The following is a 125,739-nucleotide window of genomic DNA, read 5'->3' as shown; positions in this document are numbered from 1 at the left end:
TCCTGCAGGAGGAGGGGATGAGCGATATCTATTGGGTAACTCGTATCTGTATCTACTTGCTTTCATAGCTTAGCTTCCAGAAAGCAGTTGTCAAATAACTTCTCACAAGCTCATGATCATAGCAATTTTTAAAAACTCATTTGTAGGTGTGGCTGACTGGCTGCATTTATTGACCTTCCATAGTTGCTGTCTTGAACCACTTCATTCCATCTGTGGTTTGACCCAGTATGCCATTAGGGAGGGAATTCCAGGATTTCCAGTGACATGGAAGAAACCGATATATTTCCACATTAGGATGTTGAGTGGCTTGGAAAAGAACTTGTGTGCGGCACAGTGGTTAGCACTGCTGCCTCGCAGCGCCAGAGACCCGGGTTCAATTCCCGCCTCAGGCGACTGTGTGGCGTTTGCATATTCTCCCTGTGTCTGTGTGGGTTTCCTCTGGGTGCTCCGGTTTCCTCCCACAGTCCAAAAATGTGCAGGTTAGGGGAATTGGCCGTGCTAAATTGCCTGTAGTGTTAAGTGTAGGGCAGTGGGTCTGGGTGGCTTGCACTTCGGTGGGTCGGCCTGTTTCCACACTAAGTAATCTAAATCTAAAAAAAAGTGGTGTTCCCACTTTTACCCTTGTCCTTCTGAATGAATGTGGTCATGGGTTTGGAAGGTGCTCTTTGAGGATCTTTGAATTTCTGTAGTGCATCTTATAAGTAATACACATTTCTGCTACTGAGCATCAGAGGAGGGTGTGGATGTGGTGCTAGTCAAGTGGACTCTTTTGTTCTGGATGGTGTCAGGCTTGTGAGTGTTGTTTGGACTGCACTCATTCCAGGCAAGTGCGGAATGTTCCATCACATTCCCGACTTGTACCTTGGAAATGGTGAACAGGCTTTGGGGAGTTAAGTGTGTAACTCGCTGCAGCATTTCTCGCCTCTGACCTGCTCTTGTAGCAACTGTGTGATGGTTCCAGTTGAGTTTCTGCTCTGTGATAACCCCTGGGATGTTGACAATGGAGGATCCAGTGAATGTCAGGGAACAGTGGTTAGATTGTCTCTTATTGGTCATAATCTGGCATTGTTTTTGTGTGGCATGATTGTTACTTGCTGTTTGTCAGCCCAAACTTGGATTTTATCCGGATCTTGTTGCGTTTGAGCAAGGACTGCTTCAGTATCTGAGTCGTCTCAAATGGTGCTGAACATTGTGCAATTGTTAGTGAACATCCCTACTTCTGATTTTATGATGGAGGGAAGCTCATTGAAGCAGCTGAAGATGATTAAGCCTACCACACCATCCCTGCAGAGATATCTGGAGCTGAGATGACTGACTGACTGACTGACAGCTACAACCATCTTGCTATGCGCCAGGTATGAGTATAACCACTGGAGTGTTTGCGCCTGGATTCCCATTGATTCCAATTTTGTAAGGGCCCCTTGCTGCCACACTTGGATGAGTGCAACCTTGATGTTAAGGTCAGTCACTCTCACCTCATCACTGGAATTCAGCTCTTTTGTCAATATTTGAAGCAAAGCTGTAATGAGGTCAGGAGCTGAGTGTCACTGAGCAGGTTATTGCTGATCAGGTGTTGCTTGATGGCACTGTTTATGACATCTTCCATTATTTTACTGATTGAGAATAGTCTGATGGGGTGATAATTAGTTTTATCCTACTTTTTATGTATAGGACATTTGGGCAATTTTCCATATTGTTAGGTAGATGCTAGTGCTGTAACTACTGGAATGCCTTTGCTAACGCCACACCAAGTTCTGAAGCATGACTCTTCAGTACTACTACTGGAATATTATCTGGGCCCGTAGCCATTGCAGCATCCAGAATCTCCAACCGTTTCTTGATCTCACGTGGAGTGAATTGACTTGGCTGAATACTAGTATCTAATGCTGAGGACCACAGGAAGAGGCCGAGATGGATTTGGCTTATTTGTTTATCCATGCAGCAGAAATTCAGCAGCACCCTGTTTATATTCATTGTTTTAAGTACATCCAAAATGTTTCAGCTCCACTGAGTCTATTCCAAACATAGATTCAGCCTGTGTGTGGAAGAACTTGCAGCTGTTTGACAGAACTATCTTTTACTCCGATGACCATGTTACTTTGTCTTCCAGTAATTAATTTAAACCATCTAGGTACACCTTTGCCATATTGTTTTGCTGTTTTGTATTATTCTAATAACAAGTTTACTTGTTTCTAAGCTGAAATATAGGAATCTCTTGCTCTTTATATCTTCATACCCTTGCTATCCAGGATCAACCTTTTGATTGTCTGGAGCCAGTGACAATTGGCTGTTTTGAACATGTTACTGCAAAGCTTGACCATGGCTTTCTCTCAAATAATATTGAACTGATTTAACCAAGTAGTTTGCCATCCATTTTGGTTTAAAATAGAACAAAACACTAAAGATCTAAATCAAATACAGAAATTGATGAAGAAACGCGGCAGTTCTGACTGTATCTGTGGAGAGAAAACAGTTTAATGTTTTGAGTCCAGTAACCCTTCGTGAGTTTGTGTTAAGCAATTTCGGTTTTGGTTCTTAGTATTGTTTTGTATTGTTTCGGACATAGTTGACAGAGATTCCTGGTGTCTGTCCACTTCATCCATTGCTCTCCTTAAGCTATGAAAGCACATGCTGTGTGGGTGGGTCACACAGCAACATTTTGAGCATTGAGTGGTAAAGTGGTCATAGAGTCAGAGAGTTTGGAAATAAATGTCCTCTGGTTTTGGACGTCCCTAACCTAGGTGAAAGACCTTATCTATGCTGCTCATAATTTTATAATTTCCATAAGGTTACACCTCAGCCTCCTACACTCCATGGGAAAAAAACTCCCAGCCTATCCAGCATCTCCTTACAACTCAAACCTTTCAGTCTCTGTAACATCGATGAAGTGGAACCAGATCAACATAAATTAATTTGACAGGATGTAATGGAGACCTATGGTCTATTTCAGTTATAAAAATTAAAACAAAGGCTAGTGCTCTTGATGACAAAAATGCATTAAATTAATGAACTTGAACTTGAATCTTATAAAATAGTTAACTTTAACGCCAGAGGCTTCATCAGCTCATTTATTAGTAAGTTCTGTAGTGAGCATTGATAGAGCCATTAGAGATATGACAAAGTTAACACTGAAATTCCTGTTTGAATGTCATCTATCAATGCAGCAAATTGTTGCCATTAAAATAGGAAATGTCTGCATGATTGTTTTTACTGGATTACAGACATTTTATCATGGTTAGATCTAAACAAGCTGAGTTTTTTTACTACTTGGAAATTCTATCTTTGAATCCCTTAGGACTTGAGAAATAATGCGAATGAAACATTGTTTTCAAACTGAGATTTTATTTTGTCGTATAAGATCGTCTTATTTTAGAATTTGTGGGTCAAACTTGAAGTAGAGGCATAGACAGATTTTGCATCTTAACCATGAGTAAATCTTTGCAATAAATTTCTCTCACCTGTCAGCTACAATGTGAAATGACTTTGAATAGAAAGCCTAAGAGTTGCAGAGAAGTCAGAAAAGAGCTCAGTAGTTATGTAAGCTAATTTGCATAGCCCCACAACCAATTACCACCTGATGAAGAAGCAGTGCTTCAAAAGCTAGTGCCTCCAAATTAACCTGTTGGACAATAACCTGGTGGTGGGAGGTTTTTAACTTGTCCACCCCAGTCCAACACTGGCAACTCTAAACCATGAGCATGTTTAAGACACAGACAGACAGACAGATCAAGGGTTACAGGGAAGAAGCAACAGAAGGGTTTGAGAATCTTATCAGCCATGACTGAATGGTGGAGCAGACTCGGTGGGCTGATTTGCCTAATTTCTGCACCTACGGCTTTTGGTCTTACCCAAAGTATGATGTGTCTAATGAGGAATCTGTCTTAGAGCATACAGGATTCCTGTCACTCAAAAATGATATTTGCGTAACAGCGTGTATATTTTGCAAAGTGTATTTTTTTTATGTGGAGGTGTCGTCAGGATCCTGCCCCACGAGCAACCTATGAAAGGCCAGTACCTCAAAAACTAGTATTTCCAAATAAACGTGTAGAACTACAACCTAGTGTTGTGTGATTTTTAAACTGTATTTTAAGATGACAATATACTGTGTATTGTACTAGATTAATTACTTACAGTGTGGAAACAGGGCCCTTCGGCCCAACAAGTCCACACCGACCCTCCAAAGAGCAACCCACCCAGACCCTTTCCCTTACATTTACCCCTTCACTTAACACTACGGGCAATTTAGCATGGCCAATTCACCTAACTTTTGGACTGTGGGAGGAACCCCACACAGACACAGGGAGAATGCAAACTCCACGCAGACCGTTGCCTGAGGTGGGAATTGAACCTGGGTCTCTGGTGCTGTGAGGCAGCAGTGCTAACCACACTGCCACCATGCCTCCCATGCTATTATGGAAGATCAGGTTCAAAAAAATAAACCAGTGGCTTGCCCAACACTGCCATCCCAACCACAAACATCACACCCGCAGCACTGATGCTATTGGCCTCTGGTTGCTGATGTAGGCTATTCATGACATTCGTGTTCTGTTGGATCCAGAACTGAGGTTTCAATCACCACTACCAAGAACCCTGACACTTGTTTGCCTACACTGGCTCCAATCCTCTTGTTCAAATTCCTTATCCTGTCACCTCTTCCTATCTCTAACTTCAGGTCTTTGTGCACTTCCAACATGAGTCTCTTTGGTCCCCATTTTTAATTATTCCACCGTAGGTTGCTTTGACTTGAATGGCTAAACAAAATTCTAAACTCTGGAATTTCTTTCGTAAACCTCTTTGCCACTGTACCTGCTTCCTTCTTTAAGATGCCTTTTAAGACCTATTGTTTTAATGAAGTTTGATCATCTGCCCTTAATTTCTTGTATGACTTGATGTTAAATGTCATTCTGGTCATCTGGGTGTTTTACTGTGCTAAAAGGTCTTGCAAAATGCAAGTTGTGAACATCCACTACACACTTTGATCTAGCATTAGCAGCTATGCTTTCTTAACTCAAATCCTTTCTTAATCCTTTTGCCTTCTCCCTTGCATCTTTCTTTAGATCCTCCACTTTGATCTTTCTAATATTTCCTTTGACTTGTCTTTTTTCTGTGATTTCACTTATCTGTAATGCCTTGGATATTGACCTATCTTCAAGATGTTATATAAATACAAGATCATATGATGCTGAACAGAAGTGGACTTTGGTTTCCACTCGTGGGAGAGTCTGGCACAAAAAGGCATATGCTCAATTAAGTGCTGCTCATTTAAGACAGGGTGAGGAAAAATTTCTTCTGAGGTTAGTGAATCTGCAGAATTCTTTATCACAAAGGCCAGGTCATGAAGTATATTGGAGGCTGAGAGATTTTTAATCATTATTGAAATTGATAAGTTATGGCAAAAAGGCAGCAAAGTGGCATTTAGGATTATCAGATCAGCTGTGATCTCATTGAATGGCAGAGAGACCTGATGAAGGACTTATGCCTGAAACGTTGAATCTCCTGTTCCTTGGATGCTGCCTGACCTGCTGCACTTTAACCAGCAACACATTTTCAGAGAGACTTGATGGGCTGATTGCCCTACTGGCATCTATGTTCCTCTCCTTGGTAGAACTTTCAGTCTACAGTGCTGTTTTACTCCATGCGTCTATATTTAACTTCAATAATTTATTCTGTTCCCTTTTGAAAAATGTTATTCTATCTCTTCCTGTCATTCATATGGACAATGCATTCCTGATCTTCATGTGTTTGCATGCCATCTCAAGGCTGCAAAAAATGTAATTGTATGATATTCCTTTACTACTACTGCTATGTCGGCATCTTAAATTCTCTTAATTTTATGAAGCATAAGTGCTTACAGTCCTTTCCTGACACGTCTCGGAAAGGTTATTTAAAAAGCTGACCACTTAGTATCGACTATAATAAACGTGCTTTAAAAGCAGAATTATATTTGCAACCTGAAATAGAAATATCTATAGCGAGAAAATAGAAATAACAAAAGTTTTAGTTCTGAAGAAATCCTAATTGACATGAAACGTTAACTATTGTTTCTCTCATCGTATATGGTGCTATCAATCAACCCCACCACCCTGTGGCCCAGCATTTCAACTCCCCCTCCCACATGCAGGTCCTGGGCATCCTCCACTGCCGCTCCCTCACCACCCAATGCCTGGAGGAAAAACACTTCATCTTCTGCCTCAGAACACTTCAACCCCAGACCCTCAATGTGGATTCCACCAGTTTCCTCATTTCCCCTTCTCTCACCCCAGCTCCAGCCTTCCAGCTCAACACTGTCCCCATGACCTGTCCTACCTGTCTATCTACTTTTCCACCTATCCACTCCACCCTCCTCTCTGACCTATCACCTTCATCCCCACCCCCACTCACCTATTGTACTCTATGCTATTTGCTCCCCCTCCCCACCCCATCTCATTTATCTCTCCACTTTGCTTGCAGGCATCCTGCCTCTATTCCTGATGAAGGGCTTTTGCCGAGTTCACGCGCCGAGATATTGAACAATTCTTCCGCCACCTTCGCCTCCGTGCCTACTTTCACAACCAAGACCTCGACCTCTTTATAGCCAACTGCCGCCGTGACATTAACCGACTCAACCTGTCCACCCCTCTCACCCACTCCAACCTCTCACCCTCAGAACGTGCAGCCCTCCACTCCCTCCGCTCCAATCCCAACCTCACCATCAAACCCGCAGACAAGGGAGGCGCGGTGGTAGTTTGGCGCACTGACCTTTATACGGCTGAAGCCAAACGCCAGCTCGCGGACGCCTCCTCTTATCGCCCCCTTGACCACGACCCCACCTCCCACCACCAAACCATCATCTCCCAGACCATCCATGACCTCATCACCTCAGGGGATCTCCCATCCACCGCCTCCAACCTCATAGTCCCACAACCCCGCACCGCCCGTTTCTACCCAAAATCCACAAACCTGCCTGCCCCGGCCGACCCATTGTCTCAGCCTGCTCCTGCCCCACCGAACTCATCTCCCAATACCTCGACACGGTCCTGTCCCCTTTAGTCCAAGAACTCCCCACCTACGTTCGGGACACCACCCACGCCCTCCACCTCCTCCAGGATTTTCGCTTCCCCGGTCCCCAACGCCTTATTTTCACTATGGACATCCAGTCCCTGTACACCTCCATCCCCCATCACGAAGGACTCAAAGCCCTCCGCTTCTTCCTTTCCCGCCGCACCAACCAGTACCCTTCCACTGACACCCTCCTTCGACTGACTGAACTGGTCCTCACCCTGAATAACTTCTCTTTTCAATCCTCCCACTTCCTCCAAACTAAAGGAGTTGCCATGGGCACCCGCATGGGCCCCAGCTATGCCTGCCTCTTCGTAGGATATGTGGAACAGTCCATCTTCCGCAACTACACTGGCACCACCCCCCACCTTTTCCTCCGCTACATCGATGACTGTATCGGCGCTGCCTCGTGCTCCCGCGAGGAGGTTGAACAGTTCATCAACTTTACTAACACCTTCCATCCCGACCTGAAATTCACCTGGACTGTCTCAGACTCCTCCCTCCCCTTCCTAGACCTTTCCATCTCTATCTCGGGCGACCGACTCAACACAGACATCTACTATAAACCGACTGACTCCCACAGCTACCTGGACTACACCTCCTCCCACCCTGCCCCCTGCAAAAACGCCATCCCATATTCCCAATTCCTTCGTCTCCGCCGCATCTGCTCCCTGGAGGACCAGTTCCAACACCGCACAGCCCAGATGGCCTCCTTCTTCAAGGACCGCAGATTTCCCCCAGACGTGATCGACGATGCCCTCCACCGCATCTCCTCCACTTCCCGCTCCTCCGCCCTAGAGCCCCGCTCCTCCAACCGCCACCAAGACAGAACCCCACTGGTTCTCACCTACCACCCCACCAACCTCCGCATACAACGTATCATCCGCCGTCATTTCCGCCACCTCCAAACGGACCCCACCACCAAGGATATATTTCCCTCCCCTCCCCTATCAGCGTTCCGCAAGGACCACTCCCTTCGTGACTCCCTCGTCAGATCCACACCCCCCACCAACCCAACCTCCACCCCGGCACCTTCCCCTGCAACCGCAGGAAATGTAAAACTTGCGCCCACACCTCCACACTCACTTCCCTCCAAGGCCCCAAGGGATCCTTCCATATCCGCCACAAGTTCACCTGTACCTCCACACACATCATCTATTGCATCCGCTGCACCCGATGTGGCCTCCTCTATATTGGTGAGACAGGCCGCTTACTTGCGGAACGCTTCAGAGAACACCTCAGGGACGCCCGGACCAACCAACCCAACCACCCCGTGGCTCAACACTTTAACTCTCCCTCCCACTCCACCGAGGACATGCAGGTCCTTGGACTCCTCCACCGGCAGAACATAACAACAAGACGGCTGGAGGAGGAGCGCCTCATCTTCCGCCTGGGAACCCTCCAACCACAAGGTATGAATTCAGATTTCTCATTTCCCCTCCCCCCACCTTGTCTCAGTCGGTTCCCTCAACTCAGCACCACCCTCCTAACCTGCAATCTTCTTCCTCACCTCTCCGCCCCCACCCCACTCCGGCCTATCACCCTCACCTTGACCTCCTTCCACCTATCCCACCTCCATCGCCCCTCCCCCTAGTCCCTCCTCCCTACCTTTTATCTTAGCCTGCTTGGCTACTCTCTCTCATTCCTGATGAAGGGCTTATGCTCGAAACGTCGAATTCTCTATTCCTGAGATGCTGCCTGGCCTGCTGTGCTTTGACCAGCAACACATTTTCAGCTGTGATCTCCAGCATCTGCAGACCTCATTTTTTACTCTTACTTTTGCCGAAACGTCGATTTTCCGACTCCTCGGACGTTGCCTGACTTGCTGTGCTTTTCCAGCACTACACTAATCTATACATGGTGCTAGACCTAATGAGTTTCTTCAGCCCTTTTTTGTTTTTGATTCAGTTAGCTTTGTTGTCAATTGGCAGCAGTGTTTTACCGTTGTTTGACGATGCTTTGCCGTCAGAATCCTTTGCAAACTCGTTGGTAATTAAACAATTCTTAAAATCCAAACCTATTGTCGCAAAATATCTTGCCGGGTGTACAGTGGGAATACAGTATTCACGATAATAGGTTGGGACAGAATATTCTGACCTCTTGGTCGATTTCCAAAACTTTGCACGCGACTAGTTACAAATACAGCGCACTGAATGGACGTGAGTGCAATTGCAATTCTCGTACTGCTGCTGGGGTGACGCAGAAAAGATCGCCTTCTCATCATCGCTAAATACAAATCTCGATAGCGACAAGTCGCTGCTGATTTACAAACAATGAGAAAATGCTCCAGTCAATGGGGAGAGCAAAGTGTTGCCTTGATCAAAGATGTCGTTCCGATTTGGCACGCATGCCGAATGCGCAGGCGTGGGGCTGGGGCTGCCGCCCAATGGGTTTGGAGGGGTTGACGTCACGTCCCCGTGCCGGGGAAGGGTGGGGGTGGGGTTAGCGGAGGTGAGGGGCAGGGCCGAGTGCGCCTGCGTGGGCGCTGCGCGGTAAGATGGCGGCGGTTGGTGATGGAGCGGGGTCGGCCGGGTCGGCGCTGCAGGGGTTAATCCGGCAGTTCACAGCCATTACAGGTAAACAGGCGAGAGGGAGGGGGAGAGACTGGGGGGGACTGGAGACCACCACCGCCCTCAGGACTCCGTCTGACTTCATTGTGTCCACCCCTCACCGCCAACCATCATCCCCGAGGACTGGGAGTCCTGGGCCACTCAGCAGGCCAGGGAGGCAGGCAGGCCCAGGGCACTGCCCCATCACACCAGCCCCAGCCCCACCCCCACACCACACCACACCCATATGTGGGAAGGGTATGGGAGCGTTCCTGACTGCCCCCCTGAAGGGAGGGGGCTCTTAAATCCCTTGCTAGTCCCCGATTTCTGTGTTAATGCTCCTGCCGGTTCTTGAAGGTGGTATTTCCCCTGAGGGGTATTATACCCCTGCCAGTATCTTGAGGGGTGTTAATGCCCCTTCAGTCCCCTGAAGATGTGTTCATGTCACTACCAGTACCTTGAGGGATTGTTAATGCTTCTGCTAGTCCCTTGAGGTGTTAATGCACCTTCTAGTCCCCTGGGGGAGGGGGGGGGGGGGTAATGCCTCCTGTAGTTCCCTGTGGTTGCTGTTGCCCCTGAGGTGGATTAATTCCTCTACAGGTCCCCTGAGGGGAATTCCAAAACCCTGCCAGTCTTCTGAGGGCATAATGTGATGAGCTGAAAATGTGTTGCTGGAAAAGCGCAGCAGGTCAGGCAGCATCCAAGGAACAGGAGATTCAACGTTTTGTGTATAAGCCCTTCTTCATATGCCCGAAACGTCGAATCTTCTGTTCCTTGGATGCTGCCTGACCTGCTGCGCTTTTCCAGCAACACATTTTCAGCTCTGATCTCCAGCATCTGCAGACCTCGCTTTCTCCTCGGCATAATGTGATGATCCTATGAGACTGCTGAGAGGTATCGATGCCTCTGCCTGAGGGGGATTTAATGCCCCTTTACCCTGTGATACCTGCCCTGTCCATTTACCTGGCTCCTCAACACCATTCCTGATGACTGATGTATGCCCGAAATATCAACTCTCCTGCTTCTCAGATGCTGCCTGACCTGGTGTGCTTTTCCAACGCCACACATTTCAACCATACAGAGAGTCAATGCATACTGCACCAGCTGGTGTCCATTCCAAAAGTTTAGTACTTTTTAGAGGAAAAAACATTGGCTAATGTCAGGTCTATTTAGAAATTACAGGTTGTTTAAACCTTATTTCCCCTGATTCTCTAAATGAATGCAATCAAGAAGGACAATATTTAACCCTTCTGATATTTTCTTTCACTATGTCAGGCCTCCTGTAAATTTGTGTTGTGGCAAAATATATAAACCCAACTTTGTGCTTGCCTGAGTAACTTTGAATCTTAAGTTAGTAATAATTTGCAGTGCACTCTTCTAATTTGTCTTCCAAGGCAACTATGTTATTTACCAAAATGGGGCACAGTCGTCTGTTTGTGGTCTGACCATTCAATTATTTCCTTATAGTTTTGTACTGAATAATTCTGTTAATAAAACTCAATACCCTGCTTGCTGTGGGTCAAGCTGTTCAGCATTGATTTTGAATCTTTTGTTATGTGTACAATGATGCTTCAATCCTTTTAATTAAATCACTTGCAGTTCCCTGTAAATGATGTGCACTGTGTTGGTTCTTCTGATATGTAATATGCACTTTTAAAACAGGTTAAATGCTGTTTGCTATTGCTTCATTCATTTTCCAACTAGATCCATGTCTTCTGTAGAAAATTGCCCTCTTTTACAGTCTTTACCCTTATATCTTTACCCTTTGCGTGGGTTTCCTCCGGGTGCTCCGGTTTCCTTCCACAGTCACAAAGATGTGCGGGTCAGGTGAATTGGCCAAGCTAAATTGCCCATAGTGTTAGGTAAGGGGTAAATGTAGGGGTATGGGTGGGTTGCGCTTCGGCGGGTCGGTGTGGACTTGTTGGGCCGAAGGGCCTGTTTCCACGCTGTAAGTCTAATCTAATCTAATCTGCCAAACTATTGAGCATTCTCTCAACATCAATAACTGGTTAATATTTGCAGCGAATAATCATACAGTTAGCACTGACCCCAGGGTAATACTACTGGTAACCTGCCTCAAGTCTGATCTTCAGCCATTGTCTGGAGTTCAGTTCCTGATCAAGCAAATCAAATTCCCCTTTATAGAAAGAAAGACTTGAATCTGTTTAGCATTTTTCTTGATCACCAGATGAATCAAAGTGTTGTGAGTCAGTGAACTTGCTTTTGAAGTGTTATTATGTGATAGGTAACTTATAGCACAATCCCACAAACAATTATGTGGTCGCAATCAGATCTGATTTTGTGATGTTGATTGAGGGCCTCGTTCTGGTATTAGGGGTAAGTTGCCTGCCATTCTTCAAAATAGTACCATGGGACTTCTTTAACATTCACACAAGCAGGCAAATGGGGCTCGGTTTTATGTCTCATCTGAAAGTTGGTACCACTGACAGTATATTACTCTGTGCTGTTGCAGATCACCCGCCAAGACAGGTTCACTTAAGCCCAGGAGTGAGATTTTAACTCAGACTTGTGACTAAGAGCTGAGAGTCATATCAACTGAGCCATTGTTGATGTGGAAGAATGTTGTAGTCTGGGTTTGTCTTGTAAACTAATCTGGCATAAATCATACTTTTCTTAAACACCATGTAGACAATAACCCTGAGATTACCCTGATCTCTTAACCTCGTAACTTTTCTTTCACAAAAACTCAAAATCAAATTTCAAAGGCAACTTATATCGACAGTATGGGTAAGAGTGTGGTGCTGGAAAAGCACAGCAGGTCAGGCAGCATCCATGGAGCAGGATAATCGATGTTTCAGGAAAAGCCCTTCATCAGAAATGATGCAGGGAGGTTAGGGGGTGGAGAGATAAATGGGAGCGGGTGGGGCTGGGGGGGGTGTGGGAGTGCAAGAGGTGGATGTAGGTGGGGGTAAAGGTGATCAGTCAGAGGGGAGGGTGGTGCCGATAAGTGGGAAGGAAGATGGACAGATAGGACAGGTCATGAGGACAGAACTGAGCTGGAAGGTTGGAACTGAGGCAAGGTGGGAGGAGGAGAAATGGGAAAACTGGTGAAATCCACATTGATACCATGGGATTGGAGGGTCCTGAATCAGAAGATGAGGCGTTCTTCTTGGTTGATGCTCCAGAGATGGTCTCTGAAGCCTACTAGTAGAGCATCAACCATCCTCACCGCCTCGTGACCGAACACTTCAACACCCCCTTCCACTCTGCCGAGGACATGCAGGTCCTGGGTCTCCTCCATCGCCACTCCCTTAGCACCCAACGCTAGGAGGAAGGATGCCTCATTTTCCACCTCGGACCCTCCACCCCATGGCATCAATGTGGATTTCACCAGTTCCATCATTTCCCACCCTCCCACCTTACCCCAGTTCCAACCTTCCAGCTCAGCACCATCCTCATGTGCATCTTCCTTCCACAAATTTGCACCACCCTCCCCTCTGACCTATCACCTTTATCCCCACCTGCATCCACCTATGGCACACTCTACTTCCACCCCCCTGCCCCAAGCCCCAACCTCCTCTCATTTATCTCTCCACCCCCTAGACTCCCAGCCCCCTTCCTGATGAAGGGCTTTTGCCCGAAACGTCGATGTTCCTGCTTCTCGGATGCTGCCTGACCTGCTGTGCTTTTCCAGCACCACACTCTTGACTCTAATCTCCAGCATCTGCAGTACTGATTTCACTTATATCGACACTATGTTGATCTTTTCTTGATATGTCCTGTCAGAAATTAGGGTGGACCGTGAAGTCCATCAAACTTGTTCCATTGTTCAATATTATCTCAGCAATGCGTCTTTAGCATTTCTATATTTCCAACCTATCTCCGTATACCTTATTTCCTTTGTAAATACTTCATGTACTTTGATATAGTAACTTTAATTTTAACTGTTTAATATTTTTCCCCTGATGTGGTTTTAATTGGTAATATCTTATTAAAATGCTCTCTCTTGTGTGATCTTACCTAATCAACTATTCTGTACTGATACATTTATGTAAATATCTGAATCCTGTCTTGAACTTAGCACCCAATCCAATATTCTGGTTAAATTGTTTGCCTGGATGTGGGCTACCAGCTGGTATATGTGAAGCCCTTTCCAATGGAAAAGTTGCTGCTTTTCAGGTACTGGTGCCAGTTCCCCTGAATTGAAGTACTCATCTTCTACAGCACTGTTTTAGCAACTCATTTAAACCTCAAATCTACTTCTAGCAATTCACTCTGTTGAAGGTCTGCTTTTTAATTTTATAATAGCTCCTCAAATATCTTCAAAATCTCATTCCTCCTTCTCCCTATATCATTAGATCAAGTAGCCCCATATGTGAGCTACTAACTCCTCCTCCAGTTTTCTAGTTCAGGGCATATCTGAACATGAGCCTAAGGCAGCTTCACAGCGTTTCACTTTATTAACAATGCTCTTTCACAGGGGCGTCTCTTACAATCCAATGATGAATGTCAAGCAGATGGACCTTTGGCTTACTAACTCTGACATAATTACCTAGTCCACATTGAAAGGTGGGTGGTAGATGGATACAAAATAGGTCTGTATTCACTATCTTCCTTGCTCCCAGTATCAAAGGTCCTTTCCGATAGGTGACCTCCTGCTTCCCAGTAGAGATACTTGTGATTTTTGCACAAACTACTTTGAAAGTAACACATTTGGTTGAATAAAAGCCAGTTTATCATTGATATCTGCTCTGGGAGGGACATATGATGTCGAAAAGTCTTCTCCTTGATTCTTGGAATGATACAAAATGCACTCTCTGACATTGCAGTTCAGGTTAAAAACTGCAGTTGGTTTAATTCATATGCTCAGTGAAACGAAAAAATTAGGTTTGCCTGAATTAGAACACTTGTACAATGGCACTGTACCTGCAATTTATAGCAGCTCTCAGTTGTCCACTGTGAAAGGTTTCATGTCAAACTGAACCCTTCAGAATCCTCAATAGGTACAAACCAAGATCATAAAGGTCCACAATTAGTCAGAACTGTCGATACAAGAATTCAAAGCTACCACATTTTTCCCCATTAATCTTTTGTAGACCAAAGTGACCTTGCTGTGATACATGAGATCTCTCCACTCTGGGTAAAACATCCAGTATAGATGATGCTTCTCATCTAGATTGGTTGGTTACTAACCAACTCATGTACAGAAGTCAGTATATGAAGTGGTAACCACCTACTAGCTAGAGAAGTATATTCACTTTGTGTGATTCCCCGCCCCACAACACCTCACATAAGTGACTGTTTCAGAGACTCATTAGACAAACATTTTTAATCATTATGATATATACTACATTTAAATTGTTATTCTATCTGTTGTATTGTACTATGTACCTCAGAGAGCTCAACTTGTATTTGTCTATCTTCTGATTGTTAAACATGCCAACTAGATCTTGTATTTATCTAGAACAACATTCACATACAGTAGAATTGTATGTTTGGGTGTGCATCTTTGACTTGTATATTTGTACAGTACATGAATATAGCTACCATGCACTAAGATATACAGAATTCTGTACAGTATTTGTGCTAGCTATATGAAGTGCAACATAATATGTACTGTTCAGCTATATTGCAGGTACATAGCCTATCTTGAATACCATGTGCCATATCTGTGCTGCATGTGATTTGGTGCACAGAGATTAGGTTTAAGATCATTTCTTTGGGTGTGGTATATGTTGAAGGTGCCAAGTGCTTCCTTACAGTGCAGGGCAAATGGGTGGCTGAATCAACATGAATCAATATTATTCATGGCAGATGTGACAGGAGTGGATCAGTTTGCTTACTCAAAAAGTGAATTCTGCTAGAATTCAAGGGTTTGGGGTGTTAGAGAGGTTTGAAGTAAGGACTTAGTTTGTAGGTATAAAATGCAACCTCTATCAAGTCACCCCTCATCCTTCGCCGTTCCGAGAAAAGGCCGAGAACTCTCAACCTATCCTCATACGACCTATTCTCCATTCCAGGCAACATCCTGGTAAATCTTCTCTGCACCCTCTCCAAAGCTTCCACATCTTTCCTAAAGTGAGGCGACCAGAACTGCACACAGTACTCCAAATGTGGCCTAACCAAAGTCCTGTACAGCTGCAACATCACTTCACGACTCTTGAATTCAATCCCTCTGCTAATGAACGCTAATACACCATAGGCCTTCTTACAAGCTCTATCCACCTGAGTGGCAACTTTCAAAGATCTATGTACATAGACCCCAAGATCCTTCTGTTCCTCCACCTGACTAAGAACCCTACCGTTAACCCTGTATTCCGCATTCTTATTTGTTCTTCCAAAATGGACAACCTCATACTTGGCCGGGTTGAACTCCATCTGCCACTCCTCAGCCCAGCTCTGCATCATATCTAAGTCCCTTTGCAGCCGACAACAGCCCTCCTCACTGTCCACAACTCCACCAATCTTCGTATCATCTGCAAATTTACTGACCCACCCTTCGACTCCCTCATCCAAGTCATTAATAAAAATTACAAACAGCAGAGGACCCAGAACTGATTCCTGCGGAACTCCACTTGTAACTGGGCTCCAGGCTGAATATTTACCGTCTACCACCACTCTCTGACTTCGACCAGTTAGCCAGTTTTCTATCCAATTGTCCAAATTTCCCTCTATCCCATGCCTCCTGACTTTCCGCATAAGCCTACCATGGGGAACCTTATCAAATGCCTTACTAAAATCCATGTACACTACATTCACTGCTCTACCCTCATCCACATGCTTGGTCACCTCCTCAAAGAATTCAATAAGACTTGTAAGGCAAGACCTACCCTTCACAAATCCGTGCTGGCTGTCCCTAATCAAGCTGTGTCTTTCCAGATACTCATAAATCCTATCCCTCAATACCCTTTCCATTAATTTGCCTACCACAGAAGTAAGACTAACTGGCCTGTAATTCCCGGGGTTATCCCTATTCCCTTTTTTGAACAGGGGCACAACATTCGCTACTCTCCAGTCCCCTGATACCACCCCCGTTGACAGTGAAGACGAAAAGATCATTGCCAACGGTACTGCAATTTCCTCTCTTGCTTCCCACATAATCCTAGGATATATCCCGTCAGGCCCGGGGGACTTGTCTATCCTCAAGTTGTTCAAAGTGTCCAACACATCTTCCTTCCTAACAAGTATCTCTTCTAGCTTACCAGTCCGTTTCACACTCACACACTGTCGTTAGTAAAATCTTTTTAAAATAAAGTTTTAATAAATCAATACATTAGCACAACAATTTAAGTAATTTCTTCTGTGTGAAGAAGCACCATACCTTATTCAGGTTAGTTATATTGCCACAGTTAGAATATCATCCCTGTATTGCTAAATATGGCATCCATAATGTGGTGGTTTCCTGCTAGTCAAATAACTCCAGTGTTGGTCTGTTGTCTTTTGATTTCCAGTGACTGAGTGGAAACAATTGCTTTTTCAGTGCTGCTGGATTAATTTATCTGAATTTGGCACTCCTAGCTCTATAGGAAGTGCTGTTCACAATTCTACTGCTCTGTTGAAAGATTTAACATGTTGAGCTAATTTAAACAACTTAACAAATTCAAACTGTTAAACAGATCATCAGAAAGATGCTGACAGATCAAAATCCTACTTTTGTATCATGGTAGTTAGAGAAGAGCTAGCTGCTGGCATGAAGTTCACACCATAAGTGATTAAACTAATGTTGAATCAGATTTTTGAATATGGATAATTATTCTCCACCTGTGGCAAAATTAGGCAGCCCAGGAGTAGGTTTCAAATAAGTAGTTATAGAATCCTAGTGATTCCATCAAGCATACTGGAATTCAAATGTTACAAATTAATGTGTACTGCAAACTACAGGAAGGATAGGTTTACCTTTTAATATCAAAATTAAACATCATGTAATAAAGCATATTCCTGCACTACAGGGATAAAATAATATTAGTATACTGCTGAAAAAAGATTATGTCAAAGCTTTTCATCTTGCACCAATTAGGACAACTTGCAAGAATACCAATTAAGGAGATTACCATCATTTATACTGTATGAGAGATGGGTGGTGATTACTTGGAAAGTGGATTCTGGTAGAGGTGTTGGAAAATGCAGCAATTAATAATTATTGACAGATAATTGCAAGAGTAAAATTTTGAACAATGCAGGTTGACTGTAATTGGTCAGGGTATTGAAATAAAAAGATTAATGAATGGCTGTTGTTGGTTTAGTTGAATTGAAACAGATGCACTGTGCACACGTTTCTTCTGTCTGGAAAGAACAGTGTTCTATGTGTTAATATATGTGGCTTACAGTACATGCAAGTGTGCCACACTGAGCCCAACTAATTGTCCTAAATTACTGGCACTATAATTCTCTGCATACTCAGGATTATCCAGCAAAATACAAATGAACTGTGGATGCTGTAAATTAGAAGCAAATACAGAAAGTCTGGCAACATCTGTTGGAAGAAATCAAAGTTTCAGGTCGAGTGACCTTTCTGCAAAATAGTTCTGATTTCTGATTAACTCTGACTTCTCTCCATAGATGCTGTCAGACCTGAGCTTTTCCATCAATTTCAGTTTTTGTTATTATACGGCAAATGTTGACAAACTGCAGAATCACATCTGATGTTAGCACTGTCTTGTGAGTTTTGAAAGCATGGGCTAGTTGGGTGCTGTCAGTACCTTCCTTGTTGCGAGCATCCAAAAGGATAAACTGATATGTTCTGCCAGTCTACATAGCTGTATCAAACTGGTAATGGGCAGATTGGCATCTTGGCTTGACAGCTGTATCTTGTTAATGGTGAACACCACTCATATTGCTACTGCATAGGGCACCAGGGTAATCAGAGGTTGACTGGGCACTTTTCAAAACTAAGAATGACTGCCTTATGGCCTTTCCATGACTTTGCAAGATGTACAGTAAGAAGGTATCTGATTAGCGTAGCCATTATCTGCAGAATGAATCATAGAATCTCAACAGTGTCGGCCCATTGAGTCTGTACCAACCTTCAGAAGACCGTCATATTTTAATCCCACATTTACAATGGCTAATCCATCTAAACTGCACATCTTGGATTTGTGTGAAGAAACCGAAGCATCCATTGGAAATGCACATTGTCACAAGGAGAACATGCACACTGGTTGCTGACAGTCATCCAAGGCTGGAATCAAACCTGGGTCCCTGGCACTGTGAGGTAACAGTGCTAAGCACTGAGCCGCCTGACTTTGTGCCCTCTTCCAGCATCAGGGTTTGACGATAAACATGTGGCCCAGGTCCTTTTTACATGATTGTCAATAAAGTCAATTTTAATGTGTGTAACTGTAGAAATCCCAACATATACATTGACTAAAGAAGATTGGTTTGTCTCAGAGAATATTGAAGAACCTTGGGAGATTTATCATCTTCCTAATTGTGTAGATCCTAGCTTTCAATGTACACGTTAAGTCTCCTACAATTCCATGTGCTAGAAGGTTAGTGGCTACCAAGCCATACGTCTACTGTTGATGCTGAATAAGGTATGCCAAAGTCTTCCTGCAGGATAATGACAAACCTAGTCTAATTGTTTGTCGCTCTTGCTCTAGAAAAGTGCCCAGTCTACCTCATCAACTTGTGCTGAGCAAAAGTTTCAGCAAAAGATTAAGCATTAACAATGCAGTAATCATACAAATGAATACAGATTTCAGTGCGAATGTGATGTTGAGTATGTACGCTATATGTTCCAACTCTGGTGGATCATGTGAAACAGCATATCCCTTTGGCTGTTGGGACCAAGCAAAGTACTGACCATATCCAGCTAGCGCATGCTTACAAAATTTGCATCACTGTCAATGTTAGGCAATTAGACAACACTTGCTGGATAATTTCGTATGTGCAAATAGTTATATTGACGACCAATTTAGGATTGTCAATCAAGCTTGCAGTATGGTGTACTTGCGTGTACTGGAAGCTATGTATATTTTCACAGGATCCTGTTCTTTCCATTGACAAAGAACATGTACATACCCTGCACCTGTTTCAATTCAGCAAAATACGTGACAGCCATTTGCTGGTTAATTTTTCAGGTGTCTTACCAATCAGTCAACCTTTCTTGTTTAAACCTGAGCAAATCTGGGCAGTTAACTGTCAGCCATCATTAACTGTGTATTCTCCATGGAAACAGCTCAATCAGAGTTCACCTGATAATCAATAAGCACTCTTTTCAAACAGTAGAAATTATTGTTTTCCCTTTGTTGGTATTTCTGCAAACTATCTTGATGAGTGCAAGGTGGAAATCTTGGACAAAATGTATTTTATTAGCAGTATTTAAGTTTTGCACTGCCTAGCACCCCCCTACCCCGCAAACATCCTGCTGAGCAATTAAAAGCTACCACCACTGGACACCCCACCCCAACAACTCTTGCTTCTCCCACATTTTCATCTTGTGTTGCATAATGTCTGGGACATTAAAATGGGGTTATACAAAGGAAAACTGCTTTGGAAAACATATCAAGTCCTTGGAGCCAATGCATAAGAGAATTATTGGAATAGTATGGATGACTGTGGGGGACATGGTGTCAGGACTAATTGGAAAGGTGTATGATGATTTAAGGACAGCATCCTTGCCAAAATGATGACAAAATTGGTAGGATGCTTGTTGCTATACTTGATCTGGAGTCTGGATAGTTGGGTGACTAATAACCTTTGACAAGAAAACATGTGGTGATGCATTTATTTTTAATCCGTATGTTCAGATGTGTTGTGACACATATCCAGGACAGGTGGGACTTGAACCCAGGACTTGTTACTCAGAGGTAGGGACAAGAGGTACAAGTGATGCACTTTGAGAGGAAACATCACTTGCACCTGAAAAGTGAGCCAAAGTAAAACAAAAAGTACAAGAGCAAAGGATATTGGTGAATACATCATCAAAAGCAGCATTGCAGGTCTGCAAAGCAATTAAAATGTTAACAAAGTAGCATAGAGTTCAAAAGTCATGCAGTTATATTAAACTTGTCTTGGAGCCTACTTGGCTGCATTTAGAGCACAGCTGTGCTCTAGCTTTCGTGCTATAGAAAATAAAATGACAATATGGGAGAAAGTGCACATCAAATTCAGTGGGCAAGTAACAGAACTGAGGCACAATTATTGGGCAAAATTAATTGTGATTCTGTTAAGTAAATGAGAAAACAGCCAGGTAATTGCTTAGAGAATTTTAATTTTAATGTAATGAATGGATTAGACAGAACAGATGTGGAGCCACAGAGGTCTACAACACATTGAGTCTGCATTGGTCAAAAAAAAAGTACCTATCCATTCTAGCTCTTCATCCATAGCCTTGAATGCATTGGAATCATAAATGCACATTGAAATATTTCTTAAATGTTATGAGGGTTTCTGCCTCTGTCATCCTTACAGATAGGGAATATGAGATTCTTACCAGCCACTGAGTGGAAAAAGAAGTTGTTCACATCTCCTCTAAATCTCCTGTCCCTTTAATCATTCCCCCCATCATTGATCCCTCCACCAAGGAGAAAAGGCCTTTTCTGTCCATCCTTTCTGTGCCCCTTGTAATTTTATATATTTCAATCATGTCCCACCTCAGTGTCCTCTGTCCCAAGAAAAATAACCTCTATCCATCCATCTTTCTTCATAACTGGAACTTTCCAACCCTGCTAACGTCCTGATAAATCTCCTGTGCACCCCCTCCAACATAATCAAATATCTCCTATTTTTTCTACTTGCGAGAGAATCAAAAGTTAGTAAATAAAAATGCAAGATAATTAATAAATCCAGCAGGGAATTGAGGAGTAATTTCTTCACCTAGTGGTGAGAATGTGAACTTGTTATCTCAGGAAGAGTTTGAGATAAATCGCTTAGACACTTTCAAAAGGAAACTGACAGGAGAGAAAGATATAGGATACTGAAAAGCTGCATGTAATGGACAGAGTTGCAAAATTGTGCAAAGTATAAATGCCAGTGCAGACTAGTTGGGTTGAATGGCATGTTTCTGTGGTGTATATTCTATGTACATGTATGTAATGCTGAGGTGCGTACTGGTACTCACAGATGTCCTACTAGCAATTTGAGATGAGACATGTCAGTTCATTAAGATTTTCATTGGTTTGTTTTTTTTTTAACCGTAGCATACTGGTATTAATGACACTATTTTAATAGTTGCAACACTAAAATGAAGTGGCTTACATTTATATAGGGTAATAGACTATCTGTATACCTATAAGCAGTTTAAACAACACATGCCATTAACGTTAGGTATGATGGTGGATACCTTGAGCTCTCTAATAAGTTTTTATGTGATTTAGGTGCCAGTGAAAGTGTTGGGAAGCACATATTAGAAGCATGCGGCAACAATCTGGAGATGGCTGTCACAATGTACTTGGATGGTGGTGGAATAGCAGAAGAGCCCAGTACCAGTACAGCAGGGACATCAAGTAGACCGCCTCCACAGTATGTTCTGGTTTATTTAATATGGTATTTCTGTTTAGCTGAATTATCTTGATTTTTGGGCTTGGCTTATGTGCTACTTGAAATTTTGTACACGGCACCTCCAAACCTGCACATCCATCTCTGAGGCTGTCTGGAAAAGGGAACTTATGATTATGTGATGCTTTGTTACATTATTGAAACATCCCAAAATGCTTTGAATGCAATGAAGCTTTGCATTTTGTAGTGTAGGTACTGCAATGCAGGCAAATGTAGCAGCCATCTTATATATGATAGAAGACAACTGCTGGTTTAGCTGTTTATAGTAGCATTGGATAAGAAAAGGATTAGCCACTGGTGAGGAAGTCCAGAAGGCTGGAGGGTGACGGATGTGGTGCCATTATTTAAGAAAGGTGATAAGGAAAAGCCAGGGAACTTTAGACCTGTGAGCTTGACGTCAATGCTGGGTAAGTTGTTGGAGGGGATTCTGAGACTGAGTTTTTTGAAGAAGTGAAGTAGAAGATTGATGAAGGCAGAGTGGTGCACATTATCCATATGGACTTTAGCAAAGCATTCATCAAGGTTCTGCATAGTAGACTGGATATAGAGGCATAGATATGTACAGCACCAAAACAGACTCTTCAGTGCAACTTGTCCATGCCAACTCGATAGCCTAAATTAATCTAGTCCCACTTGCCAGCATTTGGCCATTTTACCTCTAAACCTTTCCTATTAAACCATCCAGGTGCCTTTTAAATGTTGTAATTGTACCAGGCCCCACCACTTCCTCGGGTAGTTCATCCCATGCATGCACACCCTCTGCTGAAAATGTTATCCCTTGGGTCCCTTTTAAATCTTTCCATTCTCACCTTAAATCTATGCCCTCCTGTTTTGGGCTTCCCTACCCTGGGGAAAAGACTTTGACTATTTGCCCTAAACATACCCTTTATGATTTTATTAACCTCTATAAGGTCACCCCTAAGCCTCCGATGCTCCAGGCAAAATAGCACCAGCCTAATCAGCTTCTCCACATCGCTCAAACCCCCCAACTTCCTTGTAATTCTTTTCTGAGCCCTTTCATGTTTAGTGGCATCTTTCCTACAGTAGGAAGATCCAAATTGAATTTAGTATTCCAAAAGTGGCCTCACCAATGATCTCACAAAACATGACCTCCCAACTCGTATAAACATTGCACTGACCAATAAAGGCAAGCATACCAAATGCCACCTTCACTGCCCCATCCACCTGTAGCTCCACTTTCAAGGAACTATGAATCTGCACTCCAAGGTCTCTTTGTTTGCCAACACTACCGTGCCATTAAGTGTATAAGTCTTGCCCTGATTTGCCCTACCAAAATGTAACATCTCACATTTACCTAGATTAAGCCTCACCTTCTACTTGGTCCATTGGTTCATTTGTTCAAGGTCCCATTGTACTCTGAGGTAATCTCCTTCGCTGTCCAGTACCCCACCAATTTTGGTATCTTCTGCAAATTTGCTAACCATACCTCCTATATTCACACCCAAATCATTTATATGAATGATGGAAAGCAGTGGACCCAGCACCAATCTTTGCAGCACACAGCTGGTTGGCAAGATCACATCACATGGAATCCAGGGAGAGCTAGCCAATTGGATACAAAGCTGGCTTGAATGTAGGAGATGGAGGGTAGTGTTAGAGAGTTGACTTTCGAACTGGAAGCCTGTGACCAGTGGTGTGCCGCAAAGATTGATGCTGGGTCCACTGCTTTTTATCATTTATATAAATGTTCAAGGTTTGTGCGAAGATTTGTAGCTCGGGTGCTCGTTGTTGTGGTTCTGTTCGTCGAGCTGGAAGTTTTTGGATGTGAATATAAATAATTTGGATATAAATGATTTGGATGTGAATATAGGAGGTATGGTTGCTAAGTTTGCAGATGATACCAAAATTGGTCGTGTAGTGGATAGTGAAGAATGTTAACTCAGTGTACAATGAGACCATGATCAGATGGGCTGATGGATTGAGGCTTAGCATATGGAGTTAATTTAAATAAATGTGAGTGTTGCATTTAGCAAGGCAAATCAGGACAAGAGTTTTACACTTAATGGTACAGTCTTGGAGAGTGTGGCTGAACAAAAACCTTGAGGTGCTGGTTCATAATTCCTTGAAGGTGGAATCACAGATAGACAGACAGGGTAGTGAAGAAGACATTTGGTATGTTTGCCTTTATTGATCAGTGCACTGAGTACAGGAATTGGGATGTTGTATTGCGTTTGTACAGAGCATTGGTTAGGCTGCTTTTGGAATATTGCATGCAATTCTTTCTCCTCTCCCTGCTATAGGAAAGATTTTGTGAAACTTGAATGGGGTTCAGAAAGGATTTACAAGAATGTTGCTGGGACTGGAGGATTTAAGCTATAGGACGAGGCTGAATAGGCTGGGACTGTTTTGTCTAGAGCGTTAGAGGCTGAGGGGTGACCTTGTAGGGGTTTATAAAATCATGAGGGGCATGGATAGGATGAAGAGCCAAAGTATTTTTCCCATGGCAGGGAAGTCCAGAGTTATAGGCCAGAGGTTTAAGGTGAAAGGGAAAAAATTCAAAAAGGACCTAGGGGCAACATTTTCATGCAGAGGGTGATGTTTGTATGGAATGAACTGCCATAGGTAGTCGTAAAGGCTACATTTAAAAGGCACCTGGATGTGTACAGGAAAAGGAAAGCTTTGGAGGGATATGAACCAGATGCTGGCACATGGGGCTAGCTTAATTTCAGATATCTGGTTGGTATGGACAGGTTGGACCAATGAGTCTGTTTCCATGTTGTACAACTGTATGACTCTATTATCGCATGGGCTATTAATGCAGTAGTATAGGACTCTGTGTTGTCATTAGAAGTTATGTCCACTTGAACAGGCAGACGATGGCCTCAGGTTCAGGATTCACATGAAAGATAACTTCCAATAATGGATTGCATCACTTGGTCCAGCAGGGTGAAGATCGGCAGAAAGCTTTTTAAATAATCACTCATTCATTTTTTTTGTAAATATATTTATTAGCAAATTTTTTTTAACTTTACAAACATATAAAATTATTGAAAAATACAATCAATAACTATTATCAGTATAATAAAAAGAAAAAAAAACACAAATTACAATACTACTGTATCCTGACTATTAACCTACCCTCTCATATAAAACAAACCCTAATACTGTGCAAAGCAACACCAAACAAAAACAAAAAAAACCCACAAAATACAGAGCAGCTATGCCTGGCGCAAAACTCCCAAACAAAGGAACGGGAGCATTGTATGTATACCCTTATTAACTCAGGAGACCTCCTCCGGGGCCGAGGGCTTGATAAATCTAACCATCCTGGTTAAACAAACACCCTAGTTAAGACAACTGACAAATCTATTTCCAAATAACTCAAGTAGGGCTGCCATGTCTTATAAAAATGGTCTGTTGTGCAGTGCACCATGTTTGTAAAAAAGTCCAAGGGAATGTGCTCCATAATTAATTTCTGCCATCCTAGCAAGCCCGGTGGGTTCTCAGACACCCAGTTCATCAGAATATTCTTCCGTGCACAGTATGCAAGAATATTAAATAGTTTCTTCTCATGCCCGTCTAAAGATGGTAAATTTGGTAGACCTAAGAGGAGAGATATCGGGTCCATTTTGACTTCAGTCCTCAATACCCTCCCTATCTCTCCTGCTACAGCGCTCCAATAAACACGGAGCCAGTGGCATGTCCAGAAGCAATGGGTAAGAGTACCTCCACTTAGTTTACATTTGGGCACACTGAAGATGCCCCTTTTTTAAACTTTGCCAGACGGTCTGCTGCCAGATGAGCCCTGTGCAGAACTTTTCACTGCATAGTGCATGTCCTATTTCAGAGTATTCTCCCATGTTTCAGAAGAGATCTCCACTCCTAGCTCTTACTCCCAGACCTCTCATAACCGGTTAATATCCTGCCAGGCCCTGCCACCCAGCAAGCGATAGAGGGCACTAACCAAAAGGATGCTTGTGGAGCGGAGCAACAACCTCTGTATCAGGCTTATAGGGCTTGGTGAGAAGCATAGTCGTCTTCTGGATGAAATCCCTAACCTGAAAAAAAGGAAAAGATCTCTGCTGGGTAACCTGTATTTGCAGCTCAGTTGCTCAAAAGACATCATAACCTCCTCCTCAAACAGGTTTCCCAAACAGGAAACTCCTCTTGTTGCCCATAGTTTGAACCCTGAGTCCATCATCCCTGGTCGGAACCCGGGCATGCCAACTAGATGTAAGTGGTGAAGTCTTGGATAAACAACCCTCACTCTGATGCATCACCCTCCATGCCTTGACTGTACTAATGACAATGGGGTTCCGGTCCATAACTGTCCTCATCTTATCCATGAACAATAGGTTAATAAGAGGGCACTTTGCTTGGGAGGCCTCAATATCCAGCAATATTGAGTTTGAATCGTTACCTACCCAATCGCAGACAAAGGACAGCAGGGAACTCAATTGATACCTCCTGATGTCTGGGAAATCAACTCCTCCCCCTCCTTGAGGCAACTGCAATTTAATAAGTTTGATGAGGGGCCACCCACGATGCCAGACAAAGGAACCAAATTACCCCATAAGCTTCCACAGCGTTGACCTGGGAAACATTATAGGGAGCATACGCATGGTATAAAGCAAACGAGGAAGAACATTCATCTTAATGAGAGATATTCAGTCCAGCCATGAAATTGGAAGAGCCTCCCATCTCTGGAGATCTCGTCAATATTGTTGAGCAAGTGAGCAAAGTTAGTCCAAAATAACAGATCAAACTTGGGGGCAATAAAAATGCCTAGGTATTGGAACCCTGCCCATGACCACTTAAAAGGGAACTTAGGGCCACCTTCAACTTCTGGCACATCCTTAAGGTTCCCCAAAGGCATAGCCTCCGATTTTGCAAAGTTAATCTTATATCCTGAAATAGCCCCAAATCAATTGATACATTGTATCAAATGAGGTACAGAGGTCATCGGGTTCAATTAAAAACAGGAGAACATCATCCGCATAGTGTAGTCTTGTGTGTCATTGATCCCACATCTGGAGCGGTTATGTGGATGTTCTGACGGATGGCCTCTGCCAGCGGTTCTATCACCAATGTAAACAACAACGGTGAGAGGGGCAGCCTTGCCGACTACCCCGACCAATCCTAAAATTTACACGCTTCACCCAGTTGGTGATGACCGTGGCCTGAGGGTGGGGATATAAAACCTCCACACACCTAACAAAGACTCCACCCAACCCAAACTGTTCAAAGACACAAAAAAAAAGATACGGCCATTCCACCCGGTCAAATGCTTTCTCTGCATCTAAGGAATCATTGCTGACAAACTTGGACCACATTCAGCAACTTTCTAATATTATTAGAGGACCTACGGCCCCTTATAAAGCCTATCTGGTCCTCTTTAACAATTTGGGGCAAGACCCTTTCCAATCTCAGCACCAGGATCTTGGATAGCATCTTGAAATCTGAATTTAATAGAGATGGGCCTATATGAGGCACAATCCTCAGGAACATTCCCTTTCTTAAGAATTAAGGAAATATTAGCTTTTCTCAAAGATGGTGGTAGGCATTCATGCATGTAGGAGTGATTGTACATCTCCAACATTGCCCTTGACAGAATCTCTATAACCCCTTATCAAACTCACCCAGAAGACCATCAGGGCCAGGCGCTTTCCCACTCTGAAGTTGCCTAGCTGCCTCCTGTATTTCCTGAACTGTCAAGGGGGCATTAAGGAGAGAGGCCTGTTCTGAGGTTACTGCTGGGAGGTCCAGGTTCTTGAAAAAGGTCTCCATTTTTGCCCTCCTGTCTTTGCAACCTTCAGACCGATAAAATTCAGAGTAAAAGCTCTGAAAAGCCTTACTAATCCTTTTAGCATTGTATGTAAGGACTCCAGCGCTGTCTCTGGTTACAGTAATGGATTGGGGAGCATGCTTTTTCCTAGTCAGATACTCTAAATACTTCCCTGGCCTATCCCCATATTCGAACAGCCTTTGTCGTGCAAAAACAAGTTTGTTCTTTGCGGTTTGTGTCAGTATTGAATTCAAGGCAGTCCGAAGGGCCGTGATCTGCTGTAGCTTAGTCACCAAGCATCACACAAAATGTGCTGCCTCCACAGCTTTCAACTGCGTCTCAAGTAGACGCTGCTGTTCCTCCTTCTGTCGTTTCCGGCAAGCCGAATAGGAAATAACTAAACCCCTAGCAAAGGTCTTAGCAGTCTCCCATAGCATAGACAGACTACTAACCATGCCTGAGTTGATAGTCAAGAATTCCTGAAACTCCTTCAAAAAGTATTCCATAAATTTGGAATCCTTAAGGAGAAAAGGGTCCAAGTGCCAGTGCCGCAAACCTAGCCGCTGCCGAGTGATCAGAGATAGCTATATTCCCAATTTTACATAATCGAATCCAGAAGAGCTGAGGGAGCCAGAAAGAGCTGAAAATGTGTTGCTGGAAAAGCGCAGCAGGTCAGGCAGCATCCAAGGAGCAGGAGAATTGACGTTTCGGGCATGAGCCCTTCTTCAGGAATCCTGAAGCAGAGCTCATGCCCGAAACGTCGATCCTCCTGCTCCTTGGATGCTGCCTGACCTGCTGCGCTTTTCCAGCAACACATTTTCAGCTCTGATCTCCAGCATCTACAGTCCTCACTTTCTCCTAGGAGCCAGAAGAGGTCAATCCTCGTGTGACATTTATGTGGGTTTGAAAAAAAGGTGAAGTCCCTGCGGTAGAGTGAAGACATCTCCAAATATCCATCAGCCCCAATTCCTTGCATAAGTCAACCACCTGCTTGGCCTGCGAAGAAATAGTTGGGGGCCCACAAGACATCCTGTCCACTGTCGGATCCAAAAGACAATTAAAATCCCACCCCCGCCCCCCCATAATAATGTGCCATGTTCCGAAAGCACTAATCAAAACTTTGAGGGGATGCGCCGGAGGACTGTAGACATTTAAAATGCCATATTCCTCCACACATATCAGGGCTTTAAGTATCACAAACCGTCCTTGCTCATCTTTCACCTGTTCTAATAATGTGAATGGAAGATTTTTCTGGTTAAGTACCGCCACTCCCCTACTTTTAGTAGTAAAGGATGAGAAGAATATCCTGTCATAACCCCCCTGTTGTAATTTCAGGTGTTCCCCATTATCAAGATGGGTTTCTTGCAACAAAACGATATCGACCGTTTCCCTCTTAAAGCTAGAAAGCACTTTTTCCTTTTTAACAGGCAAATGACTTCCCTTAATGTTCCAGGTGCACCATTTAATAAGACGCTTAGCTACAAAACCCTTTCAGACACCCTTGAATCCCTCGGTGGGAGAGCCCCGCTTACAAAGCGCCGCGCATAAGTTAATAAAGACTCATAGAATCAAAAAACTATATGTACAAAAACTTCTCTGTCATAACTAGAAACAACTATTACTACCAAAAAACTACAAAGAAAACCAACTATAAAACCTTGAATGGAAGACTATTCCCTCTGCCCATAGGGGGCACTCACTCTACTCATCCCCCCTTCACAGCTCCTTCAAACCCGGACAATATGCCAGCCTTAGCAAACAAGGAGATGATCCTTAAATCAACAGAAAAAAAGACAAAGTCAGGATGAGCACTCCACCCATCCCTGGTTTCATGTCTTCCTACTTGTGACTAAAAGAGGAGCAGAACAAATAAAAAAAGGGTGAGAAACAACAAACAACATCCACAAAATTTCCCATCAGAAAGTTCAGTTATTAAAAAAATAGGAACAACTTATTCCAAAGTCTTTTCCCTCCTTTCCAAAAAGGAAATTATTAGGGAGAAAGAAAGGAATAAAAAAAGGAAGGGAAAACATGGAGAAAGATAGAAAAGAGAACAAACGTTAACCGTATTCTTCAGGCCAGTCCGTGTATTTTAAAGTGTCCAGAAAGTTCTTAGCTTTATCCACTGAGTCAAATGCATAAACTGAGTCCGCGTGGCTGAAATGTAGCCCTGCGGGGTATGTCATGGAGTACTGGATGCCCAGGTTCCTCAGCCTCTCTTTAACTTCATCGAAGGACTTCTTCTTTCGAATTACAGCTGCAGAGAAATCCTGGAAAAACATTATTTTTGACCCGTCATAAAGCGATGCCTGCGGATCTTTTCCCAGGGATCTGGAGGTTTCTATGACTTTTTGCTTGTCCTTATATGAATGGAAGTGCACTAGGACTGAGCGGGGGTGCTGCATCGGCCCTGACCTGTGCACTGTAACCCGATAAGCCCTTTCAATCTGAAGCCTGCTGGACTCGATGTGAAGGCCCAAAAGCTTCGGCAGCCAGCTTTCAAAGAAGCTGACTGGCTGCTCACCTTCAGGGAGCCCGACAATTCGGAGATTTATCCTCCAACCTCTATTTTCGAGGTCATCAATAGGTATCGCATGGCCTGCACCTCTCGCTCCAGCACCTGGGTCCGACTGGATGAAGTCTCCATCACAGCTTCTGAGCCCTTAGTTCGACCCTCTACCTCCTCCAGTCTCTCCCCAAGGCCCTGGATCTCCTGCTCATGCTTCTGCAGCATGGATGCGATAGGTTGGACCTGGGCACGAATCTCCCCATGGATCTCCTGAATTGCAGCCCCAATTTTCAAGGTAAGTCTCTCCATGGCCGCAGCCCCATCCTGTGAGTTTGTCAGGTCCCCGGGGGGGGGTCAGGAGAGGCTGCTGCTGTTGCTGCTGTCTCTAGTGTGGTAGGTGCTGCAGGGGAGTATCCTCTCTGCTGCTGTTTGCTCGCTCCTTTTCCCTTCGGCATCCTTCCCACTCCCAAATATTAACAAATATGTGTTCTGTAAAGTTTTAAACTAATAATTCCACCACGTAAGTTGGCCAGGGATGACACAAAACCCCAGTATGCCTTGGCTGTTAGGCAGAGCTGTCCACAGCAGTTCTACAGAATCGACACTATCTTGCCAAGTCCACTTATTCATTTTAGTGTGCTATTAAATGGATTTTAATTTATTTAATATTAGTTGCCCAATACTTGAGCTATATGGGGCACTTGCTGTTTATTGATCGATTGAGAAAGAGGTTTCATGCACTGTCATCTGGCATCTTTGTTTGTATGCCTGCCTGCAGTATATGAACTGACCTGATAAAGACCAAAAAAGCATGGTGGTCAGCCACTGAGTGTTTGCACATGAGATGCTGTTGGACAGGATGTTTCAGCCACCCAACATCAGCATCTGAGTTGGATTGTAGTAGTAGTTCAGGCAACTGCTGTTGTTATTTCTTTAAGAAAGTCATGACAGTGCTGTGAACCCATGTGATGTTAACCATCTCAGATCCTCCATGTACTGAATGCATTTTACTTGCAGAAAAGTGGAGCAATGCTTCTGTATGCTTGAGGAATGGATTGGAAGAGGTTGGTTCTGCAGAGTCCAGGCATATACTTTTCTATCCATTTTATTTCAACTTACAGATCACAAAACCCTACCTTCTTCCTCAAAGGTACATCCAGTTCTTAGCCAATTATCCCTTAATTAACACATAATCATCACTCGTTTCCCAGTTCCATTTGATCAAAAGCGGAAATGATTAGCAAACCATTAAGCTAGAAAATCAAGAAAAAGGGTCCCATTCAACTGTCCAAGAAATTGCAATTTCATGAGATTGATGTCAATGCACAAAATATGTAAAACACAATTGGAAAGTCAGATTAATGACTGTAGAGCTTATGATATAAAAAAATGGATATTATTGCTTAGACTGGGAAAGTTTGAAGTAATTTAACTTGGATTCAAACTGGTCCTCTTTTTAATATTTTTGGTTGCCAGTATTGAAGATTTGGACTGGTGATCGGGAATGCAATCTCAAAATCTGCTGATGACGGCAAAGGAGGGAATTTGGCTGACATTGAGGTAGACTATAAAAGACCACTGAAAAGTAAATTTTATGGAAATATAAAATGGATAACTGTTCTACGTTAATGTGGAAATGGGAAGTCAGTACATTTTGGAATAAAAAGGCAAAGAATAGGAAGGGAAAGAATCCACTTAGTTCCTGGAATCTGTTTTGCCATTCGGTGGCTGATTAGTGACCTGACAGCATATGGCCCACCTTTGCTATTGTCTAATACCTTTGGGTAACCTAATCTGTCAGTCTCTAGTTTTAAACCAGCAGATCATTTACTATTTGCTAGAGTTCCACACTTTGTAAACGCACTTCCTAGTTTCAATCCTGAAAGGTATCGCCCAAATGTTTGTCTGTGACCCACAGTTTCTCCAGCTATGTTATCAGTTACCCACAGTTAAAGGGTGATCTGATTAAAGGTTTCAATCTAAATTTTGAGGAATACAGTCCTGGTTTATGTTGAGCAGTGTCTGTGGAGAAAGAAATATCTGACCCTTTTGTCAGAATTGGATAACAGGCTGTGACAAGTTTTAAGCACGTGCAGGGACAAGGGAAGAGAAATAAGAAAATCTCTGTGACGGCCTGAAAGACAATACGAATGCAATGCACAGAAACATTAACAGGGAACCTGATGATCAGAATGATCAGAGGTTGTGATCTGAAAATGGTGAACTTGATATTGAAGTCAAAGGCTGTAAAATCTTGGAAAGATAATTGTTCTTTCAGCTTCTGATGAGCTTCAGTACAGGAGACCAGGAAATGAGGTATCAAGAGTGTGGTGCAGAATTAAAATAACAGACTACTGAAAGTGTAGAATACCTCTGTAGACTGAGCTAACTTGTTCAGCAAAGTGCTCCTCCCATCTAAGGGAGGCAATATCATGAAGAAAATAAATATTTTAAATTGAAATAAGAACAAGTAAATCATTGTTTCATTTGGAAAGTATATTTGGCTGTAGATTGTGGAATTGCACCAGAAAGCTCTGGCTTTGGAATGTGCTAGAGGACTGGAATAAGGTGATGGGAAGACTTAACTTGGGTGTCAAAGGGAATGGTTTTTAGAATTCTGAAAATGGAAGGAAAGGTGTGCTTGGTTGGGACAGCACACTTGATGAAAGTGATGGTGGATGACTATCAACTGTGCAGGCTGTTGGGAAGAAGGGTTAGAACAAGAACAACTTTATCATATCTTTCTCAGGGAAGATAAATTGAGAATGAAGATTTGGAAATTGGGGTGGCCAGAGGTGAGGTTTCTGTCAACCAGGTTAAAGTGGGGTTCTTTGTTGAAGAGAACTGTTCACGTGTGTTGGTTTAATCATGGCCTGGTAGAACTAAAGCGTAACTTCTAGCCCCTTGTAGTCCAGTCCTTTAGATATAACAAGCAGCATTTCATAACTTGTAACCGATTGAAGGAGGAAGCCAGAAGTCAATCTTTTCTTAGATTGAGTTTTATTGATAAAATTAGACATTGCAAAAAAGTGAAGAGAGAGCTCAGTTGAATATATACATTTTCCATGCCATGTTAATTTGCCATTCTACAACTATGTGGCACAGTCTTAAACCAGAAGTCAATTTACCTTATCTCCCAATATCAATATATCCTTCTAAAAAAAGCTGAATCTGCTTTTTTTGCAAAAAATTTATTTTTTTGCATGGACCATACTGTATCGATGCACCAAGTTTCAGTAAAGTCCAGGCACTGGTTTTGAAACTAACTGTTTACAAACAGCAGTATTGCTGCAAACAGCTCTGCCTACCTTTTTGTAGTTGGGGTAACTTGTATTGTTCTTACCTCTTCATGCCAGCACCAGTATCAATAAGTGTTTCTCTTCTTTGATTAAGCAGTTAACCAATGGAAGTGTCTTTTTGTACATGTTTTTAACACACTGCTTTTGAAATAATTTAAAATAAAAACTAATTCCTAAACTATTCTTTAACTAAGCGCTGTAACAAATGACAAAACATGGAAAGAAATTTATCAAGTTAAATTAAAATATTATTTTGGACGTAGTTAATGCACTCCAGCTTGCAGGGTGAACACAGGTTGTTGTAGATTTCACACGTACGTATGGACATTGCTTGCTTTCTCTCCAAACACACTCAGGTACAGACTTAAGCTCTGAAGAGGGCAGGCACTGAGGAAAAATGATCCCCCTCGATTGCCTGTTTCCTGGACCTGTTTAGAGCCACTTTGGCCAGAACCTGGACCAGCCTGGCAACCAGACCCTTCGATTAGCCTCTTTCCCCCCTCTTTACCAGGTGGCCAAAGAAAGCAGCCTCAAAATGTATGAAATGTTTCATTTTAAACAATTGTTTTTAAAAAAGATGTGCACAATTAATTATTCAATGAGTGCCCTGCACCATATATACTTAAACTCCATTGGCTTCCAGCACTACAGATACCAGTGTTCACTCAATGAGATACCAAGAAATGGTTGGAGATGCTGGATACTGCAAAGACAGTGGGCCCTGACAACATTCTGGCAATAGACTAAAGACTTGTACCCCAGAATTTGCCATTTTCCTGGCCACGCTCTTCCAACGCTGTTACAATATTGGCATCTACATGACAACATGGAAAATTGCCCTGGCATGTCCTGTAGTACATAAATTCATAAGATATAGGAGCAGAATTAGGCCATTTGGCCCATTGAGTCTGCTTTGCCATTCAATCATGGCTGAAGTGTTTTCACCCCCATTTTCCTACCTTCTCCCCATAACCCTTCAACTTAATGCCAATTAAAAATCTGTCTAACACCTCCTTAAATATACTCACTGTTCCAACATCCACCGTACTTTGGGGTAGGGAATTGCACAGATTCACAATCCTGTGAGAGTAATAGTTTCTCCTCAACTCTTTTAAATTTGCTACCCTTTATCCTAAAGCAATGACCTCTCGTACTAGAATGCCCCACAAGAGGAAGGATCCACTCCACATCTATTTTATCCACACCCTTTATCATCTTGAATACCTTATTTGATTCTCCCCCAATCTTTTAAATTCCAGAAAGTATAGTTCTAAACTGTTTAGTCACTCTTCATACGACAAATACCTTGTCTCTAGGATCAATCTCCTCTACTATTCCTGTATCCAAGTTATTAGTGTAGCTTATGAATAGCTGGGTCGCAAAGACTGAACCCTGTGCCACCCCAGTAGTTACTTTTTGCTATCCAGACAAAATAAATTATCCTGACAGTATCTTATGTTCATCAGCCAATCACCTATCCAAGCTAATAAATTGCCCCTAATCCCACATGATCTAACCTTGTGAATTAACCTTTTGTGTGGCACCTTTAGGGCAGCACGGTGACTCAATGGTTAGTACTGCTGCCTCACAGCACCAGGTCCCAGGCTTGATTCCAACCTCGGGTGACTGTCTGTGTGGAGTTTGCACATTCTCCGTGTGGCTGCGTGGGTTTCCTCCCACAGTCCAAAGATGTGCGGGTCAAGTGAATTGGCCATGCTAAATTGCTTATTGTGTTAGCTGTATTAGTTGGAGGGGGGGTGAATTACTCTTTGGAGGGTTGGTGTGCACTGGTTGGGCCGAAGGGCCTGTCTCCACACTGTAGGGAATCTAATCTAATCTAATTTTATCAAACTTCTTCCGGAAATTCAGATATAATGCATTTACAGGATACCATTTTCCACTTTGCTTGTTACATCTTCAAAGAACTCTAGCAAATTAGTCAAGCATGATTTGCCCTTCCATCTTTTTGAATAAGGACGTTATATTAGCATTTTTCCAATCCATTGGAACATTCCTAGGAATCTTGGAATAGTGTAACCAGTGGATCTGTTATGTCCATTGGTACTTCCTTTAATGCCCTAGGATATAGGCCATCAAGCCCGGGGGACTTGTCTGCCCTTAATTCTAATATTTTACTGCGAGCAATCAACATCAATAGGGGCAATATACTAAGTTCTACCCTTTCTATTTCCTCTGACTTGCCAGTTCCAATAGGAATGATACTATTGTCCTCCACCATGAAAACTGAGACAAATATTGATTGAACATCTCTGCCATTTCAGTGTTCCGGTTTTATCTTCCAAGGGGCCAACATTCACCTCAGTGACTCTCTCTTCCTTTTTATACCTATAGAAGCTTTTGCTATCCTTTTTGATATTTTGTGCTAGTTTTCTTTCTTAATTTACCAGTGCTCTTTTTATTACTTTTTTAGTATCCCTTTGTTTATGTTTGCAAATGTTCCAATCTTCCAACCTGCTACTGGCATTAGCAAAATGATAAACCTTCGTTTTTGATTTTATATTGTCCTTGACCTTCTTTCTTCCTCAGTGGGATATATTTTAATTGTGTGGAATTGAGTAACTCCTTAAGCAACTGTCGCTGCTCATCCACTGTCTTGCCTTTTAGCCTTTCTGCCCAATCTACTTGGGTCAAATCTGTTCTCATGTCTTTGTCATTTCTTCTGTTTAAATCCAGAACACAAGTGTGGAACTCCACTTTCTCACTCCCAAACTAAATTTTGAGTTCTATTGTACTATGGTCACTACTCCCTGGAGGATCCTTAACTATTATGTCATCAATTAAGCTCTCCTCATGACACAACACCAAATCCAGAGTAGCCTACTCTCTGGTTGGTTCCACAACACACTGCTCCAAAATACAATCTCTAATACATTCAATGAACTCTGCCTGCAGGCTACCCTTGCCAATTTGTTCCTTCTGATCTATGTGTATGTTAGATTAGATTAGACTTACAGTGTGGAAACAGGCCCTTCGGCCCAACAAGTCCACACCGACCCGCCGAAGCGCAACCCACCCATACCCCTACATTTACCCCTTACCTAACACTACGGGCAATTTAGCTTGGCCAATTCACCTGACCCGCACATCTTTGGACTGTGGGAGGAAACCGGAGCACCCGGAGGAAACCCACGCAGACACGGGGAGAATGTGCAAACTCCACACAGTCAGTCGCCTGAGTCGGGAATTGAACCCGGGTCTACAGGCGCTGTGAGGCAGCAGTGCTAACCACTGTGCCACCGTGCCGCCCGTGGCAAGTTAAAATCACCTAAAATTATTACCATACTTTCCTCGCAAGCCTCTTAATATTTCCTGGTTTATACTCACTCACAGTAACATCCTCCTGTCCCTGAACACAGGCCAAATTCCAGTTAGTTAGCCTGACTGTCTCCTGAAACTCAGCATCCAGGTGACTCTCCCTCTCCCTAATGTGTTGAATGTCCGAAGCTAAGAATTCAGCTCATCAGCTCTGTACCTGAAAAACAGGACAAATCCAACTGAGCCAATTACCGCACACTCAATCTAATCTCATTGGTAAAGTGTTGGAAGGTGTCATCAACTGCGCTATTAAGCAGCACCTGCTCAGTGACGGGTTTGGGTTCTGCCAGGACCACGCAGCTCCTGACTTCACTACAGCCCTGGTTCAAACAGGAAAAAGTGTGGAATTCAAGAAGTGAGACGAGATTGACAGCCTTTGATAACAAGACCGAATTTTGCCGAGTGTGGTATCGAGGAGCCCTAATAAAGCTGGAATTGATGGGTATCGGAGGGCAAACTCTCTGCTGGGTGCAGCCACACCTGGCACATTAGATGGTCGTGGCTGTTGGAGGTCAGTCATGTCAGCTCCAGGACACACTGCAGAGGTTTCTCAGGGTCGTCTCCTAGACCTAACCATTTTCATCTGCTTCATCAGTGATCAGAAGTGTGGATGTTCACTGATGATTGCGCAATGTTCAGCACCAGTCATGACTCCTCAGGTACTGAAGGAGTCCATCCCTGTCGTAGGAAGGATATTATTAAATTGGAGAGGGTTCAGAAAAAATAAATTACCAGGATGTTGATAAGACTGGAGGATTTGAGTTATATGGATAGGCTGCGACTTTCACTAGCGCGCAGATGATTTAGAGTTGATCATCCAGAGGTTTATAAAATCATGAGGGGCACAAATAAGGTGAAAAGCAAAGGTCTTTACCCTAAATGGGTGAGTTCAAAACTAGGGGATGAATTTTTAAGGTGAGAGGCGAAAGATTTAAAGGCACCTGAGGGCAACGTTTTCACACTGAGGGTGGTTCGTATTTCAAGTGAACTGCCAGAGAAAGTGGTAGATGCAAGTACAGTTACAGCATCTAAAAGACATTTGGACAGGTACATGAATAGGATATGTTTAGAGGGTTATGGGTCAAGCGCAGGCAAGTGGATCTAATTCAGTTTGGGAAAACTTGGTCAGCGTGGATGAATTGCACTGAAGGGCTTGTATGATTCTACAACAAGATTTGGAGGATATCCAGGCTTGGCCTGATGAAGGGCTTATGCCCAAAACGTCAACTCTCTCGCTCCTCGGAAGCTGCCTGACCTGCTGTGCTTTTCCAGCACTGCACGTTTTGACTCTGACTCTCCAGCATCAGCAGTTCTCGACTTCTCCTTGGGCTGAAAGTGGCAAGTAACATTCATGCCACACAAATATCAGGCTGTGACCATGATCAATAAGGGACACTCTGACTATTATCTATAAGGGACAGTCTAACCATTGCCCCTTGACATTCAATGGTGTTTCCATCACTGAATCCCTCACTATAACATCCTAAGGATGACTGGAAACTCAACGGGACTCAACACAGCGGCCATAAGAGTCGGTCAGAGGCTCTGACTCCTCAAAGCCTGTCTACCATCTACAAGGCATAAGTCAGAAGTGTGATGGAATACTCCTCACTTGCCTGGATGGGTGCTTGTCCAACAATACTCAAGAGGCTTGACACCATCCAGGACAATGCAGCCCGCTTGATTGGCACCACATCCACAAGCATCCACTTCCTGCTCCACTGACACTCAGTGGCAGCAGTATGTACTATTTACAAACTGCATTGCAAAAATTCACCAAGGATCCTCAGACAGCACCTTCCAAACCACAACCACTTCCATCTAGAAGGAAAAGGGTAGAAGATTTGTAGGAATACCACCACTTGCAATTCCCCTGCAAGCCACATACCATCCTCTCTTGGAAATATATCGCATTCCTGCATTGTTGCTGGGCCAAAATCCTGAAATTCCCTCCCTTATGGCATGTGGGTCAACCCAGAGCAGATAGAACTGCGATTCAGGAAGACAGCTAACCAAAACTTCACAAGGGCAATAAATGCTGGTTCAGCCAGTGATTTCCACATCCCGCAAATGGATAAAAAAAATACATTTACTGTTCCATTAGCCTTCGATTAATTTCAGCACTTGTTTGGGAAATACAGAAGATCTATGTACATGGATCACTCAGTCTCTTTAAACCATGCCTGTTTCCAGCATTTTCCCACTAAAAGTTGGATCTAAGTATTTTTAGGTCTAAAGTATCCAGACTGGAATCTGTTTTTAGGCCTTGTATTTTCATCCTGGCAACTCACCCAGCCTTGCTCCCACTTTCAATTTTGCATCCTCTACCACCATTGATCTCCCTCAGCCTACCAAGTACCTAGGAGACATTTAGCTTACTAGACATGTTGATAAGTGGATGAGGAAAAAAATCACATGAACTTTCTTTAAATGTGCTCAACATTGAGAAAGGCAGAGCACCTGTACTTGTGCTGAATCTCATTTTGTTTTGTGGTGTAACGCTTAGCTTACCCTTTTTCCTGAGCCAGTACAAGCCAGCTAAGGTGATCCAACACAGTCACAGACTAGAGCTCGAATAGGCATTTATCTGTGTTTAGAAATTTTAAGCATTGTGCCATTAAATGTTGGAAAAAAGGTAGAAAACTTACTGACAGCATGTGAGGAAACATGTCTTTGGAGCTTTGAGTATAACTGTTTTGCATAAACAGCAAATTTATTCGGCTCAAAGTTGTTAGATCATTTTAACAAGGTAACCTGAGTTTATATGCATTGTTGCCCATTGATGCCATTTGATGTTTGGTGTCCTCTCTTCAGAATTACAGTAGTTTCTCCGCCACACTAACCCCCCCCCCACCAAAAAAAGGTGAAACTTTCCAAGACCTAATGTGGAAGCTTGAAGCTGTGGACAGGAGCAAACCCATTCATTTAAACAGGGCATTTACCCCCCGGAAACCCCCAGTCCCTGGATCTGGAATGCGCCCTGTAATATGGTCAAGCCCTCGTAAACCGTGGGTAACTGAGACCTCCGTAACAGGACCCATGGATGCAGGGGTCACCCTGTACACAAATTACATGTAGAAAATGACCTTTTAGCCCAACAAATCCGTGTCATTATTTAATCTGTATACAAGCTATAGTCCTAATTCATGTGTCTTTCCTACTCACTTGTGCTTTTCTTGTCAATTCTGTTGGTCACCTGTAGCTGTGTTTAAAATGCAACATGATCTAAACTTGACTCACTAATTTCATTTCATAACTTAGTACCCATTTTAAAAAAGAAATATTTTGCTTTGGGTCGTAAAGCTTTTGTATTTAATTCTGTATAGTTACATGTACCATCTATGAGAGAGAGAGAGAGAGAGAGAGAGATAAACCTTGGACTTGAGTATAGGGGTTACAATTTCAAGTTGTACCCAAAACGCAGGAATAGAAGTAGATCATTCTGCCATTTGATGAGATCATGGCTTATCTCAACTCAACTTTATGGTAATCATTTAGTAAACCTTCTCTAAATTGTGTCCAACATATCCTTCTGTAAGTATGCTGACCATTACTATGTACAAAATAATGCAGATGTAGTCTCACCAATCAATGCCCTTTATAAGTGAAGGATAACTGCAATACTGTTGCATTCAGTTTCCCTTGCAATAAAACATAACATGGTCTTAAAGAATAAAAGCTGCAGATGCTGAAGATCTGAAACAAAATCAAATTAAACTACTGAAGAAACTCAGCAGGTCTGTCAGCATCTGTGAAGAGAAAGTAGAGTTATCATTTCAATTGATAGTAGCTAGAGCGGTATTTGTGCTGATGACATAGGGTTGGAGTAAGCAGATTGGTGGAGATGTCCAAAGAGAAAGAATGCTATGCAAACAAAGGATGGTAGTGAGCCAGGGAAGATGATTCACCCCCACCTTGCTGCAGTTAGATTAAAGCCCTCTCTGTGGCCCAAATGATTTAATTGTCCAGGGCACTAGTCATGGCATGACTCAGGTAATGCCTGTCTATTTCACTGGGACAGCTTCCTTCTACCTCAGTGCTCGTGTCATTGCCCTATCGCAGCTTAAACCCATTCCGCCCACATCAATCTTTGCGCTGTGCCTTTAACTTTTTGGCTTTACTTACCCTATGCAAGTTTGCTTATAACTTGAATAGTAATCTAGATATTATTGCCTTGGAGGTTCTGCCTTGTAGTTTAGCTCCTAACCTTTCAAATTTTTTCGACTGTACCTCCTTTCCCATCCTATCAATGTTGTTAATACCAATGTGGCTACAATAGTTGGATTCCTGTCATCCCACTCCAAATTCCTCTCCAGCTCTGAAGCAATGTTCTTGACCCTGGCACACAAAACAACCTTTGGGACTTGTGCTCACAGCTGCAGAGAATAGTCTGTCCCCCCTAGTGACTGTTCCCACCAGGACAACATTCCTATTTTCTCCCTCCACTTGAATGGCTCCTTGAATCATGTTACCGTAGTCAGTTTGCTCATCCTTCTTGCAATCCCCACTCTTGTCCTGACTGCAAGGATCATGTCGGGTTATTTTTGACTCCTTTAAAAACAAGACTACAATGAGAAATGTTTTTTCGAAACACTGATTTACCATGATAGCTGCATAAATTACAGCAAGGAATTTGATACCTGTTGTGAATTTTGTGACTGTTGGTTCCTGCATGGTTCTGATGATCAGGAACTGAGAAGTTGTTTACAAGTGAAACTGATAGCTTTTCTAATAACAGACTCAGAAATGTAGTGAATTGTTTTCCCCGGTTGAATTGCCTTTTCTCTGCAAAACAAAACCCAGTTTGTACTTCAAGAAAACCTGTTACCTTTCCTGCAGCAGCTGCTGTGAGCTGTGACTTTTGAGTTAATAAATCAGGGACATTTTTCAAGTGAATCAGTCACTCTGTAGTTTTTACAAGTCAATGGTTGCTTTCAGGGAAAGGCACCTTAATGTCAAGGTGAAGAAGGATCATCTCTGCATCAGATTTGGAAGCAAAGACTACTGAACTGACTTTCCAGTCAGTGTTATTCCACCTCTGCCAATAATCTCCTTTCCCAATTCGCATGTGTATTTGTGTAAGGGGAGTTTATACAGAGATTAGGCTTTTTGTTAATAGCATTATCTGCCAATGGTTTATACTGTGGAAGCCTCTTCGAGAGCTTGAGTGGCTCAGGGAGGACCCCCTGCTGGAGTCTACTCAACCTTTCCCCTACATCGTTCAATTGCCTGGAATAAAATTCTTAGAAGCAGTCCATTAAAGGTTTAGCACATTTATTTAAACATTTACTACAATATCCCAGTTAGAGTAACAAGACACCAAGGCCAAGTCTAAGTAGTGGTTTTAAAACCTCAGCAGAGTAGCGGTATCAGCACTTACCAACCTCGAGCTCTCTCAGAGTACTCCAAAAATGGCACTCACAATCTTGAGTATTTATACAATTTTTGCCCACTAAGCATGTCAATCAAATACCTGCTGATGAACACGATGTCCTCACCGCATTCCTGCTGTGCTTGTGATGAACTTGTTAGTCTTTTGTTGACCGATCACATTCCTAGAATAGCGATAACGAAACTGCCCTTGTACTGACTCGGTGATAACATTAAGTGTTAACATCTTCAAAAGTTTGGTCACATACTCATTCACCTCATGTCCTTGTTTAAGCCTGATTACTTACTGTCTTTTATGTCTTAAACTCATTCTTCATTGTTTTCCACCTCACATGCTTGGTCAGTAGACTCTTTATTCATACCCATATTGTCTTTCTTTGTAAGTACTTTAAGTTTGAAGTCATCTGTCAAAGGCTTCTGTTCCTGCTTAATGACTAATCTTTAAGTTTCGTAGCTGCCTAAACTTGTTCTTGTCAGAGCTAGACTTCCTGCTTTTCCCAGCAAAGCTTGAAACCTTTATTTAAACTGTTGCTTGATACTTTTTCCTTCTGCTTTATTTCTAACATTCTTTGGTTTATTTAATTGCATGCTTTCCCATCGTGACCTTTCTCTATAACTGTAGCTATAGTCTTGTGCTCATAATAAATAATTCTGGTTCAGTATAGAAACCTGGTCTGTGTTTTCAATCAACCTTGGTCTGAAAGTCTGGTAAATTGGGGTAATGTGCGTACTTTAGAGGAAAAAAATCATGTGGTACAATTCCAGGAAGAGCAGTGCTCAGTTTATGGTGTGCTACTCCAGTGGGTCACAACAACACAGGTTGCAACAACTTCATAACTGTTGAACCATTGCAAGGGTACTCAAAAGTACCTCCCTGGTGGGGCCTCCTACCTGCCTCACCTGCAGTTGTACCTTCCTGATCCTGACCATAATCACAGACCACATTTGAGTTGCTCAGTCTGAAAGATGAATGCCTCCTCGAGTAAACGATCAGATAATTTTCCTTTCCCTGATGGAGTGCACTGTCAACAGTCTGGACTCATCAACTTGGATCTGAAATTTCTTGAGTTGCAAACAATTAATACAAGTGGTTTCACTCTGTACCACCTTAGTGTCCAGCAGCTCCGACATGCTAAAATAGCAACACATCACACATCCTGCCATCACTATCGCATCTGATTTAATTTCCTTCAATTAATTACTTCAGATTCCTTCATTGTACGCATTATCATAGTTCTTAAGATGAAATACATCATTATCAAACTTATACTTGATGAGCTTTTTTTAATTAAAATGATAGGAAGTACAAAGTACAGGTTCAGGTTGTAACTCTGCTATGGACCTCACTGCAGGTATGCCTTCCTTTTTGCATCTTTTCAGCATTCCTGCTCACCTCTTGCTCTGGAGAGTTCATATTTTGTTGTAAACCTTAGTTGTAGCACCTCTGCCCTGAATTCCCACTTTCACCCAGCTACACTTACCCAGCCTTTGTCTCACTCAAAGACAAACTCATTCTCATTGATTCTGCTGTTACTGCCAGTTGGTGCAGAAATCCCTTTCTTATATGGGTCTTTCAGAGATACTTCTTAGCTACAGTAATCAGTTGTGTCTGAGTGGAGGATTCTGTGCCTTTTAAAATCATTAACTTATGTGAGGACTGTGGGAATAGTGGGGCTTGGTTTCCAGCATGTTACCCCAGTGAAATGTTAGTGTTTAGGGGCTTGTCTGGGATTATTTTGAAACAGAAGTATGAGAGTTTATCTATGATATTAGGAAATACATGCATGTGAAGGAGAACACTGGGGTTCTGAGCTGCATTTAAGTCATGGTACTGGAAGCAGCAAAAGATTTCCTGCAGGTGGCAGAGTTTTCCTTGGCAGTCTGGCATCATAGAGTTTTTATAGCATGGGAAGAGACCTTTCAGCCCATTGCATCTTGACCAGTCATCAAACTTCTATCTATTCTAATCCCATTTTGTAGTACTTGGCCTGTAGCCTTGTGTGCTATGACGTTCCAAGTACTTATCTAAATAGTTCTTAAACGTCTTGAAGATTTCTGCCCTTTGGGCAGCAGGTTAATGATACCCACAACTCTCTGGGTGAAAGCATTTTCCTTAACCCTCCTTACTGTACAACTGTGCCCCCTGCTTATTGACTCCTCCACAAAAGGGAAAAGGTACTCCCCTCTATCCTTTCTAAACCCCTCAGAACTTCGCGCATCTCATACAGATCACCTCTCACCTCTCTCTGCTGTAAGGAAAACAGTTTCAGCTTATCTAATCTCTCTCCATAGTTGAATCACTATAGCCCAAACAATTTCCGATGAATCTCTTCTGGAACATGACTACTGCATTTGCATCCTTCCTATAGCGTGATAATCAGAACTGTCCGAGCACTCCCTCTGTGGCTTAACTGATGTTATCAGTGCCTTGACTAATAAAAACAACTATCTCGTATGCTTTCTTAACCACCTTCTATATCAATCCTGCTGTCTTCAAGGATCAGTGGGCATGTACCCCAAAGTCCCCCTGATTGTCTAATTACTGGGGTCCTACCATTCAAAGTGTGCATTGCTTGTCCTCCAAAATGTCACCTCTTACTTTGCAGGGTTAAAGTCCACTGTTCAGCCTATCTTACCAGACTGTCCATTGTGGTCCAGAGGTCTAAGGCTTTCACTATATACTACACCAATTGATGTGTCATCTTCAAATTTACTGATATCCCCTACATTAATGATATAAACATGAATATACACAACAAGTAGCAAAGGATCCAGCTGCTTGCTGTATGAAACTGGATTTAGCTTCCAATTGCAAAAATGCCATTCTACCATCACACTTGCTTCCTGCCACTAAGCCAAATTGCTAATTGTCCTAGATCCAAAGGGCTCTTACTTACTTGACCAGACTCCATGTGATAACCTGTCAAAAATCTTGCTGAAGTCTATGTAGCCTACCTCAACTGCATTACCTTCATCCACACACCTAACCATCACCTCAAAAATTTCAATCAACTTTATTTGAAATGGTTTTCCTGCAATCAAGTCATGCTGATTAATTTTTGTCTCTCCAAATGGAGATAAATTCTATCCCTTAGAATTTTTTCCAAAACTTTCTTTACCAATGCTGAGACACTGATTGGTCTATAGTTCCTACCACCAAATTGAAAAATAATGCCACATCAGCTGTCTTCCAATCCTCTAGCACCTCTCCTGTGTTTCAGAAGATTTGAAAATTAATGTCTGAGCCACTGCAATCTCCTTGCTTACCTCCCACAGGCCTTGGATATCCTTCATCTGATCCTAGGTGTTTATCTACTTACAAGTCTACTGAAACCACCAATACCTTTTCTGTTTCAATGCTGGTTTTTTTTCAGGTTTATCACTCTCCCTGATTTCCAGGCCTACATCATTCTTCTCTGTGAGTATAGATACAAGGTACTCATTTAAAACTTCAGATATGTCTTCCACCTCCACACAGATTGCCACTATGATCTCTAAAGGCCCCTGCTCCTTTCCTCATTATTCTTTTGCCTGTAATTTACTTGCAAAACATCTTTGGATTTTCTTCAATGTTAATAGACAGTTTTTTCACATCATCTCTTCAGTCTCTTAATTTCTTTTCAAGTTGCGTTTGTACTTTCCTATTCTGCTCTCGGGCATTTGTTGTTTTGAGCTTTGGTATCTGCCATAAACTTCCTTTCTTTTTCTCTATCCCATTTTGTACATTCTTTTACATCCAGGATTCTCTGCTCATGTTGGTCCTGCCCTTCGATTTTATGGAAATGTGTTGGCTCTCACTCTCTCACCTTTGTCTTTTTGAATGCTTCCCCACTGCTCTGGTGTGCATTTTCTGCACATAGCTGCTCTTATCTTATTAAATTCAGCTTTCCCCCAATTCAGAACTTTATTTGCAGTCCATCTTTGTCATTATCCATAATTATCTTAAATCTTCCTGAATTATGGTCACTATCACTGAATGTAAGCCCGCCACGGGTATGACTTGCCCATTTTATTCCCTAAAATTAATTTTAATGCCACCCTTCTCTTATAAGATTACTGATATGCTGGCTTAAAATGCTCTCCTGGATACATTTTAAGAACTATGTCCACTCTAAGCCTTTCACACTGTCTGTCCCAGTTAACCTGGGAAAGTTGAAATTTCCTGCTCTCATTATCCTGTTAATTTACACTTCTTTGAGATTTGCCTACATATTTGGCTAACTGTCTCTCATGACTGTTTGGGGCTCTGTAGTACACCCTCAGCAAAACCCTTTTCATTTTTAAGTTCTATTGATATGTCCTCATTTGAGAAATCTTCTAAGCTATTATCCTTTCTTACTATTTTGAGATAATTGATTATTTGATCAATTTTGCGACACCACCACCTCTTTAGCCCAGAATATTTGAGCTGCCATTCCTGTCCCTTCCTCAGCCATGCCTTTGATAGCAATGTCATGACATCCCGGTGCATTAATCAAGGTCATCAATTCATCTGCCTTACTTGCATGTTTCTTTACATTGAAATAAATGCCATCTAGCCTTGCAATGCTCCCTTTTGTCTTTCTTAACTATATTTGTACTGACCTCTCAAGGCCCTCCATAGTTCTTCTGTACTTGTCTGTGCATCATGTCCTACTGTACCTCTACTCCGCATCGCATACCCCTGCCAAATTCCCACCATTTACACTAGCAAATCTCTCCACAAGGATGTTGGTCTCATTCTGGTTCAGGTGTAACCTTTCAGACTTGTATAGGTCCCACCTTCCCCAGAAAAAAAACTAATTCCATCTCTTCTACTCCAAGAGTCTGACCACTCATTCATCTGTTCCATCCACCTTTTCCTGTACTCACCCACACTTGACAGAGATTGCGACCTTTAAGATCCTGCTTTTTAATCTGCTACCTGAATTCTTAGTTCTTCATCCCTCTTTCTACTTATGTTGTTGTTGAGAATGAGAGCTGCAATGGCTGACTCTTTGTCCTCCATCTCTGAAATGCCCTGGAGCTGTTCAATGATATCCTTGACCCTGGCCCTAAGGAGGCAACGTGCCATCCTAGAGTCACTCCTGTGCCTTCAGCTGATGCTTAAGCTTCGAAACCTGGTGTTCAAGCTGATCAAACCGGTATCATTTCCTGCAGGTGTGGTCATTTAGACTGCCAAGAGGGTCTAAAATTTTCCACAAACTGCTGACCACGCAACGTACAGGTCTGAATTCTCACCTTACCTTAAACTTCCCTTGTGTTATTTGTACTCTCTTTACCTTGCCTTAATTATGTTACTTCATTATATTGGTCCTGACTTTCAGTTATTTCTGGTGCTTTATAATACATTTTTTTCTAATAGCCCCTAGCAGTAGTTTCTTACCATACAATAAACTTATAGATTTTCTATGACGGCCCTTTGCATTTTTAACAAGAGCTGCATCACTGTGATGCTGACTGCAGGGCATTCTTCCCAAACTGCTTTATGATGAGTCTTACAGGAACTTGCAAGACCGAAGTTAATTAAACTGGTGGGTAAACTGATGAGCATTGCTTGACAGAGCTGAAAGGGCAGATGTATTTATGGTAATAGCAAAGCACTTGGGTTTAGATGAAATTCAAGGGAGCGCTCAAGTACTCAGGGTAGTGAAAGATTAGATCTTGTGATATTTGGTTATGGCAAAAGCAGCTTGAGCATGAGAAAATAACAATTTGGAGATGAAATTCCATAGGGAAGAAAAAGACAAATAAAAAGTAGAGAAAGACAAGGATAGGAAAAGAAAATTGAAAACAATGGGAATGAGAAAACTAGAATTGGAATTGTGAGTGAGGAACCGAGACAACATAAATAACAGCTAAAAAGATACATAACAAAGAGGACATAGCAGTGTGCATGCTGTGGAGAATCTGACCCACCCAACATTTGGGGAAAAGGACGTTGAAGGATTGTTCTTGTCATTTGCAAAAAAAATGGCTAGGCAAGTTAAGAGCGCAAAAGCAGACTGTACACAGAGAAGGTTGACAGGTAAACCACAGGTAATTTATACTGGACTGTCAAAAGAGGACTGGGATTATGATGCTATAATAAAAATTGTACTGGCTGCTTGAGTTAGTGTTTGAGGTATAAAGGCACAGATTCTGGAAGTTAAGAAAACAGCCCAGGCAAAACTAAGTTGAATTCAGAAAGGATCAGCAAAGTAATTTTGACATGTGGACACAAGCATTAGAATCTGAAATCACATATGAATTAAAAAGTTCAATAGCTCTGTAATTAAAAACCTTTCTTGATGACCAAAGGGTTACAGACGACCATAATGGCTGACAGTTGATCCACATAATGAAACCTTTTATCTGATGCAATTAAATTCAAAAGATTAAGAACATGGGAAAATGAGAAGAAAGTGCATAGCCATGGTAAAGAATGGATAACTGGGAATGCTTAAAGGTCTCCTCCTCAGATGAAAATTGAAAGTAATGCAAGTGGAGCTAAAAATCAGAGGCCTTGGTATTTCCATTGTGACAATGTGAAACACATTCACTCAGAAAGATGGAATTTGTGAGGGGAGCCCATGAAGCTTATTAAAATTGATCTGAAAAGGAAACTCAAAAGATAAATGCCATAAGTCAGATTGTCACATTAACCTTAACCAAAAGACTGTAAGTAGATGCTGCTGTGAGTGCTAAAGCATGCAGAGTAGCTGAGAATTAAGGAACGGTTTTTATCTAAAGGGAAGATGATCTCTTTTACTTCAAAGGAAGTATCCAAGATCATAGCTGTATTAAGAGATATAGGGCCTACTCAACACTTGCTGGAGAAGGATTCCGTATTCACTCCAGAGAATTCAGCAAAAGCCAAAGTGTTGGACAATGGGATGATTGGAGAGTATTTCCCAGCTCAGTGTGGCTTGTTATCTGCACTCATGGAAGTCAGGGTAGTTAGGAAATTATCTGTGGATGGTGTTAATTTACTTCTGGGGGATGATTAGGCAGAATTAAAAGTTACAGCTTTGTACATAATCATGAAAAGTCCAGTTGAGTCTAAAAAGATGGAACAAGAATAGGTTTGGGGTATTTTTCCATTGTGATCAAAGTAATAACTAAACAAAGTCCATTAGCAGGGGCCAGAGTGAAATCACAATCAGATATTCTGCTAGCTGAAACTATTTAAGAATGAGGATAACTTAGAAGAGGTGTTTAGAATGTCCTCAGTTGAGGCTGAAGAAGCAGGTCTAGAGTAAATTATCTTAGATAACTCAGTCTGAAGCTGAAGGAGTTACAGAGTGTTATTCAGCTATAAACTGATGAGGAAGTAAAGATATCCTCTCAGATCTGTGGATGCAAAGTGGACAGTTGTTTGACAAACAGTGGTACATCCCAGATAGCGTAAGGAAATATTGTGAGAAGCATATGAAATTCCTATGTTAGGACATAAAGAAAAATAGAAAACGCAAGCATCAATAAACAATTACATGTTTAAGACATCATAAAGACCTAGTGCAGTCCTGTAAAACAAATCCTACTTGTCAGCTGGTATGAAACCCTCTAACATGTAATCAAACCAGCATCCTTGATACCCATACCAGCTTTTGATGCACCATTCAGTCAAATGTTAGTACAGCAAACTTTGTTTTAACCAGAACTCAAGATAAACAGGCAAAAATTATATACCTGAAATACTGGAAGTTTTATTATTCTGATCTTGACGATGTCCAAATAATCAGTTAAGGGTGAGTGAGAGGGTTCTCTGCCAGTAAGTTTTATTTAAGACAAAGTTGTATTATTACTTAAGTGATGTATGCTGTAAATAAAGTATAACAGTGATGCGTATACTCCCTGCATTACATTTCTATTACTTAGTGTCTGTTTTTGCATTGATTATGTGGACCTCTTGATCAACCAGAACATTTAATCTACCAACATACTTCTGTTCCCCTGAGTGCTGGTGTGATGATGCTGTGGCTTTAAGAGGTTATTTTGTCTCTCTTTTTAAAAGAGAGATTGCTCTGTAAGAGAGTAAACAGCCTGTGAGGCCGTGGGGTTTTTCTTATAAACTGGAATAATAGAAACAGGCTGAATAAGTATGGCCGAACTCCCACAGAACCTGGATCTTTAGTTTAGCTTTCAGCAGTTGCTATTAGGGTCTACTCACTCCCTTGATTACAGCCAAAAGCTGGAAGTTCTTCGTCTGCTAACGAGTTTCTGGAAGACCATTTGTTTTCTGAATTTGCTTTTTGCCAAGGGTGTGTCTGTGGGATGTTACTACATTGGAATAGTTTAATTAGTAAAGGTGGCACAGTGGTTAGCACTGCTGCCTCACAGCGCCTGAGACTCTGGTTCAATTCCCGACTCAGGCGACTGTCTGTGTGGAGTTTGCACGTTCTCCCCGTGTCTGCGTGGGTTTCCTCCGGGTGCTCCGGTTTCCTCCCACAGTCCAAAGATGTGCGGGTCAGGTGAATTGGCCATGCTAAATTGCCCGTAGTATTAGATAAGGGGTAAATGTAGGGGTATGGGTGGGTTCCGCTTCGGCGGGTCGGTGTGAACTTGTTGGGCAGAAGGGCCTGTTTCCACACTGTAAGTAATCTAATCTAATCTAATCTAATCTAATCTAAAGGTTACTGTATTATTCCAAGTAGTTTGTTATGAAATGTGGGTGTAGCTTACCTTTAAGAGAGTTAAAAGCTAGCAGAATGACCTGACAACACCAAGTGTTCTGAATAAGGTAACAATATAACTCTCTGTTGAAAGTTAGATTAGCTGGGTTGCCCGGAAATAACAAAACAGATTTGAATTAGGCAAATCAGTTTAAGTTGTACCCTGAAAAATACCAAGCTCCAATTGAGTTTGAAGTTAGTATATTGACTATCTTAAAAACCAATTACACAATCCGATGTTTTGGGGGTACAAGACTTGGGGAAATTGAACAGTTAGGAGGAGAACTGCCAAGTCAACAATATCTGCAGACTGCCTAGAGAATCGTTTTCTTAAAGTTACCTTTATCGATCAGTAACCTGTAAAGCAGAAATCCCTGAGAATTAGATTAGATTAGACTTACAGTGTGGAAACAGGCCCTTCGGCCCAACAAGTCCACACCGACCCGCCGAAGCGAAACCCACCCATACCCCTACATTACCCCTTACCTAACACTACGGGCAATTTAGCATGGCCAATTCACCTGACCCGCACATCTTTGGACTGTGGGAGGAAACCGGAGCACCCGGAGGAAACCCACGCAGACACGGGGAGAACGTGCAAACTCCACACAGTCAGTCGCCTGAGTCGGGAATTGAACCCGGGTCTTCAGGCGCTGTGAGGCAGCAGTGCTAACCACTGTGCCACCGTGCCGCCCACGAAGAAGAAGAAAAGAAGATTCCACATATGGCTGATTTTTTGAAAAGTTGAATTTTGGTTAATCTTAATTGGGGATTTTATCAGATTAGTATTGTAGAAAGGGAAGTAAATGGTAGGTGAGGGGAAGGAGTTGTAAATAGTTGTTAGTTAATTATTCTGTTATACTTTAAGAAATAAAGTTATTACTCCTTGGCCTCTTGAATCTTTACAGATTACTGCACGGGATAAATCTTTTCTGTGTTGCTGGTTTAAATTAAGCCCATGTTGTAACAGTTTGGAGCTCATCATCAGCATTTGAAATGGTTTAGACAGATTTGAATAGATTTGGGCTTACGAAAAATCCCAGCAGATTTAAACACTTACAGGTTAGTGTCCTCGATCTTTAAATAAAATGTAGGTGAGGCAATTTGTTTACTTTCAGTGATTTGTGGTTGATTAAATTAAAAGTGAGCGAAATAGCTCTTAAAACTGCTAAAGAGGTTCTGGGATTTGAAGATGATTCTCAAATTTGTCAAGAAAGTTTAGAAGGAAAGAAAAAGGCCAAACATTTAACATTAGCAAAGAAAGTAGATTTGAGTTTAAACAAGAACAGAAGTAAAGCTCAAATTGTAACGGAGTTACTTAAACATTTAGGTGTCTCAGAGAAATAGACAAGGGCAGGAGAGGTAGAAAAGCTTAAATTACAATTGAGGAAAATGGAGTTAGAAGATAAACAAAGGGAGAAAGAAAGGGGAAGAGAGAGAGTGGAAAAAGAGAGAGAGAGAAAACGAAGGCTCCTAGCTGCGCAAAAAGAGAGATAATTTGAACTTGAGAAGTTGCAACTTAGCAAAGTCAAGTTAACAGGATGGAAATTAAAAGAGAAGATAGTAATACATACAAAAATGTCAAAATTCTGCCACTTTTTGATTAGAAAAGTGTTGAAGTCGTCTTTATTTCATTTGAAATATTGGCTTGGCAGATGGAGTGGTCTGCGGATTTATAGGTAATGCCAATTCACACTAAACTGGTAGACAGAGCTAGTGAGGTGCTTGCCGCACTCAGATGAGGTGTCAAGAGATTATGAAGAGGTTATGCAGGCTATTTTAAGTGCTTATGAATTGATGCCGGAAGTATATTGACAGCCGTTCAGAAACACAAAGGAGGAACCAGATCAGACTTGTGTTGAGTTCAAAAGAATTAAACATTGTCCTTTTGATCGATGGGTGCATGTTTTGAAAATAGACAGAACATTTGAGGCTCTAAAAGAGATTATTCTGCTGGAGGAGTTTAAAAACACACTTCCAGAGGTGGTAAATATTTACTTGGAGGAATAAAAGTTCAGGAAGTGAGAAGGGCAGCAGAATTAGCAGATGAGTACAGTGGTGTATAAGACAAGCTTCCGGCCAGAATTTTGTCCTGTGAGGGATAGAAGTTGGGAGAAGGGGTGATCTTACATTACGAAACCAAGAGTAGAGAGCACTGGTAAGAATTTACCACAGGATAAAATAAGCCCAAGAGTGCGGAAATGAGGTGAAAGGCCTCTGGTGAAGTGGGACATGTAAAGTCACAGTGCTGGTCATTAAAGAAAGGTGCTGTAGGACAAGATGAGTTGAAAGAAGCTAAGCCAGTGGCATTAGTGAAGGTAGTAAAGGAGATCCTAAGAAGAGCCGAGGAGTTGCAGGAGAGTGCACAGCCTAGGCAGGGGCAGGGTATGGAGTTAGTACCTGATCTCTACAAAGAATTCGCCGCTGTGGGTAAAGTTTACTCAGAAAGAACAGGGGAGAAGGACCAAGAAGTTGTAATTTTGAGATACACAGAATCGAACCAGTCGCTGATAGTAATGGACGGGCGAGTATGCACTCGTTCTGATATGTTACCCAAGAGTGTGGTAATTTGTGGGATAGATGAACAGAAATGTAGCGTTCCCCTATGGAAGATCAGGTTGGAGTGCCAACTCAAGACTGGCAAAGTTACAGTGGAAGTGATTGATGAGTATCAGTTCCAGGAATTCAGTTTGTTCTTGGGAATGATTTGGCAGGATCCAAGGTGGGAGTGACACCCCATGTTGTGGAGAAGCCCAAGGAAAACCAAGAAATTGAGGAGTTAAAACAGAAATATCCTGGTAATTTTCCCAGACTCTATGGTAGCCAGATCCCACTATCATTAGGCACAGCACAAAGTGAAAAATAAAGAGAAAGATGAAGGAGGAGAGGTTCAGTTAGCAGACACCATGTTTGATGTTATGGTGCAGGAAAAAACCTGAACAGGCAGAGAGTTGGACAGAAGTATTTAGTCCTGAAAGGCTCAGAGACTTGCAACAGCAAGACAAGATGATAAAGATATATATATGTGGATGTGTACTCTGAAAAGAAGGTAAAGAATATTCCAGAGGGTTATTATCTGAAAGATAGAATGCTAAGGTGGAAATGGAGACCACGACAGGTCAGTGCAGAGGAGAAATGGGCCGAAGTGCACCAGATAGTGTTGCCGGTAGCTTACAGACAGGAAGTGTTATGGGTAGCACATGAACTATCTGTAGGAGGTCACCTAGAGATACAAAAGGCTCAAGCTAAGGTACAAAAGCATTTTTATTGGCCTGGAATGCACAAGGATATAATTAACTTTTGCCATACGTGTCATACATGCCAAATGGTGGGTAAGCCACAGAAGGTAATAAAACCAGCATCTTTGTTGCCAATTTCCGCATTTGAGGAACCTTTCACACAGATTATAATTGATTGATTGTGTAGGTCCCCTCCTGAGAACCAGAAGTGGGAACTAATACTTGTTAATCATAATGGATGTCAAGATTAGAGTGGTGCTGGAAAAACATCAGGATTCCTGATGAAGGACACCTGCTTGAAACGTCGATTTTCCTGCTCCTCGGATGCTGCTTGACCTGTGTTTTTCCAGCACCACTCTAATATTAACTCTGATCTCCAGCATCTGTAGTCTGCACTTTCACCTAACCATAATGGATGTGTCTTACCAGATTTTCGGAGGCAGGTCCATTACGGAGTATCAAGGCAAAAAGATTAGTAGAGCAGTTAGTAGCTTTCTTCATATGGTATGCTACCCAGAGAGTTTCAATTGGGTCAAATTTTACTGCTAGGCTGTTTAAGGAGGTTTTGGACAACTTAGGTATACAGCACTTTAAATTCAGTGTGTATCATCCTGAAGTCAGCGGGGCTTTGGAAAGGTGGCATCAGACCTTGAAGATCATGTTGAGAGCATTCTGTCAGGATTACCTGAATGATTGGGGTAAAAGTATCCCATTCGTATTGTTTGCCATTAGAGATGCCCCAAACAAATCTACTCAGTTTATTCCCTTCGAGTTAATATTCAGTCATGAAGTGAGAGGTCCTTTGAAATTAATTAAAGAAAAATTGACAGGACCAAAGTCGGAGATCTCACAATTAGATTATGTATCGGAGGTGAGGGAGAGACTAAATCGAGTATGTGGGTTAGCTAAACAGTTATTTCAATTCCTTGTTTCCTTCTGTTGTATTTTAACTGCAGTGAATGAATAAAGTGCTTTGATTTAAATCTGGTAGCTTGATTAATCGAATTGCATCAGGAACGCAACTCCTTACATTTACGTTTAAAATAAGTAAAAGTTAGTCTAGACTGACTACTGAATATTTGAGGGGGTTTGGACTGGTCTTTACACTAGTTAATAATAAGTTTGCTGTAGGTTGCATAGGATCATTAATGAAAACAAAAGCAGAATATCAGTATAGCTGGAGTAATAGTGGAAAAAGGTACTCAGTTTTTCACTTTATTATGGACTTCCAATTGAGGCACTGTGTAATCAGGGTTCAAATTTTCTATCAAAAGTTTTCCAGGAGTTAGCAGGATGGGTGTAAAATAAAATTAGGATATATAGCAGAGAGTCCCCAAATGCATTAACTGATTTAATCCATTTGAATTGAGTTATGATCATAAGATTAAGAGGTCCATTAAATTGAGTGGGGAGAAGTTCTCAAACCAAAAAGACAAATCTTCAGTATTGGATTACATCTCCATCTTTCCAGTAAGAGTTACAAGATTACATAGGGTAGCACAAGAGCTTTTAAATGTTTCAAAATAATGGATGAACAGTCAGGTGAACATTCAGCAACCAGAACATGTTAAGCAGGAGATGAAGTATTGGTAATGGTGACTTTACAAGCTGTGTTAGATGGTGAGAGTTGTGGAAGATGACAAATTAAGAATGAAGTGGAAGGAAAGGTAGGCATTTTCAAAGCGAACCTCCTACAATTCAACTAAATTACAGAAATCTTGAGGCAGTCAGATTCTCTGTTATTATATTTAGAGAAAGGATAATAGGATCTTGTAACGCGCCTTGAAGTGTAGAATAGTAATTTTATAGTCACATGTATTTTTACAAAATAAAAGTATAGTGAAAAGTGCTTAAGTTGCCATGCTCCACCATTTTAATGACAAAACGAAAAAATTAAGGCAAAGTCCATCTTAGTTCAATTCACGGCACCAGGGTTCCTGAGACTGAGGAAATCTGATATCGAATCTACCGCAAGAATTGTCAGACCACAACATTGAAGAGGCGCTGCAAAGATTCCCAGGCTGCCACCGCCACAGCTACCACAAGGAATCCAGGCCAGACACACAATACCGCAGAAGACATTGCAGATGCTGCCGTAAGGAATCGTGGACCATGGGGACCCAGACCTGGACCCACCTTTTCGCCACCACATGATAGGACCCACAAAGACGTAGCCACAATGGCAATGAGGAAGCACCTTCCTCCAGTGAAGCTACCAAAAGAAGGTAAGATGAATTCTGATGTTTAAAAAAATAATAAAGAAGAATACAGCAAGCCTACTGATCAGAAGCAGATGGGCCAGGAGCCTGAAAAGTTCTTACCCTGCTATCAATATCTTGGAGATGTAAGGTAGTCTGTAGAGATACACCTGGATGTGTACTACATTAGCTAGGAATGATTCGGACATTGTGTCAGGACCAATAAATCTGCATCCTTATCAGTTGAGCCCACAAAATCAATTGCAGGTGGAAAAAGTGATTCAATTTCTGTTGGAAAGCCACTTTTTTGATCCAAGCTAGAGCAATTGGAGTTAACCAGTAATATTGTTTCCCAAGACACATGGATGAACTGAACTATGTATAGGTTATAGGAAAGCGAATGAGGTCAAAGCAACTGATTTGTAGCCAATTCTATGATTAGACAACAGCATTAATAAGGTTGGCCTTGCCTCATTCCTTTCCAAGTTTGATGTAATAAATGGTACAGGCAAATGTCATTAACGTCAAGAGCTGAAGATTATGTGAGCCAAGTAATAGACCTGTTTAAACAATTGCAATTGGCTGGCTTAGTAATTTGGAAGAACAAGAGTGACTTACCTCGAACCGATTGATGGTCAAAGACAAGTGTTGCCAAGGATAGCACACTGAAGACTGTAGTAGAATTTCCTATGGAGAAATCATGAGGTTTTTAGGAATCTGGGTTGTGTAGGAAACTTGTGTGTAATTCATCATACTAGCTGTATCTTGAACACGTTTTAAAATAAAGTGGCATTGCCAGCAGAATGCCAAGCAGTTTTTGAAAAGCTGAAGGCTATCTTAATAAATGAACCTGCTTAGTTCATTTTTCTGAGATTCTTACACACTTGATGTAAATGCACCACACCAACAACTTTGAACAAGCCAAATTTATTAAGCACAGTACAATACAAGCTTTGGAGAAACACTGAACACTCCTTGCCATGGTTGTGAAGCGTGTCCAGGAAAACTTTCTGAACAAACGCAACGGTCCCTCCTTTATACAAAATCTTTACATCACAGTCAGTAATGCCCACAAGACAGCCCCTCACAGTCACATGCCACTCAAGATAGAATGCAGTGACCACGTCATCTCCAGAAACAGTGTAATTTAAACCATCCCTTCATGTGTTTTCTTGTAACTATAGGGTGCAGCCAGAATTTTAATTGCAATGTTCCAACTGACTTCTGAATTGGTGATGATGCTGCAGATGGCTCTGAATGGCAAGGGATGACAATGTAAATTCTCTTACATTCTACCTGTAAAGCAGAAATATCCCACACTGCCCCCAGGAAACCCAATTTCCTGCAGGTCAGCAGAGTAAGATAATTCTTTAATATTACATTCCCTCCTTTTATCATTCCATGATAACCACCTAGATGGCACTACCACCTTCTTCATAAGAATCATATTGCTGTACATAAGCAAGTTATTGACACACACATGAAATGATTATAACAACAAAAATTACTAGTCCATGCAGTAGATAGAATTCCCAGGATCTTCCCACGTGGGAAAAAAGTTCACCAGTAAAGTTCTTAAATCCACAACGACCACCTCACCCCTCAAGTTGAGTGGAAGCGAGCCAGTTATCAAAAATCTCCTTCATTAAAGTCCAACCTGAAAACAAACTCTAGTCTGTCCTTGTGCACCACTCCATGAAGAAAGCTGAATTATTGGATAAGGGCAGTTAAATACTTAACAAAACTGACAAGACTTCCATCCTTGCAGAGATGCCTCAGATGGAGGATACCCGCACATCTGAGTGTGAAGTGTGGCGGCAGCAGCAGTGTAGGAGAACGCAGCATTCTTTGCTGCTTCTGCTCTCGCTCTGCTGTCAAATGTAACAAAGCTGTTGTGATGTTAGCTTGATCGGGAACTTCCATATTCCTTAAATCTTTGAAAGAGTAGTTAAAGCTCACATGCTTTAATATCCATAGGAAGGCCACTGACAAAAAGCATACAGACCTCCTCATCACTGTTGTTAGCTTTTTCACTTTTCTTGCTCATGACTGAGGAACTGATTGATTCTGTTTGATTAAATTGTGGAGGAGTGATCGGTGGTCCATAGGTGTGCTTTACCTGTGAATGGAGAACTCTAGGAATGATGTTAGCTGCCGAAACTTTCTTTGCATTTCCCCCCTCATTCCTTCCTTGCCAAGGTGGGTATCCGTATGAAGACAGTCACACATTTAACTACACTAAATTGTGTCTGCCTTTTCAACATTCTCAGTCATCTTGAAGTCTGGTACTCTTTTCACTATTTATGACATTATCAAGTTATATACAATCCATAAGCTTCTAAATGGTACTGCCTAAACAATTCAGTCATTTATAAACAACAATCAGTGGTCCTAAAATCAAACCATCAGGTACCCCATTCAGTTATTCAAAAATTATTTTCATTTCACAAACTAATATTTAGCTAATGTGAAAGCTGTCAGGAAAAGTATTTTAAAAATCTGGAACAACAAGAAAACAACAAAATGTTTTAGCCATTGGAGACGAAGTTTCTGTTCAGATTTAAATCTCAAATATTTGTGGGAAATAAATGCAGAATTTATGCAAAATATGTTCTCCAAATGAAAACACTCTAATTTCTTTGTTAAAGCGAATAATAACCCACTGCCACATAGATACATATTACTTCAGATATAGTTCAAAGGCTTGACATTAATGACAAAATTTAATATTTTTAATTAGAATGTGTGGTTGCTGACAAACTGACATTTTAAGTTTAACTTTCCAAATAAAACAGTCAGATTTACAGTGGTTACAGACCAGTAACTACAGTTTTGGTAGAAGTCATCATTCTTTGAATTTGTAGTATGAATGGGGTCCAATGAAGTCTTTACAATAATTGACAGAACTTAAACAATTCCGCGTCAAGTTCTAATGTTTTCTAAAATCTTAACAAAACATCAAAGTTAAAATGCACTCTTCTTTTTTGTGAACACTCTGTATTAAAAAAAACAGCAAGGAAATTTTAATGCAATACTTCCATTTGGCTAAAGCATGACCACTGACACAATTGTTTTTGTAACAGGCGTTGTAGAATTTTAAACAAATCAGAGGCTGAAGGCCCTCTATCAGTTTGTTTTAAGGTTACATTGTTGATAATTTTAAAAAGGGCCTAGTGTTGTATAATATTAATGTAAAAACAAAATTTGCCTTATTATATAGCCCACAAAACATCATTGAATTGAGATCCTAATTCAAATAAGGCAAAATAGTTACTTTGATATTTTCTGAGCCAGTATTTTAACAAACCAAAATATTTAAATATCAAACACTTTCAGTATGGCATAATTTATATTGAAACTTCCTTTTTTTGTCTCAAGTATTAGTACAATATTAATTTCAGCATTTTTCTTCGCATCCTCTCGATGAAATTACATTTGTAAAAAGAGAAAACCCCAGCAGTGGACCTCACAGCGCCGGAGCCACCCATTCCCCCAGAAGAAAGACTCACCCAGTCGAGTCCACAGCCCAGAGACTAAGACTCCAACAACAAAACCCCAGACAAAGCTTCCCTGGCAGTCAATGTACTTCACTGTTGGGATCCCAGCAGACTGGGATCCACTTTCTTCCCCCTTTTTATCAGTGATGCCATGTCGTCCCAAAAGTGTTTCTCAGGGGAGGTGTGGGGGATAATTCTTGAATATCACAAATCGGTGTTGGCTACCCCTTTTTCTCCAGACCTTTCAAAATGGCAGGTTGGTATTTGTGACTAGGGGTAAATGCAGTCTTGTTGCAGGATAAGGAGTCCAGGATAGAGAAGCCAGTGGGATATTTCTCCAAGAAAGTAAACCAGTAACAGAAGAAATACTCTACCAATTTAATGGTTTTATAAAGAAAATCCCTCCCTAATGGTATTGTGGGTGGACCTACACCAATTGGATCACAGCAGTCCAACAGGTTGCTCACCACAACCTTCTCAACAGCAACTAGCAAAGGCAATAAACGCTGGCCCAGCCAGTGATGCCCATGTCCCATGAGTGAATTCAAGACTTATGCAAATTTCCCCAATTTACCTGTAGACCCAGGTTGAGAAAACACACCTACAGGGAAAGAAAAATATTTGACCTATGACATAACTCGGAGGGTTGGTGTGACTTGTTAGGCTAAAGGGCCTGTTTTCACACTAGGGAATCTAATCTAAACTAAAATAAACTCTATCTGTTAAGTCTCCCTAAGCACACATACAGACACAAGAAAAAAACATGGGAAGGCAATTCAGTGGTCCCTGGCCACAGGGTTTGCTAAGATGATCCTTCTGGCTTGTCAGGTGCTCATCAATCTTTTTTCTCCAGGGACTTTGGAGTACAGGTTCATAGTTCTTTGAAAGTGGAGTCGCAGGTGGATAGGATAGTGAAGAAGGTGTTTGGTATGCTTTCCTTTATTGGTCAGAGTATTGAGTACAGGAGTTGGGAGATCATGTTGAGGTTGTACAGGCCATTGGTTAGGTCACTGGTGGAATTTTGCATCCAATTCTGGTCTCCTTATTGGAAAGATGTTGTGAAATTTGAAAGGGTTCAGAAAAGATTTACAAGGATGTTGCCAGGGTTGGAGGATTTGAGCTATAGGGAGAGGCTGAACAGACTAGGGCTGTTTTCCCTTGAGCGTCGGAGGCTGAGGTTTACAAAATTATGAGGGGCATGGATAGGGTAAATAGACAAAGTCTTTTCCCTGGGGTGGGGGAGTCCAGAACTATAGAGGGCATGGGTTGAAGGTGAGAGGAGAAAGATATAAAAGAGACCTAAGGGGCAACTTTTTCACAGAGTGGTACGTGTATGGAATGAACTGCCAGAAGAACTGGTGGAGGCTGGTACAATTGCAACATTTAAGAGGCATTTGGATGGATATATGAATAGGAAGGGTTTGAAGGGATATGAACCAGGTGCTGGCAGGTGGGGCTAGATTGGGTTGGGATATCTGATCGACATGGACAGGTTGGACCGAAGGATCTGTTTCCATGCTGTACATCTCTGACTCTATGGCTTGATTTCCAGTGCATTAACCCAGTGAGAAGGGGTTCGGTTGAGAAGTTGAGTGTGTTACCTCTGTGTGGCAGGTTGGGAAGTAACCTCACAGAGGTATCTAAAATTTTGAAAGGGATTAGCTAGGGAAGTTTTTTCTCATGGAGGTGAAAACAGAGTCCACATGCATAATATCGCCAGTAAATACATTGGGGATATGGGAGAAATGTTTATACTTAGAGACGGCGACGATGTGGAACTTAGAACCGCAGAGTGGTTACAATACAAAAGATTATGTCTGTGCTAGTTTTCTCCAAGACTAATTGGCGTGTTTAAAGTGAAGAACTTGGATAAATCTCAGGACAACTTAGGTAATTAGATGAGAGAGAGAAAAGAATAGAAAGATCTCTTGTGGAGTAAAGTGCCAAGAGGTTTAGGTGTATATTATAAATATCAAAAAATGGTTTTTGGGCTGTATGACATATTTCAGAGCCAAAGTTCCTCCATACAAATGCAGTTTTATTCCAGTCAGATACTCATTGGAGGCACACATGCTTTATAGAATCTCATTATATTTTGGATTTTGGACAGTTATTATTCTTCCCTCTTTCTCTCCCCCCCCCCCCCAAAAATCTATTTCTGTTTTTAAATAAAACAAAGAACTGAAGATGCTGGAGATCTGAAGCTAGAGGTTGTTGGTGAAACTCAGCAGGTCTGATTAGTGGAGTCTGATGAAGAGTTATGGGACTCAACATTAAATCTTCTTTCTCTTGTTTGGAAGTTGAAGGCTGTTCTGAACTGAGAGCTGTCAAACACCTGTCATATGACAGACTAGCAGTATCAGAGTGTACTGGAAAATTGAAAATATGTAATCTTTGCTGTTTTTGACAACAATTCAAATTTAACCAATCAGTTTAAATTATGTCCCAGGATACTAAAACTCAATCAAGTTTGAATTTATTGTTTTTTCCAACATTGAACCAACAAAACAATCTGATGTTGGGGATATAGAAAACAGGCATTTTGAAAGTCAGACAGAGCGACTGCCATTGAGAGAGGAACTGTCATTCAAAAACAATCTCTATCAAAGGTACTTTTTTCGTGTCAAACACCTTCGTGATTAAAGAATGAAGGAAACCCAGGGAGATCTTCAGCCAAAAGAAGATAGACACTGGAGATGACAGCTGCTGTACGGTTTTGAAATTAAGTTGATCTAATTTTCTTAAATGTTTTTCTTATTGGAATGGTGTATTGTTATAGAGTTGGAGGCAGATAATAAGTAGTTAAGAGAAAGGGGGCTTAGAGTTGTGAATAGTTGTTTAATGTTCACTTTGAGTTAAGGAATAAATTGATATCACTTTCTTTAAATAGTGGAATTTGGGAGTTCTCTGTCACTCATATTTTAAGATATTACAAGGCGAGATGAGCTTTTCTGGATGTTTGGTTTAATTAATAGAAGGGTTCACTGCCGTGTCAAAACAGTTTGGGGACTCTGGTCTGTGATTTGGACAGATTTGAATAGATTTGGAGTGCAAAAGATCCCAGCAGATTTAATCACTTGCTAATTAGTGTTCTAAATCTTTAAATAAAACATAGGTGAGACAATTTGTTTAATTCTGGTTACTTGTGGTTGCTTAAATTACAAGTGAGAGAAATGGCTCTTAAAATTGCTGAAGAGGTTCTGGAGTTTAAAGATGATTCCCAAATTTGCCAAGAAAGTTTAGAAAGATCATCATACTTTTAGAATTAGCGATGAGGTTAGAATTGGGTCTAACCAGGGGCAAAAAGTAAATTGTAAAGGAGTTAGCCAAGCATTTAGGTGTGTCAGAGAAACAGACAAATGCAGTAGAGTTAGAAAAATGTAAGTTACAATTGAGGAAAATGGTGTTAGAATATAAAGAAATGGAAAGAAGCGCCATGAGAGGAGACAGAGAAGAAAAGAAGAGAAGGTTCTTAGGTGAGCAAAGAGAGAGAAAAGAAAAGGAAAGAGAGAAAAAAGAGAGAGAAGGTGCTTAGCTGAGCAAAGAGAGAGAGAGAAGAAGGAAAAGGAGAGAAAATTTGAACTTCAAATGTTGCGAATTAGTCAGGAAAGTCAATTTATTAAGATGGGATTAAAAGAGAAGGTAGTGACGTATACAAATATGTTAACATGTTACTACATTTTGATGAGAAAGATGTCGAAGCCTTCTTTATTAAATTTGAAAAATTGACGAAGCACATGGAGTGGTGAGAGAACTTTTGCGTAATGCTAGTTCAGACTAAGCTGGTAGGCAGAGCTTGAGGTATTTGCAGCACTGTTGGATGAGGGGTTAAGAGATTATGCACATGTCAAACAGGCTATTTTAAGTGCATATGAACTGGTACCAGAAGCATATAGACAGTGATTCAGAAACAAAGAAGGAACCAGGTCAGACTTACGTTGAGTTCGAAAGAATTAAACATAGTAATTTTGATAGGTTCGGGCCTTAAAAGTGGATAAGAACTATGAAGCTCTAAGAGACATTATTCTGCTGATGGAGTTTAAACACTCACTCCAGAGATGACAAGAATTCATGTGGATGAGCAGAAAGTTCAAGAAGTGAGAAGAGCAGCAGAGATGGCAGATACGTTGGTTCATACAGCAAAATTTAGCTTCCGGGAGGAATTTCATCCTGTGAGAGATAAAAATTGGTAGAAGGGTAGACCCTACGTTACAAAACAAATAGTCAAGCATACTGGTAATAGTTTACCATAGATGGAGAAAGAAGCCCAAAAGGATGGAAAGGAGGCAAAAGGCCTCGGGTTTTCACTGTAATGGAGTGGGACATGTATTAGTATTGTTACCACCGGTAGGAGACCCTTTCAAAGCAAGGTTTACTGGTCTCTATCAAATTGAGAAAAAATTAAGTTAAGTAAACAATCTGGTAAAGATGCCAGATAAGAAAAAACTGTATCAAGTATGTCATTTGAATATGTTGAAACCTTATTATAATAGAGAGCGGGAACTGGAGAAACAGCTGTTAGTTACTGCACCGCAGAGTGAGGAATCAAATCCAAATGCTGTGGAGTTTGATGTCCCTCAAAATACGTTAAACAATGAGAAAGTCCTTGAGGAGTAGGATAGGTTAGTAAACTACCTGTCTCAGGAGCAAAGAACCCAGTTAAAAGGTTTGTTGTTGCAGTATGAGGACATATGCAGGAATAAGATGAGGGGGGCGTGTACTACTGTGCATGAGGTGGAAGTAGGGAATGCTGTTCCGATAGAACAACACCCCTACAGACGTAATCCATTTAATGACACACAGATCCAGAAAGAAACGGATACGATTCTTAATGAATATATTGTTGAACCAAGTCAGAGTGAATGGAGTTCACTGATTGTGTTAGTTCCCAAACCTGACGGGACTCAACGATTTTGTGTGGACTATCGGCTGGTCAATGCCATAACAAAATCGTACTCATACCCAATACCAAGATTGGATGACAGTATATCGAAAGTTGGACAAGCCAGTTGCATCACAAAGTTGGACTTACTGCGTGGTTATTGGCAGGTACATTTATCAGAGAAAGTGATAGAAGTTTCTGCGTTTGTAACCCCAAATCAATTCAAAGTGATGCCTTTTGAAATGAAGAATGTACCAGCCACATTCCAAAGACTCATGAACAGAGATGTGGCTGGGTTAACAAACTGGCAGTTTATCTGGATGATATAGTGATCTTTAGCGAATTATGGAAAGATCACATGGTACAATTGGCAGAGCTATTTGAACGATTAAGAGAAGCAAAATTGGTAATAAACTGAAAAAAAAACAGAACTCTTGAAGGCAGAGGTGACAGTCTTGGGACACAACATCAGTCATGCAAAGTTGACCCCAAAGAATGTAAAGATGAAGGCTATCAAGGAATTTCCACGACCAACCTCAAAGAATGAGATGCTTCAAGTTTTGGGACTAAGTGGATTCTACCGGAAATTTGGTCCAAACTTTCAGCAGCATAGTGACACTGCTAACAGATTTACTGAAGAAGAACACACAATTTCGCTGGATAGAACAATGCGAGGAGGCATTTGACAATTTAAAAGCAGCATTAACCACCGCACCAGTTTTAGCTACACAAAACTTTTTGAAACCCTTCAAAGTTGTAATTGATGCTAGTAATGTAGGTATTGGAACTGTACTGCTACAGGAAGGTGACGATGGAATTGAACAACCAATTGACTACTTGTCAAAGAAACCCATCACCAACCAGAGAAAAATACATTACCATCGGAAAGGAATTATTGAGTTTGATACTGGCCTTACAACATTTTAATCTTTGTTACAAACAATGTGTCTGAGACAGTTGTGCACATGGACCAGAATCCTCATACATTCTTGGAACGACCTAAAGACAAGAATATGAGACTGCTTCATTGGAGTCTTATGTTAGCGACTTTTAGTTTACAAATTTTACATGCTGCGAGTCGTAAAAATGTGATAGATATGTTATTGTCAATTTAACGGATAAAATATCGATAAGACTGAACAGATACTAATATGTGTGTGTGCAGAAATTAATATGAACTTCGATTAATGTCCTATGTGTTTTATTGTAACCAGATTAAGAATGAGAAAAATGAAGCCACCCTTTTCAATATGATGGTTCATGTTTTGCTTAAAGGAGAGGTGTTACGAAGGTGAAGGCGTATGCTGAGAGTCCTGTTCTGAACTGAGAGCTGACAAGCACCTGTCATATCACGAACTAGCAGTCTCAGAGTATACTGGAAAATTGAAAATATGTAACCTTTGGCTGTGATATAGATACCCGAGTTGTTTGCTGTTTTGACAATAATTCCATTTAACTAATCAGTTTAAATTATGCCTCAGGATACTAAAACCCAATTCAGTTTGAATTTATTGTTTTTGCCAACATCGGCCCTGTGAGACGATCTGATGTTAGGATATTTTTTATAAAAACAGGCATTTTGAAAGTTTACTCAGAGCAATTGCCACTGAGAGAGTAACTGCCATGGAGAAAGACTACCATTCAAAAATACTCTCTATCGTAAGGTACCTTTTTCATGTGAAACATTTTCACAATGAAAGAATGAAGACGACCCAGGGGGATCTTAAGCCAAAAGACAGACACACTGGAGACAACAGCTACTGTATGGTTTTGAAATTAAGTTGATGTAATTTTAATAAGTATTTTTAAAATTGGAACAGTATATTGTTATAGAGTTGGAGGCAAATATCAGTTAAGAGAAAAGGGGGCTTAGAGTTGTGAATAGTTTAATGTTCACTTTTAGAGTTAAGGAATAAATTGATATTATTTTCTTTAAAATGTGGAATTTGGGAGTGCTCTGTCACTTATATCTTTAAGATATTACAAAGCGAGATGAGCTTTTCTGGGTGTTTGATTTAATTAATAGAAAGGTTCACTGCTATGTCATAACACTCCCCACAGATGCTGCTCATCATGCTGAGTTTCACCAATTTCTGTTTTTGTTTCTATTCCTGCTCTTGGTTAATTTAAACTCATGACCCATGACCTTTCCTAATTTGCTAAACTGAATTCGTATGTCAATAGAAATGATACCCAACCCTTTGAATTACTTTTGAGAATGCCATTCACTATTGTTCTGGACCTTTTCAAGACCAACCATGTTGAAAGAGCACACTTGGGTCTAACATTCTAAATATGTTCTAGCCAGTTCCCTTTACGGAGTCAAATTGTGCCTTTTGATTATATTGAACAGTTCTATTAATATAAGCGGGTGGCATATTAGCTTTGCAGCATAGACATTTCAGTGATCTTCACACAATGATCTTCAGTCATCTCTCTTGATCTTTTTCAGTTTTGTTCAATGCAAATGTAGTGTATTCTGCATTGTCCTTACTGATGAAAAAAATTTGCATATCACAATTTAGCATAGTAATTGCTAGGAGTCAACATGATCTCATATTTTACAGATGGCCCTGTACTTTAATCTCATTTTCCATACCATGATCATGAACTGATAAAAGTTCTGACTTCTTTGATCCTCCTTTGGTCAGGAGACCTTTATAGTCTGCATCGGGAGTTCCCTACCTCTATTTGAATGATCCCTCATGGTATAGATAGAGTAAAAAAGCTGCCTTTCATTACAGAAACAATGCCTAGTTTGAATTCTCTTTGCTTTCGGTTCTCTGATTGCAAAATGCAACAGACGTCAAGATTTATTTAAGAGTATTTTCACTGAATATAGTAAATGTAAATTGTCAGTTTACAGTGAGACTAGGTTAATACCTGTTGGAGAATATTTGTCAGATTGTGGAGAGCTAACAAGGGAGTATATAAGTTAGCTCGCTGAGCTGGAAGATTTGTTTTCAGACATTTCATCACCATACCAGGTAACATCATCAGTGAGAGTCTCCAGTGAAGCGCTTCAGGAGATTCATGTTCAGGAGTCCCAGGTTAAAGTCTCACTTGTTCTGGAGATGTATAACAACATCTCAGGTTGGTTAGAAAATATCTCCATAATTTGTGGAGGTTTACCTCTCCTCCAGTGCCACCAACATCACCGATATCTTTGTTTCTGAATTCTCTACACAGTTGTGTGCTTTTTCTATTGTATTACATCCCATCTGTCTCTCCACCAGAATGTAGCTCCATTTCTCTGCATCAAATTTCACTAGTCTGTCTGTCTGTGCCACATTTTACCACACTCTCATCCTCAAGTCTAAGTAATTTTACACCAATTGTATAGATAGACAACCCTTTATCCGAAATCTGGAAAGCTCCAAAGTCCAAAGGTTTTTTTTATGACTTTTTTTTCTCATTAATAAAGTTGTTTGGTGTGCAAACAGTTAACCCAACTCCAGTTCTGATGAAAGATCACAAGTCTGAAATGTTAACTCTGTTTCTCTTTCCTGATTTGGCGATGTCGGTGTTGGACTGGGGTGTACAAAATTAAAAATCACAACACCAGGTTATAGTCCAACAGATTTAATTGGAAGCACACTAGCTTTCAGAGCGCAGCTCTTTCCTGAGACACTGCTAGACCTGCTGAGCATTTTCTGCTTTTATTATAGATTTCCAACATTTTCAGTATTTTTCTTTTATATTTCTGCTTCATTCCTTGTTGGACTGGAAATACAGAGATCATGATAGTATTGTGGGAGAGTATTTAATTGTACTTTTGACTGCCTTTTTTGCACTAAAGTCATGACAAGTGTCAAAATAGTTCTACAGAGCTCTCCAAAAAGTTATATGAAGTAATTAAACTCTCAGCATACTGGAATGTAATGTTCACTTTACCACTCATTCAACTATAAATGTTGTGTATAGTTTTATAGTTCTGGTCTGGAAGCAGCTGCAAGACAGCAGCAAGTATGTTTTGATGTTTGGGAAATATTGCTCGGTGTGCTTTTGTGATAGCAGGTCTTATGCAACTATTCCTGATCTTGGCCCCACTGAATAGCATTAAATCTGAGCCTAAATAGATAGACAAATAGTTGCTACCTGAGTCTGATGTTTGTACATTTTGCATCATTTTAGGGATGAGGTCCGAGCTCCGATTCCACAAAAGCAAGAAATACTGGTGGAACCCGAACCTTTATTTGGTGGTAAGGTGTTTCCAACAAATATTTCTCCAAACTCTCTTTCTCTGTTTAACTGCTTTATCCCTCGGGAATAGGTGCACAGCTAATGTATCTGTCTGTTTAGGTTGCTACAGATAACTCCTCCTAACTGCTTGTACTTCTATAGATTGTAATTATTATCTTGGGATGGTCGCCATTATGCTGTGATAGAAGGAAGAGCTTATATTTATGTTGTGACACATCACCACCCAACGACATCCCAAACCGTCTTGCTGCTAACACGAGCACTCGACCAGCTGGTCCCTCTCCCATTCTTGCTTCCTGTCTGACTAACTTGACCCGCCCACCCAATCCATCCAGTCACCTCCACGCATCCCCCCCCTGCCATGGCAAAGGTGTTTTCCGTGGTTTAATAAGAGAGGCAGGAGAGTCAAATAAATGAGTTTGTCGATTCAAGCAAATACTGTTCTCACAGGACCAGTCAGTACAAGTGCTATCCACTCATGTGGGGAAAAAAAATAATTGACTTAGTTTTCCTCAGTTGGATCACAGTAAATGCCTAAACTGACAGATTAATGTTCTTATCAAGATTGAAATGCTGCATAAGAATCTGTAGTTTTGGATTCATGTTAAACATAGTTGTGCATTCTACAGCTCCTAAACGACGGAGACCTGCACGCTCCATATTTGATGGATTCAGAGACTTTCAAACTGAAACAAGTGAGTATTCCTTTACAGTGTACATTATTTTAAATGAGAACTATGAAATAGAGATGGAACTTTAAATTTTCTATGTATTGGGGAGAGGTGATTTTATTATTGATGTACAATGGTCTATTCTAGAAAGCCAATCATTGAAGGAAAAAACTGAAACCAATCTTTCATACTTTGATAATTATTTATGTAGTTACACAGTACAAGCATGGACTCCAAACCATCGACCACTGTTTAATTTTTGTCTACTTTCTACTGACTCAAGTAAGATACCAGTTAATGCCTATCAGTTGCATGCAATTAAATATATTAAATATAAAGTGAATAAATTGCCAATCTACACTTTAGTTGTTGTAGGTTGAAACCTATATCAGACCTGGCCTAGGTGGTACAAGTATAAGGTTAGATGCTGGAAAAACATTTAGTTTAGAAGACTGTTCAGAACTCAGTCTCAAGTAGTACATTAGATTCCTGTCTCCAAAGGATTAAATATTTGTCATGTAAAGCAGCAAGTTCATGAATAGCTTTATGTCCATGCTATGATTTGTGGTCTCATTCATACTTGCTCCCAATCCAATTTTGTTGATTAGATTTAACTGCTTGAAAGGTGGCTTGAACGTCTTTCCTGATGCTGGGCAACAGTTCTGGATTCTATTTTGGACAGAAACTTTGTTTTAAAATGGCACAGTGTTAGATATGATATAACTTAGACCCAATTGACATTCCAGCTTGACATTGCTGGAGCAAGTGAGTCTAATGTACAATTCTTATCAATTTCATAATAAAGGTGACTAACCTGTAATAGCAATGTTATAAAAGATTGTGTTTATTATACTTTCTAAACAGTTTCAGGAGAAAACATAATTACTGATTTGTTTTCTTGGATGCCTGATTCCAATATTAAACATTGGTTGTGGGAGTCTGAATATGCAACTATATTCAGAAATCTAGCTCTAACAAAGTTATAAAGTACGATTTCATAAGAATGCAAGATTTCACTCCCATTTTCACAACCAGTAGTCCTCCACATTGGTGGACGTTGCAGCATATAAAGTGTGGTAACTTACTTCAGCATGATAAAGAAAGATATCTGATGTATATAGTTGGAACATATGAGTGGTTACCTGGTGCAGTGAACCATTAATCCGATTTAAATTCATTGGTGTTGTACACCTATCGTGCATACTTTTCTACAAAGCAATTGCAATGAATTGCAAGACAAAAGTGAAAATACTTTAATTATCCATGCAACAAACCTTACTAATCAAATAAATTAGAAAATTGTGTGTCACGGAAAAACAAAATATTAAAGGAAAAGAATGGGAATATACTCGGAGATGTGGATTCGAATATTATAACTCCTTCTTTACACTTTCAACGGTATCATGAAATTCTTCTTTATTTTAGCTACAAAGCATTGCATTAACTATTCTGTGCCTAAAAGAGCAGACCATAAATATGTGCATTAAAATTCTGTGTTTACATTTGCAGTCAGACAGGAGCAGGAGTTGAGGAATGGTGGTCCAGTGGACAAGAAACTGACCACTCTGGCAGACCTCTTCAGACCACCCATAGACCTAATGCATAAAGGGAGCTTTGAAACGGTGAGCATTAGCAATGAAGCTTAATCATGAGTAGCTAGTACAGGAATTGAGTGATGTTATTATAGAGATACGGGGATAGGATTGTTTCCTTTGGTAGTTTTCTTCCCCAATATAGTCATGGAATTAATCATTTGATTACTGAATACTTGCCTGTTTAAATTTAATTTTATCTTGTTTAACTTTTACATTTCTTGAGAGCAGTCCATTATGCAGGTTTTGAATATCTTCCACTGAGCTGTTCAGATGCTCATATTTCTTCCAAGATGCCCAGCAAAAGTTAGGGGAGATTTGCATGGCATTAGCATTTAAGTACATGAACCCTTATAGCTCCTACCTGCATTTTATATACTCAAGCTATTACACATTAGTAAATACTACACATTAAATCATTTTATGTATGTGATGGTTTTGGCTGTCTGGTGGCAATATACATGATTTCCAAACCTGCTGCTCTGGATTCATTGGTCGGTTACAAGACCAAAATGTTTTTATTGTACTAAAGTGACTAAAATTGTACACAGTGCTCTAGGTGAAGCCAGATCACACTTCACTGCAAATCCACAATCACTATCTGGGACTACTGGCCTTGATTGTTATAACTTGACAGCTTTAAAAGTACTTTTTTTTTGGAAAAAGTAAGAATTCTTACCCTATTCCATCAAGTAATCCCAATTTAGATATAGTTTAAGTGCAAGATAAATGTCCCTTTCTACTTACCACAATGTTGTGAGGCTGTTTCCATTAGAACAGAGATGATAACCAAAAATCTTGATGGAGGTAGAATATAGAACAGGCAGTTGACAGTTTTGCTGTAACATGGATTTTACTTTATTCCCCATTAATTCAATAATGTGCACCTGATTCACGACAATGACCATTATTGATGTATTTGTTAGAGGTGTCACTTGATGGATGCTTGACATTTGTTCCTACCTCACACAGCGCAGTCTTTCTTTGCTAAGTCCTATACTCAGTGTTCTAGCACATCTAGCTCTCCTTGAGCCTATTTCCAACTTCACCATTTTCTCCATGTTGCATGGAAATTCGTAACTGGTGGCAAACCTCATATGTAACGTAGATGATCCTTTTTTCAAATTTCCAAGAAAGGATAGCAGGAAGGATTGCCCGCTGAAGCAATTATAATGGGAATGAAAACAGCGTTATTTATTGCTATCATAAGAAAGATGTGCAACAGGAGGAAGATGAACTCCATTATAAAGATGTTATATCATCCTGTGTCACTTCCTGGAAGGTAATCCAAACATTTAGAAAAATAGAAACTAGCAAAAGTAGAAGATCATTTGGCCTTTCAAACCTGCTCCTTCATTCATTTGATCATCGGTTATCCTGTGTCTCTATTTTCTGCTCTAGCTGAGATAACCATGAAGAACTAATCCAAGATGGAGGACGGGAAAAAATTGTAGTTGTAAAAGCTACTCCTTTTCTGAGCTTCTTTGGGTGTTGGAGGTGATTTCCTATAATTCCAGGAGCAGCAATTACTGTTTTATATGCTTTTGCATTGTTTGAAACTTTGGGGAGAAAATATCAAAACTACGACTCTTTTAAAAGGAGAAAGACGGGCAGAAGGCAGCGACCACACGGTCAGTGAGAGAGGGAGAGAAAGAAACGTACACTGCTCACTGACACAGCAGTGAATTTGTACAGTTATAGCCGTTGCTGTTTGAGGTCACTTATCTCTGGACACCGGAGTGTGTCTAGGAAAAATAACAAACAACGAAATTCACAGCTGGCCTTGGAGGAACCTGTGTGGGAGAGCTCACAGCACAGGAACAAATAAGTGCATAGTTTTTAAAGTGTAACCTTACTGTAAGTCTACAGCAGTGGGTTCTTTCTTGATTATATGTTTTAGTGAGATCTGTGTCTTCATTAAATGTTTAAAATATAAACCAAAAATACTACGTTAGCCTGGAGCACTGTTTCTTAGATCAAAAAGATGGTGCTATTTTCAGGGTCTGTAGATTGTGAAGGAGCAAAGATGGGCTTTAGTAGAGTGATGTGCTCTTCCTGTCAAATGCGGGAGTTTAGGGAGAGTTCCATGTTACTGATGATTATGTCTTCAGGAAGTGTCTTTGATTGCAGATCCTATTCTGTTGCATGGATTGATTGGAGTGGCAGTTCGAGGTAATAAGGAATTTACAAGAATGAGGGGTTGTGATGGATGGCAGTTATAGGAAGGGAGAAAAGCCGCAGATACAGTCAGGTATATCCGTTAACTCCAGGAGAGGTAGGATGGGTAGGCAGGTAGTGCAGGAGTCTTCAGTGGCTATCCCCATTTCAAACAAGTATGTTGTTCTGGAAACTGTAAGGGATGATGGACTCAAAGGAGAATGTAGCACAAACAGCCAAATTTCTGGTATCGAGACTGGCTCTAATATAACGAGGGGTACATCAGATTCCAAGGAATTGATTATGTTAGGGGATTGTCTTGTCAGACACACAGACAGACGTTTCTGCAGCCAGTAACGAGAAATCAGAATTGTGTGTAGCTTCCCTGATGCCAGGATCAAGGATATCTCAGAGTGTGCAGAATGTTCACAAAGGGGAGAGGGACCAGCAGGAGTTCATTGTACGCATTGGAACCAATGACATAGAAAGGGAAAAGGATGAGATTCTGAAAGGAGAATATAGAATGTTAGGCAGGAATTTAAAAAGGATGTCCGCAGGGCAAAAGTTATAACTGGAGGAAGGGCAATTACGATGTGCTTAGGCAAGATTTAGGATGGGGAAGGAAACTGCAGGGGATGGGCACATTTGAAATGTGGAGCTTAATCAAGGACCAGCTACTGCAGGTCCTTGATAAGTATGTACCTGTCAGGCAGGGAGGAAGTTGTCGAGTGGGGGAGCTGTGGTTTACTAAGGAAGTTGAATCACTTGTCAAGTGGAAGAAGAAAGCTTATGTTAGGATGAGATGTGATGACTCAGGTAGGGCGCTTGAGAATTACAAGTTAGCTAGGAAAGATCTAAAGAGAGAGCTAAGAAGAACCAGGAGGGGACATGAGAAGTCGTAGGCGGATAGGATCAAGGAAAGCCCTAAGGTTTTCTACAGATATTATAGGGAATAAAAGAATGAATAGAGTAAGATTAGGGCCAATTAAGCATAGTAGTGGGAAGTTGTGCATGGAGTCGGAGGAAGTAGGGGAAGTGCTAAATGAATGTCTTTTGCTAGTGTGAATTCTGACAAAAAGTAATGTGGTTGAGGAAAATACTGAGATACTAGAATAGATGGGATTGGGGTGCATAAGGATGAGATGTTAGCAATTCTGGAAAGTGTAAAAATAGATAAGTACCCTGGGCAGGATGGGATTTGTCCTAGGATTCTCTGGGAAGCCAGGAAGGAGATTGTTGAGCCTTTTGCTTTGACCTTTATATCCTCATTGTCTACAGGAATTGTGCCGGAAGACTGGAGGATAGCAAAAGGTGTTCCCTTGTTCAAGAAGGGGAGTAGAGACAACCCTGGAAATTATAGACCTGTGAGTCTTACTTTGGTTGTGGATAACGTCTTGGAAAGGGTTATAAGAGAGATTTTATAAGGAAGAAGTTGATCAGGGATAGTCGACACGGAATTGTGAAGGGTAGATCGTGCCTCACAAACCTTTACTTAGTTCTTTGAGAAGATGACCAAACAGGTAGATGAGGATAAAGCCATCAATGTGGTGCATATGGATTTCAGTGAGGCGTTTGATAAGGTTCCCCACGATAGGCTATTGCACAAAATACAGAGGCATGGGATTGAGGGTGATTTAGCGGTTTGGATCAGAAATTGGCTAGCTGAAAGAAGATGGTGGTGGTTGATGGGAAATGTTCATCCTGGAGTTCACATACTTGTGGTTTACCGCAAGGATCTGTTTTTTAGTCCACTGCTGTTTGTCATTTTTATAAATGACCTGGATATGGGCATAGAAGGATGGATTTGTAAATTTGCGGATGACACTAAGGTCGGTAGAATTGTGAATAGTGATGAAGGATGCTGTAGGTCATGGAGAGGCATAGATAGGCTGCAGAGCTGGGCTGAGAGGTGGTAAATGGAGTTTAATGTGGAAAACTGTGAGGTGATTCACTTTGGAAAGGGTAACAGGAATGTGGAGTACTGGGCTAATCTAAGATTCTTGGTAATGTAGCTGAGCAGAGAGATCTCAGTGTCCAGGGACGTAGATCTCTCAAAGTTGCCACCCAGATTGGTCGGGTTGTTAAGAAGGCGTACAGTGTGTTAGCATTTATTGGTAGAAGGATTGAGTTTCAGAACCATGAGATGATGCAGCAGCTGTACAAAACTCTGGTGGGGTCACATTTGAAGTATTGTGTACAGTTCTGATCGCTGCATTATAGGTGGGATGTGGAAGCTTTGAAAGGGGTTCAGAGGAAATTTACTAGGATGTTGCCTGGTATGGAGGGAAGGTCTTACAAGGAAAGGCTTAGGGACTTGGGGCTATTTTTGTTAGAGAGGAGGTTGAGAGGTGACTTAATTGAGACATATAAGGTAATCAGAGCGTTAGATAAGTTGGACAATAAGAGCCTTTTTCCTCAGATGGCTAACACGAGGGGGCATAGCTTTAAATTGAGGGGTGATAGATATAGGACATACGTTAGAGGTAGTTTCTTTACTCAGAGAGTAGTAGGGGTGTGGAACACATTGCCTGCAACAGGAATAGACCAGCCAACTTTAAGGGCATTTGGATGGTCATTGGATCAGCATATGGATGAGATTGGAATAGTGTCGATTAGATGGACTTCAGATTGGTTTCACAAGTCCACGCAGCACCAGGGGCCTGTACTGCACTGTAATGTTCTAAAGAGACTTGGAGTGCAAGTTCATAGCTCCTTGAAAGTGCAATGGCAGGTAGATAGGGTAGTGAAGAAGGCATTTGGTATGCTTTCCTTTATTGGTCAGAGCATTGAGTGTTGGAGTTGGGAGGTCGTGTTGCGGATGTACAGGACATTGGTTGAGCCGCTTTTGGAATATTGCGTGCAATTCTGGTCTTCCTTTCAGAAGGATGTTGTGAAATTTGAAAGGGTTCAGCAAAGATTTATATGGATGTTGCCAGGGTTGGAGGATTTGAGCTATAGGGAGAGGCTAATTCGGCTGGGGCTGCTTTCCCTGGAGCTTCAGAGGCTGAGGGGTGACGTTATAGAGGTTTGCAAAACCATCATGAGTGGCATGGATAGGATAAATAGACAGAAGTCTTTTCCCTGGGGTGGGAGAGTTTTAGGGTGCGATGGGAAAGATATAAAAGGCACCTAAGGGGTAACATTTTGACACAGAGGGTGGAGCGTGTATGGAATGAGCTGCCAGTGGAGGCTGGTACAATTGCAATATTTAAAAGGCATCTGTTTGGGTATATGAATAGGAAAGGTTTAGAGGGACATGGGTCAAGTGCTGGCAAATGGAACTAGATCAGGTTATGATATCTGGTTGGCAAGGACAAGTTAGACCGAACAGTCTGTGCTGTACATCTCTGTGACTCTATCTCTCCTTCGGAACCTCTCCCCCTATTCTATGGCATAGTGACTCTCATTTGTCATCTCTCTCACACTCTCTCTTGTGTGCGCTCTCTCCCTCGCTCTCTTTCCCCCACTCTGTCTCTCATCCGCACGCCCCCCACTCTCGCACTCCTGTCTCCCACTCTCTCCCTGTCACTCTAATGAACAATTATCCTATTATCTGGAATGGCAATTTTGCCTCCCCTTCTGTGGGCAGCACGGTGGCACAGTGGTTAGCACTGCTGCCTCACAGCGCCAGAGACCTGGGTTCAATTTCCACCTCACGCGACTGTCTGTGTGGAGTTTGCACATTCTCCCCGTGTCTGCGTGGGTTTCCTCCGGGTACTCTGGTTTCCTCCCACAGACCAAAGATGTGCAGGTTAGGTGAATTGGCCATGCTAAATTGGCTGTAGTGTTAAGTGAAGGGGTAAATGTAGGGGTATGGGTGGGTTGTGATTCAGTGGGTCGGTGTGGACTTGTTGGGCCAAAGGGCCTGTTTCCACACTGTAAGTAATCTAATCTAACACAATGTTTGCATTCTCTCCATGCTCCTTAAATGCCTTTAATATCAAAAAGTTTTTGGATCAGTGACCTTGCTTGTGTAAATTCGTACATTTCTACTCTTCAAATACCTAAGAATGCAGGCCCAATTCAAACAATCTCCCCGCATGTGCCAAGTTTACCATCCTCGGTCTCAGCCTAGTTAACTATTGCCACTACTCTGTATGGCAAGTATTTCTCTGTTAGTTAGAGAGATCAAAACTGCACACACAGTCCTCTTGGTGCAGTCTTACCAAGACTCTGTATAATTGCAGTAAGAAATCCCTACTTCTGAATTCAAATCCTCTTACAATATAGTTAAACATACCACTTGCCTTTCTAATTGCTTTGCTGAACCTGTCCGTTTACTTTCATTAAACGGTGTACAAGGACTCCCGGATCCCTTTGTGCATTCATGTTTCCATCTGTCAGCATTGAAATAATACTCTGCCTTTCTGTTTCGCATAACTTTGCATGCAGCCACGTTAACAGCATCTATCATGTGTTTTTTTTTCACACGCTCAACTTGTCTAGATTACTCTGAAGCCTCCTTGCATTCTCCTCATAACTCTCAAACCAACTAGTTTTATGTCATCAGCAAACTTGGATGAGGGAATCAAATACAGTATTTCCAAGCAATTTATATATATTGCGAATAGCTTATGTTCGAGCAACTATTCCACACTTTGTTTCCAATCTGTCAACCAGTTCTCAATCCATTCTGGTATATTATCCCCAATTGTGGATGCTGTAATTTTCCCACTATCTTTTATGTGGGACCTTACTAACAGCCACGTTGAAATCACAACACGCTAAATCCACTGGATTCCCTTTATCTATTCATCTAACTGGAGTACTGTGTGCAGTTCTGGTTGGCACACAGTCAGGAAGATGTGATTGCCCTGAAGGTTGAGGGAGACCTGTTAGAGGTGTATAAGATTATGAAGGGCATAGAGAGGTTGAATAGAAATCAGAGGTTCACCTTAGTTGAAGGGTCAGTAACGAGTGCATATCTTTAAAATGAAAAGCAGGAGGATTAGAGGGGGTTTAAAGAAAATTTTCTCACCCAGAGATGTTGGTGTCTAGAATGCACCAGCGAGATAATTGAGGCAGGTAACGTCACAATATTTTTTTTAAAAGTACTTGGATGAACACTTGAAGTGTTATAATCTTCAATGCCATGGACATAGTGCAAGAAGGTGGCTCTCGTGTAGGTTGTGGTATATTTTTGATGGTACAGGTTCAATGGGCTGAAAGGCCTCTTCTGTCTGGATGATTCTAGTTATATCTTCAGAAAAGCACCACAAGCTTAGCTAAAAAACGCAGCTCTCCACCACCACCAACTGAAGCGCAGCTATGGACTGGCAATAAAATGCTGACCAGCCAGCAATGTCCACATCCCAGGTGTGAAAAAAAAACTAAGCATGATTTCACTTTCGAAAACCCACGGTGACACTCTAACCCATTAATGCTTTCCATGTGTTCTGTTATCAAGATTTTTATAATAGACTTCAGTATCTTCCCCATTACTGATATTAGGCTAACTGGTCTGTAATTATCCCTTTTCTTTCTCTTTCCCCTTTTTAATAGTGGGGTTACAATTGCTACAGAAGTCTACAGAAGTTTGGACGATGACCACCAATGCAAACATAATTTCTAGAACACTTCCTTTCAATAACATTAGAAACAGATTATCAGGCCCTAGGGATTTGTCAGCCTTTAAACCCATTATTTTTTCTAGTAAAACTGATGATCTTCTATTCCTCCTTCTCACAATATCCTTGGTTTCCTTACATTTCCAAGAAATTATTTGTTTCTTCTTTTATGAAAACAGAACTAAAATATGTGTTCATTTTTTAATTCATTTTTTTTGTTTCCAATTATAATTTCCCCCACTTCTAACTACTGAGTTATTCAAGGACTGTCTATTAACCAAGAAGTTAAGGGTCTATACTGTGAGAACAGATATGCAAAATTAAACATAGAGCTAATACTGAAAGCAGAGGACCTTTTATAATGAAGACTGTAATGACACTGGATAATACAGTTGCAGTTTGAAGCAGAAACCATGGTAGCATTTCAGAATAGGTCTGTTAGATAGTTAAGTAAAGAATAGATACAGAAGCAGAATGGTCCCATGGAAATAGACCTATTTCTCATGTAGAGAATAAACACTAATTTAGACTGGTTAGACCAGAATGTTTATGAATGGCATTGACATTTTGGTTAATTAAATATAACATGTATAGTACACAACATCACTTCTGAGCGAGGTAAAGTTAAAAGTCAACAACACCACGTTATAGTCATTTGGAAATATTAGCTTTCGGAGTGTTGCTCCTTCCTCTGGTAGCTAGTGGGGCAGGATCATAAGACACAAGATCGTAGTGTCATGCAACTGATACAACATAGTGAACAAACCTAGATTGCTGTTAAGTCTTTCATCTTTCAGGAAAGCATATTTCACCATTCATAGAATGTCTTTGCTATTTCACCATTCTTAGAATGTCTATTGTTGACCGTTAACAGTGGATGTTGTAGGTTTTGAATCATTAATATAAAAATCTTAGAACTTCTTTCAAGTCATGTTTTCCCTGGAACGTCAGAGTGAAGGATGACCTTATAGAGGTTTATAAAGTGATGAGTGACATTGATAGGATAAATAGACAAAGTCTCTTCCTTGGGGTGGGGAATCCAGAACTAGAGGGCATAGGTTTAGGGTGAGAGGGAAAAGATATAAACGAGACCTAAGGGGCAACTTTTTCACACAGAGGGTGGTGCATGTGTGGACTGAGCTGCCAGAGAAAGTGGTGGAGGCTGGTACAATTACAGCATTTAAAAGGCATCTGGATGGATATATGAATAGGGACAGTTTAGAGGGATATGGGCCGGGTGCTGACAAGTGGGATTAGATTGGTTTGGGATATTTGGTCGGCATGGATGAGTTGGACCGAAGGGTCTGTTTCCGTGCTGTACATCTCCATGACTCTATGTTCCCAAGATAATTTAAGGTTTTATAACAAAAGGTGACATCTTAGCTGAGACAGTACATTAAAGGTGTGAGGTTAGAGTCTGTCTGTATCCCAATCTTGAGTCAGACTGGTTCTACTTCCAAAGTACGAATTTATAAAATGTAATATGGATTGCCTGCAGATTGTGTGCTTTTTGAGCATAATAGAATGTATCTGCAAATGCAAATTCATCCCATCGTCTTATTCAACCCTCCATATGCTGGATGGGGGGGCGGGGGGTGTGGGGAAGGGAAACGTGAAAGCGTGTGTGTATGCTTGGTGGTGTGTGCATGAGTCTGACTGAGTATAAGCCTGTGAGAGGATGTGTGTGGGGTTGTGTGTGTGTGTCTGAGAGAGACATTGTATATGAGAAGGGGGTCTGCGTGAGTAGCCTGATTGCTGAAGTGTTCCCTGACTGGTTTTTGTGTTGGTATGGGTGTGGGTGATGGTGTTGGTGTGATGTTGCACGGTGTCCATTGATCCTTTGTCATAGCGTCTGCTTGGTCTCGTCAATGTACAATGCCCGTGGGCAGCCTTGCCTGTAGCATATGAGATGGACAATGTTGGTCAAGTAACATGAGTACCTGCCACGTACATGGTGGGTGGTGTCCCCACATGTAATGTTGGTATCCATGTTGACACTCTGACATGTTTTGCAGTGGTTGCCATGACAGAGTTGTATTGTATTGTGATCGGAGTTGTCCTGAAGGCTGGGCAGTTTGCTGCGAACAATGGTCTATTTAACCAGTATTCCCCATGCTGACGGCATCAACAGCCTGAATACTCAATACCAACAACTGCCAATATCTGAGCACCCTCCCTACAATTCATCCACTTCATCCTTGACCACAATGTCTTCACCTTTGATAACCAATTCTTCATCCAGACTAACAGAACAGCCATGAGGACTAAATTTGCACCCCAATATGCCAACATTTTCATGCATACGTTCAAACAAGGCTTCTTTGTTGCACTGGATGTCCAATCGACACTATATGCCAGATATATTGATGACAGGATGTAAGTTTGCTCAATGAGCTGGAAGGTTCTTTCTCAGAATTTCTGTCACCATACTAGGTAACATCATCAGTGAGCCTTTGGTGAATCATTGGTGTTAGTGTCCCGCTTTCTATTTTTGTGTTTAGGTTTCCTTGGGTTGGTGATGTCATTTCCTGTGGTGATGCTATTTCCTGTTCTTTTTAATGATGTTTTCTTCCCCTGGACCCATGGCAAGAAGTCACTGAAACAACTATACAGTGATACAATAAGTTTCATCCCATCATCAGATTTAACATGGACTACTCTTTAGTATCTGTCTCATACTTGTACATATACGTTTAATCGAGAACAGGCACCTCTGTACCTCACACTACCACAAACCCACAGATAACCTCACAATGCTGTACTTCTCTAGCTTCCACCCTAAACATGTTAAAACAGCCATCCCCTACAGACAAGCCTTACGCATACACAGGATCTGTTCACATAAGGAGGAACGCGATGGACACCTGCAGGTGCTGAAGGACACCTTCATAAGAACAGGATACAATGTTCAACTCATCGCTTGCCAGTTCCACCGTGACACATCAAGAAACCTCAGGAGACAGACACAGGTTGCAACCGATAGGGTACCCTTCATTGTCCAGTAATTCCTGGAAGCTGACAAATTACGTCATGTTCTTATCAGCCTACAACACATTTTCAATGAGGATGAGCACCTCACCAAGATCTTCCCTATGTCTCCACTTCTCGCCTTTAAACAGCTGCCCAAACCTTAAACAGATCATTGTTCACAGCAAACTGCCCAGCCTTCAGGACAACATTGACCACATCAAACAGAGATTTTCCTGCACATCCAAACACCTCATCTGCTGTGTTGGTTGCTCTCTGATCTCCCCCATCTCTTGAGGCTCCACACAAAGGCCATCTTGCTGATCTTTGAGGGGCCCTATTCTCTCCCAAGTTACCCTTTTGTCCTTTATCTATTTGTGAAAACTGTTTGGATTCTCCTTAACTCTATTTGTCAAAGCTCTTTCATGTTCCCTTTCTGCCCTCCTGATTTCCCTCTAAAGTATACTCCTACTGCTTTTATACTCTAAGGATTCACTTGATCTATCTTGTCTATACCTGACCCACAATTTAAAACCAAACCCACAATTTCTTTTGTCATCCAGCATTCCCTATACCTACCAGCCTTTCTTTCACCCTAACAGGAATATACTTTCTCTGGACTCTCGTTATCTCATTTCTGAAGGCTTCCCATTTTCCAGCCTTTACCTGTGAATGTCTGCCCCCAATCAGCTTTTGAAAGTTCTTGCCTAATACTGTCAAAATTAGTCTTCCTCCAATTTAGAACTTCAACTTTTAGATCCGGTCTATCCTTTTCCATCATTATTTTAAAACAAATAGAATTATGGTCACTGGTACAAAAGTGCTCCCCCACTGACACAGTCACCTGCCCTGCCTTATTTCCCAATAGTTGGTCAAGTTTTGCATCTTCTGTTATGGGTACATCCACATACTGAATCAGAAAATTTTCTTGTACTTGCTTAACAAATTCCTCTCCATCTAAACCCTTAACATTATGGCAGTCCCAGTCTATGTTTGGAAAGTTAAAATCCCTGACCATAACCACCTTATTGTTCTTACAGATAACTGAGATCTCCTTACAAATTTGTTTCTCAATTTCCCTCTGACTATTAGAGGGTCTATAATACAATCCCATTAAGGTGATCATCCCTTTCTTATTTCTCAGTTTCACCCAATAACTTCCCTAGATGTATTTCTAGGAATATGCTCCCTAATTACAGCTATAACGCTATCCCTTATCAAAAACGCCACTCCCCCTCCTCCAAATAAACCTGTTGCACTATAACCTCGTGTTGTGAGATTTTTAACTTTGCCCACCCCATTCCAAAACTGGTACCTCCTCTTCATAGCTCGGTAAATACACAGCTAGATCCATCCTAATTGTCTATACTGGCACTTGCTAAATATTTTCATCTGAAGGTGGAATTTGCAAGAATGTTTGAATGATCAGAATTGTGGGGTATGGACTACTGGTTATATTATGGCCTAATTGGCTAAAGTGTTGTTGTTCGCCATTGTCATACTGTCGTACGACTCTCCATGTCAAACAGTTGAAGATTTTGACTTTTCAGTTGTACTGGATCATTTTTAAAGCACTAGACTAGATTGATTTGCTCAAAAGTAGCCCCAACTCTGGTATTTAATTGAAGTGCTATATCCAACTCAATTGACTTCATTGAGCAGTTGCGTTAGACCTTGTTTGGTGAGCAGGAGTTGGAAAAATGTTTAAAAATTGAGAGCTTCAGAAACAGGTTGGCTTGTGACCTATTCCAAACCGTCAGCTTATTTACTTTGTGTTGTACTTTATGCAGGCCAACTGATGGACAAAGAAGGCAGAGCAGGTCTAAGCATAGGCAGAATCCAAGAGGACAAGTTCCTCATCATTGACAAGTTTTTTTTGACAACACATTAAACAGTCCATCAGTAAGTTATTCCCTGATGGGTCCACCTAATAAGACGAACTACCACAATAATATATATAAATTAGCTCAGCATCTTGCGCTCTGTGCTCCCATTCCTCAAAACCTCCTTAGCCTGTATCCAAAATAAGAGAAGTATCTGCAGGAACCACTAGTTGGAAAAGTGATTGATTTATGAATTCCAACTGGAATGGGAAAATGTTGCACAGTCTGGAACCCATTTCTGAAGGTCTCCACAGGTCCCAGAGACATTCTGAAATTTAGATCCTTTTACCTTTTTTCCCAAATCTTCTGTGGAAGTCCTGCAGCATTTATTAATTTTTATTTTTGTGTGAATGTGTGACAACACACAAAATGCATATGAGCAGCAAACAAATTTGTCCTCAAACCACTCTGGAAAAATGATTCGTGACAATAATACAGAATGATCTCTCCCATTCTCTCAGCTCCTGGTCCTTCAAGCACTGATTTCCTTTATCCTTCACTTCTGGCTACTCCAGCCAAATTTGCAGCAAGGAAAAAAAAATCTGGAGTTAAGGGTCTATTATGACCTTGAATCCATTGTTGACTATCGGGAAAAACCCACCTGATTCACTAGGGAGGGAAGCTGCCATCCTTGCCTGATCTGGCCTATGTGTGATTCCAGATCCACAGCAATGTGATTGACACTTAACTGCCTTCTGGGCAATTAGAGATGGGCAATAAATGTTGGACAAGCCAGTGACACCCTTATTCCATGAATTAATTAAAAAGGATGGTCGAGAGCAAACCTGTGAGTGACAAAGTCATCCCAGCTACTCCCACAGCAAAGATGGAGGCTGTTATGAAATTAGATCAGAAATGGCATCTTCAGTCGGTGAAGTTTTAGTTTGGGCAAGTTTAGGTGCCCCGAGTCCCACATCTCTGAGACCTTACACGCTGGGTTCAGTTTACATGGTTAGAGGCCATCAGTTATGAATGTGTCCCAGTGACAAACTATAAACATGAAGTGTAGGAGTTTTAAACTCTGGATGGAAGTGAACGTGGGAATTTTAAAACAAGCTTCAATGAAATGTAAATGAATCAATCTATCATTTTCCAATCTAATGGTTTTGAAAAATATTGGCATACGTTACATGACGTTGTTTGTGTCATCTTTTGATTTATGAATATTGTTTGCTCTGTTTTAGTGTTGTGGTGTTAGCTTTAATGGAGGAATGATTTATTATTGAGGATATTGATTCATTCTTGTCCCATTCTGTGAAAGTACAAATACCCCAATGCCAACCGATACATAGAAGATATTGTTAACTTTGTGACTACATCATCTCATAAAGGAGTTGGTGAGAATGGAAAACCAAAAAGTAACCCCTGAAAATTGAGAAATAGTCTCAAGAATGGCCCTTAAAAGAAAGAAAATTATTTTAACCCCAGATGGGTGGTTGGTTTGTTTCAACTGGTTTCTGAATTTTCCAGTGAAAATTTACTGATGGTGATTTTCTGGACAGTGATGAGATTAGATACTATCCTCATGTATTTTATTAAGGCATATGAAACTGCACCACGAAAGAGACTCCTAGAGAGTAATGTGGAACATTTGAATTAATAAATTGATTGATTCTTTGAAAGAAAGCAGGAATTCAAAAAACAGCTGTCTGGTACAGAGGACCTTGATTATCAGAACAAGATGGGCGGGCACTATTTTATTCGGATAATTGATTATTCGGTTAACTGATTCAATGCCTGTCCTCTGGGGCTCGGAGTTTTCTGAGGTTTTGAAGTTTCCTTTTTGCTCGCTCTGCCTGCCTTGCTCCCTCTCTCTGTCTCAGGGTTTGATTCTGAGCAGACACACAGTTGTGTGCAAGGGACCTGTAGCATTGCTGAAGCCTCCTGCAGCCCCGCATCCCAAATCAGTTCAATGGGATTGACACGGCGAGCACTTGCTAAGTCTCCTTCCCATTCAGGAGACGAGGCAGCAGCACACTATCGTGTGAACCCCCCAACTCTGACCCCGTCTGTGCCCCCACTCTGTCCATCACTGCCGCTATCTACACCCCCAACCCTGTCTGTGCCCCCAACACCATTCACACCCCCATCCCTCTCCATGCCCCCAACGCCATTCACAAACCCAACCCTGTCTGTGCCCCCGACGCCGTCCACACACCCAACCCTAACCGTGCCCCCAATGCCATTCACACCCCCAACCCTGTCCGTGCCCCCAACGCCATTCACACACCCAACCCTAACCGTGCCCCCAAACGCCGTCCACACACCCAACCCTAACCGTGCCCCCAATGCCATTCACACCCCCAACCCTGTGCGTGCCAATGCCATTCACAATCCCAACCCAATCCGTGTCCCCAGTGCCGTCCACACACCCATCCCTGTCCGTGTCCCCAACGCCGTCCACACACCCATCCCTGTCCGTGCCCCCAACACCATTCACAATCCCAACCCTGTCCGTGCCCCCAACACCATTCACAATCCCAACCCTGTCCGTGCCCCCAACGCCGTCCACACACCCAACCCTGTCCGTGCCCCCAACACCATTCACAATCCCAACCCTGTCCGTGCCCCCAACACCATTCACAATCCCAACCCTGTCTGTGCCCCCAACGCTGTTCACAGTCCCAACCCTGTCCGTGCCCCAATGCCATTCACACACCCAACCCTGTCCGTGCTCCAACCTGTACACACCCCCAACGCCGTTCACAATCCCAACCCTGTCCGTGCCCCCAACGCCATTGACGGTCCCAACCCTGTCCGTGCCCCCAACACCATCCACACCCCCTACCCTGTCCGTGCCCTCAACACCATCCACACCCCCAACCCTGTCCGTGCTCCCAACACCATCCACACCCCCGACCCTGTCTGTGCCCCCAACTCCATCCCGCCTCCAAACCCATCCATCCCTGCCCACACACCCCACCCAAACGCCCTCCAACCCCATAACTAATCCTGTGCCCCCCCCCCTCCCCCCACCAACCGACCCCACCTGCCTCCCAACCACTTTCCGGGGCAGCCAAACTGGACAATAACAGAGAGACTGCTGCTGCCTTTGGGGAGTGAGTCTCAAAATAGCGCGCGCGTGTGCTCACACACACAGCCACACCCACACACACACACGAACACAGTCATACATACAACTTCTTACTGCAACATTTTGACAAGTTCCATCTTTGCTCTGTGCAGGACAATGTTGGAGGGGTTATCAGGGGAAGAGGGGTTCAGAGGAATGAAATCTGATGTGTTGGTCAACATGTCTTGGTCAGAGTAAAAGAAACAATTGTTGGGCAGTACAGGGAAGAGAATAGCTCACAGAATAGTAGTAACGACTTTATCTTTGTTTATCCACGTCTATAGTATTATGACTAATTCTTGTTCCCTATTTCAAAACGGATATTCTTATTGGAGATGGCTATCTTGGAATATTTGCTACTGGGAGCAAACAATTGGTGCATAATTTTATCAGAATTGAAAGAAAGATGCCCACCTATGCAATATTTTCAAGATTTTATAACCTTCCGAAGCCCTCAAAAGAATTTAATTGCCTTTAAAATGTAATTGCTACTGTCATATGGAAAATGTGATAACCAAGTTGTGCGCAACAAGATCCCACCAATAGAATGTTTTGACCAAGAAATCTGATTAAATCACATCAGTCCGGGATAGATATTGACTGGGCAGAAATCACTTGCTGTTCACTGATCTTTGAATATACACGTGGGATATTTTATGTTTCCCTAATTGAGCAGATAGGAACTTGTTCTAAAGTATTATCCAAAAGCTAGCATATTCAGCTGTGCAGCAATCCCTCATTCCTGTACTGGAGTGTCAGCCTGTATTTCTGTGCTTATCTCTATGGAGTCAAACTTAAACCTTCTAATTCTGTAGTTAGCATGTCGAGCTGTCACTTGGACCTAGGTTCAATTAAAAAAAAAGACATTTGCAAATGACACCAAATGGGAATAATCACCAATGTGGAGGTATGCTGAAGCATTTAGAATGAGTGAAGTCTCACCTACCATTCAATGAAACATTTAGAGGGAAGGAGAGGTTGTGGGGTTTTGGCAAAACAGTCAGGACATCGATTGGAATGTTTGACATGAAGAGGGTTGATGAGGTGGAACTTCAGGAGTAGTTTCAAGATGAAAGTAAATAAAGCTAGACAGCTGAGAGAATTTCTTCAGAAAGTGAAACAAATGCTAAGCAGAAGAAATTAAGTAGGAGGTTGAGGTTTTGCAAAGGAAATTATCTTGGTATCTGAAGGATTTATGGGTGATGAAGTTTCTATATATGGTAAAATGACATATTGTGATACATAGAAAGCAGTGGAACTTAAATAAAGGGAGATTGGATAGGATGATGGCTATTTCCCAAAGTTAAATTATTGTATTATTTCCAATCCATTTGAATGTTAGTGACAACTTAAAATGTTGAGGATGATCAAAATATTCAGTTGAACATTTCAGCTGCTTTGGTATTTTTCTCCTAGGTTGTTCTGAGGGGGAAGCTTGAGATTAATGTGAAGATATTTTATGCATAGTGAACACTACATGGATGGAAAATGGTGGTAATGCATCACACCAGTAAAATTGGCCATTGTAGAATTAGTGATTAACGCTGAAAAGTAAGATGTCATCCTAAGAATCATAGAATCACGACAGTATGGGTTTTTAAGCTTGATTTCCTCGAGATTTGGAGATGCCAGTGTTGGACTGGGGTGTACAAAGTTAAAAATCACACAACACCAGGTTATAGTCCAACAGGTTTAATTGGAAGCACGCTAGCTTTTGGAGCGACGCTCCTTCATCAGGTGATTGTGGAGGGCTTGATCGTAACAGAATTTATAGCAAAAATTTGCGGTGTGATGTAACTGAAATTATACATTGAAAAATTGATTGTCTGTTAAGTCTTTCATCTGTTAGAATACAGTGATAGTTTCACTTCTTTCATGTGTTCATGAAAGAACACATGACCTTGGATTCATGTCACATTACAGATGATCACCATTGCACTACACGCACACAGATATTCCTACACACACACTCTCACATACACACGGACACAGGTACACACAGACGCGCACACAGACACCCACACACACCCTTATAGACACACACACACTCTCACATGCACCCCCTCGCAGACTTAAGACACTCTGCGCACACGCACGCACACACACACACACACACACACACACACACTGTCTCACACACTCAACCCCCACCGCAGACAGGCAAAGACCCACATGCGCACACATATTTTGTGTGGTGAGTTTGTATTGCACAGTTACATTGCACATTGCTCAAAAACTGCATACATTCATGTAGAACTCTGAGCTCAAAAACTGCAGGAATTTATGTAAAACACTGTTATCTCACTTATTAGATTAGAATCAATCTAAACGTCAGGTCATAGACAGAGAACACAGGGCGCTAACACCTTCAACATATTGTCTAGCTGTCACCATTGTTAGCAGCTAACCCGAGAATGCAACTTTAAAAAGGGTTTTGTGATTTACACTTGAAAGAAGTGAAACTATCATTGTAATCTAACAGCTGAAAGGCTTAACAGACAATCAATTTTTCAATGTATAATTTCAGTTGCATCGCACTGCGAATTTTTGCTATAAATTCTGTGTTACGATCGAGCCCTCCACAATTACCTGATGAAGGAGCGTCACTCCGAAAGCTAGTGTGCTTCCAATTAAACCTGTTGGACTATAACCTGGTGTTGTGTGATTTTTAACTTTGATTTCCTCAAGAGAGGGTTGGTGATTATTCTCCCACTTTGATTAAAAAAAATGGATTTGTATCTATAAAATTTGTGTGGCAGCACAATTAGGTATTGCCAGCTCCTGCTTATCTAATTCCTTGTTTGTTGGCTTCTGCTGGTTTTAATTTGGATTTACAGATAACTCTCCCAACGCAGAAGGTTCAAGAAATTAATCTACATTTCATGTGATCTAAAGCCATGCAATGTGGAATATTTTGATTTTGGGCAAAAAGAAATCAGCTGTTTCCTTGTAAAACTTTCACTGTATATTCAAATCACTCAGAGGATCATTATCAGTCATTTTTACAATAGCCTGGATTGCCAAATAGGCTTTATATGCAGATGCAAGTAACACCCAGAAGATAGCAAACTCCATAATATATACTAAAAACTGGCCACCCTTGTTACTTCCTGTTCACATTGTGCTGTTCTGAGTAGAGAGAGGCCTAGATGGTTACAGCAGAGGAGGAGGAGCCTAATGCCCCTCTGTTGGTGCTTTGGAGGAGTAATTCACCGAGTGCCACACCCGTAATCCGCTTAACATTTCCTTTACAAATAATGATCACCTTTCCAATGGAAGCCTCAATTTTCCCTGTCCCACTACATCCTTAGGCAGTGCAATCCTGATGCTAACCACTCGCTGCGTAAAAAGCTTCTTCCACGTATTACCATTACTAGTTTTATCAGTTATCATTAAGTCTGTGTCTACTGGTTCTCGATACTTTCCAACAAACAAATTGAGTGAAGCATAGATGTCAAGGAATGTATTAGGTTCAATAACGCAAAAAGTGAACACTTATGTTTGATATCAAGGATAAAAACAACAGAAGGTTTAGAAATTGATTTAATGGCTGGAGACGGAGAGTGGTGGTAGAAAGTTGCTTTTCAGACTGGAGGCCTGTCACCAGCAGTGTTCCACAGGGATTTGTTCACGGCTCTGTTTTGTTTGTCAATTATATAAATGATTTGGATTAACATATAGAAGACATAGTAAGTTTGTAGACGACACCAAAATTGGTCGGAGAGAAGACAGTGAAGAAGGTTTTCTAAAATTACAAAGGGAATTTAATCAAATGGGTCAATGGGCTGAAAAATGGCAAATGGTGTTCAATTTGGATCAATGCAAGGTTTTGCATTTTGGTACAACAAACAGGGGCAGGATTATACAATTAATGGTAGGGTGTTGAGTATTGTAGATCAATGAAACCCTAGGGTTCAGGTTATGACGATGCTGCCATTTTAAGAAGTTTATTTTGTGCTGGGTTATTTTTGGAGAGAGGTTGTAAAGGCAAAGAAGTCGAATTAGCTACTGGAGATGGCCTTAATAAACAACTTAGGAGGCCTTTAGTTTTTTTTTAAAGTGGTGCAATAACAGAAGCAGCTTGAATGGGAGTAGCCAGCTCTCACAGACCAAGCTTTCTAGTTATTTTTAGCTTTAGCAGTCAGCTGTTTAGGGTCTCAGAAAAGTTAGAGGTCCAGTCAATGATTCCTGGTTGCTACTTTCTCTGGAATTTCTCTTGATTTTTTTTTCCTTCTGGATTGGAGAACTGCATGTAAGAATTTATGTCTGAATTTGCCATTTTGTCAAGGGGTTGTTTATGTGATGTTACTACATTGGAACAGTTAATTAGTAATAAATACTGTATTGTTACAACACAGCAGTGAATCCTTCTGTTAATTAAACCAGACACCCAGAAAAGTTCACCTTCTCTCAGAATCTGTTAAAATATGCATGACAGAGAACTCCCAAATTTCACTATTTAAAGAAAATAACATCAATTTTTAAACTGTAAAAATGAACATTAAACAACAATGATTCACAACTCTAAGCCCCTCTTAATCTTAACTGCTTATTACCTGCCTTCAACTCTATAACAATATGTTGTTCTAATACGACACTTATTAAAATTGCATCAATTTAATTTCAAAACCACATAGCCGCTGTCGTCATCTGTGTTTTCATTCATGCGGCTGCTAAATTCCCTGGGTAGTTGTCTTTCTTTTTTCTGCGAGTATATTTCTTATGAAAAGGTTCCTTTGATAGAGTGTTTCCTAATTTCTCGGAGTGCAAGATGTTAGATCTCCATGTATTTCTGTCTCGATGGCAGTTGCTCTCTCCAGTTTTCAAAATACCAACATTTTTATGCCCTCAACATCAGATTATCTCATTGGTTCGATGTTGGCAAAACAATAAATTCAAACTTGATTGGGTTTTACTATCCTGGGGCATAATTTAAACTGGTTCAATCCAAATGTTTGTCAAAACAGCAACCAAACCTCAGGCATCCATTTCACAACCAAATGTTATATATTTTCAATTTTCCAGTACACTCTGGCACTGCCATCTAGTCATATAAACAAATGCTGTGCTGAATGGAGAGCTCTCCATTCAGCACAGCATTCACTGTCTCTTAAAGGTACAGTACATGCCTTCAATTTCATTACATCTTCTGGTTAATCATAGAATCCCTATAGTGTAGAAGCTGGCCATTTGACTCATTGAGTCTACACTGACCCTGCAAAGAGCATCCCTCCCAGATCCAAACACCTCTAACCTATCCCTCTAAACCTGCATTTCCCATGGCTCATTTACCTAGCCTCCACATTCCAAGACACTGTCGGCAATCCAATAAACCTGCATATCGTTGGACTGTGGGAGGAAACCAGAGGAAACCCATGCAGACAAGGGGAGAATGTGCAAACTCCATATTGACAGTCACCCAAGGATGAAATCGAAGCCAGTTTGCTGGTGCTGTGCTACAGCATTGCTAGCCACTGAGCCACCATGCTGCCACTGATCCTCGTGGCATTCCACCAGTAATAGCCTACCATCCTGAGAATGCTGCATCAATTTGTACTCTCTGCTTTTCCTTTTCATAAATTCATGTCATTTCAAAAAGTTGAGTGATCACATTTTTTAATAGATTGTAACATTTCCTTGCTACTGATGTCAAACTGACATTTCTGTGGTTCTTTAATCTCTTTCTACTTCCCATCTTAAAACAGTGAGGTTTCATTTGTTGCTTCCACTCTACAGGAACCTTTTCAGAGACTACAAAATTGAAAGCTAACTGTCAATGCATCCACTCTGTCCCATTATCTCTCTCCTTCATTGTTGTGGGAGAAGCCTGTCTGGCCCAAGTGACTTACCCAACTTCAATCCAATTAACTTTCAAAGTACTACCTCTTTCCTGTTACTTGTTTTCCGTCTCCTCATATTTCTGGGACATTTAATCTCCCATGCAGACACTGCAAAGTAGCAATCTAATTTCTCTATCAATTTCCGTGTTTTATTTCTATAAATTCTCTTGTCCCACCCTATAACAGGATCAAATTTATCCCAGCTGGTCTTTTACTTTCATGTACCTAATGAAGCTTTTACAATTTGCTTGCAAGTTTGCTTCAACTTTTCTTTCCATTTTTTAAAATCAGTACCTTATTGCTCCCTTGCTGGATTCTAAATTGCTTCCATTTCCCAGGCTTATCACTGTACCTGGGATTCTTAAAAGTTAGCTGTTTTCTCATGAACCGCATATCTATTGTAGACCATGTGGAGCCTCTTTAATTAGCTATTGCTTTATTTTTCCAATCCATGATATCAACTTAAGTCTTCCAAAAGTTAAGTTACTCTAAATTCCTCTTTGTTTTGTTTGTATTTTGACTATAGTGTTTAAACAAATTTTGTTTTCCTTAACTTCAAGTAGTTTGGCCAGTCACATCACATCTGGAACATGCACTTCATGACTACCTTAAAAAAAGAAAAAGTTAGGGTCTGGGCTGCCTTCTTAAAATATTTTGAGGGGCTGTGGTCAGGTCAATAACAAGGTATATAATTCTTTGAAGTTTCCATCCTATATAGACAGAGTTGTTAAAAAGGCATTTAACATGTTTGCCTTCATGGCTCAGTCCTTTGAGTATAGGTGAGATGTGGAAGTGCCAGTGTTGTACTAGGGTGGACAGAGTCAGAAGTCATATGCCACTAGGTTATAGTCCAACAGGTTTATCTGAAATCACAAGCTTTCAGAGCATTGTTGCTTCATCTGGTGAAGGACCTGATGAAGGAGCAGTGACCTGAAAGCTTATGATTTCAAGTAAACCTGTTGGACTATAACATGGTGCCGTGTGACTTCCTACTTTGAGTGTAGGAGATGGGCAGTCATGTTGAGGTTATGCAGGACATTGTTGAGGCCTCTTCTGGAGTACTGTGTCCAGTTCTGGTTGGCCTGTTGTTGGAAGGATATTATTAAGTTAGAGAGCATTCAGAAGAGATTTATCAGGATGTTGCCAGGTATGGATGGTTTAAGTTATAAAGAAATGCTGGAGCGTAGGAGGTTGAAAGGTGACCTTATAGAGGTTTTGTAAAATCATGAGGGGTATAGGTGGGGTTAATGGTGGGTGACTTTTCCTGTGGATGGGGATATTCAAAACTTAAGGACATATTTTTAAGGTGAGAGGAGAGAGATCTAAAAAAGATGTGAGGGGTGAATTTTTTACAGTGTGGTTTGCATGAGGAATGAATTTCCTGAGGAAGTGGTGGACACTGGCACAGTTACAATGTTTAAAAGACACTTAGGTTAGTATATGAATAGCCAAGGTCTGGAAAAATACAGGCCAGGAGCCAGCAGGTGGGACCAGTTTAGTTTGGGATTATGTTTGGCATGGACTGGTTGGACAAAGAGTCTGCTGTATGACTGTGTGACTAAGAGTACAGAAAGTACAGAGGATTGATTGAGGAAAACAGTAAGAGAAGACACTGGTGTGTAAAATAAAGGATAAACCAAAAACATTTTGTAATTCTGTGAAAAGGCAAGAGGAAAATCAGGAAAAAGAGTAGGGCCTATTCAGGTCCAAAGTGGCAATTTGTGTGTGAAGCCAGGAAAAATAGATGTGCGGTTAAATTATTATTTTGCATGTGTATTCCCAACAATGAATGATGTTGGCATAAAAAATCAGGCATACACTTGAACAAAGTAGATTTGAGTAGGGGTGGAGGTAGTATTGGAGGTTTGAGTGGGGTTAACATTGGATAAATCCACAGGCTTAGGTGAGCTGTATCTTGGGCTGCTGTGGGAGGCAAGGGAGAAAGTTGCAACAGCCTTGACATGAATTTTCAAATCTCTCTGGACGCAAGAGAGCTGCCAGAGGAATGGAAGACAGCTAATATGGTACTAGAAGTGTGTTATGGATACATCAGGGTGGTAAAAACAATGACTGCAGATGCTGGAAACCAGATTCTGGATTAGTGGTGCTGGAAGAGCACAGCAGTTAAGGCAGCATCCGAGGAGCAGCGAAATCCTGACTTCGCTGCACTTTGGATGCTGCCTGAACTGCTGTGCTCTTCCAGCACCACTAATCCAGAGTATGGATACATCAGGGAATTGTAGACCAGTGAGTCTAAGAACAGTGGTAGGGAAACTTTTGGAAAATATTGTGAGTGACAGTGTTTATCTCTACTTGAAGTGATAAGAAGTAATCAATAATAGCATGATTTATCGGGGTTGGGGGGAGTGCTCTCGAACTAATTTGATCTAATTTCTTGAGATGGCTAGATATGTGGATGAGTGTCTGCCAATTGATGTAGGCAGAGTGTTATTCTGAATCATATTAACAATTCAAGAAACCATGTTGTGAATGATTAATGATCATCTTCATACCAATCAATAGGGTGATTAGTTCTAAACAGCGAGAAGGGTTCTTTGATTGCTAAAGTCTGTGTAGTGGGGTTTGCAGAATGATGGGGAGGGTCTCTTGCTACCAGTATGTCAAAAATCTGCTCATTCAGTGGCTATGTCTATTTCCGTGCAGTCATAAACAAGATGGTGACAGAACACTTATTCTAGTCCAAGTTAAAAATCACGACACTAGGTTATAGTCCAACAGGTTTATTTGGAAATACAAGCATTTGGAGTGCTGCCAAGCAGCTAGTTTGGCTATGATCCTGCCCCACGAGCTATTTGATGAAGGAGAAGCACGACAAAAGCTAGTACTTCCAAATAAATCTGTTGGACTATAACCTGATATTGGAGTAAAAAATGAGGTCTGCAGATGCTGGAGATCACAGCTGCAAATGTGTTGCTGGTCAAAGCACAGCAGGCCAGGCAGCATCTCAGGAATAGAGAATTCAACGTTTCGAGCATAAGCCCTTCATGCTCGAAACGTCGAATTCTCTATTCCTGAGATGCTGCCTGGCCTGCTGTGCTTTGACCAGCAACACATTTGCAGCTGTGATCTCCAGCATCTGCAGACCTCATTTTTTACTCGAAGATTTTAACCTACTGCGAATCCTCTTACAAGGATGCCTTCCTTGAAGAAGCTCTCTTCCTCCCTCTACAAGGATTTCAGTGAGTCCCTCTCTCACTGCACCCCCCAGGTCATCTCTGCACAGAAACTCTTCAGCATTTCCCCTCCCCCCACCTTGTCTCAGTCGGTTCCCTCAACTCAGCACCGCCCTCCTAACCTGCAATCCTCTTCCTGACCTCTCCGCCCCCACCCCACTCCGGCCTATCACCCTCACCTTGACCTCCTTCCACCTATCCCACCTCCATCGCCCCTCCCCCAAGTCCCTCCTCCCTACCTTTTATCTTAGCCTGCTTGGCTACTCTCTCTCATTCCTGATGAAGGGCTTATGCTCGAAACGTCGAATTCTCTATTCCTGAGATGCTGCCTGGCCTGCTGTGCTTTGACCAGCAACACATTTGCAGCTATAACCTGATATTGTGTGATTTTTAACTTTGCCCACTCCAGTCCAACACCGGCACCTCCATATCATAACTTATGTGGTGACCAACTTCCTGTGTCAATTTGTGAAGGTATCTTTGATCAATTGCCAATGACTAAAATCCGCATTGTCAGTGTCTCATGTTCAAAGAGGAACGACCCTTAATTGGTGTAGTGAAAGTAGGAATGTTTACACTGAAGCTTAGAACAATTCCCCTTTCCATGGTTGACTTAATCCTTTGATGAACCATGCAGTTACCAAAGAATTCCAGAGTACTGTTAACAATTGACTCACTAATGAAACATGAAGGGTAAAAGTATCAATTAGAGCCAAGATAATGAACACTTAGTACAATTAATTGTATTGACTAATTTCCCAATGTGTAGAGTAGTCTTTTTTTTAAATCAGCTTGTCCAAAAAGACAATTACATACCTTTAGAGCAGCTAGATGCTACCACTGCACCACAAGAGTCCTCATCTTAACTGAGCAAGCAGCAGGATTGTAATCAGTGTTGTTTAGTAGTAAGCTACATGGTTTTTGCTGGGCACACTTGGAGGTGTTCTTAAACACTCTGGACTTTGGTAAGTAAGATGTTTGTATTCAGAGAGGAAGTTTGGACAGACAGGATTCCTACTAATGGATGTTTATTTCTCAATAGCTTGATTTGAAATCTCTTCAATCTGGAGTTCAGTTTCTGTATCTTTCAAACCTCTACTTGTCCAAAAATAGCTGTCTACAATTGGATGTTATATGAATATTGTGCAAGACTAGAAAAGACTAAGTTTCATTTGCTGATAAACTTCAGGAGTTCTCTTCACTTAAACTAAGGATTTGCAGCATTACACTAAAATCCGCAGTCCAGAACATACTTTAGGTTTATTTCTGGATGAGGTCTGTTTCTTAACTATCAAAAAACTATCAATACTTGATTTAAAAAGCTGGAGCAAGTCACCTTGGATGTCTCAGTTTCTGTATTTTGTGTGGTATTTCCATGGAATTATTTTCATTGTGAGATAGAGCTCAACACTTAAGATGAACCATGAAGTTATAATTTTCTCATGTGTTCATTTCTTCTCTCTTGAACAGGCAAAGGAATCGGGACAGCTGCAGAACAAATGGCTAATGGTGAACATTCAAAATGTGCAAGACTTTGCTTGCCAGTGTTTGAACCGTGACGTTTGGAGCAATGAGGCAGTGAAAACCATAATTCGCGAACACTTCATCTTCTGGCAGGTACCAAGAAGCAGGCATTAGTGTCAGCTTTAGCATTAAGGTTGAGTACGTTGTTGCTGGCAAGAAACTGCTTAACTACCCATTAGTCATAGTAATTGACATCCTCGTAAAATTTTGTCCAATGAACTGAATGCATGCATGTCTAAATTAATGTTTTCCTCCGTCTAGTCCCTTTATATTCACTGTAGCAGATGTTACTTGTATTACCAGGTTGAGGGCCAGTGGAGGTTCACAAGGTTTTAAAAACCTGTTCAATATTCCATCTGTTACATGGAAATAAGACAGATTCTGTTTTATGTCTATGATTTTACTTATCCAGCTTTCCTGTATGGATCACACTTCTTTATGACCAAGTCCACCAAGAGAGGTCTGCCAACCTTGTAATTACAGCAATCGTTCATTCCGTCTTTCCATTTTTAACACTTTGCTCCTGTTTTGCTCCTCCTTTCACTCTGACATTTGTTCCTGTTTCTCTCTTTCTATTGCTTTGGTGTTTATTCTTTCCATCTTAAAAGTCACCTGTTCATTTCAGTTGCTGATGTGTCCTTGTGATGTGTCCATTACAAAGAATTGACTTTTCAAGTAGCATTTCATTATATGGCATTTGAGTCATTTTAGTGGTCAAAACATGTAGAATTTAACTTTTAAAACAAATAATTTCCCTGATATGTTAGGAAACCAAGTTCTGATGAAGAGTCACCAAACGTGAAATGTTAATTCTGCTTTCTTCCCAGATACTGCCAGATCTGCTGAGTTTCTGTTTTTGTTTCAGATCTCCAGCATTTGCAGTCCTTTGTTTTATATTAGGGAACTAAGGGTCTAGCAAGAGGGAAGAATTGAAGAACATTAGTATTGGTAAATAGGAAAGTGCCAGAGATATTAATGAGGTTAAAGACAGACAAATCCCCAGGGCCTGAGAATTTACCTCTGAGTACTAAAGAAGGTAGCTCTGGAAATATTGGAAGCATTGATGTTCATCTTCCAAAATTCTATCAACACCGGAGAGCAGTTCCACAGATTATATGGTGGCAAATGCAACCCAAATTATATGAGAGAGAAAATAAAAAGAGCACTTCAGATGAATTATCAATCAGTAGTGGAAAAAATGCTAGAGTCTGGTGAGATGTCGGAAGACTGGAGGTTGGGAAACGTGGTATCACTGTTTAAGAAGGGCGATAAAGTCAAGCCAGGGAACTATAGACCGGTAAGCCTGACCTCAATGGTGGGCAAGTTGTTGGAGGAAATTCTGAGGGACAGGATGTACATGTATTTGGAAAGGCAAGGACTGATTACGGATAGTCAACATGGTTTTGTGCATGGGAAATCATGTCTCACAAACTTGATTGAGTTTTTTGAAGAAATAACAGAAGATTGATGAGGGCAGAGCAGTAGATGTGATCTATATGGACTTCAGTAAGGCGTTCGACAAGGTTTCCCATGGGAGACTGATTAGCAAGGTCAAATCTCATGGAATACAGAGAGAACTAGCCATTTGGATACAGCTCAAGGGTAGAAGACAGAGGGTGGTGGAGGAGGGTGGCTTTTCAGACTGGAGGCCTGTGACCAGTGGAGTGTCACAAGGATCGGTGCTGGGTCCTGTACTTTTTGTCATTTACATAAATGATTTGGATGCGAGCATAAGAGGTACAGTTAGTAAGTTTGCAGATGACACCAAAATTGGAGGTGTAGTGGACAGCAAAGAGGGTTACCTCAGATTACAACAAGATCTGGACCAGATGGGCCAATGGGCTGAGAAGTGGCAGATGGAATTTAATTCAGATAAATGCAAGGTGTTGCACTTTGGGAAAGCAAATCTTAGCAGTACTTATACATTTAATGCTGAAAAATGTGTTGCTGGAAAAGCGCAGCATCGGGCATAAGCCCTTCTTCTGAAACGTCGATTCTCCTGCTCCTTGGATGCTGCCTGACCTGCTGCACTTTTCCAGCAACACATTTTTCAGCTCTGATCTCCAGCATCTGCAGTCCTAGTTATACACTTAATGGTATGGTTCTAGGGAGTGTTGCTGAACAAGAGACCTTGGAGTGCAGGTTCATAGCTCCTTGAAAGTGGAGTCGCAGGTAGATAAGCTAGTGAAGAAGGCGTTTGGTATGCATTCCTTTATTGGTCACAGCATTGAGTACAAGAGTTAGGAGGTCATGTTGCAGCTGTACAGGACATTGGTTAGGCCACTGTTGGAATATTGCGTGCAATTCTTGTCTCCTTCCTATCGGAAACTTGAAAGGGTTCAGAAAAGATTTACAAGGATGTTGCCAGGGTTGGAGGATTTGTGCTACAGGGAGAGGCTGAACAGGTTTCCCTGGAGCATCAGAGGCTGAGGGGTGACCTTATAGAGGTTTACAAAATTATGAGGGGCATGGATAGGGTAAATAGACAAAAGTCTTTTCCCTGGGGTCGGGCATTCCAGAACTAGAGGGTGTGGGTTTTAGGGTGAGAGGAGAAAGATATAAAAGAGACTTAAGGGGCAACTTTTTCACGCAGAGGGTGGTACATGTATGGAATGAGCTGCCAGAGGATGTGGTGGAGGCTGGTACAATTGAAACATTTAAGAGGCATTTGGATGGGTAAATGAATAGGAAGGGTTTGGAGGGATATGGACCGGGTGCTGGCAGGTGAGACTAGATTGGGTTGGGATATCTGGCCGGCATGGACAGGTTGGACCGAAGCGTCTGTTTCCTTGCTGTACATCTCTATGACTCTAAGTATTATACTAGAAATCTTGGAAAGCATCTATGGGGTTAGATTATTAAAGGAAAATTTGCTGACGACACAAAAACTGAGTGGGACTGAGTGTTATAAGGTGGATGCAAGGAGGCTTCACAGTGATTTAGACACGTGTATGTGTATGTGTGTGAGTAAACACATGGCAAATGCAGTACAATTTCGCTAAATGTGAACATATAGACTTCAGTGTGAAAAACGTAAAGGCAAAGTCTTACTTAAATGCTGAGTGGCAAACGTAAGTATTCAAATGGACCTGAGTGTTCTTGTATACCACTCAACGAAAGGAGACATGGTGCAGCAATCAAATCAGAAGGCGAGTAGTATTTTGTTTTACATTGCAAGAGGATTTGACATCAGAGTACAGATGTCTTACTATAGTTATGTAGGGCCTTGGAAAGACTGCACCTGCAGTATTGTGGGAAGTGCCCTACCTACAAGAGGATATACTTGCCATAGAATTAATCTTGAACCAGGGGTCACAGTCTCCGAATAAGGGTAGACCATTTAGGAATGAGATGAAGAAACATTTCTTCACTCAGAGGCATGCTCAACTTGTGGAATTTGCTATTCCAGAGGATGCCAGGTCACTGAGTGTATTCAAGAAAGAGATGGATAATAATTTAGATATTGAAGGCATCAAAGGAGTATGAAAAGAAGGCATGAATATGGTGTTGAGGTAGAGGATCAGCCATGATAATATTGAATGGCGGAGCAGGCTCCAAGGACCATGTGGCTTTCTCCTCATCTGAGTTTCTCTTTGGCTTCAAGAATGCATCCTTTAACAAATCAAGTTAGGAGAGACCCAAATTGTATCTGTTGTCATTGATCCCTTCCTCTGTGGAATCAAGTTTGATCTGGATATATGTGTGCACAGAACATTGAAGATGACAGGATAAGCAGAGAGAGAGAGAGAGAGAGAGAGAGAGAGAGCAGTTAATAAAGCACACAATGTCTTTGACCTTAATGCAGGCATGTGGTACAAGTGCAAGAAGACACTGTTGAACTTACATAAGACACTCAGCTGGAGTATTGTTTAAAGTTGTGCTTAGGGTTAAGACACTAACCCTAACCCTATTGCAAATTATAGGAAAGATATGAATGCGTTGGAAAGAGTGCAGTAATAATTTACAAGAATAGTTCCAGGAATTAGAAACTTTTGTTATGAGGATAGATTGAAGAAATTGAGATTCTTCTCAAGGAAATTCGTTGGAAGTTTTCAAAATCATGAGCAGACCGGATAAATAAATAAAAAGAACCATATTCTGTTCATAAAAAGAACAAGAGGGAGAGTACATAGATTTCAAGTGATGTGCAAAAGAAGCAAGGGTGATCTGGGGAAAAATATTTTCACACAGTGAATAGTTAGGGTGTGGAATTCACTGTCTGGAAATGTTCAATTGAGGCATCCAAGGTGACATTGAGCGACTATTTAGACAAAATTACTCTGAGGATTTGGTGAAAAGCCAGTAGATTGGCACTAGGCAATGATGCTCATTTGAAGAACTCTTGCAGACATGAGGACTAAATGACCTTTTTCTGTATCATAATGATTAGGTGAAGTCTCCTTCCTTCCTTTCTCCTTTTATCTGTTATCAGTTGTACATAGAACCTAGAATAGTACAGCACAGGAACAGGCTCTTTGGTCCACCATGTCTGTGTTGACCATATTGCTATACTAAACTAAATCCATGCAGTCCAAATTCCCCTATGCCCTGACAGTTAATGTGTCTGTCTAAATGCCTCTTAAATGCTACAATCACATCTGTTTCTACCACCTCCCCTGAAACTGTCGCTTCCTGCTCCCATTTCAAATTGCAGAATTCATCAATTTTGCTTTTATGTTCAACCTCCTTTCACTTTCACTTGGTCCGTCTGTGACCTTCCTTTTCATAATCTCTCTGTTTACATTTCTGGATATAGGCTGTCCAACAATATCCATTAAAAACGTACCAACTTATACAATTGCCTTGACTACACTTCCTTGCATACTTAAGGCCTCCATTCATTCTCCCACTCTCTGTTGCAACTGTTCTAATGATGTCACATTCTATGGGGTGCTTCTGACTTGTCCTCCTCCTTCCTTACCAAGGATTTCCATTTCACACCGTGGAATCATCTCCTGCACTTTTGTCCTCATTCTTCTCTTCATCTCCCCTTTCTGAAAAAAATCTCGTTTGAAAGGCAACTGATCTCCCATCTTTTCTGTCTAAATCTGGATCTGACTTAAATATTGCACAGTCTCATTTGTCTGTTGCTTTGAGATCATATATTTATTGTGACTTAAGCTTCCCGCATAAAATTTTCTACAGCCCTGTTTGAGTCGGAGGATCTCTTGGTTTCCAGCTTTATTTAATATGCATAATTTCTTGAGGCCTAAGGTGATAAAGCACCCAACTGGTAAAAGTTTATTTTACATCCTGGATATTTTGGTCTTGGTGCCCTCTACACAGCCAGTTATTTTCCTGAAGGAATGTTTGACAAAGTCTTTTTCCATTCTCAAAGCTAAATCAAGCTTAATTCCAAATATGTGCCTATTTAAACTTTGTTGTGGTTCTGTTCGCCGAGCTGGGAGTTTTTGTTGCAAACGTTTCGTCCCCTGTCTAGGTGACATCCTCAGTGCTTGGGAGCCTCCTGTGAAGCGCTTCTGTGATGTTTCCTTCGGCCTTAATAGTGGCTTGTCTCTGCCGCTTCCTGTTGTCAGTTGCTGTCCGCTGCAGTGGCCGGTATATTGGGCCCAGTGTACAAAATCCCATGCAAGGATTGAACAAAACACTACATAGGACAAACAGGAAGACAGCCAACAACCCGTATCCATGACACCAACTAGCCACGAAACGACATGACCAGCTATCCTTAGTAGCCACACACTCAGATGACAAACAACATGAATTTGACTGGAACAACACCACTATTATAGGGCAAGCCAAACCGAGAACAGCCAGGGAATTCCTAGAGGCATGGCACTCATCCACAGATTCTATCAACAAACACATCGACCTGGACCCAATATACTGGCTACTGCAGCGGACAGCAACTGACAACCGGAAGCGGCAGAGACAAGCCACTATAAATGCCGGAGGAAACATCACAGAAGCACTTCACAGGAGGCTCCCAAGCACTGAGGATGTCACCTAGAAAGGGGACGAAATGTTTGCAACAAAAGCTCCCAGCTCGGCGAACAGAACCACAACAACGAGCACCCGAGCTACAAATCTTCTCCCCTATTTAAACTTTCTTTGGTCTTTGCTTTCTTGGACCAATATTCCCATGCCTAAGAAATTGTATTTGGAATACTCAATTTGTTCCTAACCAGATAGTCATCCAGGTTTTTGTTTTGTTTAGAATGCCTTCGTCGATATAAAAATATGAGCTTGGGTGTTTATTATTAAGGGGGTGGAAACCACCTTTATCTGATCATGTTTGAGATTGTTCATTTTACAACCCATGCAATGTCACCAAGATGTATATTTACTTTTTCCTCTCAGCATTTTTGAAAGCTTGAGGAATTTGCCTTCTCCTGATTTTTTTTTTTAAAAGTTCTGTAGATCTCCCTTCACAATTTGAAATCTTAAGTTTTGTTGTCATCCTTTTAGTTCCTCTGAATGCAAAACAAGAAGTTGTTTAAAGGTAAAAATCTGAAAGCATTATTCAGTATTCAAAATTTGCTCTTCATGTTGAATGACGTGGCATAGTAACTAACATTTGCTATTGATGAAATGCCCATGAGAAGTATTGTGGTACATGATTGGCCACGCTAAGTTTAAAAATTAAATTTGTTTCCATTGTCTAGCCAGTAATCACCTCAGATTGCTTTTATTCCATCTTTGTCAACTCATTGTTCTATTAGTTTTATATTTTAACATTCCACATCAAATAGACAGCATTTTCCTGACATTATAATCTAATGTTCTTCCTTTAGCCCATCCACTTAATAGGCTTAAACTATTTGAATGCTGTTTTACACATTATCTGAAAAACTTAGGTTTCTATTTTGTTTTTTTTAAACTGAAGTTTTAGGCTGATGATGTCATAATCCTTTATAGCTCCCTCTGGTTGTGAAGTAGAGTGCACGACCTGTTGTTTGGCTATAAAGGGAACCCAAAACAAGGCTACTATTTAAATTGGGAATCATTCCAAGTATATATGCTGCACAAATCATATAATTATTTTTTAAAAATATATTTCAAGTGCTGCATGAAGATTTACTCTGTCACTTAAAGCAGCTGTTAGACTTTGCCTGTTTATGAACCCTGGCAAAAGAAGATTAATGTTTTAGCAAACGTATTTTTGAAACAGGGTTAACTTTATTCATTCGTGGGACGAGGGTTTTGCTGGCAATGTCAGCATTTATTGCCCTTCCCTAATGCCCAGAGGGTGGTTAAGAATCAACCACATTGCTGGGTCTGGAGTTGTGTATAAGTCAGACCAGGTAAAAATGACTGTTTCCTTCCCCAAAGCACATGGGTTTTCTGACAATCGACAATGGGATTCATGATCATCATTGGACTCTTAATTACAAATGTTTATTGAATTCAAATGTAACCATCTGCCATAGTGGGATTAGAACCAGGTCACCAGAACATTACCTGGATCTCTGGATTAACGGTCCAGAGATAATGCCATTAGGCTGTCACCTCCCCCATTTAATCCTTTTTAAAAATCCCCTTACTCCATCATTGGTAAGTGGGTGACAAGATGAAAATTGATCACCTGTCTTGGTGTTCAAGGACTGTCTCACCCTTCAGCTTGTTATGAAGGTGTAGGTGTGTACTGTACCTTTTAAGAGAGAGAGGAAATTGGCAAGGACTGAAAGCACAGAATGTGCTGAACAATTTAGAAATTTTAAAACATGACATTTGGTTAACACAAACAGCTGGAGTTCTGTTGGCATGGTACAAAAACAAATTCAAATTCGGCCAATCAGTTTAAATTATGCCCCAGAGACCAAAATCCAATCAAATTTGAATTTTACTGTTTGGGATGACATCAAATCAGTAAAATGGTCAGATGTTTTGGGGTATAAAGCCAGACATTTTGAACAATTAAGGGAGAACAGCAAAGAGCAGCCAAGCACTAAGATAATAGGCAACAGAATAACTCTCTGAAAGGTACCGTAAGAAATTTGTGCAGCTGAAGACCAAAGCCAACCTAGAGAAATCTACAGAGAACAGTCGACATCTGAAGACGACAACTGGGTTTGAAATTGATTTGCTGTAAACTTAAGAGGGAATTTATTGGATCAGTATTGTCGATTGGGAGATAGAAATAGGTTTAAGAGAAAAGAGTTATAAATAATTGTTGTTTAGTGTTCCCTTTTGGACTTAAAGAATAAAGTTATTACATTTTTCTTTAAATAGTGATATTTGGGATAGTTCTTTGCCACTCGAACTGTACCAGATTTCGGCGCGAGGTGAGCTTTTCTGTGTGTCTGGTTTAAATTAGCAGAAGGGTTTACCCTGCATCGTAACAAGGTGCTGTCTTTCACACTGAATATCTGAGCGTCTTCCAGTTTGGTTTATCGTAATTGCTGCAAGTGATTTTTGTTGATTTGTGGGATGCTGCTAGTATATCATTTGGAAATGAAATGGAAATGACTACTTGGCAGAGCTTTCCTTGTTTGATTTCAGCTGAATGAGTAGATTAATACAAGATGCTTACCATTCTCTTCAGTCTGATAGACTCACTTCTTTTTTTCATAAGTGCTTTCACATTTATTTCAAGAGAACAATCTCTGTGTAACTGATTATCTTTTTTCTAGGTGTATCACGACAGTGAAGAAGGACAGCGATATGTTCAATTCTACCAACTCTCAGACTTCCCTTATGTGTCTATTCTAGATCCCCGTACTGGTAGGTATCCTTTGAAATAGGAGTTCAACTGCCTCTAAAACAAAATAATGGTGTTTTTATATTGCTTAGGTGATGGCATACAGTCTGCCTGGACTGTAAAATCACATTGGCATTTGAAGAAATATTTTAGTTTTTTTTGCTATTTTTAATACTTTAACATTGCTTGGAATATGGAAACTTTATGATACAGCAACTTTGGAAGAGTATATCAACAAAAGAGCCCCTGTTAAACATAAAATTGATCCTATCGCATTTTCTGATGATGTCATTAAAATAGGCTAACAGTTTCTTTATTTTAACGTGGGTTCTTTGAATCTTAGCACAACTTCTCAGTAATGTTCCCCCTAAACTGTGCGGCTGCAGAACTGCTGTGAGGATCTGCACATGCATTTGGCATGTTCATGCCATTCCCAGTGTTGACTTCTGGTTTCAGGAGCTGTGCATGGACCTCAGAGGTTCATATAGATGAAACGAGAGAGGAAACATAGCTTGACAGTAGTACATTTGAGTCTGATCCTTTCTCGAATTAGGAATATTATTTGCTCAATTCCACTTGTGTGCCTCAACATTGCTGTATAGAATTAAAATAGGCAATCCAGAAAGTTACTAGCTATTAGTGTTGATAGTTGGTCACTAGACTAGTAATTCAGCATCCTAAGATAATGCTCTGAAAAGGATTCAGTTCCCACCGTGGCAGCTGGTGGAATTTAGCTTTAGTTGATAAATTCTGTAATTAATAGCTGGTAACAGTCTTAAGCCAATTTATTCATCTATGTGGTATCAGGAAATGGATGAAGGCACTGGATACTGTAAAGACTATGGAACATGACAACATTCTGGCAGTAATACTGATGTGCTCCAGAACTAGCTGCACCACAACATTGGCAACTACTGGACAATATCGAAATTTACACAGGTATGTCCTGTACACAAAGCAGGACAAATCCATTCTGGCCAAGCACTACCACATTGTCTGCACACTTAACAGCAAAGTGATGGAGAGTATTGTTGACAGTGCTGTCAAGTATTATTTGCACAACAATAATCTGCTCACTGATGCTCAAATTGGGTTTCACCACAGAACATGACACCTGACCTCACTACAGCCTTAGTTCAAGCATGTACTGAAGAGGTGAACTCCATAGGTGAGGTGAGAGTGACTGCCATTAACATCAAAGCAACATTTAATTCCCTATGGCTTTAAGAAGCTATAGCAAAACTGAAGTTAATGGGAATCAGTAAACTCATTACTCGTTGTTACAAAACCTACCATAAAGGAGGGGTTTTCTACTTGTTGGAGGTCAACCTCAGGACATTGCTGCAGGTGTTCCTTAAGGTAGCGTCCTAGATCCAACCATCTTCATCTGTTTCATCAGTGACCTTCCTTCCATCATAAGGTCAGAAGTAGGTATGTTCACTGACGATCATAGAATCATAAAATCCCTGCAGTGTGGAAACAGGTCATTTCAGCCCATCAAGTACACACCGACCCTCCAAAGAGTACTGTCCCTAATCCCTGTAACCCTGTATTTCCCATGGCTAATCCACCTGGTCTGCATATGCCTGGACATTACTGGGCATTTTAGCATGGCCAATCCACCTAAACTGCACATCTTTGGACTGTGGGAAGAAACCTATGCAGACACAAGGAGAATGTGCAAACTCAACACAGACAGTTGCATGAGGCTGAAATCGAATCTGGGTCCCTGGTGCTGTGAGGCAGCAGTGCTAACCACTGAACCACCATGCTGCCCATTGTCAAATACCATTCATGACTTGTGGTTACAGATTCCTTCAGTACCCATGCAACAATGCCTGGACAATATTTAGGCTTGTGGCAAGTTTGGTTTGCTTTCTTTTATTGGTCAGAGTATTGAGTACAGGAGTTAGGAGGTCATGTTGCGTCTGTACAAGACATTGGTTAAAAAACTTTGACAAGGATGTTGGTTAAATATTTGGCGGGGAGCAGAACTTAACATTTGGGAAAGTAAAGAGTGGGTTTGATTAGATAACTTTTAAAGAGTGGGTAAAGACTTGTTGGCTGAATGACCTCTTTCTGTGCTGCAAGAACATGTGTATGATAAATCAAAGCTAGTGAAATAATTGCAAGTATACGGCTCTAGATCACGAAACATACAATAACTACTTTTTATTACTTAATGGGACGTGGACTTCATTGGCTCGGTCAGCATTTGACCTTCATTGCCTTAAAGAGGTGGTGATGAACCGTCTTGAATTGCTACAGTCTGTTAGACAATAGGTGCAGAAATAGGCCATTCTGCCCTATGAGCCAGCACCACCATTCATTATGATCATGGCTGATCATCTTCAATCAGTATCCTGTTCCTGCCTTATCCCGATAACCCTTGATTCCACTATCCTTAAGAGCTCTATCCAACACTTTCTTGAAAGTATCCAGAGACTTGGCCTCCACAGCCTTCTGGGGCAGAGCATTCCATGCACCCACCTTTGGCCTTGATTCACACACAATGTCGTTAGAGAATGATAGAGAATTGGATGGTGCTATTAAAGAAGCACTTGGTAAGTTTTTTCAGTACCTCTTATAGAAACAAAGGGAGAAGTGATTGTTTAAGATTGAATTATAATAAAGTGAGCTGCTTTACCCTACTTAGTATTGAGCTTTCTGAATATTGTTGGAGCAGCACTCATTCAGGCAACTGAATTGTGCCTGATAGATGGTGGAATGGCATTGGTAATTACCTATCTCAGATTACCAGCCTCTGACGTGCAATATATGATGATTGCTGGTCAATGGTGAACTCCAGGGTCTTGATGTTGGGATTTAGTAATAAAAATGCTGTTGGTTACATTTTCTCGTTGGAGATGGTTATTGCCTAGCATTTAAGGTACTAGTATTACTTTCTATTTAGCCTAAGAATGCATATTGTTCAGATCTTGCTGCATTTTGTAAGGGCTATTTCCTTATCTCTGGCCTTATAAATAAGACTCAACAATTATTAACCAACATTCCCATTTCGACTTTTTAATGGAGGGAAAGAAGATCATTGAAACAGCTGACAGTCATTAAGTTGAGGACATTACTCTGAAAGACATATAGGTGTTATTGTGGTGCAGTGGTATTGCTACCCCTGAGCTGGGTGACCTGGGCTCCAGTCCCACCTGCTCCAGAAGTGAGTCCTAACACCTCTGAACAGATTGACTAGAAGATATCTAAAATGGAATAAAGCAAATAAACAGTGAAGAATGTGAGACTCTTGTGCAGTAGTAGTTACCCTAATTCTGAGCCAAGTTGCCCAGAGTGACACCTCACCTACTCCAGAGATGTATAATAACATCTCTAAATAAATTGATTAGAAAATACTTACCCTGAAGATCTTATGTTTCACTGTACTAGGGTTAAGATGTTTGGTCTAGCCAGTAGAAAGTTTCCCCAAGTTCTAGTTTTACTTGGATTTCTTGACGTCACACTTAGTTGATCGCTGTTTTTATGTTGAGGAGAGTCTCTTGTTGAGGAGAGTTACTTCAGCCCTTTTGTTCATGACTGGATCAGGGCTGTAATGAGGTATGGAGCTAAGTTGAATCCAGACTGATCGTGAAGCAAACTGTTGGTTAGTAGCTTCCATGCCATCCAATTTATTTAGTGCCTCTTGTTGCTAGAGTGAATACTTTTTAAAAACTGAGGATGCAATGGGTACTAGATATTGGGGGAAAAAGAGCAGAGGCTGATATGGGATACTGAAGGTACATAGTGGAAAGTTATGAAAGAGAGGTGGGGGTCAAGGGTGAAAAAGTTCAATGGACAAGAACGTATTGACTAAACTAAAAGCTGCTGATAGGGACAAAGAGCATTCTGATGTTGGAGGGGCAGGAACGTTTTTTTGAGACATAAAAGACAAAATTCACGTCAAGAAACTGTCTGTGTCATAGAGCAGCATTCTTTTGTTACCTGTTCTTGGTTTTCTAAAGCTATAGCCCATGCAAGAGTGGCAGTTGTTAGTTCCATGAATGCTGACTAATATTTATTAAGAAACAATAAAGTACCTTGAGCAATCCAAGTTCCCAAAACAAGCAGATATCAATCTGGTAAAGTGAATTGTTTTTGTCTGTCAAAGGAACATAAAGAGTAAGTAAATTATAAATGATCATAGTGCAGAACTTAAAGAAAATATGTTAAAATACTGTTGGGATTTATAATCAGAAAGCTGAAAATACTTCTATTTTAGTACAATGAACTGGAAGCTATCATTTAATGTTGTCAGAGAATTCAAGTCTAACACACAGTATTAAATATTTTTTTCCCTTTTATCTCTCTTCTCACCATTTACCCCAACAACTCCAATTTGTTTTCCAGGTCAAAAGCTAGTTGAATGGCGCAACTTGGATGTGAATTCCTTCCTAGAACAGGTTACGGGCTTTTTAACAGAGCATGGTCTGTTAGATGGACTTTCCTGTAGCCCACCAAAGAAACGTCTACGTTCAGTAAGTATACGGAGACACAAGTGGTGTCTGGATTATGTGTAGATGTGGATACTGTATATACGGTAGTTAAATTTGCTGATGACACCAAGGTAGATTGGAAAGCAAATTGTCATGAAGTTGATGAGACTCTGCAAAGGGATTTAGATACGTTATATGGAAATGTAGTGGGAAAATGTGAATATGTCCACTTTGGCAGGAAGAATGAAAAAGGAGTATAGTAATTACATGGAGAAATTGCAAACTTGGAGGCACAGTGAGATCTGGGTGTCCTGATACATGAACCATAACATTTTAGTATACAGGTATAGCAAGTGATTGGGAAGGCAAATGGAATGTGGTATACTGCGAGGGGATTGGAATTGAAGAATAGGATAGTTTGACCACAACAGTGAGATATATCTGGAGAATTATGTACAGTTCTGGTTGTCTTATTTGTAGAAGGGATATGACCACATTAGAAGCAGTTTTAAAAAATAGTTCACTTGACTCATTTCTGGGTTATCTAATGAAGAAAGGTTGGATCTTTATCTAATAGAATTTAGAAGAATATGAGGTGATCTTATTGAAACACACAAGGTCCTGAATAAACTCGATAGCATGATACCATGAGGATATTTCTTTTTGTTGGGGAGTCTAGAATTGAGAGTCACCGTTTTAAGAGTAAAGGGTTTCTGTTTTAAAATAGTTCTTTCCCTGAGTGCCATCAGTCTGTGGAATTCTCTTCCAAGAAAACAGAGTCATTGGATTATTTAAGGAAGAGTTAGGTCTTTGTTAGACAAGGGAGTCAAGGATCATGGGGGCCAAACAGGACACTGGTGTTGAGAAGCAAACCAGATTAGTCACATTCATATTGAATGGTGGAACAAGTTTGAAAGGCCAGTACTCCTATTCATAAGCACTGTAGCTTAAGGGCTGATGGAAACAGGAGCACCGAGGCTGTGTTTCAGAATGAGGGCTGGGGGAGTAACCTTTTTCAACGGTTTAAATTATTTAATCCACTATATGGTGATTAGCCGACATTTGCTTGATGTATTGCTGATCTGTTTCACCTGATCTGTTAGGAGAGTTTAATTGACGCCAGTGAGGATAGCCAGTTGGAAGCAGCGATCAAGGCATCTCTACAAGAGACACACTACGAGTCCTCTAGTCCAGAGAACGAAGATCAGTCAGATGAGTCAGAAGCAGAAGCATTCTCAGACAGTGAAGGGTTCATCTCAATCAATGGGTCGGATGAAGAAAGGGAAGAAGAAAGTAATACAAAAAAGAAATTGTCGCCTCACAAGGATGTGAGCTGTAAACAATCACGCATAGAACTAACTGAAAGGACTGAAACAGGGAAGAACACTGGTTTGGAATTTTCCTACAAGGACATGTCTGAGAAAATTCAATCAGGGGGAGATGCAGAAACCTCAACAAAGCAGCAGGAGATAAACACAGCAGAGTATTTTGATACCAGTGGTAAGAACCATTTACCGTTCTTCTATAACATATTTGTGTGTGTGATTGTATATATAAGTCAACCTGTTCCTGAATACTTTAAATGAAGAAACTTTGAGTGAAGCATTGATTCCTATGGGAATCGATGTTTTAAAATAAAGCATTCGAGTTTATTATATCTGTGCCTTCTGAATTGAATTGAAATAACTTAAATGCCTAATTCCTGCATTGGTAAATGATGTAATTGTTAAAATAAAACACATTTTTTCTTTTGTATTTTCAAAATTTAACATTCTTCGTCCGGTATTTTCTGCAATGGGCCCCCTGAAGCTAGGGTTAGCTGCCAGAGATTTTGTTCATGTGTATTCAAAAATTTCCATAAGCAAACAAAAAGAACCTTAATCTTTGATTAATTTGTTCACGGGATGTGGTGTCATTGGCTAGACTACCATTTATTGTCTATTCCTAATTGCCCAGAGGGCACTTAAGAGTCAACCATATTGCTGTGTATCTGGAATCGCCTGTAGGCCAGACCAGGTCAGGAAAGTAGCTTTGTTTTCTTGGAAGGCATTAGTGGACCACATAGGTTTTAAAATGACAATGGACACTGGTTGCAATGTTATCATCAGGCTAGCTTTTAATTCCAGATTTTTATTCAAATTCAGGTTTTGTCACTTGCTAAGGTGCAATATGAACCTATATACCCTGAACATTTAGTCTGGGGTTTTGGATTATAAATCCAGTGACATAATCATTATACGACCATCTCCCCAAGTTAATTGTTTATGGAGTTTTAGTAAAAATTTTTAAACAGGTCTCCCAAGAATTTTTAAACTGGATGTACGTTTTCCAATATGATGCTCGCATCCTGTGAACGAATTTTAAAAAACTTGGACTAAAATAAATTCTGTCTTTTATGCATGTCATCAACAAATTCACAATAATAGCTGCTACTGTTCATCCCTTCGTTAGGCTGTTATCTTTGTGGAGCTTGTAATAAGAAACAAGAGCAGAGATGGTCCTTTAGGCACCTTGAGTCTGCTCTGCCATTCATTAAGATCACAGCTGAACTGAGCATGGTTTTCACTCCACGTTCCTACCTGTTACAAAATATATGTTTAACTCAGCTTTGAATATATTCATTGACACAGTCTTTGTTGCCCTCTGGGGGGAAAAGAATTACAAAAGTTATTGACCACCGGAGCCTTCTCTATTTTAAGTGGGAGATTCCTTATTTTGAAACTCTGGCATTCACAAGAGGTGACATGTCCTCTCAACAATCAAATATTTTAGTCCCTTTCAGAATTTTTAATGTTTCAATAAGATCACCTCTTATTCTTCCAAAGTCCTATGAGTATAAATCTTTCCCCATAAGACAAACCTTTCATTCCAGCAATCAACCCAGTGAATCTTCTTTGAACCACCTCCAATGCAAGTAAATAAGGAGGTCTAAGCTATGCAGTAATTTGGCTGTAGTCTCACTGGTGTCCCGTATACTTGTAGCTGTGCTTTTGCACTCCATCTCTCCAGCAATATTTATATAAAGTCAACGCTAAACTGAAGTCAAAGTTTTAAAAATTAAGACTTTAAAGTCTTAGAGCAAAGAAAGTCTCAAATTCTCTCAATGAATGAACAAACTCTGTTTCTGAAATCCTGTTCAATCAAGTTGTATTTGAGAAAATTCTGCAAACTGCAAATGTTCAATGCATGTGATTGAAAACTTGTCAAAGTTGTTGAAGTAAAAGTGTTCAATTGAAGCTCAGGACGGACTGACACTGAATTGTATGTAGTAATGAAGATATTACGTATACAATACATCAGAAAAGATAAATTGGTGCAAGGTTTGTGAACCTTGGTATTGGTATTGTGAAACCTGCAGTGCTTTGACATTTTTGTTTAAACCTTTATTTTAGACAATTGGTGAAGGGAAAAGATTTAGACAAAAACATCTTTTGAGTGATTTGTGGAATTTGTGATAGACTTTTAAATGAACAGTTGCACAGTAGTTTTATATAAAAGACAACAGGAATTTTGGCTTTATGGACAGAAGGCATCAATGTCAGAAAATATCAGGAAAAATTCTAATACTACTTGTAAGTTAAGCAATGGGAGACCATATCAATGTATGTGCTGCCATTTGGTGTAGAAACGTTTAATCCAGAGGACAATTTCAGTGCTATTTGGACGTACAGGCTGTAACTTTTCTTAGAATTTATTGATGCCTGGCCAAAATCAAACCAGTGTGAATGAATTGTTGATTTTTTTTTTGGAAAAACATATTATGATGTTATAAATTTGATAAAATCTTTGTTTCAATCTCTTAATTTTCCTCAAATGTTTACTTGTGGTCTTAACCTTAGATGTCAAGTGCGGACTTGCTGTCAAAAAATCTTCTTTACAAACAAAATCTCCTGGGTGATGAAAGAAGCAAATGATTATGCAGATGTTGAATAGGAGGCCAAATGTTTCTGTGGATGAGCAGAATGAACTTGCTGCTTTGTGATTGACTGCAGTTGGCCACTCTGCTTGCCAGATCATCCTAGTGCACAATCCAAAGCTGGACAAAATAATCGCCAAAAAGGGAAACATTAACATTCAGTTGAATAAGGGTGGAGCAGAAACAACAGGGGCAGCCTCTGCCTTTGTTAGTTATGATCAACATTGTAAGAGCCATTACTTTTTGTCTTTCTGCAAATGGTGCTGAAATGGGTGGAGTCGGGCAGCTTGAGACACTGATCTTTTCGAGAGTGAGCTGATGTCATCTAAAATCAGTGTGCATTATTCAGTGAATTGATTTTAATCTGGAAATGAAAAGAATATTTGAACAAATTCTCAATACCTGTAAAACAGCGAATTGGGTGGCATTACGTTATTGGTGTCTACATTCACAGTCTGACAACATCAAATAAAAATTGTCGGAGTGGTGGCATTCCAGTCAGATTTTTTTTGGTGTAGTCTCCACGTCAGAGTTTCAAAATAGAGGTGTCTGAAAAAAGGCATTTGACGCCCTTGCAATTACACCTGCCATAGTAAGATTAGCTGAAACATGAGCCAAGCATCGAGTTTCATTGTATTTGCTCCTAGTGTCACAGATTCCCTTGCAGTTTGTGGTACACAAAAGTGAGATGATTGGAGGTCTATTGGATTTAATACCATAAGAATGTGCTTTTTGTATAATATGGAAAAAAACTTGCAGTTAGACCAGTTATTCTGACCATTTTAACATGAGCGTCTTGTTGGACTGAGTCTGGCTAAATATTATCGAGACAGGCTTCAGCATCAGTGGCTCATATTTTTGAAAAGAGTGCGGCTTTTTTCCACAGTGTCCTTCAGTTGCATCTGAGAAATGTGTTTTGTTTGGGTCAGCCAGCAGGATATAAAATTCACCATTCCAGGTGATGAGATATACATTTCTAAACTTATACTTCAATATTTTCCTATTTACTCTGTAAACTTTATTCCAAATGAGGCAGCCGTTTGAAGTGGCCGATGTTTCAGTTCTCTCTCAGTTAGGGGGCCTTGTTTACCGAGTTATGCCTGAGATAGGTAGATTGTTTGAACCAGGCTTTAGAAAGATCTGCCCTGAACGTTTGAAGTTTTATCATTCTGTAGCCATCATGACATGCTCTTTGTGACATGACATGCTCTTTGTAGTTTGGCAAATATGTAAAAACTTTAGAGAAGCTTTATTGAAAAATGATATCTTATTAAGCAATGCCTCGTCCAAACCACATAGCACTGTGCAGGAATTCTTGATTTTTATTTTGAAAAACAATAGAATTACCATTATTGCAGCCTAGAAAAAAGTGGCTTCATTTTTCTTTTCCCCACATTTTTATTTGTGATCTTAGTCTTGAGATCTGTGATCTCGTCAATATTACGTCTGTTAATCTGTTTACACGTCACTCCAAATTACTTAATACAGTAATCCATATATTACGGCTTGGTGAATTGGTTGGTGAGCTTTTTTATAAAAATGGGCTTGTTTTAAGCATGGGGAAATCGTCTGCATTGAGTATGAATCAAAATAAGGACAGTAGATTTTTCCTCTGTGTTCTTCAAAATGGTGTTGATCAGCTCAACTGTCTAGATTGTTGAAAGGTTCTATTTTCCATTTCTTAGCTTTCTTATCACCTCCTTTATAAAACCATAAGAAATAGTAACAGGAATAGTTATTCGGTCCCTCAAGCCTGCTGTCCATTCAGTAGGATCATGGCTGATCCAACATTCCTCGTGTCAACTTTAGTGGGCGGCACGGTGGCACAGTGGTTAGCACTGCTGCCTCACGGTGCCTGAGACCCGGGTTCAATTCCCGACTCAGGCGACTGACTGTGTGGAGTTTGCACGTTCTCCCTGTGTCTGCGTGGGTTTCCTCCAGGTGCTCCGGTTTCCTCCCACAGTCCAAAGATGTGCGGGCCAGGTGAATTGGCCATGCTAAATTGCCCGTAGTGTTAGGTAAGGGGTAAATGTAGGGGTATGGGTGGGTTGCGCTTCGGCGGATCGGTGTGGACCTGTTTCCACACTGTAAGTAATCCAATCTAAGCTAAATATACACAAGGATTCTGCCCCCACTGCTGTCTGTGTTAAATTCCAAACATGCACAATCCTGTGAGAGGTTCCTCCTTATTACTGTCTTAAATTAGCACCCCATTATTCTGAGATTATGTCCTGTGATCCTAGACTCTCTTATGAGGGGAAACAACCTCTCAGCACTTATCCCATTAAGTCCCTTAAGAATCCTCTATGTTTCAACAAGGTCATCTCTCATTCTTCTAAATTCCACGGTAAGTTGAGCCCCAACCTGTTTAGCCTTTGACATAAGACAATCCCTCCATATTAACGATGATCCTAGTGAACGTTGGCTGAACTGCCTCCAATATCTTTCCTTAAACAAGGGGACCAAAACTGCTGTCAGTACTCCAGATGTGGTCTCACCATCACCTTTATAGTTGCATAAGACTTCTCTGCACTTATACTCCAACCCCCTTGAAATAAGGGCCAATATTCCATTAGCCTTCCTGATTACCTGCTGCACCTGTGTGTCAGCTTTTGTGAGTTTTATATGACACCAATACCTTTGTGTTTCTGCTTTCTACAGTTTTTCTCCACTTAAATAAGATTCTGTTCTTTTGTTCTCCCTTCTAAATTGGACAACTTTGCATTTTCCCAGACTATGCTCTATTTGCCACTTATCAATATCTGTCTGCAAACTGTATATCTCAACTTGCTTTTCTGCTTATTTTGTATTGCCTGCAAATTTGGCTATAGAACATTTGCTTCCTTCCTCAAAGTACTTTGGTTAGACAAATACTATAAATACTCGAGGTTAAATAAATTGAATGTTTGGAAATTTTGAAATGCACTTTTGTAATAACGAAAGATTAAGCAACCCTGAATGCTTTTTGGTGGCCCACTCATAATCATCTATTTCTAGTTGCACCACTCATAAGCTGGCGTCGCTTTCAACTATGTGGTACCAGACCTGATTACAGCCAGGTGATAAGTCTAGAGTCTTCCATCCACAACACTGTCTGCTTTGAAATGCAAAATTATTACATAAAGAGCTTGTTTATCACACCTTGCACATCCTTAGGAAAAACCCCAAAGCAATTAACCAACGAATTGGTGTTCAAGTATACTGTAGCTATTGCTTTATAACAAATAACAGCTAATTTGTATGCAACAGGATACCACAACTACCAATGAGTTACTAATCCATAAATCTATTTTAACTTCTAAAATTTTGTCATTGGAAGACCCCTCCTGCTTCTCTTCGAACAGTGTTGGGGATCCTTACACATCTGAAAAGGCAGACAAGTCCCAGGTTTTAATGTCTCACCAGAAACTTAAAATCATTCACAACCACACCATCACTTGTGGTCTAGCAGCTATCAGAATTGATTTAATATTTGTGATTCACATAAGGTTATATATACAAATCATATCTGTTAAATGGTCTGAATAATTGCTGACTTTATGTTGAATCTTGGTTAGACCACGCTTGGAATATTGCATATAATACTGATGGTCAATTCATGTAAAGGGTATTGAGGTACTGGAGAGAATGAGAAAATAAACGCATGAGTAATGACAGGTAAGACTTTTTTACCCATCCTGCCAGACCCCCACAATTGCAATACCTTGTGTATCACTATATGCAGTCACTATCCTTCCGAACATCAGATGATCTCTGGGGCAGTGAACATAGAAAATAACATAAACCAATTTGGGGTAAAATCTGACTCAACCTCAGTCTAGTAGATAACACTGCTTTGAATTCCCTGAAGTGCCTACATTTTATAAGAGATTATATTTACCTCTGCCATAAAGATTTACAACTCCTGTGTGAAGGAATTCAGTGAACTAATGTCCATTGTATAAAGTGGCAGTTCTGGAAGTGTTTTCTGGGTAAAGAACCACTACTTTATATTTAACCAAGGTCTTTGTAATATTTTAATTGGAATAAGTTGTCATCTCAAACAAAATCCATCATTCCTGATCAAACCACCCCTGAATTCTGCACCATTTTAAAGTGTAGAATTCCCAACATTTTTAACTTATCCAGGTAACCAAGATACCTATACCTTTCCAATATCAGCATCACTTGAAAACACCAAATCCACCCAACATTTTATCTAATCTGTACATCTAGGTAATATTTCACAGCATTGTTCATTTATCTTTTAAAGATGTACCCACTAGAATGCTCAGATATATTTCTCCACTTTCTTCAATGATTTTTCCTAAAGGCTGTGTACATATTGAAGCTCTCCACATGCATGGTGCAACACTTATCTAAGTTGTACATCATTTCCCATTCATGAGCCAATGTCCAACACATTTATTTGCTCTGAATCTACAGAGCATAATTTACAATCCTAAAACATTCAGATTTTCAGATCGTCTGCAAATTTCTGATTGTGCCTCCAGTGCTACATCAAGATATTAAATATACAAGTATTAAAAAGCAACTGTACCACACTTATCCTTGATGGACATCAATCCTTAAGGGACATCAAAGCCACAGAGGGTATTTCTACATGTGGGGAGAAAAAGCAAAGTTAAAGGTTGTTGATGTAAGATAGCAAGAAAGCAAATCGAGAATTCAATACAAACTTCTATGTGTGATAGGCCCAAGGGTGTGAATGACTAAAGTGATAGGCATATGAAGGAGAATAGAGGGGTATGCAGATCAAGTTACATGAGGAAAGATAGAGCCTTGAGTGTGACATGAATGCATCCATGAACAGATTAGGCTGAATATCCGATTTTTGTTTGTTCTGAGTAATTTGAGTAACATCGTTGATTGTAGGTACATTACATAATCAATCCAGTGTGTTTGTTGAAATCAAAAAGAGGAGAAAAATATATTTGTGGTCATCAGTTAACAGAAGTAAAATCATGACAAATAAATGCTCTGCAATGCTGTTCCCGCTTTAATTTTTAGGGTCGATTATAGAATAATAAAATGTTAGAGCGTAAAAGGAGCTGTTCAGCCCATCATGATAGCTGTGCATCATGAAAAGAGGTCTCCCAGGAAAAGGCATCTCTTACATGATTCACATATGCAAATACACAAAGAATATTTAAATATTCATAGGATGTGGACATCACTGGCTAGCCCAGCATTTATCTCCCGTATCTAATTAGCCAATGGGCAGTTAAGAGTAGACTTTACATCACTGTGGGTTTGGAGTTACATGCAGACCAGACCAAGTGAGGATGGCAGATTTCCTTCCTTGAAAGGCATTAGTTAACCAGATTTTTTTTGCAGTAAATGTCAATGGTTATAATTACCATTAGGCTAGTTTCTAATTTCAGATCTTTATTGAATTCAGACTTTTCCCTCTGCCATGGTGGGATTTGAAACCATATCCCCGGAATATTAGTTTGCATCTCTAGGTTACTTGTACAGTGACATTATCTCTCTGCTTTGCTTTTGAGAAACATATATTACAACTGAGGAAAGATGGACCTCATTTGTGTACTTAAGATAGTTATAGGATTCTTCCAAAATGCTAACCTGGACGTCTGTGTGGGTTACAGTGAATCATCCCTATTTTACAGATAGCATGCCCAGCAAAATCTCCAGTGTTGGTTCCTTACTACTATGTGGATGAAACAATTTCAAAAGATATTTGATACCACTAAATGAATGCCCCAAATAAACTGCATTAACGATACTACTGCTAGCTTCAGAAATGATCCTTGTTGTGTACTATCAATAGAAATAGTTTTAAATTAGCTTGCCTTTTTAGCAGCAGATCTCTCTGCATTTTCCTTTCTCTTGACATTTGCATTGGGCTACAAGACGATCCAGATTTGGGAGGAGTGGATTAAAGAGTTATCTTTTGACTTTTAGGTTTCCCACTATCCCTGTTCACAAGTACTCTTAACACTCCTGGAAGGAGGTGGCTGGTAAATCTTACACCAACTGTACTGACCGACATGGCAAAGAATATAATGTCGTCTCACATGTTATTATCTTAAAACAGGACCAAAGGCAAGTCTGATGCTGCGATATCCAAATGGACAAAGGGAACAGATTGCACTCCCAGCTCAAGCAAAACTACTGGTTAGTAATTACTTAACCTATTTCCTAAGCTTTTGGCTAAGTCAAAAGAATGGCATTCAATACTCAATAGCTGGACCAACAACATCATAATGATTTGATCAATTCTGATCTACTGCAGCCATAGAGCTTGACTGTGGGCAGCTGGAGAGCTGTATTCTCAGATAATTTGGAGGAAGTGTGATGGCTTAATCATAAGTCCACCTTATCATGAATGTATTGGAGCACCTTTTGGAGAAAAGCTACAACATCTTCTACTTGGTTCTTCCTGCTTATTAGAAATTACACTGGATCTCAAAATTGAAAGTTTCCTCAGTTACATTTGCATGTAAATCATTCAGCATTGAAACCAGGGGAGTCACTGCAGCATTGCCCCAAGATTCTCAGCAAGCTAGAATGGTGGCTGGACAAAATGTCCATTAGATGTGCTTTTGAAGTGCAACTAGGCAATTATTAACGAACTTAGCTCTGCCTCTGGAGAATTTTTACCTGATACAGATGTCGGTCCAACTCATCCATGCCGACCAGGTATCCTAAATTAAATCAAGAGCCGCTTGCCAGCATTTGGCCCATTTCCCTCTTAAACCCTTCCTATTCATATGCCCATCTGGATGTCTTTTAAATGTTGGAATTGTACCAGCCTCCACCATTTCCTCTGGCAGCTTATTCCATACATGCAGCAACCACTGCGTGAAAGGGTTGCCTCTTAGGTCCCTTTTAAATCTTTCCCCTCTCGCCCTAAATCTATGCCATCTAGTTTAGAACTCCCCTACCCTGGGAAAAGACCTTGATTATTCATGCTATCCTTGTTCTTCATGATTTTATAAATTTCAATAAGGCTTCCCCTCAACCTCCGACACACCAGGGAAAATAGCACTGGCCTATTCAGCATCTCCCTATTGCTCAAACCTTCCAATTATGGCAACATCCTTGTAAGTCTTTTCTGAACCTTTTCAAGAGTCACATCTCTCCTATAGGAGGGAGACAAGAATTGAACGTAGTATTCTAAAAGTGGCCTAACCAAGGTCCTGTACAGCCACAACATGACCTCCCAACTCCTCGGAGAAAGTGAGGACTGCAGATGCTGGAGGTCAGAGCTGAAAATGTGTTACTGGAAAAGCGCAGCAGGTCAGGCAGCATCCAAGGAACAGGAGAATCGACGTTTTGGGCATGAGCCTTTCCTGAAGAAGGGCTCATGCCCGAAATGTCAATTCTCCTGCTCCTTAGATGCTGCCTAACTTGCTGTACTTTTCCAGCAACACATTTTCAGCTCCCAACTCCTATACTCAATGCACTGACTAATAAAGGCAAGCATACCAAATGCTGCCTTCATTATCCTGTCTGCCTGTAATTCCACTTTCAAAGAACTATGACCCTGCACTCCAAGGTCTCTTTGTTCAGCAACACTCCCCAGAATGTATATAAATCCTGCCCTTATTTTCCCGACCAAAATGTTGAACCTCACATTTATCTCAGTTAAACTCCATCTGCCACTTTTCGAATCATTGGCCCATCTGATCAAGATGGTACTTCGAGGTAACCTTCTTCAGTATCCACCATATCTCTGATTCAGGTGTCATTTGCAACCTTACTAATCACACCTCCTATTTTATTTCATTTATGAGATTTAGAAGTTAATTGTCAGACTGTATTGTGGGGACAGTTGCATAGCTCCTGAGTGAAGTTGTCACCTTTAACCACTGTAATCAATATCTTTTCTTGTTTTTTCTCCCAGGCACTGGTAAAACATATCCAGTCGAAGGGATATCCAAATGAGCGATTTGAGCTGGTTACCAACTTCCCACGTAGAAAGCTTTCCCACTTGGACTATGAAACTACACTGCAGGAAGCTGGGCTGTGCCCTCAGGAAACTGTCTTTGTTCAGGAGAGAAATTAACCTGGGAGTGCAAAAAATTTTATATGAATATTGGAAGACCTGGGCCTGTTGGAAATGGTGATAACCTGACTTCAGCCTGAACAAAGGAAAGTACATATTTTCACCTTCTACTGGACCTATTGAGGCCACTGACCCATGAAAATATTTTGAGATTCACACTCATTTCTTAATACTTTTTGATTCCCAAAAGAAGAACCCTTTTTACTGGACCAGAGAACACTGAATGTGATTTTTTTTTGTTAATAAATACCCATCATTCTATGCTTGAGCTGTTACCTTTGACTGTTCCAAGCAATAGTACTGTTTGTTTTCTTCAACACCTGGTCTTGGCAATGCTCATGAGTTGCTGTAACCAAAATTTCCAAGAGCACTGCTCTTGGTGAACACCAAGAGGAAGCATTCCCCCACCAAGGCCAGACGACAACACCAAACACTGGGGAAACCGGAAATGGAATAAGACCAACGGTCATCTGAAAAGATTTGACTTTGTCTCTTGGTAGTGTTACTTATTTAGGCTGTAAGTACGTGGTAGGAATTTGCTGTTGTTCACTATGATGTATCTTCAATTGCCCTAATGCCATCGGACAACCCAAATTACAGGCCCGTGTTTGAAATTCATGAGCCATATAATGGGTGGGAAAATTTGCAGCATTGTCTGGTATTAGCTTGGTGGATCTGATATTGGACGTGAAAAGTCTTTGATTTTCCTTCCATCTGGAAGACACAAGAGTTACTCCTGAGTAATTGTTTTAATAAGTTAAGCACACCATTCCAAGAAGGTCAAGATAGTTCCTGAACTGAGCAAACTCTTTAGGGAACCACAAGATAAATCGGACCACTTAGCTGAAGAGATGAGTCATATCCACACTCCAACCCCTAACATTAAACTAAAGGGAGTGATATATTTAAGTTCTTTGATATTAGGATTGGTTCTACAGGATTCTACACTGCTTTATCATTTGAAGCAGTGTTGAGAACTAAGTGATTGACACTAGGTTTAAAGCTATTTTGAGGAATTCTACACAGTTTCTGAATTTCTTTACAATCCTGCTCATCAATCTAGTGTACATAAAGGTAAAAGCTTAAAAGATTGAGCTATCCTTGACTGTAAACTGGGATAGATCCTACACAGGAACAGGGCATGGTTTGAGATTTGTTTGATCCTCTGATTGTAGCAGATGGGGGAGGTGGAGGTGTGGGGTTGGGTCATTGGCAGGGTTAGAGGGACAAGAGGTTGAAGCACAGTTTCTGGCTTCAAAGTTCCCCAGCAATGCAGACCATGGAGGAATTTTCCACCACAAAAAATGGAAGGGTGCGGAGTACTACATTGGGATTAAATTATATTAGTATGCCCTGAAGGGAATGATCCATGTTTCACAACTGAATTCAGTCTTCTCAACCAGCCCCAGAGTACTTGATGGAGGAGGGAGAGATTTGGCTTTCTGTTGAAGTATCTCCTCTGGCAAATTTACATCAGCATAGTTTCGCGACCCTAGGTGCTAGCATGAGGGTTTGTCCATTCAGAGTATGAATTACGTATAGAAGATTGCACGTCCTTTTGTCAGAATGAGAGGGAGAAAGGATTTCCAATTTGTTTATTCATTCACAAGTTGTGGGCATCACTGGCCAACCTGTTGATGTCCATCTGAGTTGCCCTCGAAGATGATGGTGGTGAACTGCCTTCTTGAACCACCTGCTGTTAGGGATGGAGCTCCAGGATTTTGAAACAGTGTTTTAATTGCACATCAGTCTGGTGTATATATTAATGTACACCTTGGAGGAGAAAAGTGACCACTTTCAAGTGTTGGGAGGACAGGTAATGTTGAGAATAGGATGTTTAAAGGAAAGTAATTAAGGATGAGAATATTGGGTCCAGTAACCATAAATGAGCTCTGTGCATGAGGAGAGGAAGCATATAAATGGGAATGGCATTCTTCTGTCTTTAATGGGCAGTGACAGCCATGTTGGGTGCTGCCATGTCTATTTGAGTGTTTCCTAGGCAGTATTTTTTTGTCCCAGTGAGGCTTTTTGATACTTTCATGTGGTTATCAGCCAGGAGACTGTGGTACTGTGTTTAAGTTCTACACTGGACAAAGGAAGTTGTGCTGACTGTGATCAACATTATGGAAAGGTCCAAATTAATTAAAATAAATTGAAAAATAGCCACTTTCAAGTTCACAAACTGAACATTTGAAAATATTTAAACTATATAAAAAAATGAATTGGTGATATTGTGATTGCACAAAAGAGATTTGAGATCTGCTCTTCATTGGATTGCAAGCTGATCTAAAACTATTCTATTTTGCATTCTGGCCACTTATTTTTCAGACCCACTGCCCCCTTACATTTTCAGCTAAAGCTGCATCAAATTAATAAATATGATCTTGCCAGTAATCCACATCTTGTAACTGTCCTATGAAGCAAGTTACGTTAAAAGAATGCAAATCAGAGCTGTGAAATACTGCACCACTGAAATCCTGGACTCAATTCTTCAACTAAATCTCTACAAAATATGAAATCATGTTTCGTAATGTCATTACTTATTAGTTTTATACTATTTCAGTTATTGTTCAATGTTTTTGGAGTGTGAAATAGTACCCCCTGATAGAATCTTACAGGGAGACTGGCTATGATCTTGTGATCAAACAGTCCCCATACATCTGACCAAGTGAATTGGCAAACTGCTGAGTAATTTGAAGAGAACATTGCAGGATTGCATCAACCAGTGTCACATTTTGTAGACTTCAATCAATAAAATTTATAGTTTGCTTTTTAACAGGAGTTTCTTAAGGTGTACTTTTTGAACAGTACTCTTTGTGAGAGGGCTAGAGGGGTTTGGACTAAAGTTGAGCTTCAATTACCTTTTATTAGTTTTCAGATGGGATATTGCATTTTAAGGATCCAATCAGTTTAAGAGCATAAAAATCAAGCACAAGAGCAAGTCGAATCCGTTCATTGCACTAAATCTAATTGAACAATAACCAGCTGTAAATTGTGTGGATAAGTTTCAGTATTCCGGATCTCATACAAACTGGAATCTCTGAAGCATGAAATAATTTCCGATTGTTTCCTAATCAGAATATTGCTGATGCTAACTCAAATAAATCAAAATGCAGGTAACACTTAGCAGGTTGGCAGCACCTGTAAAGAGAAAATCAGTTATCAATTCCAACATCAATCTGAAACATTGACTCTCTCATTCTGCACTGGTGCTTTGTGAACTCCTGAGTATTTTCAGCA

The 125,739-nt window shown here is 40.9% G+C and overlaps 1 protein-coding gene across 1 annotated transcript; it reads left to right on the top strand.

Annotated features, from left to right (window-relative positions):
• The first annotated feature begins 9,506 nt into the window (after positions 1 to 9,506).
• Positions 9,507 to 125,275, top strand: ubxn7 (UBX domain protein 7). Its single transcript, XM_060834978.1, has 11 exons — positions 9,507 to 9,614; positions 21,866 to 22,010; positions 68,911 to 68,978; positions 69,609 to 69,674; positions 71,160 to 71,272; positions 97,394 to 97,540; positions 106,042 to 106,132; positions 110,466 to 110,593; positions 111,655 to 112,051; positions 120,526 to 120,605; positions 122,338 to 125,275. Exons 1-11 carry the CDS (start codon positions 9,536 to 9,538, stop codon positions 122,497 to 122,499), a joined length of 1,476 nt encoding a protein of 491 aa, XP_060690961.1. The 5' UTR covers positions 9,507 to 9,535; the 3' UTR covers positions 122,500 to 125,275.
• The last annotated feature ends 464 nt before the right edge of the window (positions 125,276 to 125,739 follow it).

Source organism: Hemiscyllium ocellatum, chromosome 13 (assembly GCF_020745735.1).
Source record: "Hemiscyllium ocellatum isolate sHemOce1 chromosome 13, sHemOce1.pat.X.cur, whole genome shotgun sequence".
Classification (NCBI taxonomy): domain Eukaryota; kingdom Metazoa; phylum Chordata; class Chondrichthyes; order Orectolobiformes; family Hemiscylliidae; genus Hemiscyllium; species Hemiscyllium ocellatum.
Note: the sequence above shows the minus strand (reverse complement) of the source record. Positions and strands in the feature narration are given on the sequence as shown.

Coding starts and splice junctions, on each gene's coding strand:
- ubxn7 (XM_060834978.1), top strand. CDS start 9,536: ATGGCGGCGGTTGGTGATGGAGCGGGGTCGGCCGGGTCGGCGCTGCAG. Junction 68,979..69,608: donor ACCCGAACCTTTATTTGGTG/GTAAGGTGTTTC, acceptor TGCATTCTACAG/CTCCTAAACGACGGAGACCT. Junction 106,133..110,465: donor TATTCTAGATCCCCGTACTG/GTAGGTATCCTT, acceptor TTTGTTTTCCAG/GTCAAAAGCTAGTTGAATGG.